The sequence below is a fragment of the Pseudochaenichthys georgianus genome, chromosome 12, assembly GCF_902827115.2.
Source record: "Pseudochaenichthys georgianus chromosome 12, fPseGeo1.2, whole genome shotgun sequence".
Lineage (NCBI taxonomy): Eukaryota > Metazoa > Chordata > Actinopteri > Perciformes > Channichthyidae > Pseudochaenichthys > Pseudochaenichthys georgianus.
This window is the reverse complement of record NC_047514.1, coordinates 22,000,844-22,145,022: the sequence shown is the minus strand read 5'-3', so window position 1 is coordinate 22,145,022 and position 144,179 is coordinate 22,000,844. Positions and strand designations below refer to the sequence as shown.

Genomic DNA, 144,179 nt, shown 5'->3' with positions numbered 1-144,179 from the left:
GTGTCGAAGCTGTTCGCTGCTGACCCCCCGCACTGGCCGAATATTCGCTGCTGATTACTACCAAATATCCGGAGCCCGAAAAATGGTATTCGGGACAGCCCTACCTTTAATCAATAAAAAAACCTGTATTTTGATAAATGCATTTTTTTTTTATTAGTGTTTAATACAAAAAGAAGGTCCATCCAACCAACTACAGCAGTTAAATCCTGCTTCACATTAATATCAAGCTGATGATGTAATATGTAAGAGAATAACAGTGTTTTTCTTTCTGTATCTCTACACTAGAGGTGAGCACGAACCATTGAGTCACAATAGCCACATTTATGTGAAATAGTTGAAAGGTGAAATATACCAGTTAGGTGAAATATACCAGAATTAACCTTTAACACTTCAAAAGGCATAATATAAAAGTTCAGACGGTATGAAATGGCAGCAAATGGCCAGGAAGCCTTGGTATTTTTACTCCTAATTCATCGTAGATAACCTTTAACAGCATCAGCACACTGTAGATCTTCCAGCAGCTGCGATATGCCAAACGGCTGCAGAATAATGTCTCCCAGTGTCATTAATTGTGCTGTCATTATCATAATTTAACATCCTGCTCACCCCTCTCCGTCTTTATCACTGCCTTTTGCTGTTCGGTCATTAATCACACTGAAAGAAGAGGGAGGGTGAGAGGCGGGCAGACAAATGAATAAAATAAAAAAATGACCTCTCTATCAATCCCATTTCCAACACATTAGAAAGGAAGCACTTTTTCTTCCACTCCCTTTAGCTCGCAGCCTTCCTGTGCTAATGGTAGATATACAGTGACACAGTAATGATCTGGCCACGGCTGCAGAGCACAGGCCGTATTGATCAGAGTCTGATTTATTGCAGGTTACGACTGATTATTGGGTCATTAATCAGACTAGGATTACCCTATCAATAAAACTGCTTACGTTTGTTTGTAAAGTGCTTGCCCGGGCACAGAGAGAAGGGCAGTGCGTGTCCAAGCATCGGTGACACACCGATACCATTTCAGCTCAAAGATTAGCTATTTAAAGAGAGGTATTACTCACCATATACTCTGAGTGAATGTTTATATTGGCAAAAGAAGCTCTTGTGTGTAAAGAAAAAGCATAAAGTCTTCTTCCTGTCTTTTATTAAGACATTGAAATAGTAAAAACATTCAAAACTAAGGCATCATTGTGAGTCAGTCGAATAGGGTGCAAGGAATAATAACACCTAATTGAGAAATGAACTGTTTATGTTTGGTTGGGTTCAGGCACAAAAACTAATTGTGCAATGACTTTTATGGCCAATCTGGGAAACAAGTTGAAAACACAAACACAAATGAGCAAACAGTTGCTTATTTGCACTCCAGCAATCATGGACTAACATTCAACATCATTAATCATATTCTCTGACAATCAGATGAATGTCATACTAAAACGATATTATTAAGCTCTGTTTTTGGTCTCAACCAACCTCCAAGTCTTATTGTTACTAAATGCTTCACTCTGTGTATACAATACTCTAACACTGTCCGTCTGCCATTCATAACTAGGTTTTTGCAGAAAACTACTGCCGACTTCAGGGGACAATGACACTGCACGAGCAGACATGTGAATTCAAATAGTAAAATGGTGCACTGGACAGCCATCTCACTATAAAGCTCTTTAGTGATTATTCTCTCGACCCCTTACACGTGTTCTTATAAGAATATGATATCTGCTTAAGTATAGCTGTTAGGGATTTATCACCACGGTGACAAGAGAAAAGTGAGATATCAGCCCAGTAACTTTGGGACTACGTTCCCTGCTATACTACATCAGGCTTCAAAGCCAAACAACACACCAAGAGGTTTTACGCAGCCTAATCGACGGATCATACTTCTGCCTTTGCTTTTTAACAGAAATACGGCAATAGGTTGCTAGTAAGAAAACGTAAACACGAGTAATTCTAAGAGTTTGAATGAACAGCCAATGCAGTCATTCTTCTAATGAAAACAGCATGTTAAGTTGTACCTCTATTTTTTATAGAAATAATAATCCATTACGCCTTATAGGGCTTATAAATATCTGGCTAATGGCTAAGGATTAATAGCTCAGTTACAAAACATAAGCCAAAAAAATACATTTAAACGAAGTTAATGATGCATATCTAAAGATGAAGCGCTTTAAGAAACAACAACAACAACATTGAAAAACAAGGAAGAGCATCTCTGTATGCAGCACACACGCCTCAAACCGAACTCTTTGTAGGGATCAACAAACACAAAAAAAGCCACCATAAATGTAATTCACAACCTTAATCTCCTTCCTTAAATTTGCAGCCGGATAAAAAGATACTGCCACTGTCGGCCTGCCAACAGCTTTAAAGCCTGCCATAAATCGGGAGGGTGGGGGATCCTGTGGCGTTGCTTAACCCCCACCAGAACCCACACCCACTACCTGGAACACAACTTTTACAACAGCTAGCAAATTGACAATAGTGATTTTCCTATAAAAGCCCCGAAGAACAGGGCAGCCTGGATTCGGAGAGTTTAATGAGAGGGTTTGATGGCCATCCGCCGTCAAACAGGCCGACTTCCCTGCCAAGCGCTGTTCTCTCTTTTATTTGTGAGTGTGTTCGAGTAACTGATTAAACATCCGAGAACCTCTTGGACGCGCCGCCAGCAGTCCCCTCGCCGCCTCCGAATGCCACGCTCGTAAAAAAACAGACTTGACAGTGGTCTCGTAAAGCAGACATAATGCCGTCGTAAACATGTCACGACACCTGCCATAAACATTAATGACTGTTTATGAATGAGGATGATGAATTTAAGCGCTATGGCCTTTTTTTTTTTTTTCCGGGGGAGGCTGTTCAGCAAGTTTGAAGAAACACAAAGCTGTGTTGTGATCCCAACTTTTGGCAGGAGACTCAAAACAACTCGGTGCTTAGCAGGATGAAGTCCAACGGAAAGTCAAAGCAAAGTCATTACTGAGAAGTCATGCAATTTATATTACAAGCTGTAATCAATAATAATAAAGATCATTCTTGCTAATCTCACCATCTCCACAGTTACTTAATGTTGAAAAAGTGAAGACGCCAAACTTTTCATCTCCGCACGAGCAGCTGCTTTGCGAGGTCAGACACCTTTGCATGACAAAGTGGCAGACCGCATGTGTGCTGCTGATGGAAACATGTAACTGCAGAAATCACAGGCTTGGCTCTCAGCACGCCGCAGAGGAACAGATAGCTGTAATCCCATTTTCCCACCAGGCGGTCCGGCATGCCTGTCTGCGGTACTTAGAGATAAACATCAGCGTGCACTCTGCGTGACCCGGCACACACCTGCTGAGACAAGCTCCATCACACACACAGAAATGCAGGTGCAAAGACAGCAAAAGACTGCTTTATGTTAACGTCAAAGTATGAGTTATGGCACAAGGCTTGACAGTTTGTGTTTAAGTGATGTCAGCAGATCCAATAAGGCTATGTGGAACAGATGTATGCATGCTTTATACTTTGTGTGCTGTGCTGTCAGACATCCCTAAGGGGACAGTCTAAGACAAATGTGTTGGTAATTTACAAGTGTGCTTAAATACCCATTATTCTTTCCTCTGCGAGCTCTCTGAGAATCTGCTGAGCTCATTTATCATCAGCTACACATGAGGCATACACACACATAAACACAGGAAGAAAAATGAGCAGTAGTGCAATAGTGGTCGCTGTTGGGGTTGCGTTAGTGCGGAGGCTCTAATGCAATATTATCTAGAAATCTGTATTTTCCTGAGGCAATATTACAAACCATTATCACTGCCTGTCCAGCTCCGACATGACACCAGCACCTGAAACACTCTCCTCCACCAAGTTGTCCAAAGATACTGTGCTAGCAGTGTAACAACCCAGTCTCACGGCATTTCGTGTTGTAGTCACGACATGTAATCTATTGATTCCTGTTCACCAACACGATTTTTTTTCACCTTTTTTTCGTGTCACACAGAACGATTTTAAAAGCAATGTATTTCTATTGGTATGTTTCGTGCCTGCAACACGTCTTTTTGTCCAGTCGGGTCGTGGAAGACCGGAAGCTGTGGGGTTCATAAAAACATGTTCTTACTCAATATCAAGCCACGATTATTGTTTTTATTTTAAATCATATAATGTCTGACTTTTTTTGCCGTCTGTGAGGAAAAGAAATGGGGCTCAGAGCCTCAGAATACTGAAATCTGTATTTTTTTTAATCTTTTTTTCCTTCCATTTGTTATTCTTTTCAAAATAACACACTGTTATTTACTCACCAATAACACACAATTATCATTGCTTTTATTTATTCGTTTAATTCTATAATCTCTGGCTTTTTTGCCGTCCGTCAGGAACTGAATTTCAAAATAAAGTAACAGGAAACAGACGTAGGCCTATATGGGACATTTCGAGCATCATTGCGATACACAGCCACTAAACAGATTACCCAAGATCCTCAGCTATGGTTTAAGCTCGGTGATTGGATGTTTTAGCCGCAATGCACGTTGGGATATGGTGTTAATGCGATATGAAATCCGAAAAACATTTCGGAGTTTAGGATGGCCGAAGACACTACCCATAATCCTCAGCTATCGTTTGCGACTACAGTCCCTTTGCTTGACAAACCCCGTGATTAATCTTCAAGTGAAGCCAATATTACTTCAGGTAAAGGTAGTTAGTGGAAATGCTAACATTTGATTGCACAATCTAAAACTCCATGTACGATGCTATAAATCTAAAATGGGAAAATCCAAGTCTTTTTAGGCTTTCTGTGTCTATTGACATGATTGGACAATCACTGTAGTGTTCAGGGGAGGGGTTACAGAATGGGTAATCGCCCTATAAACGAGACTGAGGCTTTTACTTCATCCTAAACTTTTATGCTTCTCTCACCACTGCCAAGCATACATCCTCCGTTGTATTCATCGCCGATGTCACTGTGCGGTGAGCAAAATAAAATGTATGATGGCGTGACAATGTGGCAACACGAAACGCTCGCTGGGAGCATCAATCAGGATGGGTGACGCTGTTTATAGCAAGGTTACAGTAAATCACACGGTGACGGTTTAATCCCCGGGGAGAGTCTTACAGGAAGAGGGAGGAATTCAATTTCCTACCATGCCTAAGCCAAGGTATGCTAATACAATACAGCCTGCACAGAGTAGACGTGGGCTGGGGGGGTGGAGGTGTTTTCTCTGGGGTCTCACACCTTTCATGCTGTTCAGAGAGATTACATTTCAAAAATGCCACAGACAAGACAGACAGGATAATCAATCACGTGAGTGCAAAACACACAAGCCTGTGCAGTGATGTCTGCTGGCTGTGTCTGTGCGCAGGAGTCATAAATCAATGCTGTGTTGTCAGAGGGGTCTAACATGAGCTGGATGCTGAAACAGAGTCAGTCTGATCCACACTCCCGTTGCCTCTGAATGGATGCCAGGACCAAGTGACAAAAGGACAGATAATGCCAGGTGATCTAGTGTGTGTGTCCTTGTAGCTGGCCGCAGTGACAGACAGCCACCTCATTAATGTAACACAGCGGCTCATAGGTGACCTCATTATTCCTGTCCACAATCTAGCGGATAACACACTACATTTGCCCTCAGAGTGTGTGTGTGTGTGTGTGTGTGTGTGTGTGTGTGTGTGTGTGTGTGTGTGTGTGTGTGTGTGTGTGTGTGTGTGTGTGTGTGGTGTGTGTGTGTGTGTGGTGTGTGTGTGTGTGGTGTGTGTGTGTGTGTGTGTGTGTGTGTGGTGTGTGTGTGTGTGTGTGTGTGTGTGTGTGTGTGTGTGTGTGTGTGTGTGTGTGTGTGTGTGTGTGTCTTGTTTTCAGTCATGATTCAGCGCTGCTAACCAAAGCCACACTGTTTTGATAGCGGCTCTCCTGTTTAGCACAGTAATTATAGCGCTAGGGTTCGTGTTGTTCCAGTAAATCTCTCATAAAAATTCCAGCAAACGAGCGTCACAGCTCCAAGAAAACACAAACGCACAAGATGCCGTGAAACAACATGAGGATTATTACAAGTCTCAGTTGTTTCTACTGTAAAAACTAAAATGTTTCTTACTCAAGCGCTAGTTGTATCTAGCATGCGGATCATATTGGGCTTTGAGATATAGAGCAGGCAGTCAGAAGTTTTCATAGGGACTATTTCTTCAGTAGAAAGTAGTTCCAGTAAAAGACTCTTTATGCAGACTATAGGCCCTATCACACCAGTATTCAGAATTGTATAGCAAAATAATTTTATTATATCACATTATGCTATAATCCAATAGTATGATGTACATTATTTTGGATTAATTCATTCTGAATGAGTACTTTTAGGGCTGCTCGATTGTGGCAAAAATCATAATCACGATTATTTTGGTCAATAATTGATATCACGATTATTAAATACGATTATTCATTGACTTTGAAAACATTCATTTATTGAACTTTAAAACAAATACAAATACTAATTCTAACAGTATCTTTTTAACTGTTGATTACCCTGAACGTATAATTCAACTGAAAAACCAATACTGAAATAAATACATACATACATTTATATTAACATTTAAATAAATAATATCAAAATAATGAATACCAATAAACAAGATCAACAAATATTTTGGAGCGCACTTCAACAAGCTACTAAACATATATAAATATGATAAATAAAAATAAATTAGACAAATTAGATCAAATATGTTGCAGTGCACTGTCACAACCTAACAACCCAGAACCTAGATTATGTTGTTTTCATAATTGTGGCAGGCCAAAATCTTAATTGCGATTAAAATACTTTGAATTGCACAGCCTTGACTTTTAGTACTTGAAAGAAGCTTGTTTACTTGTAACAGTGATATCGCTGTGTTCCCCTACCTTGTACACGGCACTCGCACATGCAATACATGGTTCATTTGGGTATCCCGGCCCTTTAAGAACATACAGTGAAACGGGCACATGTTTTTTAATGCGAGACATTCAAGTGTGCTCTGTGTAAGTGCATGTTTGTGCTGTCAGGGTGATGTGGACAGCTGAGAGCTGTTGTAAGGGGATCTGCTGCTGATGACGGTGATGATAGTGTGGCTTATTGGCCTGTAACTCCGCTGTCTGCTGTAATAGCAGCGCTGACAGATACAGACCACCCACTCTCCTCTGGCCCCAACACATTCATCATACTCTGACTGGAAACATTGCTTTTTTTCCTTCCACCCCAACATCTCAGCCCGAGGCAAGACAAATATATATTCAGAACATGCACTCTGCACGTTCCACTTTTTGAAGCGAGGGGATGTTATAGATTTGCAGGAACGCCAGAATAATAAAGTATCGTGATTTCAAGTATCTGGTTCGTGTTGAGGAGTGGACCGCAGACCAGCTGGCCAAAACCGTGGTATGAAATGTGGGCAAGAGAAAGGATCTACCATTATTCCCTTTAGCTCTTTATGGGCTTATTTTTTCTTTATCATATATAACTGGAGACAAATGACATACTTATTTTTCCTGCCATCTTCTCTGTAAATCACTCTTCCTGTTCTCCTTTGAGTAATACATCTGAAACCAAAGACATTTTATTTTTGGTTTTATGATAGTGCCCCCTATTTTTGCTTTACTTCATTTTCTAGAAGGAATGACTTGCTTTTTTGAGATTCCAACCATAAACATAGCATGCTTCCTTACATTCTTTTGAAATATAAGATACTGTAAAAGTAGAGTCAGAGTCTTTAGCAGTCCCCGGTCAACAAGTTGCTCATTATAGGCTTGAGACATGATACACCTACGAATATTAATAATGGAGATTTAGGAAAGCAAAACTGATTTTCCCTTTTTCCATTGCGTTAGGTGTTGAAGCTGCCAATACATCTGAGCACAGCCCAGAAAAGAGGTCTTGTGATTTGTTCAAACTGGATTTAATGTCATTGAAAAGTTTGTAGATTATAATTTGTATTTTAATGGGATGTGATTACTATAATTTCAACAAATAACATCTTTCTTGGCAAAAGCCCTTGCATACATTAAGTAGTAATGTACCTACTACATACAGCCACGTTATAGCAAACGTTATATTATTTACCTACATTATATATGAATTTTGGATAATTGTTGTCAAAGGTTGTATCTGAGCATTGAAATGGGCAAAACACACAAGTCTATACAGTTCGAGAGCTGTCACGGAGGTGCACTTTACAATGTGCCTGTGTTCAAGCTTTTTAACCTTTCTGACCTGTACATATAATATCTGTACTACAGTATAGGGCTGGGCTATATTCATTTGATCAAATATCACAATATTTTTAACCATACATTTGACTTGGAGTTTGGTATTTCAACAAAAAGGGTTTTGGTGTTTTTATAAAATATTTACACAATGACATTTTTGACGAATAATGTCTTCTGTACCTGAAATAACTCATGGAGTGAAGGCAAATAATACAAATGATAAAAGACATTGCCTTAAAACCAGGAGAAGACACTAGTGATATTGTTTGTTCTAGTTGATTTCAATGGAATGGAGTACAGGGTACCTTTTTGAGAATGTGCCTGTTGTCTGTGTTGTTTTAAATGTGTCATAATGAATACTTTGTCTTAAACTACAAACAAAATCTACCTATAAGTATAAATAAATAACTTGAACCTGTACCAGAACTGAACCTGCTTCAAAATCTAACACATATCTAGTCTCATTTAACGATATTGATATAATATCGACATGTCGCCGAGCTGTAATCTGTACATGTGTACGTTGGGTTTGATAAGCTGCCTTTCCCACTGGAGTCTGAACATTTTCATGATCCATAACTCAATTGTGTCCATGGGATATTCGGAGGCCTCTGGGAGCCGCGAGACTGGCAGTAATTCAATTCACAATCCATATGTCGGTCAGAGAGTGATGCATTTACTTCTACCTCCTTTTGACCACGATGCCGATGCTTCACTGACTTGCAGCTCGAGCAGGATGTGATGTCACAGCCTCATATCATCAACAAAGCGATGTCGCTGAACAGGTTTATTCATCTAATCTCTGGAGAGCGATTCCTGCCATGTCTGCTGCGCCATCTCTCATGTCTTTCATCCTCCGCCCTGACAGTGATTAATGACCCTCAGTTGCCGTGTGCTTCCTCGCTGACTTTCCCATCTTTCTTCTTCTTTTTCTCTGCACAGCGTCTCACAAGAAGAGGGATTAAAGTGGGAGAATATAGCCAAAAAAACGATTGATGCCACATGTTCTCAGTGGGAAAAAAAGGTGTTGGTCAATACTGAGAACGAAAGAAATCCAGGTTATTCCCAGACATGAATAAGTGTTCATCCATGCCAGATCAACTAGAGGAATGTCTCTGGGCTGTGTTAGGACTGTGTGAGCATCAACAGGTCAGCATGAGCACATCACTTCTACCTGATACTGTATGTTAAACGCATGAGCCTACTTAAGTAATATACGTGCGAAATGCACCAAATGACAGTATTTAGTTACATTTCACAAGTGGGTATTTGCAAGAAAATTCCAAATAAATAGCTCGAAACTTGTGCCAAATATACTTACATTATTTTGTAATACATTTGGTAGACTTCCCAAAGTAAACCTATTCACCTTACCTTCTGCAAATCTAACAAATTAAGTTACTTTATTTACAACTCCATAAGGGAAGTTGTTGTCCCGATTAATACAGTAAGAGAGATAAAAGGCAATATAACCGATGTTCGAGGAGGACTAAACATCGAAAATGAAAAAATTTATTAGTGCCTTGTTGTTTTTAATATTCCAAGCAATAATAAGGGTTTTATTAACTGCTAATGAAGCTGTTAATTACAATCTGGTGAAATATTTCATTACATACAACGTGGTAGGGCTTGGTAATATATTGATATAATATCAATATCGTATTATGAGGCTACAGTCTTACGTTTTTATATCGTTATATGGCAATTGTCTTCTTCTGGTTTCAAAGGCTGTATTACAATAAAGTGTTGTAATTTTTCTAATATTTAATTGTTGTCCCTACCCACTACCTGAAATATATCCATATTACTGATGATTATTTATAAAATATTTATATTTTTTAAACAATAGTCAACCCTACAAAATCGTGGATGTGATATGTCACCGACTCCATAAGCTCCACCCAGCCCTACAGAGTGGTAAGGACTTTGTGAGAGAACACCCTGCTAACTGTGAGATGCTAACAGCACACAGTTACAGCTCATTCAACAGAGTGGCAGTCTGGATTCCTTCAGTGTCCGACCTGTTCACTCTCAAACGAGAGGTTTCTCTCACACAGGATGTGCAGAGGATCAGCTCACCCTCCGTGTCACTTCCTGTTTCTCTGTCACTCTTACTCCTTTATTTCCCCCGATGTGTCCCGCTCCAGCTGATCCCAGGGTGTCTGACAGGGGACGGGTGACAGACAGCAGGGCAGGGAGGACGGACCACAGTGACACATCTAATCCATCTCGCTCTGTTTATCTCTCTATGCATTCGGTCCTGTCTTTTCTTTCAGGTTAGTATTTAAAATGAAATTGATTTGGAGGCACAAAAAAAATGCACATTTTTTATTTGGCAGTAAAAAATCCTGATGGAAACCAAACAACTTAAGACCCTTTTGAAATGTCTCAGCCAACAAAATCCAAAATCAAAGACAAAATTAAGTCTCATATTTTGATATCAATATATTAATGTATTGCCGAGCCATACCACTTTGTATGCGATGAAATATAAAAAAAAAAAAGTTGTGTCTAATAGCTCAATTAGCATGAATAAATCCTATATTATTGTTTGATACATTCATAATAAGAAGGCATGTATACCTATATATTATCAAATTGAGCACTTAATGACCCCATTGCAATGGTTTAGCTTATTTGAAGCAAATATACATATGTGCTTTTCTTGTTGCTCTGAGTTTGTATACGTCTGGTTTATTGCACTTATTGCACAGCAAGTCATTTTTGAATAAAAGCGTCAGCTAAATTAAATATCATTTAATGTCACTGAGAAGATTTGTGTGTGCAATTGAAACACACTATATAAATAAATCATTACATTACAATTAGCAGATGCTTTTACCCAAAGTGACATGAGGCTCATGACGTAGGTCTGACTTTACATCAGCGAGAGGACAGAGCAGAGGAAACGAGGGTTAAGACTTGCTACTATGTCAGCACCTGCCTGCTGTTTAACAATCACACGGATAAATCATGAATAAATCATTGAGAGAGAGAGAGGCAGAGATAACACAGCTGACTGCGACCTCGGGATTATTTCAGTTCAAAAGCTCCCAATCAGTGTGAACAAGCAGTGTTGGGAGAAAGGGGTCCAGAGGAGATTAACCCCTGCTCCCCCCTGTATGTCCACTGAGATAGCATCACTGGGATGGTGCCACTCTTCAGGCTTTGTCACAATGCTCAAACAACAGGATTTACTCTGACTTGTGTCCTTATTTCTATCTACCACCCACTCCTGCTGGTGCTTCACCTTCTCTCAGCTGTTCAAACACAGCTCATCTATTTATATGCATTAGCCTGAGCATATATTTACTCAGGTCCAATGAAGCAGTCCCATATGAAAGAGCACCAGTTTAGCTTGTCAAATTACCCATGAGGCCGTGCTGCGCTGCCTGCTAATGACAGATAATTGAGCTGCTGGCAGGTCCGATTGCCTGGTTTAATGTTGAGATCTGAGTCACATCGCTGGGACTCAGGGGTCATGTCAGTCTCCAGAGCCTCAGCAGAAGAAACGCTGATGAATGTGTGTCAGTGGGGCGAAGTGCGCTCAAATACATAACCATCAGTGAAGACAGAGAGCTGCGGTCATTTGTTTCTTTAAATCAAATACTCAGACATTCTAAAAGCCATTTGTTACCCTTTGGATTTACTATAAAAATATTGTAACACTTTTCCCAAGCTTCACGTCCTCTACATATATCGAAATTAAACTTGATCTTTATTCCAAAATGTATAAGCATTTGTTTTGTTTTGCTACACAATATATTTTATTTGTTTGAACGTTTCCTGTCATTATAGATGAAAATGCTTGCTTGTGGACGAATATTTGACAATTATTATTTTTCTTTAGGTTGGTTGATATTGTACAAATGTACAATACATATCTGAAGTGGACAATGTGTAACTGCTTTTCCAAGATGTGGCTCTGTTTTCAAAACCAAAAGAAGATGGTAGCCGGATATGACATTTTTCCTAAATTAAATACTTATCATATATCGGAAGAATTTTTTTTTTTTTAGATGCTTAGAAGACACTCGGAAAGATTTTTAAATAACCAAACAGAGGTTAGTGTTGTCAAATTATTTCTAAATTCTTCAGATTACCAGGTATTTTTTTTCAGAGCAACTCATTTTGAGCTCGATGATATCCTATTGCAAAGACTAGAGCACTTAGTTGGCATACAGGGAACTGCTTTAGGTCCTGTCTATCTGAACGCTCTCAGTTTGTACGTGTTAACAATGAATCTTCCACGCAAACCAAAGTTAGCCATGGAGTGCCACAGGGCTCAGTGCTCGGACCTATTTTGTTCACATTATATATGCTTCCGTAAGGCAATATTATAAGGAATCATTCTGTAAACTTTCATTGTTATGCGGATGATACTCAACTATATTTATCAATCAAGCCTGATGAAATTAATCATCTAAATAAAATTCAAGACTGCCTTAAGGACTTAAAAACGTGGATGACCTTAAACTTTTTGATGTTAAACACGACCAAAACTGAAGTTATTGTACTTGGCCCGAAGAATCTACGAAACAAATTATCTAAAGATATACTAACTATGGATGGCATTAATTTGGCCTCCAGTGAGACTGTAAGGAATCTTGGTGTTATATTTGATCAGGATTTATCCTTTAACGCCCACATAAAATCAATTTCAAGGACCGCCTACTTCTATCTACGTAACATTGCAAAAATCAGGCATATCTTTCCTCAAAACGATGCAGAGAAACTAGTCCATGCATTTGTTACTTCTAGGCTGGATTATTGTAACTCTTTATTATCAGGGAGTACCAAGAAGTCAGTCAAGTCGCTTCAGCTGATTCAAAATGCTGCGGCTCGTGTACTAACCAGAGTTAGGAAAAGGGAACACATTACTCCTGTTCTGGCTGCCTTACACTGGCTCCCTATAGAACACAGGATAGAATTTAAAATAAATTCTTCTTCTCACCTACAAAGCCCTTAATGGGCAGGCGCCATCTTACCTTAAAGAACTCATTATACCCTCCTGTCCTACTAGGGCATTGCGTTCCAAGAATGCAGGGTTGTTGGTTGTTCCTAGAATCTCTAAAAGTACAATGGGAGCCAGAGCCTTTTCTTATCAAGCTCCACATTTGTGGAATCAGCTTCCAGTTTGTGTTCGGGCGGCAGACACCCTATCCGTTTTTAAGAGTGCGCTTAAGACCTTCCTTTTTGATAAAGCTTATAGTTAGGGCTGATTAGATTCAGCCCCTAGTTTTGCTGATATAGGCTTAGTTTGTCGAGGGACATCTTACTTCTTCCTTCTCTCTGTCTATACCTGTGTACTCTCATGTTCCGATTAACCCAGCTTCCCCAAATGTCTTTCTTTTTGGTGTCTATATACGCCGGGATCCGGAGTCATGGATGATCCTGCGGTCCTGTGTCCTGGATCGCGAGCCCTGGATCGCGAGTCGTGGCTGTGGTCCTGGATCATCGGTCCTGGATGGATATCCTCGTGGATTCATCTTCCTATTATACACACATGCATTTCCAAACATTTGGACTACCTATGTTGCAAATGTATTATCTTTTCAATTTACACACGGCATCTATTGCACGTCTGTCCGTCCTGGGAGAGGGATCCCTCCTCTGTTGCTCTCCCTGAGGTTTCTCCCATTTTTCCCTTTAAACTGTGGGTTTTCTCCAGAAGTTTTTCCTTGTACGATGTGAGGGTCTAAGGACAGAGGGTGTCGTATTGTCATACTGATATTCTGTACACACTGTGAAGACCACTGAGACAAATGTAACATTTGTGATATTGGGCTATATAAATAAACATTGATTGATTGATTGATTGATTGATATAATAATTGTACATGATATGCACGAACATGAAGGAGTCTGTGCATCAGTATTTGTATTTCCTGTACTATTTGCTGTGCACCTGCAGCACACACTAGCTTTCTACCTACAGCAGAAAAGGCCAATTTATGGTTTGTTTGCTTAATACATCCAGTGTAATTTAATCCATTGCCAAAAACCTGTGAAAAAGTTTAATGGCAGTATAGAACGAAAAGAATTAGCAATATAAGAAGGAGATTAGAGAGGCATTAGGATCTGAGGGCTCGGTGCTTAACGACTCCTGTGTCCTGAACAAATCAGTTTTACAAAGCAAAGCTGCTCTCAGCAGAATTACAGCCGCTGTTATCCACCTCTTATTGCCTGTGCCCATTAACGGGGTCCTACCTGAAGAGGGATTGGTGGAATAACACAATCAATTCAGACCGCTGCCTAACAAGTTAGTTCCTGGGATAAAGCTCCCCTTAAAAGAAGAATGGCTTCTCTGGCTGCATGGTTTCAGCTCATATTTACACAAAGGTGGCGTTGCAACATCGCGATGTCAATCGGTCTGTCTACCACTTTGGTCCAGACTGATATATCTCAACAACTTTCCCATGGACTATCATAACGTTTTGTACAAATATTCATGGTCCCCAGTGGATAAATCCTAATGACTTTGACAAACTCCTAACCTTTCCTTCAGTGCAACCATGAGGTAAAAATGTGTGGTTCATTGTGAAATTCCTTGACAGCTTTTGTAATTTGGTGCAGACATTCATAGTGTCTGTGAACTTCTAATATCATTTGTGATATATACTTATGGCCAATACTTGCAAACTAAAGTCATTCCCATCAGCCTGTGATGTGATTTGTGCTAATGAGCAAATGTTAGCACTCTTAACTTAGATGGTAAAATGCATTCTGTACTTGTTATTAATGAAACTGATATTGCTGAAACTGATTTGCTCGACTGTCTCAAATTGTAATGATTGTATGCATTGCTTGAATTGTACTTTACAGCCTGTATGTGGTTTGTCTTGTGTGTCATGTTTTGCATTTTGTCTTTTTGTTTATGTATGTCTGTAAGTTGTTGCTATTGTCGGGACCCCCTTGAAAACGAGATGGTGCATCTCAAGGGGTTTATCCCAATCAATAAAAATGTCTATATATAAAAACACAGGTGATCTGCAGAACTGTGCAGACACGTACTTGAAATATTCCACGTTTAAATATTCAGTGATTAAGTAACGTTACCACTGCATTTACTTGAAACAGAGCATTTTTCCATACAGTTTTTCATACTAATTTGTAGAAGATCTGAATATCTTCCATTACTGCAATAAAACACATGTTCACCTCCTCACCTAAAGATGTAATCTGAACTACTTAAATGACAGGCCAGTGTCAAAGGGGATGCTCTATTGCTGTGGACATATATCTCTGTTTCGTGTTTCAGGTCCCGCTGTTCCACCTAGAAAGGGCTGACAGGCTCAGTTTCCTCACGTGAAAGAAATACAGTGGTGGAGGAGGAGGAGGAGGAGGAGGAGGAGGAGGAGGAGGAGGAGGAGGAGGAGGAGGAGGAGGAGGAGGAATATGTGGTGAGAGTAAAGGACTAAGGAGGTGAGGGTGAGGCAGAGGGGGAGAGCTCGTATTGATCATCCGCCAGGTGTGATGGATAGCGCAATAAGTGGCAGCGGCCAGCGGACGAGAGGAGAGAGTGATTTCTGCTTTTCAAAGTCCTGATGAATGAGAGCGTCTGAGAGCAGGCCGGTGTCCAGAGCCCGGCACATGATGGACTGTTGTGTCAGAGGGAGAGAAATTGAAGGAGAAAAGAGAGGTTAGGGGGGGAAAGCAGAGAAGACAAGAGGCTAGACGAAGGGATGGTGGGGGATGGATATAAGACATCAAGGGGAAACGTAAAGAGGAAGATGAGTGGAACGAGAGGGGGTGAGATTTTAGGAAGAGGGTCAATAAAGTGCAAAGGGGAAAGGAGACGAGCGAGAGGGAGTTCATCTTTATTAATGGCCAAAGAGCAGAGAGGGAGTTATGAAAAAAGGAGAAAGATGAATGAAAGAACGAGTGTGAACGAGGGGAGGAGGGTGACGAAGGGAGATGTGATATATGCCCCCTCCCGGCTTTTTGAAATCCAATAACAAAACTGAGGAATGGGCCGGTTGGTGCACTTTAAGGGAGGAGGGGGGAAGCAAGTCAAATCCAGGCAGGGGCGATACTTATGCAGTATATAAAGCAAGTTAGTTTCCTTAATAACCCTAATAATATGCTAATATTGTAGAAAAATACAAGAAATAACCCAGCAGCAGAAGTGAGGAATAAAACATCAGATCCTGGTTCCATCTTACACCATTTTTTCATAATTGTTCCCAAAATAACAGCCATGCTAGCAGCAGTGCTTTCAGCTAAATACTAATGTTACAATGCTAATATATTCACAAAGACAACGCTAGCATCCTAGAGATAAGCAGATCTAACCAAGATTCATGTCTAACATGTTGCACAGTTCTACCAAGGCTGAAGGGATGTCATTAGTGTGCAGCTATGTGGTCATAACCCAAAGTGGATCAAGTTTTTTTTCCACTGTAATTCAATATGTTTTTTGCATTGCATGGTAAAACTGAGTGAGCAGCTTACATTTAAAAAAAGGATAAGACATTATCTGAAAGTCAGAAATGGGAACTGCGGGCTCAGAGATGTCTGCAAGAAATGATAACTTCTGCCAAATATTTTCTAAAATGTATTTGCACTTCACCGATACATCAATGACCTTCATCATTGAGAAAACCCATTTCAACACTGGTGGGAAGACATTACAATCAAAGTAGAAGCTTGGAAGACTCAAATAGATGAATTGGCATCCAATGACGTGTTTTTAAAAACCGAGGATACTGCTTTCGTCACTGCCTCTCATGGCGTTTGTGCAGCTCCAGCTTTGACTGTGTGCAGGAAGGAGCAGAACCTGAACTTGGAGTCCAGCCTTCAGAGTGGGTTGGGGGAAAAAAATCACGAGAGGCGATTGCAGCCAAGATCCCTATATCAAGCTCCACTTGAAAAATGGCCTCGCTCTTAGAGAAGAAGCAGTGGAGGATGACAGCTTGTCCTCACACTGCCAAGTACCGACAGACAGCCCTGAATCACCTCCAATGTGATCCTCACTGGCAACAAGAGAGAGCTTAGTTTGGCAAAATAAAAGGTTTTACTGGTGATTTATTAAAAGAGGGATGGAGCAGTACATCATCAGAAGAGGGGGAACTATGGGGGACATTAATCATTTCCTGAACTTGTCTGCATAGTCCGACTGTTCAATGAGCAGCTACTATAACACACACACACACACAAACACACACACACACACACACACACACACACACAAATCTCCACCAGAACTCCAGGCAGATGTATTATGGGTAATGTAGGCCCCAGCTTCTAGAATGATTCAAATAAAGTATCTATGAACCGATGCAACAAACATATGATGTTCTTATAGAATAAGGTGCATTGTTGTAAATAAAATCCCCCAAGAGTTTATAAAGGAGTTCAAATAAGCACAACCTTAAAGCAATGAAATGCAACGACACTGCTGCACAAGGATGCAGCCGTTTTGATCCGGAAACATCTACAATAGTAAAACACTGAAAGGGGACATTTTACTGCTCTTACTTTTGATACTTTAAGTGCATTTTTCTGATTTAAGTATGGTTTTGTATGTTATGTATGGTGGGAGTTCTTTCACAGAATGTAGAACTTGTACTTAAGAATTTAAATACTTTCAGTGGAGAAAACAGTATTCTGATGCAAAGTGTGAGTGTAAAAAGAAGAACCCTCGCTCTTTGCTTACAAGGAGCTGACAGCTGTTGATGCATTTGGTGGCTGGAAAACCGTTATCAAACTGTGCTCGAAATATCTCAATGTGACATCACGTCATGGACATTTGATGCGGTGTTAGCGAAGATAAACACGCCAATAAATATCAGAAAGGCTCCAGGAAAACTAGTTATATCACGAATAGTCTGTTTTTTAAAGAGCATTTTAACTAGCGTCTCAGGATGGATGTTCCCCTGAAGCCTGCCTGCTCTGCAGAGAGAGCATTTGGCATCCTGCTCTGCCGGTCTTTATGTATCTGTATCCACAGGACATCGTCCATTACAGCAGTGATTTCCAGCCTTTGATTCTCTCATATGTCTCATAAATCGCTGTTTGGAACTCATTCGAAGCTGGAATTACACCAACGAGCAGAAATACAAAAAGCTGCAGCTTTAAAAGCAGTCAACACGGATGAATCCTCCGTCAGTATGACTAGCCAGCAGCGCAGCTTCCCATGAGAAACACTGAGGAGCTGCACTGTAGAAGCATCACCTGTTTTTTGATCCATTTGAACCGATCAGTTTCTGGCTTGTCTTTATTCTCCATGTTGACTCGTTACACAGCTGCAGAGGGCAAACTCAATATATCAAAACAACTCAAGGGCACTTTGAAAAGGTACAAATATGTGAACATTAAAGTATGTTACATTACATTGCATTTAGCTGACGCTTTTTTCCAAAGCGACTTACAATAAGTACATTCGACCAGGAAGACACAACCTTGAAGAAAACAGAATCATATAAGTACATCAGGTTTCATAGAGCCAAGTATTTCAAGTGCTACTCAACTGGCTATAGATAAGCCAGTCCTTTATTAGTATATAAGTGCTCTGTTAGCAGTATGTTTAAGTACAAGTTAAAGTACTCATTCATCATTGAACCTCCCTGTCCATGGTTTATATATTTTGTTATTGGATTAATAGCCGCATTCACACCGCAGGACTTTCCCTGGTACTTTGGTTCTTTAGTTCCGTTAGTACCAATAATGTTGCGTTCACACCGCCGGGACTACTCAGTGCCGGGAACTCTTTTTGGCCATTTTCAGTCCCTACTAGAGAGGTGGTACGAACCTGGTGATAAAAGAGTGCCAATTTCTATTCTATTTCTATTGGCTGGGCGAATTGCAAACCACGCCCCTTTAGACTCTGAATTCTTTTTGTTAGGCAGCCATTTTTTTCCTCGCTACGAGTCGTTTTTTTGGTCTTTAAAGCAGTTATGACCACACGTACTACAACACCGGAGCGGTGGAATGATGAGGAAGTGAAGAAGCTTCTGGCAATTTACTCTTGAGGACGGGATGCAGCAGCTTCTACAGAAAGCAGTTCCCAACTCCAAATGTTTTGAGTAGTGGTGCACGATAATTATCGGCCCGATAATTATCGGTCCGATATTAGGAATGATGACGTCATCCCGATAAACCCGATAAAAGTATTAATAGCCCCGATAATATACAATTTATTTTTTGGGTAAAAAATAAATTGTCGGCTCCTCCCGTTTTGCCAGTACTGAGGTATTAGTGGTTTAGGAAGAGGGGAGTTTTTCACAAATCCAGCGCTCCCTAACTCACGCCTGGCTGTGACGTAAATGGTGTGCGGCCGTGAAGCCAGGACAGTAAACAAACATGTCGTCGGTACGTAGTATGGGACTATTTCAAAGTTTCAGAGTTAGATAGTTCGCTTGCTATCTGTATTAACAAATGCAATGCAGAAGTTCCACGAGGAGGGAAAAAGGCAACGAGCTATAATACTTCCAACCTGATTAGTCACCTGAAACATCGCCATCGCTACGATGGTGTGTTAAAAGCGTACGAAGACGCCTGCGCTGCTAAACTAGCGGCGAATCCAAAGCCAGCTGCAAAGGCACCGGGGCTTTTACCTATCGACGAGGTCACTTTGAAGAGTCAGGTGTGCAAAAACTACAGGTACATTTAATATATATATATATATGTTATATTATTATCGTCCTCGGCAGTAAGTCGGACCCATTTCCGGTGAGGGTTGGCCTCCGCCAGGGCTGCGCTTTGTCACCAATCCTGTTTGTAATATACATGGATCGGATTTCGAGGCGTAGTCGTGGGGGAGGGGGTCTGCAGTTCGGTGGACTAAGGATTGCACCACTGCTTTTTGCAGATGATGTGGTTCTGATGGCTTCATCGGTCTGCGACCTTCAGCACTCACTGGATCGGTTCGCAACCGAGTGTGAAGCGGCTGGGATGAGGATCAGCACCTCCAAATCTGAGGCCATGGTTCTCAGCAGGAAACCGATGGACTGTCCACTCCAAGTAGGGAATGAGTCCTTACCCCAAGTGAAGGAGTTCAAGTATCTCGGGGTCTTGTTCTCGAGTGAGGGATCAATGGAGCGTGAGATGGGCCGGAGAATCGGAGCAGCGGGAGCGGTATTGCAGTCGCTTTACCGCACCGTTGTGACGAAAAGGGAGCTGAGCCGGAAGGCAAAGCTCTCTGTCTACCGGGCCATTTTCGTTCCTACCCTCACCTATGGTCATGAAGGATGGGTCATGACCGAAAGAACGAGATCGCGGATACAAGCGGCCGAGATGGGTTTCCTCCGCCGGGTGGCTGGTGTCTCCCTTAGAGATAAGGTGAGAAGTTCGGTCATCAGGGAGGGACTCGGAGTTGAGCCGCTCCTCCTTCGCGTCGAAAGAAGCCAGTTGAGGTGGTTCGGGCACCTAGTTAGGATGCCACCTGGGCGCCTCCCTAGGGAGGTGTTCCAGGCACGTCCAGCTGGGAAGAGACCAAGGGGTAGACCTAGGACCAGGTGGAGGGATTATATCTCTTCGCTGGCCTGGGAGCGCCTTGGGATCCCCCAGTCAGAGCTGGTTGATGTCGCCAGGGAAAAGAAAGTTTGGGGCTCTCTGCTGGAACTGCTACCCCCGCGACCCGACCACGGATAAGCGGGAGAAGATGGATGGATGGATTATTATCGGTTATCGGTCTTGAGAAGCAGGAAGTTATCGGTATCGGTTTCAAAAAACCAATATCGTGCATCCCTAGTTTTGAGCGATGTTCGCAAAAGCTACTTGAGCTGGGAATCGTGCACAGTGCACACCGATGCCGGGTAAAAATAAAGAAACTCAGGCAGGACTATAAAAAAATTAAAGACCACTAGAGATGTCCCGATCCGATCACGTGATCGGGGATCGGAGCCGATCACGTGATTTTTTCGGGATTTTTTTTAAATTTTTTATATAAAATATTTTTATTTTATTTAATGTTACAAAACAAAAATGACCATGTCCACGTCTTAAAGTCATCCTGAGGCCTTAGTTTTGGTTTAAAATGACACAACATCATGTATGTGTTGCTTCTTTTGGGCTTGTTTTCATAGACCTGGTTGCTTATTTCTCTCAAATCTGGCAACAGAGTGGGCGCAGTGTCTAATAGTAGCAGTAAGCTAACGAGAGGCTACGTTCAGCTGGTGACTCGGGAGTCGGGACAGAGAAAATGTCAGGAGTTTGGAAGTATTATAAAATTGAAAGCGAAGGCAGTGTAACAGCCAGATGCAATGTTTGCAAGGCGTAGGTTCCGCGTGGTGGAAAGAACAGAGCTACGTTCAACACGACCAATCTAATACGCTACCTGAGAAACAAACACCAACAACAACAGGATGAGTACACAGCGGCCACTCAGGTAACGGCACTGAAACAACCAACACTTTTAAAAGGAAAGAGAAACTGCCCCAGAACAGTGAAAAGGCCAAAGAAATTACAGCCAAGATAGCTGAATTCATCGCGTTGGATGACCAGCCGTTATCGGTTACCTTTTTTTTCTCTTAATGCATTGCATAAAGATCGGATCGGGAAAAATCGGTATCGGCAGATTGTCAAAATCAAATGATCGGAATCGGATCGGGAGCAAAAAAAGGTGATCGGGACATCCCTAAAGACCACAATAATAAGAGTGGTAACGATCGAAATACCAGTAAACAAACGCCTCATACAGCGGGTGGGTTTTATACCCCCTCCCCCGTGTAGTTCTTCTTCTCTCGTTTTTTTTTTTTACTCGCCGTGAAGTGGTTTTGCGGCCTGCCAGTAAACCCAGAGAAGAAGACGAAGTGACGTCAGCGTAATCTTGCCTCAGGGAAAGTACTGCGGTGTGAATGCGATTGGCACTAGCCCCCTGGCGGATTCAGTGCCGTGGTACTTTAGTGCCGGCACTAAAGTACGGCAAGTCCTGCGGTGTGAAAGCGGCTAATGATACTGCTGCTTCTATTATATAAGATCATCAGATGTTTATAGCGATGTGATGCTGTCCTGTGAGAACCAAATCATGGTGGCTTTCAGTGACAAAACTCAGACCTGTTTCCAGCTTTGTGGGAAAGCAGCCGACACAAAATGCTATTTTGAATAGTTTATTTAGCCAACATAGGAGGAGAATCATCTCTAAGGAACACTCCTCTCTTAAGTGTATCACAAATATGAATGTTAAAAAATATATTTATATTTGTCTTTTCACCCTCTGTCTGAAACCAGAGCCCAGTCTGCTCTGATTGGTTAGCTGGCCGGCTCTATTGTGATTAGTGAACCTCTTAGAGATGTCCCACCCTTTGCCTATCACATACAGTGTGTTGGAGTAGAAGCGTGAGTATTACATAGTGATGTCACTATGTAACAGAAGTAAACAAAGGACCACAATGGAGGCGTTTCGGGGGGGGGGGACTTTGGGATTTTAGCCTTTACAGACCATTAACATAAAACCAAATACAATACACCAGAGGGGACCCTTTAATCTTTTCCTAACAGGTAGTGCTTTTCAGAGTTTGGACTTTCGTAACTGCACTTTCCACCACTGGAGGTATTAGTAGTTTTACCTCAGTAACATCCTCCACCACTGCCCACCGAGAGGTAGTAATCTCCTCCCACTATGAAGCACACTCCCTCTGTCATTACCTAAGCAGAGAAGAAGTGACCTCTGTCAGCGGGACAAGTAGGAAAAAAATGTGGCCTTACATGCAGGAAAAGATGGAGGCAGTCAGCTGAATGAGGGATGAGAGGTGAGGAGGAAACAGAAGGAGGAGCTGAAGCCAGACAAGCTCATTAAAGAGAGGGCAGCGGTGTGACAAATGATGCATGGAGCTGGCGGCATTGATCTCCCCCTCCTCTCACAGGGTGGGGGTTGTCTGGGCAGGGAGATGCATGGAAAAGTGTGTGTGTGTGTGTGTGTGTGTGTGTGTGTGTGTGTGTGTGTGTGTGTGTGTGTGTGTGTGTGTGTGTGTGTGTGTGTGTGTGTGTGTGTGTGTGTGTGTGTGTGTGTGTGTGTGTGTGTGTGTGTGTGTGTGTGTGTGTGTGTGTGTGTGTGTGTGTGTGTGTGTGTGTGTGTGTGTGTGTGTGTGTGTGTGTGTGTGTGTGTGTGTGCGCGTGTGTGGACTGAGAGATACTCAGGTGCCACTGCCCTAATGGAGAGGCCACAGCCGCCAGCCTGTTGACAGATGATTTGTCAGAAGAGGGGAGGAGGAAAAAGAGGAGAGGTAGTGATTAGATAGTTGTGCTAATGCTTGACCTCCTCTACCCCAGTGCCTGTCCTTCATCTCCGCTGAAGAACAGGGGGAGAAGGAGAGGAAGAGTGAAGGAGGGAGAGAATAGAGTGATAAAATAAGTGAGGGGAGAAATGCTGAGATGGGGGAATAACTGGCTGTCTTGGCGAGCTTCATCAGCACATTGTTCAGTGGTGAGAGCTCAAATAAATGTAAGGGGTTTTGTAAGCGTGACAGCACAGGCAGCTTAAATCTGGACTATCATTTAAAATCACCCTACATCATATCCTGTCTCATGACTCTTGCCCTTGAAGGTTTTATTAATCATTTCCGTGTCAGTGTCATTGCTGAAGAAGGACTTTTTTCAAGAATTTCCCCAAAACTATAGCAAGTTCCCAAAAACATGATGTCTTAACGCTCCAGCGGCAAAGCTCTATAGTAGTAGTGGCCATTGTAGTTATGACGAGATCAAATATGATATAGTGTCAAAGTCAGCATAGGGAGGAGGACAACAAAATATTGGAGTTAAACTTGGGAGATAATGTTTTAAACCAACAATACTCTGTGTTCTTTAGTTTGTTGTTGTGTTTTCGGACATGAAATAAGGAGAGAAGGGGGACTACCTGCAACACAAGGCATGCTCAACGTCTTCCAACCAAAATATTTAAACAAAAACCGTGATGCTTCAATTTCCTAATATTGTTCACCTTTTTTGTCATATTTATCATATTCTTTTTCAGCAATACATTACAGGTCTCAGATGTATACAATCATGCCTGTGAAGTGTTTGTCTGAAATACCAAACATGTATTGTAGCATTCCATAAACCCCTCTGTTTCAGAAGTGCTGATTCTGGGCCTGTAGCTCAAATGCTAATGAGCTGCTGCTGGCCACGCTCCCTTTACGAGACGTTTGGTTTCAAAAGACACAATGTTGCTCTAGGAGGAGACTCAGGTGATAAGGTGGCGGGTGTTACCTTGGTTGGTGATTGGCTAATGGTTGCACAACCCAAAAGAACATTGTGACATCACAAAGATCACCGCTGCCGACAGGGACACCCCTCCTGGCATGGTCCTTGGAAAATGCGGCGGCGTCACAGGAACACGCTTTGCTGGCGGCGAAAAGAATCCCACCAGACTCCTTTGCCCCTCCAACAGAGGGATGTTCTTTTTCCTTTTCGTCATTTCAAGCGATAAAAACTCTTTTTTTTGTGGACGCCCTCGGCTCGAGTTCAGGGCGTTCCGAGCAATAATGACGGCAAGACGCCCGCCTGGCGGAAATGCTGATCAGGGCATAAAGAGAGAGAATATTTTTTCCACAAACTTTCTGAAATGCAGAGGGGACACATACTGTACTCATGTATAAATAGTAGGGATGCACGATATTGGTTTTTTGAAACCGATACCGATAACTTCCTGCTTCTCAAGACCGATACCGATACCGATAACCGATAATAATATAATATATATATAAATGTACCTGTAGTTTTTACACACCTGGTGGTAACAAATAGACTAGTAGTGAGCAAATGACATGAGCATTACTACTATGAACAAAACAAAGCCAAGAACAGTTCTGACTCTTCAAAGTGACCATATTTATTTTCCCAAATAAACTTCTTGCCTTTTTCAAAAGCCTCGTCGATAGGTAAAAGCCCCGGTGCCTTTGCAGCTGGCTTTGAATTCGCCGCTAGTTTAGCAGCGCAGACGTCTTCGTACGCTTTTACCACACCATCGTAGCCATGGCGATGTTTCAGGTGACTAATCAGGTTGGAAGTATTATAGCTCGTTGCCTTTTTCCCTCCTCGTGGAACTTCTGCATTGCATTTGTTAATACAGATAGCAAGCGAACTATCCAAATCTGAAACTTTGAAATAGTCCCATACTACGTACCGACGACATGTTTGTTTACTGTCCTGGCTTCACGGCCGCATACCATTTACGTCACAGCCAGGCGTGAGTTAGGGAGCGCTGGATTTGTGAAAAACTCCCCTCTTCCTAAACCACTAATACCTCAGTACTGGCAAAACGGTAAAGCCCCGATAAATTGTATATTATCGGGGCTATTAATACTTTTATCGGGTTTATCGGGATGACGTCATAATTCCTAATATCGGACCGATAATTATCGGGCCGATAATTATCGTGCACCACTAATAAATAAATAGGTCAACTTTAAGATTGCAAGAAACTGTCAACCAAAGCCAGTAAAGAATAATTACAGAAGAAGAAGATGTACAGGGTATATGGGGAATGAACATAATAAATATATAGAAGAATCAATAGTAAGGGATTGATAGGAATATGATGATGAATATTTTTCTGGTCATGACCAATGTTTTCTGTTGTTTATTATCTGGAAGGACTCGAGAAATCTGTCAAATCTCAAGGTGTTTCTAAACATATAATTGATCAATAAAGTATATATTTGTAACCACTTAAAAATAATAATTAGACTCTGTAAATCCTGAAGCCAGAATCTGTGAAGGTATTGCATCGGGTTGCATTGTATTGGAAGGTATACCTTAACTATAGTCCTAAAAATGTGTGAAGACATGTTCCTGGGTCAGTGCCACTGTGGCTGGCTAAGAGGAAAACAGAGCAGACTCACAGTTTGGCAGCGGGAAGAAGGCAGCTGCTGTGAGGAACATCCAATTTCTGTAGAATATCGAAATAATATCAAAAATCAGGTCAAATGTATTACTATAACAACAAAGCACACTTCAATTTAACGTCATGGCATGCGTTTAGCAATAAGCAGTGCAGAAACTCTGCAGTTGTAGAAACACAGTTTAGTGTTTATTCATTTATTTTTCCACAATATATTATTATAGAGAAAGTTATCTGTTACTACAGGAAATACTGAATGACAATATTTTGGAATATATTGTATTGAAATTGAAAGTCAATGAACAGAATGTGAATCTCCTCCTGTTACGAGAAATAAATCATTTTGGAAATGCGTCCTTGGAAGTAAGCAGCTTGTATAAAAGACGACCAAAAACACTGTTAAATATTTCGTAACAAATACTGCATGTAGGATGTCTTTTTGAAATAATAACTGCTTGTCAATGAGTAGGCCAAAGAAGCTGTAATTTACCTACATGAACTTTCCATGTAGCAAACATGCCTGATTAAAAAAAGTCAATGTTATTATAAGTTGCAGCAATGGGATTTCCAGGCAGACAATTGTATGTGTTTTTGTGGAAAGATGCAGTATGTTTTTGGGAGATGAGCCAAGACAACTGCAAGGACAAAGTACAAAAAATAACAGTTTGCAAAAGAAAAGCAGCCGTGAAGAGAAGGAGGGAGGACAGAGGAGGAAGAAGAAAATAAATGAGTGGGTTTGTTGCGATTCAGGCAGCCGCACCGGGACTATCATTACCATACATCAGGACAATGAATGAGGCTTTCAGCAAGCGGTAATAAGAATTTGATAAATCATGAGCCGAGAATTAACTAGACGTCAAAACAATGAGAGCACCCTGATAGATGAAGAGAGGATGATGGCATAGATTAGTCAGAGCAGAGCATGAGAGAGCAGAGAGGGAGGAGAGGGGAAAATAGTCCAGACAAGGTCAGGAAAGGGTAAGGAGGGTCTGCTGTAAAGAAAACTGTAGAGAAAACTAATGGGAGGAGAGCAAAGAGACAAATGGGACTGAGTAGGAGTCAGGGAGTGTTACAGCGGAACAAAAACTGAACACGTTTGCCTGTTGAGACAGGACTGGATGATACAATAACAACTGTGAACACCTGCACCATCCCTCAAGAAGTTGTTTTATTAAAAAATTGCTCTTTCAAAACAGCTCGAAGCCTCATGTTTGCAGATGGTCTTAAGCACTGACATGGGTGTAATAAAACATTTTTAAAAACTCGACATGGCTACACATGCCAATGCAGACAATGCAGATTCATTGTTAAGCATGCTAGTTTACAATGTTAGCATGCTATCACTTGCTTAAAAGTTATAAACGCAGTACAGTTTTGCAGATATTTGGTTATAAATAGAGCAAAGAAACATATTTGGACCTGATGGTGGCAGTGAGCTCAAAGTAAAAAGGGTACTCCACTGATTTGGCATTGCACCTGGATAACATTGTCAGACTCCATGCATAAATGCAGATATATCATCTCTTTTATTCTGTGCATTCGTCCGCGTGGTCAAAACCTGGTGGCTAATGTAGCCTTGAGCCATTGGGCTACAGAGGCCTGGTACTAGGGCTGCTCGATTATGGCAAAAATCATAATCTCGATTATTTTGGTCAATAATTGTATCACGATTATTAAAAACGATTATCCATTTACTTTGAAAATGTCAATTTATTGGAGAAAAAAAATGTGAACAGTATGTTTTTAACAGTTGATTGCCCTGAACTTTAAGTATAATTCAACTGAAAAACCAATTCAAATTTTTTTTATTTGAAAACAAATAAAAATAAGTAATAATAATAATACAAAAATAATAATAATCGTTTTATTTCGATTACGTTGTTTTCGTAATCGTTGCAAGCCATAATCGTAATTGCGATTAAAATCCGATAGCGATATGCGCATGCGCGATATTCACACGGCAGAGACATACGGTTTTATTCATTGCTAACTAGGGTTGGGTATCGTTTGAATTTCCATGATTCTGATTCTGATTCCGGTTCTTAACGGTTCTCAATTCCGATTCTTTGAGGGGCAGGGTAAAAAAAAAGATTAAGTTCTTGTTGAGAAAAACAAGCATATCTGCCTTCTCAGGCATACCAGGAAGAAATGTTTGAACATTTTAAAGCAAAATGCTTCAATCTGGTGCACTTTAAGCAGAATTACTAGAGACTAGATCTAGGGGGTACAACTCTAAACACCCATATGAAAAAGATCGGTTCACATTTGAATAATTAAATAAGTATGTGAGCATAACCAATAACCCATAGCCAATAACAAATACATGTAACATATTTTATTTTTGTTGTTCATTCATATCTTATTTGACTATTTATGCATATTTTTTTTATCTCTCTAGTTTAAAACGATATGTCTGGTTTACTGTCCTATAGTATACATTGGAATGATTTCAAACCTGTTTTATCCCAATAATTATAAAGGAGTGCCTTGGAAATATGTGTTTACAGAAATTGTGATCAAACCGTTTGAGACCCACTGAGATAACTTAGACTAAAGTGAACTATCTAAACACTCAGAGTCCTTTACCTCACTGAGCTGTAGTTATCAGCCTCTCAGTCTGACTGGACTGGAGAGGACTCTCCCTCCACATCATTGTAGAAACATCTTCTTCTTCCGTTAGAGCAGCTAGCACCAGATGCTAATAACAACAGCGCCATGTTCCAGTACACCCTCCCTTTCTCCCTCGCTCACTCGCACTTTGGCTGTGAGCTGCGGTTGCCAGATAAGCCAGCAAACCCCATTTTCATCACTTGCAGCGCCCATCATACAGGGCGAATGAAACGTGTAACCGGGGTGAAAAGGGTGTTACATTTACTTAATCATGTTGTTACATCAAGGCCGAAAATTAGGATGAGCACCAACGGTCAAAACATTTGTTTTCCCTCCCAGAACTGTCAGCGCAGCGCCTCCCAGATCTGGCGCCCTAGGCGAACATCTATAACGCCAGTGCAACGGGCCGGGCGGCCCTGGTCCCAGGTTACGCTGTAGGAAGTGTAGGTACAACGCTACATTTCCCGCCCCGCCGCAACCGGAACCGGTTCTCGGTACCCAACCCTATTGCTAACGCACTTTAGCACAGAATTTAAAATAAAGATACCCTTATTACTTATCGAAACTGCACATACAATATATCCGATTAAAGCTGAGACTCCATAGATTATTTAAGTATAGTAGCATCACTAAGCGATCCGATCTCGCAACAGGGGAAACAAACACAGACATCACAACACGTACCTTTACGGGAGATCGTCTCGCTGTCAATCTGATCAAAAGACGTGTTCAATGGCATTAAAACGAGAAAAAAACGCGGCTGAATCGGTTGATCCATAGGTTAATAATGTATCTGTGGCTTTGAAGCAACTAAGCAAATAAGTACTTATTATATGTTGTACTTTGGATTCCTAAAGTGTTTAGTCTACTAACCCATCATCCAAGGGTAGTTTTCACTATAAGTAAAAAAGAGTTTTTGGACGGACACTATCATTTACAGTTTTTTACTATGTTCAATCTGAATTTTCTTTAAAATAAAAAAACATCTATATTGATTCTGACTTTTCTACATCCAACTCACAGGTTTATCATTACTTTGAGAGAAAATATTATTAATTTAACCCTTTTAGAAGGGAAGATATGGTCATTTGTTCTGGGAATGTCATTTTCGAGCCTGAGACCTGAAAAACAGGCTCAGGGCTTAAGTAGGTGAATTAACTCAAACACGTCATGTTACAATTATTTTGCTGCTTGCTACAAAAGGAAAACTTGCGCGGCTCTCATGTCAGGGGTACTTGAGTGAGTGACATGCAGGCTCTGCATACACAGAAAACCACCAATCACAATCATTCTTGATCAGATCACAGCAGGCCCCGCCCCGCTAGTTTGCAGACCATCAAAACACCGGTAAAAAATGAGCGAGGCACAGGAGGACAATACCTTCATCCGGTTAAATATAGTTAAAAAAAACGCAATATATATCGCAGGGGGGGGGAAATCGCAATGTCAGTTTTTTTCAATATCGTGCAGTCCTACTACAGTACCTGGTACACCCCCAGATTATTTTAGGGGAAATGTCATGGAATCAAAGTCAGTAGGTTTCATCGGCTGGGCATCATGAGTGTCTGCTAGGGGTGTAACGGTACACGTACCGAAATTATTCGGTACGGGCCCTTCGGTTCGGTACACGTGTGTACCGAAGTGTACCGAACGAATATAACTTTAAACGTAAAAAATTGAGAACGTGAACAACTTCTTGGAAGTAATCTCAGGTGCTGCGTCGCAGCATTCAGAGTAATTTGCTCCCATTGTGTTCAACGCGTCATAGAGCGAGCAAGTCATTTCATTGGACGAGCTGGTCAGAGGGATGCGTTCAAATGTAGTCAGTAATATGAGGAACTGTCGAAATGGCGAACGCAGATAGAGTTGAGCTTGAAAATCCTCCAGCATCATTGAAGTCTCCGGTTTGGGAACATTTTGGTTTCGCAGTTACGTACAAGGATGACGGACAAAGACAGGTGCACCGAACCAAAGCTGTTTGTCCGCATTGTTCAACTAAAATTGGTTACGCGGCTGGCAATACATCAAACTTGCATTTGAAAAGGCATCACCCGAACGTGAATATCACCGGTACCAAAAGTGCAAACCCAACTCCCACTAGCATTTAAGCCTCCACCACTCGCAAAAACTTCAGACCGAGCCAAAGCTATTACAAACGGCAAATATCCTTATGTTGCCATGTTAGCAAAGCGCTACCTGGCTGTATCTGCTACCTCTGTCCCTAGAGAGGGTGTTCTCCACAGCAGGAGACATTGCTAGTGCCAGCAGATCTGCCCTTTCGGCAAGCAATGTGGACAAGTACATTTTTCTTTAAAAAAAACATGAAAATACAATGACAAGCAAGTCCTAATGTCAAACTGGCTGCTTAGGTGCTAGTACAGTACAGTTCAAATACAGATTATTTCAGTTCATCGAAAAGCTGCACCTTAATGTTTATGTTATTATATTTTATATTTATTTGAGTGAATATTCATAGTTTAATAATAATTAAAAACCCAAAACTAATAGTTTATGTTTTGTGAGTACTAGTACAGTAAAGTTCAAATACAGATTATTTCAGTTCATCGAAATGCTGCACCTTAATGTTTATTTTATTATATTTTGTATCTATTTGAGTGAATACATTATTCACAGTTTAATAATTAAAAAAAAATATGTTATGTTTTGTGATAATTTTTTCTGGTGTACCGAAAACGTACCGAACCGAGACCTAAAAACCGAGGTACGTACCGAACCGAAATGTTTGTGAACCGTTACACCCCTAGTGTCTGCACCAAATGTCTGGACCAGCAGACGGGCATAGCCATCCCTGCAGCCTCGCCGCCAGCTAAACAGCCCTGCAAGCTATTCGGCAAGAATGTCAACACAAATGTTGCGACTGATTTGACTTTGATTGACAAGTTTACCATTAACATTCCACTTTATTGTCTATTTTACTCATGCCTCATCTCCTCTTCACCCCTCCTGCGTCGCATACTGCTCTTCTCGCAGGGTGAGGGATGTGACAGGAGGATGTTTATTTAATGAGAGCAGTCTGGAGGGGGTAATGAAATCTACCCCAACACCATTAACAACCAGGCTTATCAGCTGGCGGGGCACACGTCAGCATGCTGCAGCCTTTTGTTCTCTGGCTCCAGGCAGCCACCGACCTAAAGGACAGATTAAGGATTCCCTGAGTGCCGTTGACACCTACCTCCAAGAAATTAAAAACTGACCACGAATCTCTGTCTCAAACTAACTATAATTTTTCACTTAGCTCATTATAAAATGACATGGATGGCATTAAAGGAGACAGGATAAGTGGGCAGGTGTCTGACAGGTGCATGTAAGGTATCTGCAGTGTGTGTTCGAGTGTGGGAGGTTGGCTTGTTACCTGACCACACAGACACAATCAATCTCCCTCCATGTCGCCGTAATTGATGCTGATGGATTGACTTCTCTTTCTCTTACACAGACATGCACAGACAAGGCACAAGACAGGAAGTCTGTACTTGTATGGCAACATGTAGAGGGACAATAAACCCCCCCAATCTTCCTGCAAATATATCCAATTTCATCAGCCCTTTTTCCTTCCTTTAGATCCATGTTAGTCCCGTCCTATAGTGCCACTGTTCCACCCTTGAATCGTACAATTTTCAGTGAAAGGCTCATTTGCTGAGCATTACATTAGAGCGGAGCTGCTGATGGCCACACAAAAGCATGTAAATGAGCTGTGAGAGAGGCCCATCAGTCATCATGCCAGATGCGCTCTCCCATTATTATTAATGGCCATAATTGGCCCATGTTTCCTCAGGCAATGACTCTGCACTGATGGATCTGAAGATGACTCTGCTCAGCTCAACAATCAGGAGGAAGTCAGAGGAGGAGAAATATGCAGGGGCAGTGCTGATGCAAGTCTGAGAGAAACAGGAGGGTTATGTTTACATGGAACAAAATGCCTTGTAAGGTGAACTAAGTAAGTCTTGAGTAGTGGTTGAGCTGCACAACATGGGATCCATCCGAATACTGATGGATGTAAAAGGTGGAAAGTACTAATCCCTTCAGTTTATTCTAAATATGTATTGTAACTTGTCAAGTTTCTATTCAATGTCGCACCATTTTAAACAACTTTTACAAAGAAATCGACAAGACAGTGCTAATGTTTCCATCCACTACTGTTTAGGAAATTTCGGATGCAAATATTACAAATTCAAGATTGTGATATTGGGCTATATACAGTGGGGCAAAAAGTATTTAGTCAGCCACCAATTATGCAAGTTCTCCCACTTAAAAAGATGAGAGGCCTGTACTTTTCATCCTGGTACACTTCAACTATGAGAGACAGAATGGGGGGAAAGAATCCAGGAAATCACATTGTAGGATTTTTAATGAATTAATTGGTAAATTCCGCGGTAAAATAAGTATTTGGTCACCTACAAACAAACAAGATTTCTGGCTCCCACAGACCTGTAACTTCTTCTTTAAGAGCCTCCTCTGTCCTCCACTTGTTAACTGTATTAATGGCACCTGTTTGAACTCGTTATCAGTATAAAAGACACCTGTCCACAACCTCACACAGTCACACTCCAAACTCCACTATGGCCAAGACCATAGAGCTGTCAAAGGACACCAGAAACAAAATTGTAGACCTGCACCAGGCTGGAAAGACTGAATCTGCAATAGGTAAGCAGCTTGGTGTGAAGAAATCAACTGCGGGAGCAATTATTAGAAAATGGAAGACATACAAGACCACTGATAATCTCCCTCGATCTGGGGCTCCACGCAAGATCTCTCCCCGTGGGGTCAAAATGATCACAAGAACGGTGAGCAAAAATCCCAGAACCACACGGGGGGACCGAGTCCATGACCTGCAGAGAGCTGGGACCAAAGTAACAAAGGCTACCATCTAGGGATGTCCCGATCACCTTTTTTTGCTCCCGATCCGATTCCGATCATTTGATTTTGACAATCTGCCGATACCGATTTTTCCCGATCCGATCTTTATGCAATGCATTAAGAGAAAAAAAAGATAACAGATAACGGCTGGTCATCCAACGCGATGAATTCAGCTATCTTGGCTGTTATTGTGTTGGCCTTTTCACTGTTCTGGGGCAGTTTCTCTTTCCTTTTAAAAGCCTCTGAAAGTGTTGGTTGTTTCAGTGCCGTTCCCCGAGTGGCCGCTGTGTACTCGCCATGTTGTTGTTGGTGTTTGTTTCTCAGGTGGCGTATTAGATTGGTCCTGTTAAACGTAGCTCTGTTCTTTCCACCACGCGGAACCTCTGCCTTGCAAACATTGCATCTGGCTGTTACACTGCCTTCGCTTTCAATTTTATAATACTTCCAAACTCCTGACATTTTCTCTGTCCCGACTCCCGAGTCACCAGCTGAACGTAGCCTCTCGTTAGCTTACTGCTACTATTAGACACTGCGCCCACTCTGTTGCCAGATTTCAGAGAAATAAGCAACCAGGTCTATGAAAACAAGCCCAAAGAAAGCAACACACACATGATGTTGTGTAATTTTAAACCAAAACTAAGTCCTCAGGATGACTTTAAGACGTGAACATGGTCATTTTTGTTTTGTAACATTAAATTATAAAAAAAAAAAATTCCGATCCCCGATTTTTGGAAAATCACGTGATCGGCTTCGATCCCCGATCACGTGATCGGATCGGGACATCTCTACTACCATCAGTAACACACTACGCCGCCAGGGACTCAAATCCTGCAGTGCCAGACGTGTCCCCCTGCTTAAGCCAGTATGTCCAGGCCCGTCTGAAGTTTGCTAGAGAGCATTTATGATCCAGAAGAGGATTGGGAGAATGTCATCTGGTCAGATGAAACCAAAATAGAACTTTTTGGTAAAAACTCAACTAGACGTGTTTGGAGGAGAAAGAATGCTGAGTTGCATCCAAAGAACACCATACCTACTGTGAAACATGGGGGTGGAAACATCATGCTTTGGGGCTGTTTTTCTGCAAAGGGACCAGGACGACTGATCCGTGCAGGAGTAGGGGTGTCCAACCTTTTTTGAACCGAGAGCTACTTTTAAAGTTGCCAGTCTGCCGAGATCTACCAGTCCAAATAGAGAGGCGTAGCCATTACTGACAGCCTACTACCAGGTAAATACACACTTCTACTTGTATACAACTGTCCTTTGTACGATGAATAGCCTACTTCATAAAATACTGCAGATCCTTTATCTTACCTCTTTCTAATCTACACACATACAAGTATTCAACTGAAGTTACACAACAGTGTTGTTGATACAGAGTTGGAGTTTATTCGCACGTCACTACAGTGGGTAATCTTTTCCAAAAACATTGAACAGTGCTGCCACATATGACACAGGAAAAAAAGAAAAGACTGAACCCTTTCTTTGCCATTATATAAAAATAGTGTTGCTACAAAAGTATAAATGAGGCTTACAACTGAGACAACTCAGATCTGAAGCTACTCAGGAATCTGCACCCAAAGTGCAATAAAAGAGACAACATTAATGGAATCAAACCTTTTTTTGTTGCATTTTAGTAGAGTATAAAAATAAATGCCTTTTTAAAATAGGATGCAAGCAACACTAGTTTCTTAACCTGAATTGATAATAGACTATAATCAATTTAAACATAACAGATCTTAATGTTTGCATTCTTATACCATTTTGTACAATAATTACAATGAATAAGTTCAAACAAACTAAAACTCACAGCTGATTAATAATGGTATCTAACTTGAGTTTTTATTATATCAAAAACCTGTTGAAATGCTACTGTTATTTTGACTGTCGCCCAAAAAGCGCGTCGGCAGCCTCCAGGAATGCTTCTTTCACAACTTCGCCGTCTTTGAAAGACTTCATGTGTTTCGCAAGAACGTGACTGACACGATAAGATGCTCTGGTAGCAGCCTTGCTCTTGTTGTTGGGCCTGGTGAAATGGACTGCTGTGCATTTAGCTGTCCTCTCAGGCCCCTCCCCTTTTGGAGCGTAGGGCAGAATCAGGAGGGAATTCCGTCTCGTAGCGTTTGGGCACTGTTTTGAAATGCCGCTCCTAAATTACCCTTCTTCGATAAAGCCACGCTGGCATTGCAGATGAGAGACAGATTGACTTTGAATTGGAATAGATACAAAAATAATCATCCTCCCACTCGGAGTGAAAAGTATATATTTGTTTTGCTTCTGCCATAATTGCGGTCTAGTGTGTGTGCGGACTGTCACTCCTGTTGACACGGACAACGTCAGCTAACTAGTGCACTGCCCACCAGCCACGCCCCGACACATGGGGTCACGACGGCCAATCACAAAGCTTTGATGCTTTCAAGTGCATTATTCTGGCACAGGAAGATTATGTTATACGACATTAATGATAAAATAGAATATTGTTGTTCTATTTTTAGACATATCTTGCGATCGACTGGGAATCTCCCCGCGACCGGTCGCTCGCTAGCACCAGAAGCTAACAACTACGATCTCCGGTACCGGTGCGCTCTCTCTCTCGCGCACGCACACAAAATGGCTCGTTCCACACACACACACACACACACACACACACACACACACACACACACACACACACACACACACACACACACACACACACACACAGACGTAATAGTACTGCGTCATATTATTTTCGAATCAATCATTTTTCAAATTATCTTTTTTTTAAATAACCATTTTTCCTCCTGGTCTCTTGCGCCCCTGTCATGCCTCTGCGCCCCCCACTTTGTGAACCACTGCAGTAAGCAGTGTGCTATGTGCATGTGATTGAGGAATGGCATGGATATTCAAGTGTACTTGAATGGCATCTGTTTGTTTTAGTCAAGATTATGCTCAAATATACTTTCCCCAACTATATTTAAGTTCCTTATGAAGAGCCAACCTTCAATTTAGAAAATTCCCAGTTAATTCCCATAAATTCCCGTTTATTCCCATGGAAAGTTTCCATCTTTGAAAATGCCCGAAATGTTGCAACCCTAGACACATTGCAAAAAGAAAAATCGAGTCCCTCCACAGAGTCATCCATCTTTCAAGGGTGATTAATTCCTCTTAAAACGTGGTTATCAATATGGGCTGTTGTGCGGTCAGTGGCAATCTTTAAAGACCGTTTGGGGAATTGAGATATTGATTGTCAGGGGATTGACTTTGGATTTAGTTGGTTGACTCAATGATTGATAGGCAGGGTTCAGAGGTCTTTGGGTAAAGGGTCAGTATGATCTTTTTTCTCCATATCATTGTCTCTTTCTGGTGCATGCCTCAGCCATGCCTCTCTGTTGGGGCAGACTGAATGGAGTTTGTATCGAGGATGTAGAAATGTTTCTTGTCACGGTCTGTCGTCAGTCATCACAGATGTGTTGACAAGTCCTATCAGTCTGCCTCCAGCCATGCCAATTGGCAGGTGGACGACTTGTTGGCAGGTCTACTTTCCCCTTGTCTTACAGCGAATGGCAGCATGTTATTAGAGCGTGTTGTTGAGTGCAGGTGCACAGTATGCATATCTAATATATGCGACTGTGCCAGGCAGGCTCAGATCATGTGTTTTTGCCTTGTTCATTTGGCTCGGAAAACGCTGACCTCTCCAACTGATGATCGGCGTTTCCTCAAGGTTTTTCCCCTTTTAATGTTTTAGTTTCTGCTGAAAGACACACTGCATGGTCTCCACTTGTTGCGTGCAGATTGCCTTTCTAACCTTATTATCATTAGACGGCTGACACATGAGGGGAGGGACTATTGCTGAGGACGTGGCAACAATAAACTGCTCAAATAAAAGTAGGAATAGCTTTGTATCTTCCAGAGTACAGTCAGCCAATGTAAGAAGCCATAGCTGTCCAAAAGGGCAGTAAAACCTGAGTAGCCTGGTTTCAGACCACAAAGCTAAGAGAGAGCTGTCGTCTCAGTGTGAGTCTGTTGATGACAGACGTGTAGTTGTTGTTGTCTCTATTTGGCTGCCTATACACTCAGTCATGCGATAAGAGAGAAGGAAAGAGTTTTTTGGGCCATGAGCTTTTTCACATTCCTCATGCCGGGTGGTGGTGAGGATACAATACCTAAATGTTGTCTCTTAACCAAACTCATTTTGCGATGTCTGTTGGTGAATTACTGGTTCAGAGTGACATCCATGTTACCAGGATAATAAAGATGGAAGACTTTTGAGATCCCCTGACTTTTTCTCTAGTGCCACTAGCTAGCTCCAAGTGCTTTCCATTTGTAATAACTTTATTGAATGGTGTGCAATACTGAACAAAATGCCATGGGAGTGTAACCAAAATAGAACAGAGAAAAGAAGGTCAACGATCTCTTTTACTAACCAGGGGTCAGTTAGCTCACCAGCTATAGCAGTAAACTCGTAACATCATGCTTCTAGATCTAAATATTTTTGAAAAGACAAATAAACTGACTTAATTTTACCCCAGATTGTGGGAGGTGTTAACATCGATAGTAAACCATCTTTAAAATAGGTTGTTTTCTTAAATACATTTGAAATATGAGTCACCATTTCCGTTAGCAGCACAACTGTTTTCTACAGACCCCAGCAATACAATTGTCAAATCATAGTTGCGTTTTGTTGGTATATAAATGAAACAGATGCGTTTAATGTGTGATATTAAATGATATCGTCTTACAATTGCAGGCGCCTGAATAACACCCAAATCTTTATATAATGTTGTATCTTGATGATGATTCCTTCTTTCTCAAGTCATCGAGCCATTATTTTACATAATATAAAAATCAACTTTTCTGCTTTCTGAACACTATTTGTTCTTCTCTCTTACTCCTCCCCCCTCCCCTCTCAGGCCCTTTCTGCTTCGGTATGTAACACATCTTTCAGGCAGCGGAGGAAGTCTCCCAGTCACAATGTGCTTGCTTTCCCTTCCAGCAGAGGATTGATGCATCGCTGTGACTGACGGACTACATAAACAGCTCAATGCGTGGCTCAGAGCTGTCTGGCAGCCGGGCCCCCTGTGCAGGCAGAGGCTGTACTCAACACTGATGTCCTGGGGGCCTGTGAGGGAGGAACAGGGCCGGGGGCTGGCACTGTTCTCTAACGCCTACACCCCTGATGTAGATACACAGTGCAAGCTGCTATTTTTGAGGAGTGCATATCATTTGGCGTAATGTTCTCATGGTATTAACTTGTAATCTTAATTAATTCATGAACATTTGGACACATTTTGGAAGCATGTGTGATGTTTCCAGTGATAAATCTCAAAGCAAGCATGTAATTCCTGCTTTGTGATGCCCAGAAGGGAGGAAAGCCAGATCCAGCCAAATTATGAGATGCAGATAAATGCAGAATTTTTCTTCTATATTTGTCAATTTCACAGAGGTTTATAAAGGCACTGGTTACATTGATTTTCTCAGAGGAATTCCACCTCTTCTTTGCTTGCTCGAAAAGCTTTAACCCTGTTAGGAAAAGAGAAGGCTTGTGTCTCCCTCTGCTGGTGAAAATGTGTCATCAACCCATAAAAGCTGGGAAAGCATTACAGAACGTCTTTCCATAAAAATTGCCACCAATATTGTTTCAATCAATCAATCAATCAATGTTTATTTATATAGCCCAATATCACAAATGTTACATTTGTCTCAGTGGTCTTCACAGTGTGTACAGAATATCAGTATGACAATACGACACCATCTGTCCTTAGACCCTCACATCGTACAAGGAAAAACTTCCAAAGAAAACCCAGTTTAAAGGAAAAAATGGGAGAAACCTCAGGGAGAGCAACAGAGGAGGGATCCCTCTCCCAGGACGGACAGACGTGCAATAGATGCCGTGTGTAAATTGAAAAGATAATACATTTGCAACATAGGTAGTCCAAATGTTTGGAAATGCATGTGTGTATAATAGGAAGATGAATCCACGAGGATATCCATCGAGGACCTATGATCCAGGACCACAGCCACGACTCAAGATCCAGCGCTCGCGATCCAGGACACAGGACCGCAGGATCATCCATGACTCCGGATCCCAGCGTATATAGACACCAAAAAGAAAGACATTTGGGGAAGCTGGGTTAATCGGAACATGAGTGTACACGGGTATAGACAGAGAGAAGGAAGAAGTAAGATGTCCCCCGACAAACTAAGCCTATATCAGCAAAACTAGGGGCTGAATCTAATCAGCCCTAACTATAAGCTTTATCAAAAAGGAAGGTCTTAAGCGCACTCTTAAAAACGGATAGGGTGTCTGCCGCCCGAACACAAACTGGAAGCTGATTCCACAAATGTGGAGCTTGATAAGAAAAGGCTCTGGCTCCCATTGTACTTTTAAAGATTCTAGGAACAACCAACAACCCTGCATTCTTGGAACGCAATGCCCTAGTAGGACAGTAGGGTATAATGAGTTCTTTAAGTTTGAATCATTATAATGCTGTCATATTGGTTAAGGCTCCCTTGGAAAAAACTATTTTGTAATCGCAATGAGACTTATTTGGTGAATTAAAGGGTAAATATGATAAAATGCAGCACAAACAACAAGTCATATCTCTGCTCGTTGCATTAAACTTAATTTGATTGAATGAATTCGTAATATGACCTCATGCAAGTCAGTCAGTCAGGACTGCAGAAAACAGTCAATTATGGTACCAAACTGCCTTTCGCTTATACAAGTGTCAGCATATAAACAGGCGGGAAACATTACAGACACGTCAAACTCCGGATACAACCTGCTCAAACGTAAAGTCTCTAGTGGGCAACACAGAGCACTGTTCACCAAAACAACCAAACAAAGCAGTTTCCTTACAGAGGAATTATTTATTTATTATTATTTATTTATTAATCCTGGTCATCTACATGACCATCCGAAGCTGTGTGCACTACTTGCTGGTCGAAACTGTCAGACCTTTTAATCTGTGTTTTAATCATAGACTGTATATATAAAGGTTTTAATATGTCTGTTTTTAAAGCACTCGCTGGAGCAGTGATTATAAATCTCGTTGTATTCTGTACAATGTGTTACAGGCTTGGCCTGTCACTTTAAGAGTAGCAGCCGCAAGGGGTTGTGGGTTTTGGAGTCTCGGTGTGTGTGAAATGTGATGGCCAAGGCGAAGTGCGGAGTTATGGAGAGAGAGACGAAAGTATAGAGAAAGTGGTCAGAAAAGGAATAGTATCTAGTCTGTATGTATGTATGTAATACAGTGTCAATATAGCTTGAAGGACGTGAATAAACGGAGGTTCTTCCCACGGCACCCGAACGCCTCGTTTCCATCCTCTTTCCCCTCGAAATGTCTGGGCAGCTGGTTACCGGCTGACAACGAGCCAAGTCAGAAACCACCGGTGTGTATTCGAAACTACGGTTTCGGTGCCGAGATACCGTTGATAGTAAAAAAGGTAACATTGGGGGCTCGTCCGAGATTTTTTTTTTCTACGGGGGAGAAGAGTGGAATGGATTTAATGGCAGCGTTCGGAGCTAACGCTAATGCTAATCACAGACTGAGACAAGCTGATGCAGCTAACGGAAAAATTCCACGGAACATCTCTAATCCATTCTGTGTGAATATTGATGAGGCTGGTCGAAGTAAGGTGGACATGTTTGACCAGACAATTATGGATGATACTGGATATGGGGACTGCACCAACCCATTTCTGACTAGCATGGAGCTAACGCTAACCAGAGCCGCAAGCTACGCCACGCCGCCGGAACCATCACTGGCGCCAACTAACCCTTTCATCATGCCGACAAAGGAGCAAGTACAGCCAAATAGTGAGTTTCTAACCCCCTTTCCACCAAAATGTGACCGTTTAATGAGCATGGCATCAACTTCAGCTAAACCAGCTCATCCTTTCACCTCCATGGACTATAGCCACTCTATGCCAACCATCCCAGGTTACACAGCTCATTCACAGTGCCTTCAGCCGCCAGTGTCACCATTAACACCCTGTATGCAGCAGCCTGCCACACTGCCTTGTAAAGTACAAGCTCACACATGCTCAGCTGTGCACTGTGGGACCGCACCTGGCCAGTGTGAGTGTGATCAGCCTAACATGAGGAGAGCTTGGTCTGAACCACGCAGCTCGTGCAGCACACAGAGAGGACTATATGGACACAAGTGATGAAGATGAACACCGTGGACACAGAGAGAGAATACCAACATTACGCCCAAGCCAGTTTGATGGGGCTGGCTCATGGAGTGGCTTCCTCTTCCATTTTGAAGGATGTGCTGAGGCGAACCACTGGTCAGAGAGGACTATGGCTGTGCATCTCAGATTCAGCTTGACTGGACCCGCTGCTGCCATCATCCACAAGAACCCCAGATCTGCTCGCTGGAGTTATCAGCGGATGTTGAGTGAGATTGAGGCGGCCTACGGACCGTGTTCAGAGCATGCTGCTGCCATAGGCATTGAACTGAGACAGAGAGTCAGAGGACCGGGAGAGGCCCTGCACCTGTTAAGAGACGACATCTATGAAAACGTTTCAATTGTGTATGCTGACCGTAATGAGTCGGAGCAGGACGTCATCAGTGTGGAGATTTTCACCAACGCCCTTGCTGATGCAGAAGTGATCCAAAGACTACTGGAGGATAAGCCGCGCACCTTGGCTAAACCTGTACAAATGAACTCTAGAGAAGTCATCTGCCACAACTGCTCTGGTGTGGGGCACATACAAAGGAACTGTCCCTCTTCCCGAAAACGCAAACAGCATGCACCTAATAGCACTCCAGCTCCTGACTCAGGTACGGTGGTCACATGCAATAAAGGCTCTGATGATGACATGAGTATCCGGATACTGATACAGGGACATGAACTGTGTGCTCTGCTCGACTCTGGCGCTCGGAGGAATGTACTCCCCCTCCGCCACTTCAACGCCATTCCTGTTGAATCGAAGCCTCAAATCCAGCCATCCATCGTACAAGTGTTACAAGGCATCGGTCCTGAGGGCATCGCTGTCCGAGGGGAAGTCAACCTGCCAGTTCAAGCTGGAAGCAAGGTAACCAATGTGAACTTTATTATGGCAGACACAGCTGAAAATACAGAGGTTATCCTGGGGCACCCTTTTCTGCTGCAGTCACATGCTCACTTGGACTATGGTCGCAGGGAAATCACCCTCTTCGGGGAGAGAGTGCCTCGCTCAAAACCCAGCAGACAGCCTGAAGTGCACCTCGTCAGGGTATCCCGGACAACAGTATTAGAGTCGGGGTGTGAGTATGTGGTGCCTGGTACTGCCCGCCTTCGCTCTGCTGTTAATAAAGATATGATGCTGACCCCCACTAAAGGCTTCATTGAGAGACAGCACGTCCTGGCAGCTCGCGTTGTTGTACACACCCGGCATTCCTCCAACATTCCCATGCGGATTTACAATCCTGGTCCTGCATCTGTTACTCTAAAGAGAGGAGTGGTGGTCGGAGTTCTTCAGCCAGCTGAGGTGTTGGGAGAAGTGGATCTCCATCCGACCAAGTCCCCAGTAACATCAGACCCCAATGACTTTCCTGTTATATCTGTGCCCAGTCATCTACAGGACATGTATGCAGAGAGCTGTGCTCACCTGTCTGAGGAGGACAGAGCCGGGCTAGCTCACGTGCTACGGAGGTTCGGTGATGTGTTCTCCACCGGGCCCACTGACCTTGGCCGCACCAGCTTAGTGCAGCATGACATACAGACTACTCCTGGGCAGCCTGTGAAGCAGCCGCCACGCAGAATGGCCAGAGACAAACAGATTGCTGCAGATCTGCAGGTACAGCAGAGCCTGGAGTCTGGTGTAGCTCGTCCCAGCAACAGCAGCTGGGCTGCACCTATCGTCATGGTGAGGAAGAAAGACCAAAGCCCGCGATTATGTGTGGATTACAGACCCCTTAACGAAAGGACTATTAAAGATGCCTATCCCCTGCCACGTATTCAGGACACTCTGGACACACTGTCCACTGCCAGGTACTTCAGTACACTAGACTTGACTTCAGGCTACTGGCAGGTGGAATTGACACCAAGGGCCCGCAAAGCCGCAGCTTTCTGCACTTGCAAGGGACTATTTGAATGGAACGTCATGCCCTTTGGACTTTGCAATGCACCGGCCACGTTTCAGAGGCTAATGGACAGAGTATTAGCGGGATTGCAGTGGGAGACCTGCTTGGTGTATCTCGATGACATCATCGTCCTGGGGCGGGACGGTTCCGAAATGCTAAGCCGGCTCAGTGAAGTGTTCGCCAGGCTACGAGGAGCTAACCTGAAGCTGAAACCGTCAAAGTGCTGCCTTTTCCGGGAGAAGGTGGGTTACCTTGGCCACATTGTCTCAGCCCAGGGTGTGTCTACTGATCCAGAGAAGGTGAAGAAAGTGGCAGAGTGGCCTACGCCTCGTAATATCTCTGAAGTACGTCAGTTTGTGGGCCTGGCATCATATTACAGACGCTTTGTGGAAAACTTTGCTACAATAGCTAAACCTCTTCACGAGCTGACCAAAAAGTATGCACGATTTAATTGGACAGAGGAATGCCAGGAGGCATTCACAGAGCTGAAAGGACGACTGTCAACAGCTCCTGTCCGAGGCTACCCCCTTGACAGCGGCGAGATGCTTCTCGACACCGATGCTAGTGACTGGGGAATCGGAGCAGTCCTCTCCCAAATCCAGGGGGGTGAGGAGAGGGTGCTAGCCTATGGAAGCAGGAGGTTGTCAACCACAGAACAAAACTATTGCACCACCAGACGGGAACTTCTGGCAGGCGTGGAGTTTGCCTGTCACTTCAGACAATACCTGCTTGGCAGACCATTCACTCTCCGGACTGATCACAGCAGCCTGCGCTGGTTAACCAGGTTAAAAGAACCAGAGGGACAGCTGGCCCGCTGGCTAGAGAAGCTGGCAGAGTATGATTTTCAGGTGGTTTATCGACCGGGGAGACACCACCAAAATGCAGACGCACTTTCCAGGAGGCCCTGCAGGGAGTCGTGCCCCTGCACAGTGCCAGAGCATGACAGCGAGCGACACCAGCATAAGGGGGTCCAGTGTGACCTGACAGACAGTACAGCTGAAGTTGCCATATGTACTCACACAGAGCATCCTCTAGTGGGGGTAGCTGAGCCGGAGTTTCCTCCAGTGGGGGTAGAGGATGCCTGCAGTGACAACAATAACAGCTATGACCTGCTAAATCCAAGCATCAACTTGGTGAGTGATATTCCCAACACCAGCTTATTCTCTGGTTGGACTCAAGAACAGCTGAGAATGGCTCAGGAATCTGACCCTGACATTGCACCAGTAAAAAAGTGGATGGATGAAGGGAGACGCCGGCTGCCATATGCAGACATAGCACACTTCAGCCCCGCTACCAAATCATACTGGGCACAGTGGAATAGACTTTACCAGAAAGATGGAGTGCTAATGAGGAAATATTATAGCACTGAAGGAACAATGTTTTACCCCCAGATCGTGCTGCCTCATATGTACCGCAGTTCAGTGATGGAGCAGATGCATGATGGTCCTGTGGGAGGCCATTTTGGAGTAGAAAGAACTCTCACACGCCTGCAAACCAGATATTTTTGGTATAACATGAAAGACGATGTCACACTCTGGTGCCGCACCTGCCCCAGCTGTGCTGCTAAAGCTCGCCCGAAGAAAACTCCTCGAGCGGCTATGGGCACGGTGCGAGTCGGTGCCCCCATGGAGAGGATTGCAGTTGATGTGATGGGCCCTTTAAATGAAACAGAGAGACACAATAGCTACATACTAGTAGTGCAAGACTACTTCAGTAAGTGGGTAGAAGCCTATCCAATCCCAGACCAGCAAGCATCCACGGTGGCAGAAAAGATCGCCTCTGAGTGGGTGTGTAGGTACGGAGCTCCCCAGTGCTTGCACAGTGACCAGGGCACAAATTTCGAGTCAGCTGTTTTCCAGGGGATGTGCGAGCTGCTGGGGATTGACAAGACTCGAACTACCCCATTTCACCCACAGTCTGATGGACAGGTAGAGCGCTTTAATGCCACTCTGCAGAAAATCCTGGCTACCACTGCAGACAGATGTCACTGGGACTGGGATCTCATGATGCCTTATGCACTCATGGCTTATAGAGCAACTCGACACAGCTCCACCGGATTGACACCAAATATGATGCTTTTTGGAAAAGAAGTCACTGAGCCAGTCGACCTGGTCGCTGGTTTGCCACCTGACAATGACAATATCGACACTAACACCCCCCCTCAATATGTCATGAAACTGAGAGAACGTCTGGAGCTGTCTCACCAGCTGGCACGAGAAGCTCTTGGGAAATCTGTTGAGCGAGCTAAAAAACAGTATGACAAAAACATTTGTCAAACCCAACACAAAGTGGGAGATGCAGTCTGGCACCTGATTAAAGGCACCAAAAGGGTTAAAAACAAGGTACGAAAGTTTCTGCCATCCTACGAGGGCCCTTACTTCATTGTAGGCATGTTGGATGACCTGATCTATAGACTCAAAAAGAGCCCCAGAGCCAAAGTCAAAGTTGTCCACCATGACAAGCTCAAGCCTTATTATTCCAGGACCCAATTAGACAACAGCTGGGTGTTCAAAGACACAGAAGCCTGGGCGCCTGTCGAGGTGCCGCCCCCTCAGCCAGACCTCAACTCATCTGACACAGTCATCGGGCCTCTCCACCTGTGGGACCCCCCATCAGACGCAGAGGATCTAGCTGTGGAGACCCTCCAGGACCCAGGTTCTTCACCGCCAGTTACGCCGAGCAGCAGCGGGCTTCATGACAGACTTCCTCTGACTCAGCGCCCTTCCAGGGCCCCGGCCAGTGGTCCCCTACGGATTTCTACCCCTCTACAGAGACCCCAACGACTCTGCAGAGCTCCTGACATGTTAGGTGACTGGGTCAGTCACTAGGGTTTGTTAAAGTTTAACCTGAGTCAGGGTGTCAGCAGGTTAGTTCCTAACTCAGTAAAAGAAAAAGAAAAAAAAAGAGTTCCAGAGTAATTCTATGCTCTTAAGCTAAAGTTATTTAATTATATTGTTATACATTCACAGTTTGTGGTTCTATTTCATTTAGTTGCCTGTGGTAATGAGTAATGTGTTTACTGCTTTGACACTTGATGCAGAATGTAACTGGTTAGAGAAACCAAACAGATGGTAAGATTGCTTGTTGTTGTTTGACAATTGTAATGCCTAAGAGCCACATCATATAGAGTAAAGTCACAGTGTTTAATTTAACCCGGGTTGATTAACTACATCACAGTATGTTATGTACATCAGTATGTGTGTTTATACACCTTTGAAACGTTGAAAAAAAGGATCTATGCAGTATGCTTCGTGGATATTGTTCTGGACATTGCCTCATGATTCAAGCTGTTTCCACAGCAAGGAAGACGCCTTCAAGGACTGTGGGAAATGGGGATTATTGTGGGGAATGTGTTGCCATTAATGTTTCATGCTTTCCTTTTATAATGTTTATATGCTGAAGTGATGTTAAAGGTTGTTTTATCATCATCCAGAGTGGGGGTAGTGTTACAGGCTTGGCCTGTCACTTTAAGAGTAGCAGCCGCAAGGGGTTGTGGGTTTTGGAGTCTCGGTGTGTGTGAAATGTGATGGCCAAGGCGAAGTGCGGAGTTATGGAGAGAGAGACGAAAGTATAGAGAAAGTGGTCAGAAAAGGAATAGTATCTAGTCTGTATGTATGTAATACAGTGTCAATATAGCTTGCAGGACGTGAATAAACGGAGGTTCTTCCCACGGCACCCGAACGCCTCGTTTCCATCCTCTTTCGAAATGTCTGGGCAGCTGGTTACCGGCTGACAACGAGCCAAGTCAGAAACCACCGGTGTGTATTCGAAACTACGGTTTCGGTGCCGAGATACCGTTGATAGTAAAAAAGGTAACAAATGACAATACAAGCTTTTGATTTGATTTTAGAATAACAATTTGAGATAATTAACTGAATACAGGTGATTTAATCAGACTTTGCACATACCTGTTCTCCGCCTGTGTATGGGCTGTCATTCGGGGCTAGCCGCCCATCCGATGAGCTCGTTTTCCTGCTGTTTATATTTGAATTCATCCTTGCAGAAACATGCTTCAGTTCCTGAAAGTCTTTTTTGGACCGGGTAACATCTTTATACATCCATGGTAAATTACATCCCCTCCGAGTATAAAACACATGGGAAGCAAATAAAATACATTTTCTCTGAAAAACTAGCAAACGTTAACATTAGCATTTCCTCCAGAACCACTCCACGTCAAATCGTATTAGTTTACCAGAAGTATAGTGTTTAAAACAGCGTACAGCGGTTAGTAAACCTGAGGTTATTAATATCAAGGCAATCGTTAAAATGCGCGCTGCTGTAGGCGATAATCCACGTGTTGGTGGCAGTGACTAACCTTTTGTAACAGCAAAACAGTAATTGGCAAACAGCCAATCAGATTTGAGCGGTGGGGCAACACCCAATCAGCTTTGAGCATGCGTAATGCTGTATTCTCGCGCTCAGAGCACTTGACGCAGTGATCGGGATCAGGCTAACTCAAGCCAAACTCAATCAAAACACCATTTCTACTTGTTTATGTCTTGCATCATGAATGATTGAGATTATATATCAATATGGTGCACAGCCTTTTACTAAAAACACACTTTTTATTTAGCATTACAAACAAAGTTCAGCCAAGGCTTATTTACCAATAAAGAGACATTTTATCCAATGAATGTGTTTTATTTCCTTTATGCTTTCCATTGAAACACAGACATCTTGAACACAAATACAGGTCAGTTAACCTTTAGGAAAGGTTAGGGAATAGTGAATGTGTGTTTTCCCATTGGAAGAAACATTTTCATCAAGTTCGTTAACATGTCTTAGTTTTAAATACAAGCAGGGTTGGGTTGTAACGGAATACATGTAACGGCGTTACGTAATCAGAATACAAAAATCAAGTAACTATTCAGCTCGCGTTACATTTGAAAAACGAGTAATCTGATTACAGTTACTTTCGTAACCTGAAGTGAATACATTTTGGATTACTTATTGGAATTATTGGTGTAAAGATTTCCTCACAACATTTAATATTCATTACTAAAGGTACAGCCGAATCATCACAGCGCACAAAACCTATTACCGCCGCAGATGGGCCAAAAAAGCATTTGAAAAAAAATCGCGGGTCCGCTCGCTCAGTGAAACAATAACAACGAAACATGGAGGAACAAAAGTCTGCGTTTAAATCGCGTGTGTGTTTGGTTAAAACACATCAGCCTGCGGTCGCTCTTTAGCCTTACTAATGATTATTTCTGAAGGTAAACACAGTGAAGGCGGTGCGTGAAAGGCGGTGCGTGAAAGGCACTGCGAGCTCGTCTTCTCAGAGGCCGAGTTAACCCTCCCGCTGCCTCCTGGCGCTGCAGAGATGTCATGAAGTGAAGGAGGTGTTCCTTCTATAAAACAGCTGTGGGCAGCAGATACTGTGAGTGTCACGGATATGAATACATAGATCAAGGCAGATTGGTGCACACACTCTCCTGTTTTGCCAATCCGGTGCTTAAACAAATATAGCTCTACACCCCTGGCCGAAATGTCCTTAAAATGAAGTCCGAGTTCGACATTTTAATTAATGTCCTGCCAACACTGGCAGGAGAGAAGGCGACACGCCCGTTCTAAGCCGTGTCCCTCACTCCTCACATCCCAAGCTGCATCCCCAAAAAGTGTATTATGTTGTTACATTCACCCAGCTTCCCCAAATGTCTTTCTTTTTGGTGTCTATATACGCCGGGATCCGGAGTCATGGATGATCCTGCGGTCCTGTGTCCTGGATCGCGAGCGCTGGATCTTGAGTCGTGGCTGTGGTCCTGGATCATCGGTCCTGGATGGATATCCTCGTGGATTCATCTTCCTATTATACACACATGCATTTCCAAACATTTGGACTACCTATGTTGCAAATGTATTATCTTTTCAATTTACACACGGCATCTATTGCACGTCTGTCCGTCCTGGGAGAGGGACGGACAGTTGCTCTCCCTGAGGTTTCTCCCATTTTTCCCTTTAAACTGTGGGTTTTCTCCGGAAGTTTTTCCTTGTACGATGTGAGGGTCTAAGGACAGAGGGTGTCGTATTGTCATACTGATATTCTGTACACACTGTGAAGACCACTGAGACAAATGTAACATTTGTGATATTGGGCTATATAAATAAACATTGATTGATTGATTGATACATCGTTTCAGATGTGATGTTTCAGTTGTGCTCTTGATAAACCATTACAACAGTAAAAACACGTTCAGTTTCCTTTTGCTTTTTGTGTCTCCTGTTCACCAAAACATCCATCTGTGATGGAAAAAGAAAGTAATTCAAAAGTAATCTAAAAGTAATCTGATTACGTTTTTAAAGACACGTAACTGTAACTGTATTCGGATTACTTTCAGAGCCATGTAATCAGTAATCAGTAACTGATTACATTTACAAAGTAACCCTCCCAACCCTGAATACAAGGTATACATTTTTCTTCTTTCTGGTTGTTGTGTCATATTGTGTTTCAACAAAAAGGCATTTTTTGTTGTTTTTCTTTGAGTTTGATGTAATGAATACTTAGCATTCAGTATAAAAGGCATTAGGATGAGTTGTGTACAACAGACTAGATTGTCTGAAAACACTAATGATAAATATCATACTGTCCTTCATATGGCAATTGATTATCCATAACTTGCAGAATAATACATGTATTAGATGCTGTATAAGTCAATGAGTCATATTAATCCATATCTTTAAACCCAGAGAGGCGGTTAAATGGATTATTGCAGGTTTGACACTGATTACTGTCACTAAACACCCACCGGAAGGATTTCAGCAGCCTTTGTGAGTTTGGGTTGGGTTGAGTCCGATTTATTAGGAGCTCCTTTCTCTGCCACACTCGTTTTGTCACAGATCTCCTGTTGGCCGCTCTGCTGGTGTCCAAATTCGAAGCTGATCCTGAGCTCCCCCATCTGACAGCGAGGCAGAACGTCAGGGATCCACTCGATCACAAACGGACTGGCATCTTTCTGATCCGCTGGTCCTGCAGAGATTTGTCAGTGTCATTTCATTTAATTTCAAACCTTTATTTAAACAGATAGGTCCCTTGAGATCATGGATCTCTTTTACAAGGGAGACCTGCATCAATTTAGTTAAAAACATAAAAACAAACAATAGAGGACATCATATTTACATATTCACCAACACTTACAGAGTGTAAATATAATGTTTGCTTCATGGTATTATAAAAAGACTGGAAACAAGCAACTCACCAACTTTGAGGAAGGTTCGGAGCTCCATCGGTCGTATAGCCTGCGGCCGATCTGTTCTGAATCCATCTGGTAGTTCTGGTTCAGGCGGAGGCTCAGGGCAGTGAAAACGTGAATACGAGCTGTCGGCGTTTTTTACAAAGCTCTGAGAGAGCTCCAGAGGCAGCTGATGGGCAGAGAGTGAAGGGGAAATAAAGAGGTGAGAAGATTGTACACTTGAATGTTTCTATTATATTAGCATGGCACATCTTCTCTGGTTTTGGCAGCAGGACAACAAGAGATCAGAGAGGTTTCGCTAAGAAAGTAAAAATGAAATTGGAAAGCGAGGGGGACAAAAAGAGAGGAGGAGGAAAGTTCTATTTTTTACCTCTGAGGTGTCAAAGATGCGTTTGACCTGCATGAGATTGGTGATGTGCCAGGTGTACTTGGAGAAAGAGCCGAGAGGAAGTCCATCATTCCTCACACACGCTGACATTCACACAGATAGGAAGAGAGAAAGAGTCAATACTTGATATTCAGATATCAGATGTTGTGAAGTAGAAGGGAAAATAAACAAACAATTGAAATACTAGGCAATGCAATATTAACTTTTACAGCACTCATTTCTGTCACTGTGTTTTTCTTAAGATGTTGGGATGGGATGCAGTACACACACTTGCAGCACCTGTAGAGGTCCAGGTATGCTAAAAATAGCTTTCTAATGATAAATGTCACCTGTTGTGAAGTTGGGCAGCCTCCTCTTCTTGGAGCCCAGCGACAGGCGATACTGCAGAGCGTTGAAGAACTCCTGGGGGACGTGGTACACCAGAGGCTGAGGTTTCCCTGTTGGAAACACAACAACTTTTTACTGTGTGCAAAGAACTGAAAAAAGCCATTTGTTTAGCGGAGATTCACAGGATTAACTTGGGCCATGTATAAACAAAATAATTGTTGATTAAAGCAAATTGTAAAGCACTTACGCATCACTGTACCCTGTATACCAAGGCGGTTTTGCCATCACTTACTGTACGGAGGCTCAGTCACTGGTACTTTTTCATTTACAAAGCCATGTTGGATAAACTACCATCTTATATCTGCTCCCTGATCTCTCTGCGAATTGAAAGTACTTATTGCCTGAGATCGCATGCTGTGGTTTTATTAAATGTGCCAAGTGCTAGGACTGTCTTAGGGAAGAAAGCTTTTAGATGTGCAGCTCCACTAACATGGAACAGTCTGCAAAAAGAATGGAAAATTACCAAGCTAGTACCACTACATGTTTTTAAAGCTCGGTTGGATGCTACTCACTCAGATGCTGTTGGTACCTGTACATGTGGTTAGATATGTAAATTATAATCCCTGTACATGTTGCTGTATGATGTCCTTTTGTTGTTCTGTTGTTTATGTGTTTATGTCTTCTTGTGGAACCTACTGCTGCAGGTCTCCCTTGAAAAAGAGATCATTGATCTCAATGGGATTTTACCTGGATAAATAAAGGTTCTCATTCATAACACTCCGTTCGATGTCTCACTATGGGATGCGCCTCATCGCGGAGCAAACAGAAGCATCAATATCATTACGCCAATCCTGATTGGCTGGTGATCTTGACGTCGGCGTCAGGAGAAATCACCCCCTATAAGTAGCTTGCGCAACAACGCATGCGTCATTCAAACACCTCTTCTCGCTTCAGAGCACATCTCTACAGTAGCCGTGCAAGCTTCACTGTCCACAGACTGAACCCAAATACCCATTTCGGTCGACAGGCGCTCGCCGGCTACTCCTTCTGCTTCGCAGGAAGACGGTAGTACTAACGCTGTTAGTATTTAAAATCGACCTCGCCCTTCTCTTACCCGAGAAAGTAAGGTAGGTCTGATTTTTCAAGCTAGCAGCACACCTGTTGCTAGCTCGCTCCCTCTCTACCGACACCACGGTAGCGAGGAAGTTTTTTCTTTTCTCTTCTCCACGGAGGGGAAAAGATTAAAGGAGCATACTGCCACACCAGTCAGTATTCTCCGGGAATAAAAGACCCACCGTCCTTTTCTCCGGATTAAGGACAATGTGGTAACATCTTTTTCTCCCGTCCCACCTGTCGAGAGCGGGCCCTCTCCACGCCACGAGGCGAACAAAATGGACGCCCCTCTCCCTCACACCAGAGGAGTCAGGGACTCGTTGGCTCGACTCTGCGGCTGCGGGTTGAAGATCTCGGGCACAGACACACAGCAGGTCTGTTCGTCCTGCCTCAGGCTGGAACACGCCCGAGGCGCTATCGACAACCCCGGCTCATGCGGACATTGTGTCCGCTTCACCGTCAAGAGCCTCCGCCGACGGTTAGCACGACAAGCTAGCCTGTCGGAACAGGACCCCCCCCCCCTTGGCTGAAATGGCCAAGGAGACCTCCAGGTCCCGCTACGAGGGGAAACATCTTCCCCAAGCAGCGGGCAAAAAGAGGCAACTCCTTCCGGTCTTTCCGGAAATGTTGGATGAAGTGTCGGTCTCGTGGAGAGACCGGCCCTTCAGCAACAAGGTCCCAATCCAGGGTGCCTCCTCCCTAGACTGCGACGGAATGGAGAGGCTCGGCCTGCTCCGCATACCGCCCATGGAACCGCTGGTAGCGCCCGTCACCGAGCAGGAACCCCACGCTGCCAGCAAAGTCGGACCGTTTTCAGTCAGCAATGACTGAAAAGTCCTACAAAGCGGCAGCACTGTCCGCCAGGGCCCTGAACGTGTCCTCGCTGCTAACCGCCTACCAAGCAGAGCTCTGCGAGGACCTGTCGGGTAGCCAGGGAGCAGCCACTCTGGACGAGATGGCAGCGGTCACGGACATTTGCCTCCGTGTCCAGCACTGCGCCATCCAGGCCACGGGCAAGGTAATGGGGATCATGGTTGTGCAGGAAAGAGCGAGATGGCTCAACCTCACCAACCTCCCTGATCGAGAAAAGATGTGCTGGATATGCCCATCGTTCCCGAGGGAATTTTCGGCTCCGCTCTCGCCTCCATGCAAAGGAGGTGTGAGACGAAGAAGAAGGAGGACGAGGCACTCCACCTCTGCCTCCCTCGAAGGGTCCAGCCGCTGCCTTCGCAGCAGCAGTCCTTCACCCAAGCTGTCTCGAACTCTGCTCGGTTTAAAGCACCGGACAAGCAGAGGTCGCAGCCCACCCCGAGTCCCCAGCCCAGGCTGGAGACAAGGGCAAGTTGGCCGAGAAAATCTCCGGTTCCGGCTGCAGCTCAGGCTCAGCCAACCCAGAATTTCGGCCAGCAGTCGAGGAAGAAGAAGCGAGAGGTATGACAGCCCCTCCTTCTCCCCTCCGTGAATGTGTTCCAGCCGCCTCGAGAGATGCCTAAACACCATCCTCAAGTCCGCACAAACACATGTCACACATTGATTGATTCCTCTGTCATAAAACATTTGCCGCTGACGCATCCAGGCTTCAGGCCGAGGGCGCAGCTCAAAAAAATGAAAAGAAAATCAATGAAGCCAATAAACAGCCCGTCAATTGTTCCCCTTCTGAGAGCAGCTACGGCATCTCTCAAAAGGCGGATTACTGACGGGTCTGTGAAGACACCACCGCCACGCGCAGTGCCGGCTGGAGCTTTAAGGGCACCACGGTCACGCGCACGCGCAGTGCCGGCTGGGGCTGTGAAGGCACCACCGTCACACGCATGCGCAGTGCCGGCTGGAGCCGTAAGCGTGACATCTCAGCTGGCTCTAAGGAGCATACAGCAGGAGATACTCACGACGTCTGCCTGGGCTTCTCAAAAACAGTTACACATTTTCACAAGCCCAGAGAGAGTCAACCCATATTCTGGAGAGAGAAGTTCTCTCTCTCCTAGAAAGAAGGGTTTTATCTATAATGCCCGCCGAGCAGAGTCAGATTACGCAGACAAATGTCCTCGTAAAGCACCAGCTCAACATGGGTCTCATAATAAAACTAAACCCCGCGCGACACGGCGTGCGGAGAGTATTGGTTATTATTACACTACACCCGACTTTTCTAGTACGGGACGCGCCTACGGGTGCTGTCCTTTCACGGAAGGTGGTCACCACGGACGCATGTCAGACAGGCTGATAGGGTATTTACGAAGGTCGCCCGGTGAGAGGTCTCCAGAGCAGAGACCTCCAGCAGGCGCACGTAAATCACCCGGAGCTTTTAGCGGTGTTCCCCACCCTAAAACGCTTCCTGCCTTCTCTCAGAGGACACCATGTCCTCGTGAGGACAGACAACACAATATTGTGTATGAACCGCCAAGGGAGGCTGCGTTGTCTCCAGTCACACACACTGGCACACAAACTGATCCCTTGGAGCGGCAGACGTCTCCTCTCTCTGAGAGCGACACAGGTACCGGGAGTGATGCACCTCGGGACAGAACTACTGTCCAGAGGTGCACCACTCTATGCAGACTGGACTCCTCATCCAAGGAATGTGAGTCCGCTGTGGGTGCGTTACGGCGGAGTTGACAGTGCTCAATGACAGATGTTCTCTTTAATGCACGATTTAAACGCACTGTTAGGCGGGGACGCACTCGTACACGATTGACCTCCGGGTCCTCTGTACGTGTTCCCAGCCCTGGCTCTGTTACCCCCAACTCTGGCCAGAGTGAAGGAGCAACGCCACACACTTATCCTGATGGCTCCGCCCTAGCCCGCAACGTACGGGCTGGCGGAGATATATCAGCTGTTGTGCGGGCAGCCATGGCAGCCCCCACTACGCAGGGACAGATTGTCTCAGGCGGGGGGGGGGGGGGGGGGGGTGATTCTTCACCCACACCCAGAGCGCGGGGCACTATGGGCCTGACCCGTGAGTGGTACAATCTGAATACAGTGGGACTCCCTCAGAAGGTGATAAACACTATTCAGAGTGCGAGAGCTTCCTCCACCAGGTCTCTCTATGACTGTAAGTGGAGGGTGTTTGAGGAGTGGTGCCTTCAAGAAGGACACATCTCCTTTCAATGTCCTGTCGGGGTGATTCTATCATTCCTACAGGACTTGATCGATAAACACAGAGCTTTCTCTACGATCAAGGTGTACCTGGCTGCTATTGCTGCATGCCATGTGGGCTTTGAGGGTAAGACGGCTAGCCAACACCCTTTGGTCTGCCGTTTTATGAAGGGAGCTCGCAGGCTCCTCCCTGTCTCCAGGTCGCTGGTGCCCTTATGGGACCTGGCAGTGGTTTTAAATGGGCTCAGAATGACCCCATTTGAACCCCTGGAAGGAGCTGACATGAAACATCTGTCACTCAAGACAGTGCTGTTACTGGCCCTGGCATCCGCCAAGCGGGTCAGTGATATTCATGCACTGTCTGTACATCCTTCATGCACTCAGTTCGCCCCAGGGCAAACGAGAGTGTTGTTGAAGCCCAACCCTGTCTTTACACCAAGGGTGGTTGGTTCGTGTACCCCAATTGACATTGAGGCATTTCCTCCGCCGCTGGTTTCCTCCGGGGAGCAGCAGCAGGATCTGTTGTGTCCAGTCCGTGCTTTACGCACATATAGATAGAAGATAGATAGAATTCCTTTATTGTCATCGCACCAGGTACAACGAAATTTAAAAAAGCAATCCTCGCAGTGCATTTCCACATAAAACGAATAAATATATTATCTATATAAACATATACACATTAAACATGCTCACACATCCATACATGCCCGCACATTATTTAAATACAGTTTACAATATAAAAAAACAACACAGGGATGATATTTTGCATCTCTGATGTCGATCAGTTCATAAGTTAATACAACTATTAAAAAGTAGTGCAGTTGGAAGTTGTAACTGTTCAGTTCAGCGTTTGACAGTGTTCAGTTCTCGTATGGCTCTGGGGTAAAAACTGTTTTTCAGTCGGTTTGTCCTTGATTGAATTGACCTGTAGCGTCTACCGGAGGGCAGAAGAGCAAACAGGAAGTGTCCAGGGTGTGAAGAGTCTGCAATTATTTTGCCTGCTCTGTTGAGGCAACGTTGGCTGAAGAGTTCCTCCAGAGAAGGCAGTGAGCAGCCGATGACCTTCTGGGCTGTGTTGATGACCCTCTGAAGGGCTTTCCTGTCCTTTTCTGAGCAGCTGGCACACCACGTGGTTAGGCAATATGCCAGCACACTCTCTATGGAGCAGCGGTAGAAAGACACCAGAAGCTTCTCCTCCAGGTTGTTTGTCCTGAGGATCCTCAGGAAGTGGAGTCGCTGCTGGGCCTTTTTCACAGATGTTGTGGTGTTAATAGACCAGGATAGATCTTCAGCAATGTGTGTGCCGAGGAACCTGAAGGTGGGAACCCTTTCCACACAGTTGCCGTTGATGTACAGTGGATCTGGTGTTGTGCTGTTTTTCCTGAAGTCTATAATGAGTTCTTTTGTTTTTATGGAGTTCAGAACAAGGTTATTATCTGAACACCACACTGCCAGTCTCTGGATTTCATCCCTGCAGGCTGACTCATCTCCTCTTGTGATCAGTCCAACCACGGTTGTGTCGTCCGCGAACTTGACAATGGTGTTGGTGGGGTGAGTGGGGGCACAGTCATCGGTGTACAGGGAGTAGAGCATGGGGCTCAGCACACAGCCTTGTGGTGAACCGGTGCTGAGTGTGAGGGTGGAGGAAAGGTGAGGGCCTATTCTCACTGTCTGGGGGCGGTTAGTTAGGAAGTCCTTAATCCATTGGCAGATGTTTGGGGAAAATCCTAGGTCAGATAGCTTGGAAACCAATCTTCCCGAGATTACTGTATTAAAGGCAGAACTGTAATCAACAAAGAGCATCCTCACATAGCTCCCCTGGTGTTCAAGGTGGGACAGTGCACTGTGAAGAACAGTGGCGATGGCATCCTCTGTAGACCTATTTGCTCTATACGCAAACTGATTTGGGTCGAAGGTGGGTGGGAGAATGGTTTTGATGTGCTGCAGGACCAGCCTCTCGAAACACTTCATGATGAGCGGTGTGAGTGCTCCCGGACGGTAGTCGTTGAGGCTGGAGATGATGGTTTTTTTCGGCAGAGGGATGATTGTGGCAGATTTCAGGCACGAAGGGATGATGGATTTGGAGAGTGACAGGTTGAAGATCTTTGTGAAGACCTCCGTAAGTTGGTCCCGTCACGCCATCAGGGCCTGCAGCTTTCCTCGGGTTCACCGCTCTGAGCACACGCCTCACATCATGCTCCTGCACCGTGAGGGTGTGACTGTTGGATGCTGGTGAGGTTGTTGTGTCCGTCTCTACTGCATTGACCTCAAAACGAGCAAAGAAACAATTAAGTTCCTCTGCCAGTGAGGCGTCCCCGTCAACCGTTGTGCTGTTATTGTTCTTGTAGTTGGTGATGTGCTGTATACCTTGCCACACCCGCCGTGGATCGTTGTTGGTGAAGTGGTCCTCAATCTTCCTCTTGTAGGCTACTTTGGCATTCCTGATGCCTCTCTTCAGGTTGGCTCTAGCTGCACTGTATTGAGCACTATCACCAGACCTGAAGGCCATGTTTCGGCCCTTGAGGAGAGCTCTGACCTCCTTCGTCATCCAGGGCTTCTGGTTGGGGTATATCTGAATACGTTTTTCAACAGTCACATTATTCACACAGTTCTGTATATAGCAGAGTACAGTTGATGCGTACTCCTCCAAGTCCTGAACCTCAAAAATATCCCAGTTAGTCCTTTCGAAGCAATCCTGTAGCTGCGAGGAAGCTCCTTCAGGCCATGTTTTAACAGTCTTTGTGGTGGGTTGAGTTTTCCTCCTGACAGTGGTGTATGCTGGGGTTAAAAGGATGGACAGGTGATCTGACTGCCCTAGATGTGGTAGTGGTACAGACTTAAATCCCTTCTTAATGTTTGAATAGGCCTTATCCAGTGTGTTTTTACCCCTGGTAGCACATTTTATGTGTTGTACAAACTTTAGGAGAACTGTCTTCAAGTCTGCATGGTTGAAATCACCAGCTATGATATGGGCGGCTTCGGGATATGTGCTTTGTTGTGAATTGATAGCACTGTGCAGGTAGCCTAGCGCTATTTTAGCATTAGCATCTGGTGGTATGTAGACAGCTGTTACTATGACAACGGTAAACTCACGAGGGAGGTAAAAAGGCCTGCATTTCACCGTCAAGTACTCCAGGTCTGAAGAGCAATGACTGTCCATGATTATGGCATCCTTGCACCAGTTGTTATTTACGTAAATGCATAACCCCCCTCCCCTGCTTTTACCAGAGTCGATGTTTCTGTCCCAGCGGTATGCTCTTCGCCCCGCTAGCTCAATGGCTCCGTCTGGGATAAGTGGGTGTAGCCATGTCTCCGTTATGATCAGGATGCAACAATCTTGTACGTATTTATATGGACAGATCAAAGGAGCTTCGTCTTAATGACCAACTTCGTCATAATGACCAACTCTTCGTGTCCTGGGCTAACCCTCACAAGGGCAAGCCTGTTACTAAGCAACGGCTCTCCCACTGGATTGTGGAGGCAATTGCTTTGGCCTATACGAGTCAGAGTTTGCAAGCACCTTCGGGTCTACGGGCTCACTCGACTCGGGGCCTGGCTACATCCTGGGCTTTGTTCAAGGGTGTTTCCATCCAAGACATCTGTGCAGCAGCGAGCTGGTCTTCGCCGCTCACTTTTGTCCGCTTTGACAGGCTAGACGTCTCCGCTCCAAGCGTGGCCCGAGCAGTGCTGGGCACCTTGTTGAGTCGGGACTCCACCTGTTAAATTCTGGTTGATCTGTGATTATCGAGATAAGCCCGTCTGGCAATACGGGAGCTACAATATCCCATAGTGAGACATCGAACGGAGTGTTATGAATGAGAACTATAGGTTACTTACGTAACCCCAGCATCAGAGTAACATGAAGTGAGATGTCTCACCAGACGGCCCTCCTTGCTATGGTGAAGCAAGAAGTGGTGCTTATTTTGAATGACGCATGCGTCGTGGCGCAGGCTACTTATAGGGGGTGAATTCCCTGACGCTGACGTCAAGATCACCAGCCAATCAGGATTGGCATAATGAGATTGATGCTTCTGTTTGCTCCGCGATGAGGCACATCCCATAGTGAGACATCTCACTTCATGTTACTCTGAAAACTGGGGTTACGTAAGTAACCTATAGTTTTGAATTGAATTGAAGTTCAAAACTATGTATAGGACTACTTGACAAACTGAAACTGTTGTTGAGTTACAAAATAAACGTTTAAACTGACAAACATCATATGTGTCCTTCATGATTTATTAAGATATTGTTCCTGAATGAGGTCCCATGGTAGTCCACTGGAAAGGAGGGGACTTCACCCATGAAAGTGACATCATCACGTTTAACTCTTGGAGAAAAGCAAATTAACGCAATTTATATACTATCTATTTGCATGGTGAAATGATCCATAAACATGCAGCGTGCCAATAATACTTCATCTTTACCATCAAACTGGTAGTGCATGGTCTGGTGGATCCTCTCTGTGACGCTAGCCAGCCACTGCTGGAAGCCCATGGTCACCGTACGCTCATCCACAGCCTGCGTACTGCCTGAGACATGAAGACACACAGGTTAGAAGATCACAACAAACACGCACACATTATCTACATACATGGTGTTCCTCAGTGGACCGCTCACCAACCAGATACTCAGTGTTTAAAGACTTGAGAGCTTTTGCCTGTCAACTTTCATTAAAAAGGCCTGTCAATGTTTTTGAATTAAACGTTAAAATATGCTCCTCCACAGTGTGACCCTGTTCTTTTCAATAGCAGATCAGGATTAGTGCTGCAGGATTAGACGGGGGGATGATGAAGATAGAGACAGATGTCTAAGACGATGTAAGGCTCTTTAACAAACACATTTAGGCAGCAGGAAGATGAAAAGGCAGGGAGGGGAAGTGCAGAGAGGCAGCACCTGGAGCCTTCAGCCCCCCAGCACCGGGGGCTTTCCTCTGACCAGCTTTCCTCAGGCCCCCGGGGGCTGCCTCCATCCCCAACCCAGAGAGAGAGGCCACTGAGGGGGCTACACAGAGGCAGGACATCAAAGAGACGCAGGTTGGATGAGAAGATTCAGACAGAAATGCTTTGGAGAATCATCCTGCTTTAATGAGTGATAATATGATATAAAGATGGTTTTATGATGAAGCACCAGAGAGAGAATCATCCAGGCGAAGCTTCTTTGTTGTGTGGTGAGAGATGAAGGGTTCGACCTGCTGCAGAGGCTTCTCACTGAGACTGAAGAGCCTACTGGTGGCGTTCTGCTGCACACCTGAAAGGAAGAAAGAAGAGAAAAGCATTATAAGCACATTCGATATTAAACAAAAACAAATGAAAAAGGAATATAAATATATCTTCTTCTTTCTTGCAGAGAGTAAAGCCAATTTGGTTGGCTCGGTATAAAGACTGGATACAGGGGGGAAAGCTAGGCTGGTTGTGTCTGTCAGACGAATAACAAACAAATGATAGACAGAATAGTACATGTTTGATTTTCTGTGGAACATCTTTGAAATGAATTCACTTTTTTACCTCGAGAACTTTTCTGTGAATTATCTCGGGGTAAAAATCACATTACGGTACCATATTAAATCCACTTTTTGGACAAGATTGGGATATTTGCGAATATCACACAATACAAATTTGATTTGATTTAAATGTGGGGTCTGCCAGGCATATCAAACAACATCATACGCCCATTTTAACATCAGTTAGATTTATATCAAATTGAAACTGAAATATGATTTGACTATTTTATTACTGGGCTCTTTCAGACATAAAAAACTATAAAAATGAACCTATAGTGCCACATTTCTCATGACTAAGCACTGCTAAATGTTTAGGGATAAGGCTTGGGTTAGGATAGGGTTTATATCAACTCTTTTGCTTTGTATCAACGAATGAATTGCTGATCATTGCATCGATACAACTCTACAGACACCTGCCTACAAACTATTCCTTTAAATACGTTGAACTGACAGAAGAAAACAGGCTCAGTCAGTTACCGTACCACTCGGGGTGTAGTTGATGAAAGCAGCAAACTCTGTTGCCAGTTTCTCGTCGCTTGCAAAGGCACACACACAGGCGTAGAAGTGAAGGCAGGGCTGGGAGCTGGGAGCTGGAGGAAGAGAGTTGGTGGACGCTCCACCTGCTCCATCAGCACCAGGTTTACCTCTCCTGCTGCTGAGCTGACAGGCGCAGTGACACACCGTGTGCTGCTGCTCTCTGCCCTTCCCCTCGCTCTTAACCTCCGACAGTCCACCTGCTCCTACGGTGAGATGCAGCAGCCCCAGAGGATGCTGGGAATCTGTGTGGCACTTCACCACCAGGGTGTCTTTTGCCACGCGCTGCACCAGGGGGCCAGAAGACTCCGTGGCCAGCCTCCACAGCTCCTCCTTGGCTTGAATGGAGGCCTGCAGCCCGTCCAGCACGGAGCTCTTTAAGGTCAGTGGTGTTGCGCGACTCTGACACTCAATCGCTTGTTTAATGTGGACGCAGAGGCTGTCGGGGGACTGTTTTGAACCGGCCACCGCTGATTCTGTCTCGCCCTGACTTGACCTTTGACCCTGCCTGCATGAGGGCAAGAAGCAGCGCCCCAGGTTGATGCGAGTTAGCAGGGTGGCACCGTCTCCTGTAGCGATAGCCGTATCCGTGGGGACGAGTTCAACAAAGCCCAGCTGCGTCGCTGTGGCTCCTCTTCCTTTGTGACTCACTGAAAACACCTGGACTCCTCCACCTGAGCCGCCACCCAGGACTCCTCCTGCACCCTCTTTCCCGACACTCTCCTCACTGTCTATGATCACTTTCACCACCTCCACTCCACATTTCTTGCTTTTCCTGCCCGCCTTGGTAGAAGCATTTCTGAGGGAAATCCCGCAGGCTTTGTTCTTGCAGCTGAGCCCGCGGGTGCCATTGTAGACACCACACTGCGGACACTTGCGAATCCCCCGCAGGGTGGCCCTCCCCAGGTTGGAGAGGAAGGGGGGAGTCGTGGCTGTGGGTTTTCGGCCGTCTCTCTGCTTCGATGCCAGGGTGGCCTGAGAGATGGTAGTCTGGGTAGCAGAAGAGGAGACCACGCTCACTGAGGAGGACACTGTCACCTCTGTTTCCATTTTCAGACTCTCCATTGGAAGGAAATTGATTCTAACCTGGATGAAGAGGGAAAAAAGAAACATACATGCCATGAATATGATAGAATGATGTTAAAGTTGTTTATTGACCTTACAGAAAATGGTTTGTGTGTGTATATTTATTCATATATAACGCATAAATCACATGACACACATTAATTCACAAACAAATATGAAATTAGCATGTAATACGATATTATAACAAAATGGATCCATACCATAAAAATGTTGTCACTGGACTAAGTTTATTCGAAAAAATATCCACTTTTTCACATATCATACATAATTAAAAAATTATTAAATACCAAAATATATTTTATTTCAACCTTTACCTTCTTTGACAGTTGTATCAACTTGAGAGCTGGTTTTAAAATGGGCCTGTTGTCTTACTGAGTCACTCAGTTTTGTGACATTAACTAAAATAGCCTTGAACTTGCAGACTTCCTTTTTATATAGGAAGTCTGCAAGTTCTTCCTATAAAATAACTTGCAGGCCTTGCAGCTGTGACCAGCTTCAAAACTGGTCACAGTAAAAGCAATGGGCCTATATCTGTTTGTAGATTTAGTAGTTAACAACATAACAAATGGTAAAACTTCTTGAATCAATATGCAAATATTAATGTTGGTGAAATACTAGCAAGCTTGAGCCTGAGCACGAAGTGTGCGAAGACCTATTGTAATTCAAAATGTAATAAAACCAATAGTTTAATTGCTTGTAGATCATTACTCTCAAACACTATTTATAAACATATACAGGCTATATATGCAAAGGCAATGTGATCCAGGTATGAACATGAGGAATTAAATGAAGCCGAAGGAACAAATAGGGAATCAGTAAGAAATCAGGCGGAGTAGAATATGTATATAACAGTACATAAGCATACATAAGCATAATGTCAGTATTGATTGCATTGATATGCATGTACCATAGTGTTGGTAAAGTTCAGTTGAAAAATAGATATCAAAAATTAAAACTGCAATGTTTAACTTTATTTCAAATCACATTGCTTTCTTAAGTTTCGCAGAAAAATGTCACAGTTAAAATGCTTTGCAATGCTTCAAATGTGTCGTGCATATTTTAAACTGTGCTCCACCTCGTTGTTAACACACCACCTGTGTGTCACTGTTATTTATCTGTGAGTGTTTTTAGAGCAAATGTTCAGACTACCTGTGTTCGGCTTCTGTTTGGTCACATTCAGGTCTACTCTGGCCTCCAAATCCGTCTCGACCGTCGCCATTCCTCCTTACATCCCGACAACCGCATTGCGCCTGTAACGACACTCCCCATTGGTCGGAGGCGATCACGTGGTCAAAAAAGGGGCGGTCTCTCTTGAGGCGCTGCATTGTGGGAGGTGTAGTTCATATCGGTGGATGCTTCAGTTTAGGTTCGTTTTCAGGTGTTTTTATGTTGAATATTGCTTTTATATCTATATTGAATGAGCCACTTACACTGTATTTGAAGTGTTTATAGCAACAGCTAAAATCTCGATGTGTGAGGCTGGAGGAGCTCTGTAATGCTCTAAATACAGGAGGCCGACATTGTTTTATATGAGTTGACATGGATAACTCCAACATTGGAGCTGATTTAAAACAGTCCTCTTATTACTATTTCAGAATAATAAACACACTTGTATAAATAAGTTCACATTCTACCCGAGCAAAAAGTAAAATAAATGCTTAATATACCACCAATGTATAGACTGTTTATATTAGCTTTACATACAGAAAAATCCCGAAATAAGCCTACATTATTCCATTATCTTCTGGCAACAATCTTACAAATAACAGAACTCAGATTATCATATTTAAAGAATTGCAGTTTCCTTTTGCCAAATATGATTCATTCAAACATTTTGTACTAAGGTTCAAAATGAAAAAAACGATCAAATTGATAATTATTGTATAATGAAGAAATTGGTTGCATCTATACTCAATATTGAAATACATACCATGCAACTTTTAGAGAACAGAAAAATACTATTTATATAAATGTAGATAATTATACTTTTTGTTAACCCTTCTTTCTGACCTGGTTTTAAAGACAAGATGCAAACAGCGCAACAGAGAGCAGTTTTAAGCATCAGCATTTTAATGGGACAAAGCAAAAACTCAAACCATGTACAGAACTGTCCTTGCCAAAACATAGGTTGAACACATTCTTAGGCACCGCCTACTCTTGGATGATTTTTGGTTAAATTAAAAAGTAACTCACTGATGATGATGATGATAATAATAAGGCAACACAATGGATTTGTTTAACTATGTTAAAAATGATGGTGACCACAGTGCAAAAATCTGATCCTTATACGGTTGATTCTTAATCTATAAAAACAATTGTTTAGGTTTAAGACAAAATAACTTAAATGATGCATTACTTGTGAATGGAAAGGCTTTTGCATTACATAGCAATGCTGCTTGTCGTCCGAGCCTCTGGAAGAATCAAATGTTGCACCGTCTCTACTGTACACTGGACAGGGATGCTACTGTCGAACAGCCGTTTATGAAGTCCATTAGCCCAACAGGAAGCAAGCTCGCTCCCTTGATTAACATGTCGTCTTTATACAGATTCAGTACAATTAAACAGACCGTTTGGTTATTTACATAAAAACAGAAAACAACGTGGAATGCAAAAACATTTTAAAAACAAAAAAACTAGTAATTCAAATTTTGTGAAAAGATAACCTTAAGTATTTGTGCAATATTTGTCTGCCTATTAGTAAGATAAGAGTGGCAGTAATCCCTGCAATTGGTTTATTTGAGATATTGAAAATCCAATTTAAAAAATAAAGTCGACAGCCACTTAATGTTTCATAAACAAACATAAAAGGTCTCATGTGTCACATGACTTCAACGGTGTCGCTGCAACATTTCTCTATAAGACAGTCCCGAAATTAAACACAAAAAAGGCTCTTTATACAATGTCAGCATTTTAAATTTGCTAAAAATAAAAACAAATGATACTATTTCACTCGTTGCAAAAAAAATGTATAATGGCGTAGTCCTTTCTGTTTCAGGGGGAGATTAATGGACATTGTTCTTGTGTGTAAAAGCATCAGTTCATGCACACACTCAAGCACACACTTCTTATCCACAGACTCATCAGTCCGTCCCAGGAGATGACAGTCGAGAAGCGCTGCATTTTTACTTGTTTCCCCACTTTCCCTCAAACGGTGTACTTTGTCTTCTCAGTGATTTCCTACATTTCACAGAATGACTTGACACACCTTGAGAACTTGCTTGGACTAGTTTTTCACTTTAGTAACATGTGGACAGACGTGAGAAATGAGAGCTTCAAATTGAGAAAAAAAAATAAATGCACCCATTACTCAACACATCGCATGACTTCCTATGGACTACTGAGTGCTTTCTGTGGTAGCCTCTTCTCCCTGTATGATTGTTACACGTTGGTATAAAATTCTGCCCTTCTCTTTGGCTCCGAGGGGCTGAAAACAAACAGAACTTGGTGTTTTATTATCTTCCTTTTAAACTAAAATGTGGCTGTGCTAGAAATATCTTGACATGGTTATATAATTTACATTTGGCCAGATATCTGCAGGCATTACAAAAATACGCCAAACAATAAAATGGGCCCAAGAATGCAAAGGTGCATTAGCAATTAGCTGTTTTAAAAGTGTTTTAAAAGTGTCCCGGAGTGGATGGTTTTTCTTTACACTTGCAGATTTGGGCAGTGGGTGTTAAGTTATGGGCTGGTTAAGGTTGATAAAATGGCGTACCAGCCTTTCTAACAGAATTACTTTGTGTGGTTTCAGAGAGAGAGCATCTAATGCCCTCCCTCCCCCAGCAGAGTATCATCTTGTGGCCTCAGAGACTTCAGAGGCCCGCTGTGCTCAGTGATCAGTGGGTGTGGTAGCCGGCGGTGCTCATGCCGGCCTGGTTGGTCAGCACTGCCCCGTTGACGCCCTGCCCGGGCTCCACCATGGCCCCGTTGCTCACTGCGCCCACGCCTGTCCATCCGGCACCGGCAGCATGTAAATGACTGTAAAGGCAGACAGATTATACAGTTAGATGACAGCTAATGAAAGATCCCGTAGCATCAATGTGAACATTTCTGACATTTAATGTTGTGTGGCGTGAGGGACAGTCTGCAAACTGTGTCCTGCTTTTACATTATAGATGTGATTCAGCTATGTTGTGTTGTATTTGTCCATTTATTGAGGCTATTTCCCTACATTTCAAAACTTGTTTGTATTCAAGTGCAACACCAGCACCCTATGGACTGATAAAGATTTAGCTTGCAGTCAGATTTGTATCAGGCAAACAGAGGCCAATATGTGATGACAAATAAATACATTTATTTTGTTCGATTTAGATTTGATCCCGTTAACACACATTTGCAGTGGAGGGATTTAACCAACAGCTGCTTTTCTAGATTCAGATTAATTCAAAACATTAATCAACATACATTTAATTTATTATTTGCATTGTATGTGTATTATATATACAAGGAGCGACAGCTTAAGCCGCTTAAATGAGACTTTTTGCAAATGAAGCTATAACTTTTGAACTTTCACATACAAAAGTCCAAGGAATTGTCAGGACTTTTACATGTAAAAGAATGAGCAAATAGGTGATGTTATGGGCAATAAAACAGGACGTATACTGTTCTACTGAAAGAGATTGTCAACAGTGAAGACAACATGAAAGATGATGATAAAAAAGGTACAGAAGTTTCTTCAATCACCAACACACATCTAGTGAAGCCATTTCCACTGCAAACCCTCTGCCCACCGTGGGAAATAGATGTAAATATTGTTATTATGTAGGCAGAACAAAATAGTCCCATATTCAGAAATTAAGCTTCCCCTGTTGCTCGTATCCCTAAGTGAGGGAGAGCATGTAAACCCGCTTTCTATTGGGAAAACAATCAAAGTGTGATATAAATAGATAACACCCATTTGGTGTTGCTGTGGTGATAGCAGACAAACTGGCTTAGAGAAAGAAATGAACAAGATGGCTGCATGAAAACAAGATTCACAAGAAATGATTTGTGCTGTGGTCACCTCTGGTACTCACTTGTAGCCCTGCTGATCCCAGGTCTGCCCGTACACTCCGTAGCTGGGCACCTGCCAGCCGTTTGGCACATACTGCCCAATCTGCTGGGCAGCTGTGTTGCTGTACCACTGACCCCACTGACTGTAGGGCTGCGCTGCGAAGCTCACCGTGTTCTGCTGACATACACATTCATATTTCAGGAGGAGGCAGAGTATCACGTTGCACCACAGTGAAGTGAACCAGCAGTGAAGCAGGGTTCCTTTAATGTACGCCGTGCAGGATGGCGACTGCAGAAAAATAAATAAATGATGCGTGGGGGAACCTCCCGGTGCTTACCTGGGGCATCTGTACCTGCTGAATGGGGCTCACAATGTCTGTCGTTTCTTTGCCCCAATAACACTTAACAACATAGCCCTCTATGGATGTGCCGTTGACGGAGACAATGGCATGAGCGGCTGCTTCATGGGAGTTGAACCTGCGCCCACAGAAAGGAGATTAAATATACAAGGATATCTGATCAAAACATACGAGCGTGATGACTTAATGCAAGGTGTTGTGAGTGACAGGTTAATCTGCAAGTCAGCTTACCTCACAAATGAGTAGCCTTTGTCTGGGAAAACACGGATTTCCATTATTTGGCCAAAAGGTGAGAAGGTCTGTCTCATGGTTTGCTCTGCGAAAAAGAGACGAATATTTAAAAGATGAGATTTTTACATGTGCCTCTACATAAGGGTGCTACAATCAATTAGTCATTAATGGTACCAGGCTGATCAAATATAACCAGTTATTTTCAAAGCCGTTTAGCAATTATATGTCTTTAAAGCGACTAGCAACAAAATGAAACGCACACAAAACACAAAAAAAAACTAGCGAAAAATAATAAATAGTTGAGTCTTTGTAAAAGGTCTACATGCACAGTAACGAATACTATTGTTTCTGTTGAATATCTGTACATATAACTACACTTTTCTAAATTGTTTGTGCATGCTGTCAATTAACACCAAATATTTTAGGTGGGACCTGAGAAAGGTGGCCCCCCTTTAACTCTCTAATATGCAGCTTAATCTTATAACTCACCCGTGAGTCCGGTTGTGACCCCCCCGCAGTAGACGGTGCAGTTGCTGGGGCTGGACTGGTTGACCACCTCGTCAAAAGAGAGCTGCTTGGCATTGGTGGCTAAAAGAAAAGATTAGAGCAGTTTTTTATTCATTTAATGTCTTTCTCAAAATATTTATTGTACAATACAACCGTGTGCATCTCCTGTATGTGCTGAATGAACCGTCTGATATATGGATTTTATTATTCAGACACAGACAAGCGTTCATTGGAAGAAAACAATATCAAATGGAAAGTGGGTGCTTGTATGTTGTCCGGTGAGTAAATCTGGAAAACCTTTGGACTGCGAGGAGAGTTCAAATGCAGTCCATCGATTCTCTTTTAGTTAATTCCAGTGTACTTACTCTCATTTGTAGTTTTAGGAGCAGGCTTCCTTGTGGCCCAGTTGGTCCTGATCTGCCGTCCTCCCAGCCACTGTCCTCCCATCTGCTGGATGGCATTCTCTGCATCCTGGTTATACAGAAAGAATACACACCAAAGTGAGTCAAAGACACCGAACACTCAACGTCTCACTGTATGTAAACCCGGAGCTTCAACTGAGTCAACAATCAGAGCCTGCTAATGTTTCTCAGTCCTCTAACACATGGGCATTACTGGCACACTTACCCATTTGTTGAAGAAGGAGACAAAGCCATAGCCTTTAGATTTACCTGTGGCCATGTCTTTCACCACTCGACAATCCCTGTGACAAATATAAAAACACAGTTAGTCGAGGAATTCAATGTATGATATGACTATCACGATATTATTTACCATGATTTGAGTTGTCTATATGGAAGGGTTTCGGGTCTATACCTAAAGTGCACAGTAGCATTTCTTATGATACACTATAGCATGTTATTGTAAATTATTCTTTTCGGCAACAATTCCAATGAAATACAAAAAAACAACACCGAATATTTCTACTAACAAGTATATGTGTGTATTCATAGCCTGATATATTCTCTGCCCTTGCAATGCATTAAAATACATTAAAAAAAATAGCTAAAGTGGAATGATAAAACCCAGCAACATAACACATCATACACATTTACTAAAAATGCCGATGTAGCCCGGCTGATCTGAATAAGCGATATAGAATAACATATAAAAGAAATTAAGAATCCCACACACAAATGATGATCATGAGAATATACTTACGATATTTTCCCAAATGGAGCAAAAGCTGCTTTAATGTCATCTGTTGTGATTTCAGGACTTAGATCTCCAACAAAGACATGGAAGTGACCTAAAAAAACAACATACATTCAAATTTGTATTCATACAAACAATTATTTAACACAGTAAAAACACACATAGTATGACGAGTAAAAGAGTATTGCTTTGTAGTGCATTACATAAGGAATATACAAGATGCCAGGCAGAAATAGAAAATGTGTGTATGTGTGCATTTCTGTAGCTCTGAAAGACTCACTGCTTGTGTCTTTCTTTTGGCTGGTTGGCGTCGTGGCCCAGTTGACCTTGACCTCCTGAAAGAGAGACAGAGCGAGGGAAGAGGAAACAAGGTGAGAAGGGAAGTTTCCTTGCAGAAGAGAGGAAGGTGCTTTTTCTTTGATGAGGTTTTGTCACACACCAGTTTTACTTTATATTCCGTGATTGAGAACTTTTTTTTTTAAATAAGGTGGTCTCTGTATGCCATTAGTGGGGTTTTAAACCAACACTACAACTTGATTTATCTAAGTTTACAAACCTTTGCATTAATTAAAATAGCAGAACAAATACAGTGGAGAATATAAAAAGGGATATCAAGGTTTCACCTTCATAATCAGGAACATTTCAGTCTAGTAAAAATTTGGAGAAAAACTGTAGGAAGTAAGGTCCAAATAACAAGGGACTTACAAACAAGTGATTTTTACGAACTTGTTATACTCCTCAAATGGTCCTTCAATACCTGTTGAGGATAAAATATTTTCAACTGAATGTATTTCTCTTGAAGTTGCTCTTACGTGGATTCTACGTGGAAATAACTTTGCACAAGAACACATAGCAGTAAAGAAGTAAGGGGACAGAAGAGCATCCATTAAAGTCACATGTAGCATGATTACACAGCAGGGCCATGTTAACTCGGTCAGACAGATGGCAAGCTCACTCAAGGGAAATCTTAATTGAAACAGATAATAAAAGCCCAAACAGCTCCATGTTAACATCTACGCAAACACACACACACATGTAAGTTATCAGTTTATTGGCATGTAGTGTTTAGTATTTGTTGTAACAGTGCGGTGACAACTCAGCCTAAACACACATGTTGAAAGACAATTGAAGCTTTAGAAAATGCTTTTACAATCTTATTTCTCTGTGTAAAATGTCAAAACTCTGAGTTATATTATCCATTCAGGTCATAAAATAAACATTAATTATTAATTAAATATTAATTAACCAACTAATTTCAGCTTCTCAGGTGTGGTTGGTTTTAGTTTTCTACAATCTAAAACTAATCATTGTTGAGATTTAAGCCATTCATTAGACAAACAAGACATTTCAAAATGTCAATCTTGGCTTTTTCAATACTCTAATATAGATGTGCAATGAGAGCAATATAGCTCAAATAGATGTCTTTAAATATTCATAGTTTTTGTGCCTGTTCAAAGCATTTCAATTAGTCTTAATTAAATTATTAATGGTGACAATATCTGCAAAATTCATAATTTACTTGTCCATTTTAAAAAGGTAAATACAATTCTAAATATATCTTTCTGAATCGTATAGCCTTTTAAAATGGTAATCTAATGACTGATTATTTTTAAATCCATTACAGATGTTGTGTATTGAATCCAATCACTTTGTGGAGGATCTACAGACTTGTCTCAATTTGAAGTAAAAACAAAGGCTGGCATTCTAGAGAAATTAGAAAATATGTTTTAAAGATTGAGATACTGCAATAACATGGCAGAGATCGGTGTGGTCATTTCAGACTGTGCACAGTAGAGTAATGTGCACAGGGGACTAAACCAAATTAAGTGAAGTGGAGCAGGAACAGGGATGTGAGATAAGGTCTAAAAAAGATACAAGTTTTTTCCAGCCGCTTCATTTCACCCCTGCCCACCCAGCCTCACCGTAGTGGACTCACCCAGGAGATATGATAGCTTACCTTACCCAGAATTTTCCGACCGTTCATGGCTGCGATTGTGGCCGTGGCATGTCTATGCTCATAGAACTCCACAAAGCAGTACGGATCATGACCTGCTGTCTGGAGGGGGCAGGAAACAGATATTATTCAGAGGCATTGTCAATGTTTTTTATTGTTAAAAAGGAAGAGAACAAGCACTTTTGTTGATTGCTGGAGGGGTGTGACAGTGTTTGATTGACAGCAGAGTCCCGGGGTTACACCATAGAGAATGTAAGACAATGTCAACAAACATGCACAATAACTTACATTGTGTAGCTAGTTATTGAAGAGCAGGACCAAAACAGAACTTATCAGACAAAAGAGACATTGCATCTACTTTATAATGTTGGCAATAAGCTAACTGGGCTGCAAAATTATAGTTTTTATAGTTTTCCAGGCAGTACTTAATTGGATGTATCAAAATCAAAAAGTATCCGTCGACAATACCAGATAGATAGTGCGTCAAACTAATGAAAACATACATTTGTGATACCAACGCCTTTCCCTAATTGAACTGATACCAATTTGATGGGTGGAAAAACGGGCCTACACATGATTGACATCATAGCTATGTATAATGTAACGTACAATAAATTGGGACTTTAACGTTTATTTGGCCATTATACAAGATGACAGAATTATATTTTGTTTATCCAGATAATCCCAGATGCTGGAATAAATGTGGATTTTTCGGGAAGAACGTCAGAGGAGATAAGGAAGCGACTCAATCAGATCATAAGGTCGGGGAGAAAAGTGTTGAGGTATGAACTCTCTTACATTGTACGACAGTTGTCCTACTGTTGTCGTACTACCAAATGTGTCCGCTGTAACCAAATTATCTTCTCAAGCAAGCAAGGAAGAACACACACAAAAAAAAAGAGTGAATACGATGAAAAATTAACTCACATCTACTATCATTTTACAGCTCTTGCAGGGTCCAATCTGGCCAAACAGCTCCAGGATGAGGGCCTCTGTCACGTCCCGGGACAGATTCCCCACATACCTACAATGGACAGAAGACACAGACAATACTGTCAGTCGTTTTGTGATGTAACTGAAGATTTGACATCTTCTGCGGGTGGTGAAGCAGGGTAAAGTTTTTCCTTCAATTATTAATGTGGTGACTAAATGAAAATCCGGCCTGGGACATAAATATGAAGTTGTTCAGCAGATCTGGGAGTGGGTTTGTTAATTGTTTTGGTTTTGTAGGTAAAAGGGTGTTTGCCTCCCCGGTGGCCAACCTAATTATTCTCAAACTGTGTTGAGTTAGTATCTATTACCCGAGTTTGCCTCAGTAGAATAAAGGGCTGTGGGTCAGTTTGTTGTATTGTGTTGTCGTGCTTTGGGTTGTAACATACAAAGTCATTTTTTAAATCCAATATCCCATAGAATCTTATAAGAAATGTATGGATGTGTGAATGCCAAAACTACACATTTACACACAAATGTCTGCGGCTGACCTTGTGTCACAACACTGCTGGCTTTTAAGAGATGTAATTTAATCTAAACCAGGTAACTAAAATAACCCATTAACCAAATAAACACATTAACATCAGTATTAGATTATTTTGAGGAAGGGTACTGGTAACAGAGCTATCCATTCAAGTAGTACTAGGCCTGTGAATTAATGTCTCCCATGAAACTCTATGGATGATGGCACACCAAACTCCATAGAAAAATGAGGCAATTCAGTGTTCTCCTGTTCATCGTCCGACTAACAACAGTCTCTGATACATATGGCTACTCTGTGCAATACAAAACTGCATTCGGCATACAAAAAACACATCACATTCTATCGAAAGGAATAATTATTGAATGTTCCTTTGTGAGCAGTGTGTACCCATGTACACATAGTGTATGGTTCCTACGCGTTAATTTGATCCATTTCTGGATTCACTTGTGAATGAGCCGAATATTCCAGATGTGAGATAATTACGATGTATTAAGATGTTTTTAAGTCGTATTTAGGATATACACTCAACATATATTTGTTATTGAGTATATGGTGCAAATCTCTCCGTTTTGAGACTGTAATACGCTGTATCGATGCTAATTTAGCTACGTGACGGATACAAGAGGCTAGCTAACGGTAACGCAGACACACATACACACACTTACAGGGTTTTGGGCTGGTCATCGTCCATTCTGTTTTAACTTGCTGGCCGAGAACAAGTCGCAAACCCTGAGAGCAAATCCGCGACTGTCTCAGGCAGTTGCCCGCGACACCGTCAGGTTATTTTAATGCGCAGTATGAAGTGATAACCCGCCGATGTGTTAGCTCCGGAGTGAACAATGGGCAGCCGACAAAGATGGCGGAACGACCGGGGCCGAACCTCACGCGCATGCGCAGCTTCCCAACCAAACACAACATCAAGACATGTTACAAAATACTGTCAAGTGAATACAAAATACATGTTACACACGTTTCTTATGTATGAATATAGTACAATTTATAATAAAGTCTATGTTATACGTTTTTTATAAACAATATGAGCAGCACACTAATATTGTACCATTAAACAGGCAAAACAACAGACTGCTTCTTTATATTGTTTTTATTTAATTACCCACTCAAAGCATTATGTGGTTTACTCCCCTCTGAGATTCTGTCCTCAGGATGGTATCATCATTTTTACGAGAATCATACCTGCCCAAGTGTTCTATACTGTACTGTACACTGCTCCTTGTACTAGACTCCTAGTAAAATGATGGGTTAAATGCAGAGATCAAATGTCACTGTGTGTGCTGTGTGCATGTGTGTGTGACCATTAAAGAGGGTTTCATCCTCCAATTTTAATATATAATGTCACATCTATGTTTAATATATAAACATGTAAATTCACCAACACATTTTTCCCCTTGTTTTACGAAATGTAAATGATCTGACCTTTAAATCTTTCACCAATAAAAGGCTGTTCATATAAATGTGATGTTTAATGTAAAATACATGTTTAATGTATGTATGTATATATTCATACTTTATTTTATACTTTTTTTTCAGCATTGTTTACTCTACATGGCAGTCAATATATAGACATTTTTATTGATTGGGATAAATATATAATATTTAATAATAATATAGTACTTCTTGAAGTTTAAGACTTTTAATGAAGACATTTAAAAAAAATGGTTTGACTTTCTTTGACATCTCAAAATTAATTTCACCAGCTGTCAGACCAAGCAAGACAAACATATGTATTTTAGCTACTAATAATAGTTTTGGTAAGAATGCCACTGTGTGCTTTGCTGTGTACAAGTGTGAATTGGATAGATGTAATAACCATGTATAGGATCATGGTATCAATTTATTATAGAAAACTGTATGCATTCAGATTTACTTTTGCTCTTTCTGTGCAATATCCAATTACAAATCCTTGTAGGTCTGCCATTACATTTATGAGATGCATTTTAAATATATTATCGCTATACCTTAAGTGTTTGCAAAGTGCTCACTTCATCAACAAACCTCCATACCTTACATAAAAACACAGTTCAATATATTTTGTATTGCCCCTTTTTTCTACTGGATTGTAGGTGTCTGGTATTTTCATGAAATATAACAAGTTTAAAATGTAATTTTATTTTGTAACATGTCTGGGTAAAGACTTTGCTAAAAAAACATCGGCCCTTCCAGATCAATCACAACAAAACCACCATAGTGTTTATAAAAAGATAGGAAGAACAATGTAAATTGTTTTTTAAAACAATAAAACCTGATTTATTGTCAAACCAGGACATTTAAACTTTTTAAAATTGAATGACAAATATATAAATTAAGTTTGCCAACAATAAACACAAAAAAAGTCTCAAAAAGTCCAGTGGTTTCCACATGTGCGCCCTGATGCTGCTCTGATGAAACAGTCCTGAGCAGCATCAGTCGAGCTTCTCTGCTCAGTCTCTCCCTCATCTTGGGCAGACATTGTGGTCAGTGACGAGTTTCTCCATCCTCTTTATCTTGCGTTTGTTCTTGGGCATGTGTTTGTCATACATGCCGTTCTTTAGTAAATGCTCCTTGCTATGGTGAACCTGAGCACCGTGCTGCAGCTGGAAGGAGCACAGAGCCTTCAGGGGCCTCAGCAGAACCTGGACACACAAATGGAGAAGGTGTAAACAAAATGGTTTCTTGTTGGCGTTGCAACCTCTGTTTGTAACTCTCAAAAATAACCAAATCTATGTACTCCATTTTGATTTGGGTGACTTCTCACTGGTCAGTTTTTAAACTGAGCTGCAGTTAACAATGAATTAAACTATAACTTGTACGTGAAAGGGGTTGCTCATATTAATGAACCTACATGTATTTACAGCAGTTCCTCTCAGCTCTGTGAATCATTTGAAACTCATTTATTTAGTTTTTACAGCCTGCGACTTTACTGTTTTTGTTCAGACAGTGAATGCCCTCATTCCCAGACACAGGAAGCTGTTTTCAGAAACACAACCCCAAATAAATGCTAATGCTGCTCCATATCTGCTGGATGTGTTACTAAACAGCTATATATATATTAATCATCATTATTTCATCACGTCACCTCTTGGATGTCGTCATTCTGCTCCAGTATGGACAGCGAGACAGCAGCACACTCCAGCGTGGACAGGCAGATGTTGGAGGGTTGTGTGCGGATCACATACTGACTGGAAAGAGTCCTATTGAGCTGCACCTGGTGACCCAAAGCAGAGGTGATCAGAAGGGTGAGAAAAACTTGATTTCTTTCAAATAACAAAAGTTATTTTGCCTGGAATTAAAACAGATACGATAGTTGATCTTCAATTATACCAAGTGTTTGCTACCCTTAAATTCTGGGACATAAACAATTGTTACCACCAGTCCTCACTGATATCCCCCTATCAAGACGAAAATGTTAAGGATTAGAACTTTTATATTTAAAATATGCACTTAAATAGTTGCACAAAATCAACTTTTAGGCCACTGAAGAGAAATGAACATTAGTCAAATGACACACTGAAAGGCAACGTTTATTATCTCTTTTTGAACATCACATCAAACCTATTTTATTGTGAAAAAACAGTTATACAGTACACACCTGTTTAGGCAGGTGAAACAGGCTGTTTTTCAGGAACATGTTTTTGGCCTGGCTCCAGGTGCCGTCTATAATGATCACATTGTGTGTCACTGTGCCTACTTCCTGGTGTTGTACCAACTCGTCCAGGTTCTGGGATTTGGGACCTGGGTACAAGATCAGCGTCCTGCTGTCCCGACACACCGCAGCCAGCTCCGGGTGCCTGAGAGGGGAACAATTGAAGAAAACTCAATACATCTGTAAATTCAGAGACAAAAGTGTTTCAATGGTGTGGCGGAGAGCTAACATTGGAGAATGACTTCTTACTTTTCCTCATTGAATCTCCTTCCCACTATGACATTGCATTTTCCTTGTGGCAAACAAGCAGCAAGTAGTGGCACTGTGCGAAGAACTCTGCTCTCCTGAAAGTAAACTGGAGGTTAGAAAAGGCATAACCATGAGCCTCTTATGTCTGGTACTGTATGTGCACCTAACCTGACTATTGTTTTAATAGTAGGGATGCTCCGATAGTATATCATGTATAAGCCTTTCAAACAGTAGACGAGTGTTGGGCATGTATGCCACATTTGACATGTTATTACTCACCTCTGCAGGATGCTGCACTATGTACAGACATGTGGAGACCTCCAGGGGTTGTGTTGGAAGAAATGGACAGAGACACACCTTCTGAGGGCGACTACATGGGAGGAAAGTTGAAGACTGTGATTGCAACGTTACATCCCAGCCTATAAGCCCCCATCTCTCAGTTTCAGGTGGTCTTCAGCTTTTCTTTAACGACATTAATCTGTTCCCTCATTAAAGCATGCCAGTAATTTGAGGAGAACAAGAATGGGATGAGGAGGAGGGTTTCCAACAAATCTAACTGGTTAGCTAGCTAGCATTAGCTTCACTTTAATTCAGCTCACCGGCACCGTAAACACGTCGGTCTTCTCTCGCCCACCTCGACCGGGAGGGCAGCCAGGTCGCCAAAAGCGTCGTTTAATTCATCTTCATTCGACGAGCTGTCACCGTTTTCTGCTCCGTTTTCTTCAGAAGAGACAGGAGAACAAAAGCTGGGATCATTGTCCATGGTGAAGTTAGCAAAAAGCTAACTTATCACCTATGCTTATCCCATGTTGTAACACACAGCATAGAAATACACCAACTAGAATGCCTACAAACCGGTATACTAAACTGATATGTTAGCTAACTGGCTATACGAACAATATATATATAAAACGAAAACTTATTTAATTAGTATCTTTATTTTTATAATTATTACTGTATGTATTTGGAGAATTTGGCCAAATAAAATATTGTTTAGCTATGTGAATTAGCATATCTACTCTATCTACTGTATTTCTATGCCCTAATGGTAAACCATGAACTCAAAGCTGCCACCTGTCGATGTGGAGGTGACCGAAGTAAAAACTGATGGGAAATACTCATTCATACTCCGATCATAATTAGCACCATAACATATTTATATTCGGTTAAAATATTTAAAATTACTAATGCTTGATTAACTATACTTATCTTTGTTTCTTATTTATGAAATATTCCATGTGTTTATTTATGAAATATTCCATGTGTTTATTTAGAATGATCTGGTCATTTCCTCTTCGTATGCTTAACTAGCCTTTTATAAGGATGTGGTATGATATTCTTTAGTTGTATATTTTAAATATGTGCTGCATGGCCTATGTTGTAGCTACTTACTTGTGACTGTAAATTATAAATGTTGAATTTGATTTATTTCATGTTGCTTATTGCTGCTCTGTGTGTTAAAAAGGTGTCGAAATACAATGTGTGCTCGGGAACACTGCAGAGCTCCAGATGGGAATCTGTGGACTCAGGCGTAGGAGCAACCGTATGCAATTCTTGACATAAACCGGCTTTTTTGATTATGTCGGGGCAAATACTGCACTGTCCAATCTTAGTACAGTCCTGGCTAAAAGAAACCCTCTATACACAGTCACAAACATGGTGGTGTAACATGGAATCAGTTACACACAATTTTTTTTAATTCAGCGTTAATGTTGGTTTTGGAAAACATTAAGAAGTATAGATAGTATAATGCACATACACAGGTTTTTGACTGTTTACAAGAGGTCACGCATACTTCTGGCTGAGACGAGGTGTCAGGTTTACAGCCAGAAAGGCCTATTTTTAGCTGAAGATCCCCACTAACGTCACAACGACACATGCACTCTCACCTTTTTTATTCACACCCATGACCCTCACCTCTTTAAAACAAAACACTATAATTCATGCTCTATTGTCACAAGTCCACACTGCAGGGCCTGGGATAACCTGGAGAAAGGAAGGACAATGTCCTTCTCTGAAATTGTGTTCAATTACAAAAAAAACTATTTTGCAGTCTTCATAGAAAGGTTTTTTAGAAAGTACCTCAGCTGTGATTTTAAGACATTGAATGAGTTCATCAGGGTACGTAAAAACAAACTGGTTAAAGACACTATAGTTCAGTTAAAGAATAACACACTGTCCTTTATCTTTAGCCGCTTCATTTGACCTATCACTCAGTTTTTCTGGATTAACCAATTCTGATGACGTAATATTCACTTCCTCTGGTTCAGTTTGTTTTGGAGCTGCTTCAGTCTCAGTTTTGTCCTCTTCTTCTACTGGTGTAGTGTCTTTTTCCTCAGCAGCAGCTGGTGTTGTGTTTCTGAATGTTATTTCATTGTTATCTTCTACACTTGCAGTTGGTGGGGACTCCTCTGCAACCAAGGCATCTTCCATTAGAGCATCATTGGAGATAGGTTGCATCATTTCCTCTCCATCCCCATCTCCCTCATCTGCAGTCTCTGCAGGTGATGCCGTCTCTTTCTCCTCCACCCTCTGTTCCTTTCCTCCAGCCTCCTCTTTCTCCTGCATGATATCGTCAACTGGAGTCAGAGGTGTGAGGTCGAGACATGCCTTAAAAGAGGACGTTGCCTTTCTCCTGGGAGGAGCAACTGGCTTTTGCTTTTCCAAATCTTGTTTCCACATTTCCTGATCTGTACTGACATCTTTCTCGTCCAGAGCCGCAGGATGTTCCTCTGTTCTTTCCCAGAAAGGATCATCCGAGACGAACTCAAAGCTTGAGACGCTAAGTGGATCTTCTGGGACCTTTTTTACCTTAATGGAGACTTTCTTAGTTGTCTTCTGTTTGTTTTTTGTAGTTGATTGGGCTTCATCCTCTTTAGGTGACCGAGGGAAAGGATCTACATCACATGGAGAAGAGTTGTCACTGGCTCTGAAGAAGTCTGTGATTTCTTCCTCTGAATTTGGCACCCCACCTTGTTCTGGCTCAGGCAACAAATCATCAAAATCACACAGATCTTGGGCCAATACCCGAGAACCTTCCTCTGGGCTAATTACTTCTTCAGCTGGCTCCACTTCCAATGCAGGTGTCTCATCTATGAGGACATATTTCTCTAAATATCCCCTGGCTTCTCTGTCTGAATGCCTGCTGTGAAAAGACTTCTCAGATGTCATGCTTTCTGTATCCTCTTCTTTCTCCCGACAGCCGACTGCTTCCTCGTACAGGTCCGTGTAAAGGAAAGCCATGGCTTTGGGCTCCTCCAGTAAAATTTGGTCAATAATTTTGAGAGGTCCTTCTGGTAGAAAGATTGGTGTCAGGATGTCCTCTTGGCTTCCAAACAAAGTTGAACCGCTCGGTTTTGATGGGAGTCTAGAGGGTGGGCGTTCGTCTTCTTTGTCTAGAGGCTTCATATAGTTGTCTGTGCCGCCGTAGAATACTTCATCTAGAAGCTCGCTGCTGATTTCCTCCAGGCTGATTGTGTCTGACTTGTCATTTTCTTCATTTGTTGTTGGGGTGGTGGTGTGGTCTTCAGTCTCCGCAGTGTCCTGGATCTCAGTCGCAGCCTCTTCCTCTTCCTCTTCCTCTTCCTCTTGCTGTTCCTGCACGATCACAGCAGGACCTCCTGGAGCCTCAGCCTCAACCAAGGTGAACGCCTCAAAGTAGTCTGCATTGCCGGCAGCGGCTCTGCCTGGAGGTCGGGCCACTGGAGCTCCAGGTGGATCCATTTTATTTGGACCAATGGAGGACGAGGGATTGACCTGGTCATCACTTGCCTCGTCCATTCCTGTAAACACCAGATCGTCACAACGAATCTCTTCACTAGCTTTAGGAACAAGGCTGTCCTCTAGATAAGAAAGATTGTCCACCATTACTTCGCTCTCCTCTTCATCCACAGTGGCCATTTTCGGAGGAACGACAATGTTTAGGATTTCAGAGCCCTCGGACACTAATCTAAACAGCATTTGCTCTTCATCCACCATTGGATCGTTCACTTCCTCTTCTTCAGTTTTTACATTTGGCTGTGAAACTTCGAATAACTCCGGTCTTCCTGAGATGTTCTCAGAACTTTCTACAACTCGTTGTCTCTCTGATTTTCTCTTCCTCCCTTTAGTTCTCTTCCGTCTTGAGAACAGCTCGTCGTCCATGACAAAGATGATTTTCCCTGCAGGAACAGAGCCAGGTGTTGCAGGCCGCACTGCGACCGGAGAGCTCAGATCCACAGTTCCAGCTTCAGAGGTCCATGGCGTGCTGCTGCGACTCGGGGTCGTTTCCCATGCAATGCCGCTGTCCTCGCCTTGCATAGTTACCATGGAGAAGGAGGGGTCCATCATCAGGCATTGCATCTTAGGTTGGACGTTGTCATCGCTGACAGCCTCTCGTAAACTAAAGGCAGACAAACACAAGATAGTCGATATTAGAGATAATAATGTACAATCAAAGCGGGTGTTTCTATCATTAAGCTTTAAATGGCCTAGATTTTATAGTTTGAGATTTTTTGTTAACTGGATTAGAACAATTTAAATATGAAAAAAGTTACAAAATGAATAATTTAGCTAATTACTTTATTATTATCATTGTGGAGGCTTTGGTTTGAAGTGGTGTTGAACTTTATTGATTATGGTGTCGGTGTTTTGTCCACCCCTTGGCCAAAGGACAGAAAGCCCTCTTTGTGTAACACGATTGTAAAGTTAAATCAACATCATGTTATAACAAGTTCAAAATGTAACTTGGTAATGAATCCATGAAGGGAGAATTCATTGTATTAGGTTACATTCATGTTAGCTAGCTGTTCCTAATACGAATGTACACTAAGCACTTAGTTAGTCACACTAAAGAAATCTCATATCATACGAAGAACAGATCCAATTTACTTGTGTAGAATGAACCTCTGGAGACTTGGGAATACATGAAATAAAATGAACCATATTACACAGAAAACTTTGACTTTGAGCTGAAGTAATGTTTCCAAAAAACAATATGTGGAATAACTGATCTGTACCTGTTTCTAAGGTTCTCCACTTCATCACTGGCCTCGAGGTTTTGTCCGGTAAAATCTTCGGGTGTCAGCGCTGTCATCTCAGGGTCCACATCCAACGGCGCCAATTCTTCTGTCAGAGCATCCATTGTTGTAATATCTTGATGAATCTGCTTTCACCTCTCAACACAACTCAGTGCTGCTCTGTTGATCTCATTCTAAGCCAAGCGTGCTCCAGTTGAGTCTTCATGCTCAGCGTAATCTTGAAATAGAAGACTGGTCTTCCAGTGTTTCATCTCAAGCATTTGTAACATGCATGGAAGTTCATTTCTGTTTACACAGGATGAACCTTTGCATTTGGCATAAACAATAAATAGGTGAATCTGGGTTAGTTAGTTAGTTGTGGCCTGTGACGAATTTGAACTGTGGAAAATGCAGCATCATGTAAAATGCCTGTGCTTTATGGTTCTTACCATGTCTAAATATAATGTAGCCTGTATCCAATGTCAGGAGCCTGTCTGTTATAGCCCCACAAGTTCTAATTAGTTTGTTGTTGTGCAAAACCAATAAGGGATTAAAAAAAACATATTACAGTAGGCTTTAACCATGTTGTGAGAAAAGTGGTAAATAACATATTTATCAAATTTGTACCCAATAAAAACACATATGAATGGCCTAATCTAACACTTTAATGTTTAAGATCAAATCTGCATAATGTGTTTTAAATTCTACTTGTTCTTGACCCATGATTCATCCAAGGCAAATATCAACCTTGCACCTGTTTATGTCTATCGTGCTGCGTGTCAAGGAAACTATGTGAGAAATGAAGGACAGGAAGGTTAGGGGGGGTATACTTTTAGTCAACAGGTCGTATCTGTGCACAAGTTGTCTTCACGTGTAAAATACCTTCTGTAAATCAAAGTATTGCTCAATGGACATGACAAGTAGGCTAAATGGCACCGTATTAAACGTGAACTTCCTTTAATACAAATCACATGCATAATGGTGGATTACAGATATGTTGTTATAAGGACCATATTCCAAATCTTATAAAACTATTCGCAACAAAGTGTTAAAAGTAAGAAAAATCTTTAGTCAATCAATATATAACAAATATTTTCATCATCAATTAAATCACCAATTATCTAATTGTGATTAATTGTTTGGTTTATTCAAAAAATATTAAGGATCTATGCATTTAAGTACTGCCAATATCAATATTTGTCCACAAGATGGCAATCATCAGTAGCATATAATGTTGAAATAATGTGTTTGATGCATACAATACATATACAATAATATAATGTATTTCTGCGTCACTGATAACTACTTATACTACAAACATGTCCCACATTTTTATAAATTGATCATAATACGGTCTTGTAATGTTTTTTGGACAAAACAAAGACATTTAGTGATGCCTCCTTGTGCTCTAGAAAACAGTGTAATTATTCATTGCCATGAAAACAAATATTTGTATAGAGTACCAGGTTGTTTTTTTCTTCACACTTATGCATAAATAATGAATGAATAATTACAATTCTTAGTGTTTTTTGAGTGGATAACGACATTGTGCTTCCATATGCCTAGTTTGTATTTTTGGAGTGAAATTAAAGAATCTTGAATCCAATAATATAATGCTGAAATGAGTCATTCTGTAAAAGGGTTACTTATACCTTATATCTTATTTGTAACAGTGTATTTCTACAATGAGGTATTTTTAACTATCTACATACTACGAGTACATCTTTCACCACAGCAAAATCATAGTGCAAAATGCATAGCTTTAGTATATTTGAAAAAGACACACCGGATGTGATGAAACACTTTTGCAATTACGTCAACATTTCAGCGGTGACGTGATGACGTCGTACAGGGCAGCAGTGGTGGATGGATCCGAGGTAAATGAATGAGATGCGGGCTCATATGGACCAGACAGGCGGATGATAAGAGGATGAACCGGCCGATGGAGCATCAGGATCATCATTTGAATCCCGGTTCCACATTTGAAGAAAAAGAACAGTAAATTGAATCAGCTATTTTTAAATCTGTGACATTTTTCGGTTAACATTAACGTCGGTGAAGCTGGAGCTGTCTTCGTTGATGATGATAAAACCCTGATTATGCACCAAGTGTTTTCTCCCAAACAGCGGGGATGAGGCTCTCCCTTGAAGCAGGATACCAACCATCGCAGAGCGGGGTTAATAGAGGAATGAGTTGCAGCAGGGAACAACTCTTTAATGCCAAACTCGGTTGAAGGAATTTAATTTAATGGCACAGCGGACTGCACGAAAGAGCCAGCGTCTGAAAGCGGGATTTATGAGAAGTCGGTTTATTGGACGTTTTTTCGGCTGAGGACAACTACATCTGTCATATTGCAGTGTTGTTACATTGTTGTTCACACAAGCAGCAGCTAACGGAGTAACGTTACTTTAATCCTGCTAGCAACGGGTGGATCATATTTTGCGCAGTTTTACCGGGTAGACAACATTTGTGTTTGTCTATTCCAAATTGTTTTTATTTTTATTTGGGCAACTTTAACAGCCTAAATGATGTTATAAATCACACTGCCTTTTCTGCCTGTGTGGCCCCGAGTTTAGCCCGCTAATCGAGTTTTATTTAGCTAACGGTTGCAACTACTAGTTAGCAGTCAGTGCTGCCGCTGCGTTCATCATGCATGCACAGACATGTTTGCTTGGATGAAACCATCAGACAAAAATGTACTCAAACAAGGGCATGACAGAAACAACACCACCACCAAGCCCATGTCTGGACTGAGAGGAGCTCCGTGGCCGTGAAGCCACTACAACCACAGCGGCGTTAAGTTGGACACACAGAGAAGGGGATCAAAAGCTGAAGCTAGGCTGTTCACATCGCCCTCAAGAGACCACCGAGAGGATCATTTTCGACTCAACGAAAGAGGCAGACATACAGCAAAAATGGGGTATGTAACAGGCATTTCAAGGTGAAGTTCGCCACCTACATGTCAGTGTATGACTGACTTTGTTTCTCCAGATTTTAGCGGGGCACCAACGCTGAAACACTTTTAGCTTAGCCACCCATGGCTAACTAAATGAAGAGTTCTGCTGTCAGCTCTTATGACATACTAAAGAAAATGCTTACACATATAAAGAAAACTTGCTTACAACAAATAAAACACATTCAAAAGAGGTTGTCCATCAGTATATCCACTTACAACCTCCATACTCAGACATCTTTAGATTAGTGAAGCCAAAAGATAGAGCATTTTTATTGTCATATTCACAGTAGCTATTATGGCAATGGAATATGCATGCTCCTCCAACAATGCAACATTAACATATATAAAACAAATAAAGAAACAATAAAACAGATTAGAAATAGAAAAAGGTCAAGAGAATGTTTCAAGACTAATGTGCAAGTAATGCAGGAGAAGTGAAATGCATGTAGAAAGATGAGCTAAAGATTAGGCTGTAATAAAGCAGGCTACTATTGGAGAAAGGGTCAGAGGTCAGACTGTTGCTTATTTTAGTACAATGTGATTAAAAGGTTGTAAGACAAAAAGTATGCTACTGTCTGCTCAATATGAAATAAATGCAAATAATTTATTTTGTGCCGCCAAATGGAAAGCAAACGTACTTAAACTAAATGATGGTCTGGTGGGGGACCGGACCATCATGATCTCCTTGCTCTTGGCTGGTGTAATGCATGTGCTTGAACCTGCAGATGTATGGTGATTCTCCTGATCAAGAGCGACCTAGTTCTTACTCCAGAGGACAGCAGATGATGTAGCATGTGATTGGTTTGTTGTCATATTGTGGGATGGGTGGGGTGGGGGGTCGAAGCACATCCTCTGTCATTCTCAAGGCCAATGGTTATAATCCAGTCCCACAATCAATTGCACAGAACCAGAGCATGTCCTATGTGTGCACTTACCCCTATAATTAGCAAGTCACACTTAGCTGTTCAAACAAGTACTGGAGCTTCAGTTCTTGTATAATAGATGACCGTAAACAAGCCGCCGTCCTCCTCAGACTTGGCACTCCTGAATAAAACAGTGTCTGAGGAATATTTTCTGCTTAACCAGTTTGGAAAGTAAGTCAGAGTTCAACTTGCTGCCAGCATGTTTTCCGGTTAACAGACACATATTCTGGAAGCAGAGGAATTTAGGTTCAATGAACAAGCGATGGTTTTATCAGATGGTTCTGCACTTGAGTGTTGAACTTTAAAACCATTTGATAATATATGATTTGTTGAAAGATCTCCAATTCATTAATGTAACAACACATTAAGAATGAAATATTTCAGAAAATCTAAAAAGAAAGGACACTTCTTCCTTTTTTTAATCTCAGGAGTTGTGAGGGACCTTTTAAAGTTACACTTAAATTACTAATGAAAGCTGTCAATCATTAATCAAAAATGCCCTAGTTCCAATTACTCAAATTTGAATATATTCGCAGTTTCTTCCTCACATTATGATGATATAAGCTGACTTTGTTTTGCTTTTGGACTACAGGTTGGAAAAAGACTTTTAAGGATAACACTATGGGAACTTGTGAGGGCCTTGTTTTGGCTATTTGCTGACATTCTACCACACCATATCACTATTAAACCAATGGCTCAAAAGAGAAAAAATAGTAGATGAAACAAATGAAATAATCCTTAGATGCAGCCCTAATAATTACTTCACCATGGAGGGTTGTGTTTGATTTTCATTTTCTTAAAACTTGTTGTAAGGGTCTAGCACGGGCCAAGGAAGAACACATTACATTTTAAAGAGCGGATTCAAATAATGCGACAGATACACAGATGATTTCTTACCTATGGAAGCTACTTTGGTACAGGTGCTCTCTGGGTTCATTTCTGTCTCAAAGTGTTTCTGAGCTGATGTTGCAGGATTGTCAACTTAGCTGAGTTGGTTTCTGTTTCTTGTTCACTTTGAATACTGTAATATTACACATATTACAGTGTGGTCAAGAAGTTATGTTAAAAGGTGTCAGACATACTGTAACTTTTTTTAAATATATACCCAGACAAGGATCCAGCCATCAGTGCATCCCTGTATCTTAAGACATTGTATGAGAAATAAGGTGTCCAATTTCTTTTTTTAACACACACACACACACACACACACACACACACACACACACACACACACACACACACACACACACACACACACACACACACACACACACACACACACACACACACACACACACACACACACACACACACACACACACACACACACACACACACACACACTGGATGACATGTGTTTTTAAACTGGAGGTTGTGCTCTGCCAAGCCCCTGCTGTCTCCCTCTGATCGAGTGTTAACCCAACAAGGGATGCTGGGATCGGATTGGGCCAGAGAGCATGTGCTGGGAACGAGGGGGGAGAGAGAGAGAGATAGAGGGAGAGAAAAGAGAGAAGAGAGAGAAATAGGGTTGGAGGATGTTTGCAGCTCATGCAGCCGTGGGTCACATGGTTGTTACCATGACAACGCAGCAGCTAAGTTAGTAATGCAGGTTTATTTCTCTGCAGCCGTCCGTGCTCAAACACAGTATTTGATGAATGAATGTTAACTGTTTTCTATTGTTAAATTAAAATGCCCTTTTTGTGAAGTGAAGCGTAGGAAGGCATTCGATTGAGAATAAAATGAAATAAGGACGACATTTGTTTTAGAATTGTAAGAGTTTTGGTCCCAAAGATTTATTTAGTCAGACGTTTTCTGATGCTTTTTCATTTTGACCAATTGTCCTTACTCTCTTATCTTATGAGTACATTTCTGAACACAGGGTTAAAAGTGAGGCTTTTGCAAGATTCTTTGTCGAGATTCTGGGGTATCCAGATATGTCAATTAAATCAATCGAATAGTCGTGTGTCAATAAACTAAGAGTTTCTTTAGTCAAAGACAGCTCTCACAATTCTTCCATTAATCACTGGACGATGCAGAAAAGTAATCAGAAGGTGAATATTTGTACATACAATATCTGGTTTTCTTTGTCTTTCATGATATAAACTATGTAATGACCTTAAGATTGTATGACACACAAAAAGTGATTTATGACTCTTTTCTGATATTTAATTGACATACAACCATCAATCAGTTAATCGAGAAAATAAACAGATGAATTGATGATGGCACTTGAAGAACTACCTTTATCAGTAACATACAAAACAATTAAATTAAAATGACTCTTCTTGGATGTTAGGATGCACTTTAATGTCATTAACAAAAACAAAAGACATTAAAAGACATTCAAATATTAGATTAGTGTACAGGAAAATAAATTGTTGATTGCAGCCCTACTTAAAATGTACGTCATAAATAAATACTCTTTCACGATTCAGGTAAAGAGGTAGACAGAGGGCAACCTTTATCATAAATAAGGATAACATAACTTCTCCCATGAATCCAAGCTGACTCTAAATATGGCATCAACAGGACTCAATGTCCTGAGTGACTGATTTGCAACTGTCGCGATCAAATCTGAGGACATGAACTTTAAGCCGCAGACACTACATGTCTTTGTTTCCTGGTATGCAAACAAACATTTGTGTGTCTGTGTGTCTTCTGTTTGCTGCTGCTTCTAAGTGGAGAGCTGCTGATTTGATAACATCTGCGGTCAGATTCCTCTGTCAAAGCTCCGTCATGGAGACATGAATGCCTCAGTATGTTTCATTGTGACAAGGGATTATGGGCTAACAATCGCCTCACACTCATTGAGACGCACGCACACACACCACACACACACACACACACACACACACACACACACACACACACACACACACACACACACACACACACACACACACACACGCGCGCGCGCGCGCACACACACACACACACACACACACACACACACACACACACACACACACACACACACACACACACACACACACACACACCATGTGGGCAGATTCTGATCTAGGCCACGCTGTCAGACTAATGACACCCTGACATGTTGAATAACCCACTAAATGTGGTCAGGGCACACACTCTGAAGTCATAGTGTTTTTCAACAATCAAATTAAAGAAATTGTATCTAGTAATGCATCTTATGCTGATTCATGTTTTTCATCTTAAAATGACGCTAAAGCTGTGTTTTGTCTTACTAAAACCATGAAAGAACACAAAGTATTTGTTGTGATAAATTGGCCCCATACAGATAGCTGCGGTAAGAATGAACAAGCCTACCTGTATTGTTTTTGTTCGCCTGCCCCTGACGTCTTGCTGCATTTGTAGGTTGCCGTAGTAGAAGGACACTTATCTTGTTTGCATCATTTCATTGTGTTTTACCATTTTGTGGTATGAAGACAACTACTTCTCTAGTGGTTAAAACCCACTGAGGCCACAAACATGTGTCAAAGACGTATTACTTGATAGTGTGTTAACATTTGACATGCCCCTGTCGTGGCCAAAATCATAAAGAAATAAAACTGATAAGTTAACCCAAAATATAACTTCCACTAAGGCACCAGAAAACAAATTGTAAGTACTAGGAGTGACCCAAGTCCATACAAGATGGTACATTTATTTGTCGGATCAAATATCATCCAAAGTACAACATTTCCAATATGTTCCCTGTGCCTTTCCTATGCCGTGCTTGTTTCGTCCTGGTAAAAAACGATATGCCTACTGGTGCTCTGGCTCCCAACACCACCTGCCCCAATATATACTATTACACCAGGTGCCCAAAGATGCCATCAAAATAAAAGCATTCAAAACGACTTTTACAAACTTAAATAAAACCAGGAAATAATAATACATTTACAATAAACAGAACAGCAAGAAAATACATTTTTAACTATTCAATAATATAAAGCAATCTAAAGCTCTAAAATCCCCCTTTTAAAAGCTAAATATATTTATTTTTTTGTAACCAGAAAATATATTGAATCCAAAAATATTTCCAAACTAGATCTCACGTTAACTTTGTGTTGGCTGAATTAGTTTTCACACAGATAACTCATTGGCCTTCTATGTTCCCTTTGAAAGAGAATAATACAAATATATGCTAAATTGTATTGAGTCACCAACTTAAGGCTTCAGCTAGGTTTACAGTGTCTTTACAGTGCTTCTCAAAGTGTGGTCCGCGGATCACTGGTAGTCCGTGAGTGCCCCCTAGTGGTCCGTGAGTATATTGGTAACATTTCCTGAACATTTCACATTTGAAATATATGAATAAATGTAAGTTTTCCGCACTCTAGCGGGAATATCTCCGCAATGAAGCGAGCTTAAGTTTAACTTTCGATTGCATAATATAGCCCAGTGCAACACCTTCGTCACACATGTAGCTGCCTGTTTGTACCATTTTCAGGCGATTTGTAATCTGTTCTAGAAAAACGATGTGTTTTTGGATATGTGTGGAGTTAGGTGGTCCGCGAGTGTTTTTTTTATTGGTTAAGTGGTCCTTGGTACGAAAAAGTTTGAGAAACACTGTTCTACAGATATGAGAAATATCATTCACTCAAATCATTGTAGGAACCAGCAGTCAGGGACTACACATGAGAATCCTGACTATTATTGAGCTCTGTGTGAAAACAATAACCCATTGCATCTCAATCGAAAACCTGCCTCTGTTATCATTGGTAATGTGACAGGCAAGGTGAGAAACCTTTAAGCCAACCTCTCAAACTCTCTTTAACCTCGCTGGTTTTACATACCAACTGTGCTGAACATGTCCTGATAGACAACATGGAAGACTGGTTTTAAGCAAATCATGTCTGAGGAAGTGTAATATCTTCATCATGCTCACACGGAAAAACCTCCACAGCAAAGACTACACACAAATTACATGAACTCTCAAAAGAGTGTATCAATGGGCAAATTACAGATCCCAAACATTTTATATTATTTTACTTTCCTACTTTTATTCTATAATAATACATATGAATTTACCATTTTTTATGTTTTCAAGTGTTTGGATCAGCAATGTAACTTAAAGAGCCTGTGACACCATCCCAACAACTGTTGTGCAATGAAATATTGGGCTACTAGTAATCTCGAACCGTCAGTTTAAAAAAGAAAAAGCGATACCGTTTCGTTAAATATCAATAATTTCGAACATCGCGGGGAAATTCCATCACTCATTTTGAAGTTTTGGGGGAAGCCGGAAGTGACGTCAATGCGGGAACGCTTCGAGAGCCAAACACGGACAAAGTGTGTTGTCATGCGTAGAAATGGTGAATTACTGAGTTTAGGCACGTTAATAACGTTTTAATGAAGTTGACTACAGTATATTCATATTTGTCAGTGCTTTCATGTCAATTCGGCGACATAAACATAAATGATCGTGGTGAAGATGATGATTACATTAGGATTAAAAATCGGGAGTGAGAGCTGCTGAATTTCCTCCCGTCGGATGTGATATAAAAACAAATCGATTATTTTTGTGGTTGTAAACTCAAGTGGATGAAACTACATTTATTAGTGCTTTCATGTCAATTCGGCGAACATATGATAGATTAAATGATCGTTTGTTTGAGCCGGTCTGCATTTCCTGATGAGAAAACAAACCGATGCTTTTTGTAGTTGTAGTACACCAACATGGATTAAACGTGTGGTTTTTTACCACAATGTTGGGGAAATTAATGGATAAATGGACGGATTATTATTATTATTCCCACTCCGATCGGGACACTAGGTCCACCGTTTCCCCGCAGCGAGGCTCCCCCCGTTGACAGTTTACGTGGGCTGGGTGCAGTGGCGGACTGGCCATCGGGACGAATCCCGATGGGCCGGTACCGAAGTGGGCCGGTCGGATAAGTAACTAGCACATCCCCCATAGGCGGCGCGTGAGGCTCAGGTTTGGGAAGGCTAAATAACTTCTTTTACCTGACGCTGCCCGCCTCCGGCGTCTATAGAAAAGAGATCCACTCAGTGTGCGGAGTTTAAATCTCTCAAGTCATATTACAGGATAAAGAAAATACAGTTTAAACTGCCGTATGCAGAGAAGACGCCGACGTGTCGCACTTATCATTCATATTACATCATCAATCAGATCATCGATCATATAATATCATAATATATCATATATTTCCTGATCTGAGTCAACTGAGCCTCATCTGGCCGTGCAACACTCACAGTGTCACAGACTGGATGCAGAAGTATTATTTAACACATGTTGACGAAACACTCGAGACAAATGTAATTAAAGTCAGATCCACTCGTGTCTTAGACGTGAACGCGAACTCAGCTGGAGAGAGAAACCCTGGCTTGATTTACCGAGTTGATAACCAGCGTCGTAGGACCGCTTAGCGAGATCTCGTTTGTTAGTTTGTTGTTAGTTTGTTTGTTACTCAAACATATCCAGGGTCTGTTGAACTGGCTTCGTAGTACAGGGCACAGGTGGCTAGCAGCGCTAATGTCAAAGACACAGACATTATACATTATATTTGTATTGTACATCCCCCGCTCCCCCCGTTGACAATTTACTAGCGGTACCGAAGTGGGCCGGTCGAGAGTCCCGGGATGATTTGTAGTCCCAGTCCACCACTGGCTACATGACCGTATGATCGCCCATATTGACGCACCTCATTCCTAAACTTCTAACAGATACAACATAAACCGATCCTTCAGCCTCATATGAGCTCTCAGACACGTTCAACATTAACCTGTCATCGCTGTCTGAGCTTGCTGCTGTGTGCGCCGTCGTGCGTTTACATCTGACTGTATATATATATAAAGGTTTACATGCAGAAGCTGGGATCCTGGACGGTGCAGCTGGAGCGCTGTGCCCGCAATGACGTCACCCATCATTTGGCGGGACTTGAAGAATCCGCGAGAAGATCCAGAAAATTGTCAACATTGAAGGCAGATTAATGGTTATCAAAGTACAAATATCCAAAATCAGTTCAGTAACGGTTTTCAAGGGGACAATATGTACTCAAATTGATGGGTTTGGATGATGGGGGAAAACCGTGTCACAGGCTCTTTAAGTTATCAAATCAATATAGTTGAGTGAAAGCATAATATTTCCATCTGACATGTAGTGTGGTAAAAGTATAGTATCAAAGTAAAGTATCTCAAAATTGTATTCGCAGTACTTACTAATCTGCTTTTAAATTCCACCCTTGGTGCTGTTCTACTGAAATACTGTTTAACATACTCTGTCAGATATAGTACAGTATTTCTCTCCTGCCTGTTTGAGCTGGTATCCCGTGTGCACGCCCTCGTGTTACCACCATCCCTTTGATTAGCTGTGTCTATCTTTAAATAACATCTGCTGACTTAATTAACACACTGAGACGTGAGCAGAAGATCCCTCAGAGGCTGAACAACTGCTGTGTGTCCCAGAGGGGAATGCCAGCCGACCAATCAAATGTACCTTTCCTGGAAGACTGTATCATCTTGGGACCAAAACTAGATCATTAAAAGAGTTCAGTCTCAAGATTAAGTTGTTAATGTCCAGAAGTGGAATATAAATAAGTGAGTTTACTCAAGAACTCTACTTAACATTTGAAAAAGACTTGGGTTTTTCCATTTTATATAATCTACATCTCAGACTATTGAAGTTTTACTCCACCACTTTAGTCTCATATGTTAACTTTAGGTTATATTTTGTAACACCCTTAATATCCAGTGAAAACCATGTGTGTAAGATATGTTGCATTTGTTTGTTTTTGATGAACTGAAATAACACTTTTATATTGGCAAAATGTTCTTTTATGATTGGCTCATTAAATATTGAAATGTATATATCATGATATAGCATGTTTTCTGTTAATTCATGTAATCGATTTTGGACATTTCCAAACAAAGTCGGGTCAGGACATCTCCAGGCATGAATCTGCTCTTAGTTTCTTATGGATTTATTTAGACAGTTCCAGGATTCTTTTAGCTTTAAATCCAAGACCTTGCACATTGTTTTTCATACATAGCAATGTTTGGAAGCCGCCCACAGCCCGCTGATCTCTGTCTGTCGGGCCAGGTGCCTCCAGGGCACCTTTACTGTCTCAAGGTCAGTGTTCAGCCTGCTGTTCAGCTCTGGTCTGCACACATTCATTCCGTTTTGTCATGCGAGTTGTTCGGGAGCTGCACCAGCATTGAGACAGAGCATTCACTACACATTTACCACCAACACACAACATCTCTAAACTGTCATATAATTCAGGAAACAGTAAATGGTACAGTTCCGGATGGTTCTCCATGTCTGAAACGGCTCTGCTGCAATTGTTCAGAAACTGTTTCGAAAAACATCGAGAAGCAAATTAGAATGTCTGCCATTTTTCTTTCGATGAATAATCCCTGTTTGATTAAAGAAAGAAATCTTAGGACCAACGCACAAGGTTTATCATTTCTATTCTTCATCCAAGTAACATCGTGCATTTCTTATTCAACGTTTTGGTCAAGTGTTTGATTTAACACAAGCATTATAGAAATGAGCACACCTACAAAAAACCAACGGTATATTAAAATGCTCCTCGGGTGGTCACGTTTCCAAAGTTGGAAAGACGTGTTTCCGACCTGGTCATGAGCTTTAAGCCGTTATGAGTAAACCACATGCTACAAACAAGATGTATGGTATGTATTTGCTCAAGGTATTTAAAAACACTTAGTAGAATTAACATAAATCAGGAACAACATTTTGCAACGTGTTCCTACACCACATAAATGCAAAACAAATCTTGGAATTTAAGGTGGGGTAGGTACATTTGAGAAACCGGCTCCAGATCGCTAGAATTTGAAAATACACAACCGGAGAAAATCTGCCACTTCCTTACAGAGCCCCTCCTCCAACACACACGAACGCGCACATGACCAATGAGGGCACGAGATAAGTTTGTGCCCCGATGGAAGGCTGACAGGCAGGTATGCCATCCAATCGGTTATATCGATTGGTTGTACTTTTTACAGTATTACTGCTTCTACAGATGACATTTTTTTATGGATTTTTTGTCAAAGCACTTCAGATATTCATTGCTATCGGGATGTTAAGAGCATTCCATGGAATATAACAAAAAGTGTATTCTGAAACTTACCTACCCCACCTTTAAGTGTTTTATTTAATATTTTGCATTTCTTGTTTTACTGTAATTGTGATATACAGCAGAATAAATATCATTAAGATGGCCAAAATACGATCTTCATGATTGTTTGTATGACATTATCTTTGTCAAGCTTCAATGAGGCTTTATTTGAATCTAAATCATTTGTAATGACTTGATCCCCCCTGGCTGTAAAGGTTCATTAACTCTGTCTAATGGAGTGATCCTGGAGTTATTAGGAATGTATTTGGGTTTTGGAACAATACTGAAAATCTACATAATGAAGCACATTTAAATATTTGCAGATGTATTTGATTTTACACCATATATTCTTTAATGTATTTTTCCTACCAAATCACTAATGCAGATACAATGTGAATTGAGTATGCTTACTATCGGTCCTCATGTGCCACCTTAAACTATTCACCACAGCCTTTTGTACATAAAGCCACTCGTTCTCGTGTGAAGGCCAATGGCTGTGTGTGTTTCCCCCTCGCTCAGTCACTGTTAGTGCAGCAACACAGCCAGCTGGTGAATTATGGATGTGCTGGGATCTGTGAGCTTTTTTCTCTCACCTTCCTCTGATTCAACACATTCCTCAATACTCTCAGTTCCTCTGGCAGGGCGGTGTTAGAATGCTCCTTTGGCTCTCACATCGATTGGATAGATTGTAATGACATGTTATAAAGACATGTTCATGTTCCCTTGAGGATAAAGCACACCCAGTTTTGTGATTCCCAGATTTTTCTTCTTTCGCCACCATAAGGTCGAATGATCAGTTTTTTGGTGAACGTCTGAATCAATTAGTGTAGCTACAGTTACATTTTCAACAGACATTCATTGTCCCCAGAGGATCAAGCCTACACACACTGGTGCTTCCCTGACTTCATTGTGAGGTGGACATTTACATTTTTAATAAAAAATAAATCACTAAATTGCCACACCATTTGGTTCAGACCTTCATGTTCCCCTTGGCAATCCATTTTATTTTTGAAATGCTTTGGTTTCTGACCAAATATCTGCTTAACCAATGACATTCCTGTGTGCTTCCGGTGCTTAGATTACTAAGAACAGATGTTTGCTAAAATGCTAAACTATAATTTTGAACTACGTGTTTAAAAAACTTAAACATTCCTACCTTCGCTGTGCAAAGTTAGAATGGAAATCTGCAACCTTTGGTCTAGTTTATGTATTACTGGTATTAATCTGTCTACAAGCAGGAGTGATTTAAGGGTTTCTAACTGGATCTATTAAGGTGTAACCCAGCTGATTTCTCCTCTTTAAAGGCCGGTATTTAGTTACGGCATATTTAAAACTTAACTGCAAACTTGAGGCCCTTTGCACAGATACTCTTACTGACTCTTCCATCTCCCCCTCCTTCCTCCCCCCTCTCCCACAGAGAGCAGCCCATCTTCAGTACCCGGGCCCACGTCTTCCAGATCGACCCCAACACCAAGAAGAACTGGGTTCCCACGAGTAAACATGCTGTCACGGTCTCATACTTCTTCGACTGTACCAGGAGTGTATATCGAATCATCAGTCTGGATGGATCTAAGGTGTGTGTGTGTGTCAAGCATTCACTACATGTGTGTGTGTTGTTCCTTCTTCTAATGCAGAACCAGAGAGGACTCGGCCCAACTTAACTTATCTGGTGCCATAACTACACGTGATATTCAATATTTCCCACGTCTGCTCCCAGTTCCTCTGCCTTGTTTACCTCGGCTCTGAGGCGCTGGAGGCGGCGTTGTCACATGTCTCTTTGTGGCAGTGATTATTTCAGTCCTGAGCGGGGTGCAGGGGTGGGGTTAGCATGGTTATGTAAGAGCTTCTCTGGGTGACTACTGCTGTGGTTGGAGCAGCACGTGATCGGGTGGGCCGGTGCTGGAGGACTTTTCTATCCAGACAAACACTACGTCCTCTCAGCAGAGAAGAAGAAAACAGAGACAGATGCCGCACAGAGAGAAATGTTCCTGGTTGAGTTTCTTTCAAAATTCCACAAGTGGGACCTTTTTTGAAAACACTTACCTCAGCTTTTTTAAATGAAAATGCCTGTGATCCCATAACACAAAGCATTATCCCCCACTTGTTTTCAGTGCAGCCAAAGACTGGCTTTTTAATATCAGTATTCATTGACTGATTATTTCTTTGCACATGCAACACTGTTGTTGTTCTAGCTTTCAGAGATTTTAGTCATTTTTAGCAATATATATAAACTGGAAATGGTATTTTTAGAGAAACAGTGTCAGAGAAATATTGATTTATTTTGTGAAACTTCTTTATTAAGCATTTATACAAGTTTAAATATCAAAATCCTTTGGTTTTAGAGAACAAGAGATCACTACCTTCTCTTATTGCTTTGAATGAGAGAGCCCTGATGGTTGAAAATAAAATATGATGTTTGACAAACAAAATATTTCTTTACACTTATGGATTTGTCTTGTCCTCCTCAGGCCATTATCAACAGCACCATCACCCCCAACATGACGTTCACCAAGACGTCTCAGAAGTTTGGCCAGTGGGCCGACAGCCGGGCGAACACCGTGTACGGCCTGGGCTTCTCCTCTGAGAGCCAGCTGGCCAAGGTGAGAGTCTGGTTGAAATATAAGTGTTTATACTTTCCCAGCGTTGTGTCTTTGAGTGTCAGTTTTACCATCGCCTTATTCTTTAGTTTGCAGAAAAGTTTGCTGAGTTCAAGGAGGCGGCGCGGTTAGCGAAGGAGAAGTCTCAGGAGAAGATGGAGCTCAGCAGCACTCCCTCTCAGGTAACACATCAACACCCCTGCTACCGCTATCATGGAACACTGCTCACGTGCACAGACATATGTTGCTTCTAGCTAGCTTTTATATTTGACTATGTCGTGTTTATGATTTTGTATCTTTTGAAGAACTGCAAAAAGGAGTCCAAAACAAATGTCCTTACAAGGATAATAAAGTTTTTTTTTTTATCATAGCTAACATGACGATTAGTGAGTGAAAAATGGCAGCAAATAGAGATAACAATGTAAAAGATTACATGTGAAGCCCCTCCTTCTTACACAAGTAACATTAGCATTACAACGTTTGGTTAGCATGTATGTATTCCTTTTGTTTCGGCTGCAACTGGAGTGTAGGGCATTGAGACATCATAATGCTGTATCTTTTGTACTTCCTGCTGTTAACCATCAACATATACCAGACTGCTATAGGAACAGAGCCAGATGTCGATGCAGAAGCTCATAAAGCAGCATAAAGTTCACATGCACCTTAAAACAGATGTTTCTCGATCATTATTTTCGGTGCAAAACTATCCACCGCTTTATACAAATTCTCTGCCCAGATAGCTCGTTGCTAACAGCTACATCTGCACACTGACACTGACACGCTTCTTCCGGAGATATAGAGGTTGTTAGTTTCTAAGATTTTGAAATGAAAGGCACAACAACTCTGGATCTCCTCTTTAGCACTGATCCTTTCTGGTTTAGTATGTTTTACAGTGGAGTACCTTTTTCTTTTAGAATCAGTGTTAACTCAACGTCAATAACCTTAGTCAGGAGTCTCAATTCGACATCAAAGCCAACCTAGAATCATTAGAAATGGATTGAAGCTAATGGTAATGTCACATACTGTGCTGTTTTGTTTTTCACTCATCTCAGCATGAGCCTCACAGTGAAGCCACGACTCTAACACCTCTGCTCTCCCTAATGAATCCTCAGGGTGGCGCTGTAAAAAGGAATGTGTTGTCAGTCAAACCTGGTAAAAAGAAGGTAAAGAAGAAATGAAATGAACCCGATGGCCCTTCCCCCCGAGTCTTACCCCCAGCTCATGATTCAAACTCCATTCAGGTGTCTCCCATGCCGTGTTATTACCAAAACATATTCATTTCTAAACGCCCTGATGGATGTCTGCATATGTATTAAGTCCAGGCTTATCACTTGTTATTGTTTTTCAGGAGAATCACATTTGTAATGACCGTGATCTCCTTAAGACTAACAGCCTAACTACCAGAAGAACCCAGTCTTTGTGAATCCATCCCACATAACCCTCCGGTTTTCCTTTCATGCTCTCAGAAAGTGACAGTGATCTGCACTAAGGGATGTGTTATCACCTGACACATGACAACTATATGACATTTCTTTAGAGAAATGCAATCAAAGATCTAATATGCATGTGCAAATGTGTTTCAAAGTGTTTAGAGATGAACCGTAATGTTAGACCAGTAGAATAGGCACAACAAACAACCCTAGCTAACTACATTCCGCAGAACATCCTGTACATTTTTGAGAGCACAGAATGATTTACACTTTCATGTTTTTGTTTGTTTGTTGTGTCTCATGATCCAAATTTAAAGGGATAGTTCAGCTTTTGTGAAAACATGTTTGTTCTCCCTTTTTGCTGATGTTTGGAGGAGAAGATACCACACCGCTATCTACATTAAACATGAAGCTACAGCCAGTTAGCTTAGCTTAGCATAGAGACTGTACACAGGGGGAAACAGCTAGCCTTGCAGTTTTTGATTCATAATCAGCTGGATTTGAAAGACCAAGGCTAGCTGTTTCCCCCTGTTTCCAGTCATTGTGCTAAGCTAAGCTAGCTCTCTCCTACTGTAGCTTCATCTTCATTTTCAGCATGGCAGCGAACACATTTTTTCCTCAAATGTTGAACTGTTCCTTCGACAGATAATAACATCATTTCCCCCCCCCCATGTGTCCCAGCAGGAGTCCATCCCGGGGGATCTGCTGTCTCCTTTATCTCCAGACAGCATCAACGGCACGGAGCCGGAGCGTGTCACACCTGACACGCCTCAGCACATCGAAGCCAGAGCAGAGCCATCCCATAAAACACTGCCTCCCTCCCACAGGTGAGCCACAGCCAGGTGAACCCAGGACCAGCCAGAAACAAAAGGAAGCTAATGTCACCAAGTATTGTCTTGCTCTTTGTACAGTAGTGTGTATTTAACAGTTTTCACCGCTGAGTGGCAGTAGACAGTCGCAAAGACAACCACCGTTTTCCTCAGAGCCGAGCATCTACCATCAACACACACTGCATTTAGTTTTCTTCAGTTACTTTGGTTGATCCACTGTCCACCATTTTTGTTACTAGGATGGTGGCCAATAGCTACCAGCAGAAAACAGAAGCAAAACTCTACCCCTGTCCCCTGCTTTATTCGCGCAATTGTTGGCGCACTTTTTCTGTGCAGTAATTTGAGAGTACATTCTCCTTGGAGGTCATGCAGAGAGAAATGCACAGTAAAAGCTAATTATTATTATTGGGGAAACTAACCTAAATGCAGATGATGTCATTATTATTCAGACATTACATTGTGAAGTCAACTTCTCCCCCCTATCTCATGACCGGTTTTAACTTCTTTCTGTTCCATAGTTTACGGTCTTCTCAATTTTCATTGCACCTGTGTTTTTTGTTTTTTCAGGAATGTTTTTGTATATGCTTGTAGGTTTCTATTTTTATTGTAAAGTGTCTTTGTGTACTTAGAAAATATTATTATTATATTCAGTATATACTTATATTTACTTCACATGATACGTTCAAGCACAAACATCGTCTTTTCTTCTCTTTATAACGTTTCAATTGTAATCCTGGTCATATAAAGATCCCATTCAGGACTGTGTGTCGCTTCCTGTCCGTTAGCGACTGATTTAAAATGGAATTGGCACAGAGCGCTGCGGCTCCTGTCAATTCCTGCATTCATTATTAATCTGGTCCCCAGGCCTCTGGACAGCATTAAAGCATTACATTAAAACACTACGCATGCTTCCTATTAATTATAAACCACTGGATGAGTGGAGATAGTTTTGTCAGCTGTGCTTCGGGGGATATTAATGCAGCAGGAAGACTTTAGAAAGTTATCCATGTAGAAATGAAAGCTCTTTTTTCTTAAATACCCACGATAATCACACAACCCTGTACTCCAAGCTGGACATCAAATGTTAAAGAGCCTTTCTAATGGTCTCTCCCTCACATCCCAGTTCCTCCAGTATGAATAAGCACTGGGAGGCGGAGCTGGAGGCTCTGAAGGGGAACAACGCCAAGCTGACGGCCGCTCTGCTGGAGTCCTCGGCCAACGTGAAGCAGTGGAAGCAGCAGCTGGGGGCGTACCAGGAGGAGGCGGAGCGGCTGCACAAGCGGGTAACACTGCACACGTGATCCCATCCTTTGAAAGCTCACCTATCATGCTATATTTGAACGATATATTATACAAAACATGTCTCTGAAGTGTTTTGCTCAAAATACAGATCACCTATTGTAGCCATGCGACATACCCCTCTATTTCAGCCCTGTTACAAAAGGGCTGATTCTGGGTCAGTAGCGTCAAATGTAACCGAGCTGCTGCTGGCCACGCCCCTTTGGAGCGGGCAGGCAAGCAGTGAGCTGCAGAGAGAAGAGAAGGATGGTAACTCAGCAGATACTCCGCTAAACTGTGCCGTGATTAAACGCCATGTCATGTTCCAAACCACTTCAACGATTATTTCGGAAACAGTATGGAGCTCAAATGCTTTTTCTCTCGCCGGTTTACCACAAGGTGAGTTCCTTTTTTACACATATTCTCTCCAGTACAGGTTAGCTCTGAGTGTTAGCGATGCTTGCTAATGTCAACAAAGACCATATTACGTGTTTCTGATAGGGCTGTGGGCGTAAAGCCAGCCCATATTTTAGTAATGTCGTCATGACCGCAGCAAATCTGGATCAGCTCCGTTGTACCCCCGTTTTTAGAGATGTGGGTACGGAGGAAAAGAGAGAGGGTTGTATTTTCTGAAACTTTGCGAGTTCCCTGGCACACCGGGGACACATATTTATGTCTAAAAGAGATCAAAAAGTGCATTTTTCAGAGCAGGTGACCTTTTAAAAGTTCACTTTGACTATGTTCCGATGAAGATTATTGTTTGTGTTCCAGGTGACGGAGCTTGAATGTGTGAGCGGCCAAACCACAGTGATCAAATCCCAAAAGACCGAACTCAACCAAACCATCGAGGAGCTGGAGGCGGCGCTGAAGGCCAAGGAGGAGGTACAGGGACTGTGTTACTAAGACATTCTAATGAAGACACACAGCTTGTTTCATCTTTAATATTCATTCTTTCTCTTGATACCCTACAGGAGTTAGAGAGACTTAAAGAAGAGGTGGAGAGTGCTAATGGCTTTCAGTTTAAGAAAGAGTCCCTTTCACTGAAACTACAGGTGAGCAAAGCGTTACATGATAGCATGTGGCTACCAGGGTTTCCGTTAGCCGGTAATTACCGGTTTTTATCTGGTAACATTTATTAAAAACCGGTAAATTCAAAACCTGCCGGTCAAAATGTCTGGTAATAATTAGGGAGGCTCCGATCGATCGGCCGCCGGTCATTATCGGCCGATATTCACTCTTAATAGTTTGATCGGTGCTCTCTATAAAGGCCGATCAGGAGAGCTGGATCAGATCGATATGGACATAAACGCGAGTGAAGTTTAACCGGACGCGAGAGAGAGATCAGATCAGCTGCTGAGTCTGACCGAGACACGCAGCTCTGTATAATCACCTGAAGCCCCGCCCTCTGTTTAGCGAGCTGCAGGAGCTGCATGAGAAACTGACGGGCTGTCAGGAGAGAGAGAGGGGAAAAGAGAGGATCCGTTTCTCCCGTCCCGTGTTATTATTCAAATGTAATGTAAACTTTTGAATAATGTACATTATCTACTACAAGTAGTTTGTTTGAATGTAATAATTATGTTGTTTGTGGAATAATTTATTGAAAAATGAATCTGAATTTTTCGATCTGTTACGATTATAAACTGAAGCAATATAAAAATGAGCCCCGTGAACTGAGTTTTAAACTGAAGCATATCTGCTCATAGTCCAGTAATTACCTGCTAACGGAAACTCTGCTACACAACTCTTAATAGTGTAATATGACCGGTAAGTTTCAAATTTGTCCGGTAAAATAAATTCTGCCCGGACATTTGACCGGCGAGAAAAAATCCTAGCGGAAACCCTGGTGGCTGCTAATGCTGCATTCAGGTACTTCTGAAAAGGCTATGTGTGTATGAGCGCAGCTAATACTCAGCCTTTATACATTTTGTGAATTTATAACTGCTCTAATATCTCAAACTTTGCTAAAAGTGCTCAGAAGTCTTCACAAGCTGATGCTAAATTGGCCACTAAGCCACCATTTCCTGCAGTGCGTTGAAAGTGAAATACATTTGAAAAATCAATACCCCAATATTTGCTCTGTTGCAAATATGTTCCGTCTGTGTGCATCACCCTATTTTGTCAAAGGCATCCTTTTTTCTCCAACTCTAATCGATATCAACCTGAATGATCCAGTATCGGTAACGCTATTAAACATCAGACAAGCCATCGTTGAGTTTTATGTTCACACTTCATGTACATTTTTAACAGCATTACGCATTTTAAGATATTTTAAACTGTTGAAGCCTCAAATATATAATGTATGTCGATATAGATTTGGATCCTTTTTGATTCATTTTAAGATGTTCTGAGTTAAAGACCAGTTTGGAACTACCCTGTTGCACAAAATCTTCAACCTTTACGGTAAACCTTGTTGTTTGTCTCCAGGACACGGAGTCCAGGAACCAGGCGTTGGAGGCACGGCTGAGCGAGCTGGAGCAGCGCCTGGAGGGCCAGCAGCAGGAGCGCGAGGCGTTCAGGGACAGTCTGCGCTCGCTGCTGGAGCTGCTGGACGGGAAGATCTTTGAGCTGACGGAGCTGCGCGACACGCTGGGGAAACTCCTGGAGAGCAGCTAGAGACGAAACACTGTTAACACATTTCATCATCGTCATCATCACAGCCAGCGCCAGGAGGAAGAACACCTGCATGTTGGCCCTCGCTGACAGAACTTGAATTAGTTTTGTCTCCACATCGTCTCAAACGTGTGAAAGTTTACACACAACCTGATGCATTTACGGTACACACTTCAGATTTGTACATGTTTACAAACCAGCCGAGCGAACGAGGCTTTGCTTGGATCATGCCTTCCCTGGAATATTCTTTACATTAAAAAACTAAAATGGAATCTCCGTTTGGGGGACATGTTGCTTCTTCAATCATGCAGACTTTTTATTATCGAGCTAACGAGCTGCGCTTTATTTTCCGAGCTTCACTTCGGTGCATTCAGCGGTCACCTGGAGCCGGGGATTGCTCCTTTTTCCTTTTCATCGTCAGCCAAATGAACACTAGGAGTCAGAGGAGAAGGACTCGAGCTTTTCTTCAACACTCGGATTCATTTTTAAACTCTTGAGGAATGTCATGAAGACAAAACTACAAATGTTACTCCATCGAGGGACTGCCAAAAAAAAGAAAAAGACTTATATTCTTATACAATAGTTGAGCAATACAAAAAAAAGGGAGCATCAGAGGGTAACAAACACTTTCCACTCTCACTTTCAGGTACTTCTACTCCTCTCTCGGACATGTCTAGATCACAAACGATTTTATTCACTTTTTTTAAAGAATAGTGCACTTGTAAAAATGGAGTTTGTGTGTATGAGTGAATTCTCTCCTCTCGTTTCTGTTGCGACTTTAAGTGCAATGATTGAATCCTTTTGTTGTCGTTAATTATTACTAACTGTTACTGATGATGTACAAAAGCAGAGGACTTTATTTACACGTCATCTTTTTTTATTGTCTGGTAAGTGTCGCTTGAGTTTTGTTTTTATCGGAAAAAACTGGCAATATTTTTGAACTATTTATGAAAATGAAAGGAGAGTATAAGGAATGAAGCATAGGTTGGGTTTGCAGAGAATCTATTTTCTTTTGCCAAATAATGTTTTCCTGTATAGATTTGAATTGTTGCTGATGTTGCCTTTGACATGCATCAATGGTAGCAAACTAGCGGTACTTTCTTTTTTGTGGGATTTACTGTTGCCAAAAATTCAGCGACGTTAAGAGGAATAGTATATAATTCACCTGAAGAACACTATTTAAGGGCTTGTTGTTAGTTCGGGTACATTTGGGAGACTCGAATGATTTTAGCGTTGACTTTATCACGTTGAACATTACGAATATTGCAGCTTGAAAGGGAAAAAAAAACATTTGAAAAAACTTTTAAATGTTGATTATACCACATGCTTAAAAAACACAAAATTGTAATTTTGAGTTTTTAGTAAAAGAACAGTAAAATGAAACTAATGAGGTCGTGTCTTATTTTCACAAACTGGTCTTCAACACTTTCATGTTGCACATTGACTCCTATTGGTGGAAGAAGTATACAGATATTAACTTAACTACAAGTAGCAATACTACACGCATTCAAAAGTACTTAGTGACATCACTATGTAACACTTGTGTTTCTATTAGCTAGTGCTTCAACACATTGTACGTGAGGGGCGGGACATCTCTGAGCGGTTGACCAATCACAACAGAGCCAGCCAGCTAACCAATCATCAGAGCAGGCTCGGCTCTGGTTTCAGACAGAGGGTGAAAAGAGATGCTGCAGCACAGGCAGTGTGAGACAAATAGAGCTTTTTGAACATTAAAGCATGGAGACATGTCCCAGCAGAGGTTAAAAAAACTAATATGAAACTGAAAATATTCATATTCTTTAAAACTACATTTGAGTTAGTTACAAAGCATCTTTTAAATAAGTTAAATGTTCAACCTCGATATAAAAAGAAACCTTCAAAGACATTTTGGAGCTTCATTTTATTTTGAAAGGAAAAAATATATAGAATTGGGATATAGAAAGCAGAGGAATGTCGTGATAGGAACCAAAAAAAGCAACAAAAGAAAACTTTATAAAGCACATTTACATTTGTACGCTTTTTAAAAATCATTTTAAAATATGAAGTCTCAATAAATACTTCAATACATTTAGGCATGCGGATAGATCTTTACATTTCATTACAGTATTTGATTCATAAAAATGACTTTTTCTTCTTCATTATTGCACTTACGTTGTGATGGGTTCGTCCTAAAACCAGTCACATGCATAAGGTCATGAAAGGTCAAAGGTCAAACTAGTGTCTTGTTCAAGGTTAGAGAGAATCTACAAGTCTAACAGAAGGGTGTTTCTTTTTTTAAAAAGCACAAAGGTACCCACGCTCAAATAGAAAAGTGACTCGGCAGAGAGGGAGTTTCTGTATCTGCTTCTGTTCTGTTACACATTATTCAAAATGATTATGAAAGACTTCTGGGGAGGAAAGAAAGCAGAGGCTGAGCCGCGATGTCGTGGTGCTGCATGCAGAACGTTCTCAAGTCACACAGGGTTCAACACTTAGCAACAGTTTTCTGTTTGAGTGGCAGCTGACATTTTGGAAACAACGCTTATTTGCTTTCTTGCAGAGAGTTCAATGAGATGCTCAGACACCACTCATGTTGGTACGTTTAATATGGAACTGGTGGTTTGTCAAGAATTACACTCCCAACATTAAAACCATCACATTTTAAGTTTTTTATTTCATATTAACGGTCTTTTAGCTCTGGCTTTGGTCACAACCACCTCCTGAAATACAGATAACCAGAAAAACATGGTTGGCCAAAACTGCAGATGAAGCATAAATCTCAGCTTTGTGTCGCGTAATTGCATGTTTTCAGTTCTCAATACTGCCCCATGTGGCCAAAAGAAGGTGGTTCAATGTCACACCCTCCAACAAGTACAAAGATTATTATTGGAATATTATCAAGCCATTGAAACAGCTTCTCTAGAAATATTGTCTTTTGTGGAATAAGGGCATAAACTCAATATTGTGTGCATGTAAATGTTGTCAATAAGCATATTCCTTACCCAAAAAACACACAAAAAGGTTTGAGCTACCGTGACCATCTTTATACTAGATAAACTAACCCTATCTTCTTGTTTAGTAAAGAAAGGAGTGGTCATCTTCTCATTTAACTCTCATCAAGAAAGAAAAAGGGCGACTTGTAGAAATAAGTCAAACTCTGTCATCGAAATGGAGCCATTAATGATTGACTGGTTACATACAGGAAAGTCAATGTGAGTTTCTGTTAAAAGACAGCTTTGACACATAATAAGAGACTGGTATAAAATCACACACACAACAAAGTCAAACAACACAACTCCAGTGAGTAAATGAACTTGGAAAGCAAATGAAGGCAGTGGAAAGAGAAGAGACTCTCAGGTTATTAAGAAGACGGTAAAAATAAATATAAACATGACACGTGATCTGAATGTTTTCAACCTGTCACCAGCAGAGGGCGATGAAGCCTTTTCAGCTGAATGGAATGTTTGCTATCCATGTGTTTGAAGTATTTGAAATATTGGGTGTGCTTTTGCTCAGCGTGTCCGCATGGAACATCTTGAACCTTAATATGTATCTGCACGTAGTTTTCTTTCTGAATTATAAGGCTTTAAAATAGGGCCACAACTGGAAGAAATTCTCTTTAAAAAGTGTCATAAAACAGAGAAAAGCAGTCAATTGTAACATTGGAAAAGCTACAAACGGAGAATAAATTGCATGTTTGCTTTATAAAAAAAGTGACTCAAACTATTAACCTATTGTTTAAATAATTTCAGATGTATTTTCTGCTGAATAATTTCACATGATATTTTAACAGTAGAGGTCCATAAAGTAGATTTGTATCCATCTGAAAAACTTGTTGCAACTTGTAAATATACTATTTTAGTTTTCTTTTTGGTCGTATGTATTTGGATCTTGTGGAGTAATTGATTGGTAATGTGTTATAATGGATGATCACGATGGAGGGTAATGGTATTCTTTAAGGGCGACAATCCTCTTCATACATTACATTCTTACAAGCATCCATTCATTTTCACTCTCAAGTGTGGCAGCAACTTCAGCCGACCACAGAGAGCGACCCAAGCTAGATTCAAGTAATCGTTATAGTTTCAATTGGTGCTGAATATATATATTATATTTTATATATTTAGTCAAAAATACTGACTAGGTCACGATGGCATCGGTGGATGAGAGAAAGCAGAGGACTTTATTTCTTAAAGTCTGCAGGTATAACGTGTGTTTGGATCTCATCACATGATCTACAGCACCATCAGACACAGCAGTTAAACTAGATCAGCTGTTTTCAAAGTGACAATAATAAAGTATACGTTAAATATTTATAGAATATTTTCACCACTATTATTAGAACTATGCTCTAAGTTTTAGAATTGCATTTCCCATGGAGCCTTGGGGCGGTAAGTCAGTCAGTGAGCTGTGGGCTACAACTTAACAACGAGTCTTTGAATTAGATATACCCAGCAGATATATGGAGGTTTGTTGGCATTTGAAATGTATATATATATATATGTGTGTATTATGTCTTTCTGTTTAGATGAGTTGTGACGAGATTATAACTAACTTTCTGTTTTCAAAAACAGATGGTGGAGATTGAAATTGTAGTTTGATCTCCTTCCTCCAAACTCCTTTGCTCTTGTATATCATATCTTACTCTGTCACTTTTTCCATGTATTGGATTATTATTTGTATGTTTGACATGATTTTAGTTTTCTTCTTGACAGGAGGATGTCCCAAATCAGCAAACTAAAGTATAACTGTAAGATTTTTGGGAATGACCTTTTTATTTAAATCTGTTTTTGCTGAGCTCAAGCTAGCAGTAATCCCTTCCAAAATGTCAAACTATTCTCCTCTGAAAGGTTTCTCATGGTGCACACGTTTATGCATTTGAATGCGCTGGAGTATACAGTACAGTACGAATGGTTGGAACATAGTTGAATGTAAAAGTGTACAGCACACATATACTCGTAGAACAGTCAGAATGCTTACTGTGTTGGTGTAAGCGTGAGAAAAGATGAAGAACTAAATACTCACTTTCTAAAACAAACCCATCACAGCAAGCTACAGTAGGACTCTGCGAGAGGACTGACTTCATGAGAGGTTAGAGGTTGTATCCTCGCCAAGAACGCCACAGCAACGACATACAAAACAAAGATTAGTGGTCCGTCTTTACAAACAGAAGTATGAATAGAAAAACCACATACTTCTGAGCGGTTTACTGATATCAAAAATGAAGGGTTTCTGTTCAAAGTGCACCAAGGTCTCTCCAGGTGGTTTAACCCCGGCTTGTCCGCTTGTTTTCTCCTCATGTGGGCTCCACGTCTCCACACACGTCCAATGAGCTGGTCTAGATCTCCCAGTCGGTGCAGGGCAGGCCTTCGTCCTCGGACTCGGACTCAGACTCGGGGGACGCCTCTTTGATCCTGCGCAGCGCCTCGTGGATGCTGCGGGTCAGAGCGTCGGCGGAGTGTGTGTAGCTCTTGGCCTGCCGCTGCTGCTCGGGCCGGGCCAGAACCTTCTTCAGCCGGACGCCCTGCCGGATCTGAGCCAGGATGTTGGTGCTGTCGTCGTCCGGGTCGGGGCCCAGCACCCGCAGCTCCGCCTTCCTCAGGTGGAAGCAGCCGCGCTTCAGAGAGTTCAGAACCTCGTCCATGGGGGAGCTCGCTGCTTAAAACACAACGGTAACACAGTTAGAACTTCACAACACAAAGAATGTACTTTGTTAACAGCTCAACAATGAACCTGGCCAAAGTATCTATAAAGTAAGATGGAGACACAGGAACAAATCATATTTTCAGTTCTTTCTTAACTTTTTAAACAATAATTCCCAACAATTTACCTAAGAAGTTAATACTACGTGAATAACTGGTGAGTAAAGCATAAAAAAGGTTTACATTCATTAATAATAATGATCATTTTAATTGAATATTTAATTTTAAGTACAGTTTCTTCAAGAGAAACTATAGGACAGACTTCATTTGAATAGTTTGTATCCTTGAGGTCAATCTTTCTTAAAGTTTTCTTTTTTATTTAATTGTATGTGCTTTCAACCATCTTTTTAATGTGTTTGTTTTAGTGTTCTTTTTTATATTTAAAAAAATGAACACAACTTGATGAAGAGCACTTTAAACTGCAGTGTGTGTATGACAGCTGCTCCAGAGCTGCTCCACAAATAAATACTATTATTATAGGGCGACTGTGGCTGCGAGGGAGTGCGGTCGTCTTTCAACCAGAAGGTTGTGGGTTCGATCCCAGCCCATGCAGCCAACATGTCGATGTATCCTTGGGCAAGATACTTAACCCTGAGTTGCTCCCGATGGCCAACGGTGTGTGAATGTTAGTTCCTAGAGTTAGGTACACTGCTCTGTATGAATGGGTGAACGACATGTAGTATGTAAAGCACTTTGAGGGGTCTTAAAGACTGGATAAAAGCGCTATATAAGTACAGTCCATTTACCATTATTATTTATTTGATAAGATTTCCATGAAACCTAACCCTCTTTTTGTTACCATTTCTTTTTCACAATAAAATAACTCTCCTTATATCAGTTTTCATTGTCGGTGGAGACGCGCTTTTTATCAATATTTTCTTTGTTATAATAAATGTCTCAAGACCGAAATGAAAGTGAGTCTCCTCCTCACCTCTCCACTGCGGGGAGTCCAGCGAGGATGTCTTCTTCAGCTTCTTCCTGGCCGTCTGCAGCTGACTGCTGTCGAAGAACCGAGGGGAGAAGGGGGCCAGAGGCAGAGACTCAGACTGTCGTTCATGACGCCGCACCGGGCTGGGGGGTTTCTCCCTGCCCTCACCCTGCTGCTGCTCCTCTGAGGGGGGAGTTGGAGGAGGAGGGGGGGGTGGGGGAGGAGGAAAAGGTGGCAGCGAGAGGAAGGGATGCGTGTCGAGGTTCCCCAGTGGAACTGTGGGTAGAGAGACGCTGTCGCATCTGAAGGGGTCGTGGGTCGGAGGGGCGGAGAGTAGGGGGAGATTGGAGCAGTCCGTCTGGACGCTGGTTGAGTGAGTGCTGGCCGGCGCCCCCCCCCTCCTCTGGCTGGGAGGCTGGAACTGATGCAGCCGGCTGGACTTCAGGGTCACCTGGCCCGGGTAGCGCTGAGGGGAGAGACAACAACAAAACAAGTGAGACACAACATCAGGGTAATATCACAAACTAAAAGGTGAAGTTGAAAATATTGTCATAAATACTTGGTCTAAAACAGAACCTTAACCGAAACTAAATGAAACCCATATTACCTGGTTAAAAAATTGAACGTAAAATGAACAAAGCGCACCAATTACTTTATGACTTTGACCTAGATAGTTTGAAACTTGACCTTCCAGGAGATGGCGCTATGCTGTAATCAGTTCCCAGTGAATCCCTATTGTTATTTACAATCCGTCTAGTGTGGAAATAAATAACCAGAACATGATTTGAGTATTGTCAAATGCCTTTTAAACAAGCTATTCGGCTCAGGCTTTTAGTTAGCATGCTGTGGTTAGGAGGACATCTTTCTCCGAATGTGGTAGTGAGGAGTAGTCGAGTTTATTCCGAAGTATTTAAACATGAATGCCCATTTCTTACAAAGTTCTCCAACCATCTTTTTGGTATGTATATGAAGCTACATAGGTCTGAAACATTATACAAAATAAATACAACTAAATGTGTAAACCTCCCTGAAGAAGTTCAACTAAAGTAAAACTCACTCTGAAATCTAACTAGAAAAGTCAAAACTAAAATAAACAAATGAATAATACCAGACTACAGAGTAGGATCATTATGGGATGTTCTCACCAGCTTGAGGCTGCGCAGTCTGTCCAGAGTCCTCTGTCTGTCCTGACTCACTCTGGCGTTGCTCCTGGCCTCGTCTTCCTCAGCTGCTCCTCCCTTTATAGGAAGTGACAGAGATGGTCTGATGTAGTAAAGTGTGATGGCTTGGTTTGGCGTGTTCGCCTGCGTACAGCGGTTCATTTAGGAATTGGGGTGATTGAATCAACCACACCACAACCTCTCAAAAAGGAGGCTGTTTTAGGTTTGTTTGTGGTATGAAAGCAAAGCATGCAGCATGAGAGGATTCTTGCTAATCAATCAGAAAGAAGATAGTCGTTGATCGCAGGTATTTGTTGCATTTTTAGCCTTTTTTGGCCCCAAGTGCTGGTTTGGTTTCACTCGGTTAGACTTGTTGCATCAGCCCAACCCAAGGCTACGTGCTTGAGGTGTGTCTTAACTTTTGTTGCGCTTGTCCTGAGTCCATTACATTTATAAGTAGATATTTATCCATAGATGGGATGGATAGATAAGTGGTCAACAGCTGTGTAAACATAATTGTTCTTAAAATTCTACTGCAAAACTGCAAAGGGAAACTGAAATAAACCCAACATAGTTTGGCTGTAAAGGCAGAAAGGGCCAATGGAAAAGCACCATTGTGTTCTACTCCATGTATTTTGACAGTTCCTTTTTAATAACAGACAATCACTCCGGACAAAGTGACACAGCAAGATACCTCTTTTCACTATTATTGTGCAGAATACATTTCTTGTGTGGGAATAACATTTCAAAACAGCAGTGAGCTTTTATGAGGGAGACAGTGTTCTCTGTATGCCTGGAATGCGTTTTTTCACTGCGAATGACTAATATCTATTTCCTACACCAAAACCTTATCGAAATAAATATGAAAACTATTTCATATTGTGCGTACATGCTATCAGATGCAGCATAAATATGGAGTCTTACGTGTTGCAGAGTCTGCGGGGAATCATCATGGCTGCCTCGCTGTTGTATCTTCTGGTTGTGATTGACAATACAGATTTCCTAAACAGAAAGAGAAGACGTAAATGCCGCACTGATCCAGCCTGTTCAGACAAATGACTCCAGCAGCCTCAACAACTGACCACTGTAAACTCTAGCTGCACTTCAGCTGTGCCTACCTTCTTGTTTTTGAGGTAGACCTTCTTGGTGGTGATGCGGCCCCTGCGGGCCTCCAGCTGCCGGGTCCTCTGCTGCAGGACGCTCAGCTCTTCGTCTCGGAGGGGGGACGGGGTGGTGGTGTGATTGTCCTCACCCTTCATGGCGTCTGGGCTCTCAAAGGCATCGTAGTACACCACCTCATCCTGCCGCTCTGATACAACATTAGAGCAGATACATTTGAAATGTTTTAGTAAACACTGATGGAATTACATTATAAGTGGTACAAGAAATATTTTCTCTGTTTGAAATTGATCTATTTTGTTTTTCATAGGTCCTGATAAATAACCCACTGTACTGCTTTATATTACTCGTATTATTTTCCTCTGATAATGTGTACAGCTCATCTCTTTTAATAATATTTACATCTGATAATATCCACGTTATGATCATTATGTGTATAACTTACTCTTGCCTTTTTGGTATTTCTTAAAATGTTGAATTATTGTGTTAAAGTACTTCTCTACATACATGCCTCTTCAATCCCATGGGGACAAACTCTTGAATTAAATTGCAATGTCTTGTTACTCATTGTCATATATCTACGCTGATATCAACATAACTTCAATACCGCCTGTTATATCAGTGAGACATTTATAACCCTTCAGTCTGTCACCCCATGCTTTACAAAGCCCTTGAATCCCAGAGCAGACGCTCACCTGTCATCTGTCTGCGCAGACTCTGCAGCTGGGAGTTGAGCAGCAGCTCCTCGCAGCGCAGCACCTCCGCCCCGATGTCGTACAGCTGCAGCTGCAGCTCGTAGTACAGCGCCTCCAGCTGGTCCACTCGCAGCAAGGCGTCCTCTCCCTCCTGCAGACTCTGCATCTACAAGCCACAGCACAACACACAATGACATCACTCTTCCACCACAGTCCAGAGGGCATATGCCTCAGGCTTCAGCAGCACTTCCTGTGTTCCATCTGTTTTGAACAGAAACAGAAATGGAACCAGGCACAGTTTCTCTGTTCTCTCTCTCTTTGTGCTGTGCTGCACCACTCCTGCGTTCAACAGGTACTTTCCACAATGGATTGACATATGTAAGGCAAGGGTTTGACCCCAACAGTCAGTCCCATGAGTCATTTCGCTGCTGTACACCAGGATGTTATTCACTCCATTACAGGATGTCTGAGCCATGAGGTCACTTCACTAACATGTCCATTATCTGCCTTTTTCCTTCTCTCTCAACTTCTCCTAGTCCAAGTGTTTGTGTCACTCACTCCTGCTATGGTCAAGCACATTTACTCTAGTACAGAAATGAGAGTAAGGGTACACTTTTGAAGTACTTGTACTTGAGTTTTATGCAAATGTCTACCTTTGCTCCTCTACACTTTGGACAAAATATTGGTATTTTTTCCTCCTACATGTATTTTCACACAAAGTTTCTTTGCAGATTCAGTAAAACAACATTTAAATCAACAGATCAATTCTGATATGATACCGTAGATGAAGCAATACATTTAAGTATTTTTTTATGCAATTAATTAGACACTTTAACAAAGTAAAATTAGTATTTTTAATAGTGGCAACTTCTATTTATGCTGCATATTTCTTCCGTCAATGGCTTCAAAATAACCAGCGAGTCTCACAACCTTTGTTACGATGCTTTATGGGAGGAGCCTCAGTGGGTGTGTCGTTGTTTACCTCCTCCTTCAGGCCGTGTTTCCTCTGCTCCAGGCAGATCTCCTTGGCCCTCATCAGCTGCAGGGTTTCCTTGGAGACGGCGTACTGCAGCCGCTCCATCCGCTCCACCGCTGCTGCCCAAGCAGACTTCCCAAACTTCTTCTGGTCAGCACGCATCCGCTCAAACAAAGCTGCAACACAGATTATAGATAACTGTCAGAAATAGACTAAAGCTACGATTAATAGTTGTTATTACATCAGATGATTGACATAAGTTAAATGGGGAATATTTTCCTGATTGATACATCTTTAGGAGTTATTTCTAAAGAAAAATAAGCCAAAATTCCCTGATCAGAGAATTTTCAAATCAAATCAAGTTTTATTTATATAGCACATTTATAAACGATTTTTGGTCGAGCCAAAGTGCTGTACATATAATAAAAATAGCCTACAGTAGAGACACTTTACAGCAAATACAACAGCACAGATTGTTCAGAATATCAGGATGAGAAAAACGACACCCTCTATCCTTAGACCCTCACATCGTACAAGGAAACACTTCCAGAGAAAACCCACAGTTTAATGTGTTCCAGTCAGGCTTTCGTCCAAACCACAGCACTGAGACTGCTCTTGTAAAGGTCTTTAATGACATCCACTTAAACACAGACAGTGGCAGAACTTCAGTGTTAGTATTATTAGATCTCAGTGCTGCGTTTGACACTGTTGACCACAGCATATTACTAGACCGACTGGAAAAATGGGTGGGACTTTCGGAAACAGTTCTAAATTGGTTTGAATCCTACCTAAAGGACAGAAACAACTTTGTTTCTATAGGTAAATACACATCTGAGTTGACAAATATGACATGTGGGGTTCCTCAAGGCTCCATCCTGGGGCCTCTTCTCTTTAACATCTACATGCTACCACTGGCTCAGATAATGAAGAACAACAAAATAAGTTACCATAGCTATGCAGATGACACACAAATCTACGTAACAATTTCACCAGGAGACTATGCTCCAATTCAAACACTGAGTAAGTGCATTGAACAAATCAATGACTGGATGTGTCAGAACTTTCTCCAATTAAACAAAGATAAAACTGAGGTAATGGTTTTTGGAGCAAAGTCAGAACGTATGAAAGTGAGCGCTGAGCTTCTGTCTGCAATGTTCAAACCAACAGATAAAGCCAGAAATCTAGGTGTAGTCATGGACTCTGACCTGAGTTTCAAAAGTCACATTAAATTAAGTTACTAAATCAGCCTACTATCACCTAAAGAACATATCTAGGATTAAAAGACTAATGTCACAGCAGGATTTGGAAAAACTTGTCCATGCCTTTATCTTCAGTAGACTCGACTACTGCAATGGTGTCTTCACAGGTCTCACTAAAAAATCTATTAGGAAGCTGCAGCTGATTCAGAACGCCGCTGCTCGAGTCCTCACTAACACTAAGAAAGTGGATCACATCACTCCTGTTCTGAAGTCTTTACACTGGCTTCCTGTGTGTCAAAGAATAGATTTCAAAAATACTGCTGCTGGTTTATAAAGCACTGAATGGTTTAGGCCCAAATTACATTTCTGACCTCCGGCTAAATGATGAACCATCCAGATCTCTCAGGTCTTCAGGGACTGGTCAGCTTTCTGTCCCCAGAGTCAGAACTAAACATGGTAAAGCAGCGTTCAGTTATTATGCTCCAAATATCTGGAACAAACTCCCAGAAACCTGCAGGTCCGCTGCAACTCTGACTACTTTTAAATCCAGGCTGAAGACTTTGGTTTTTGTCGCTGCTTTTAATTGAACTATTCATATCTTAGACTGCACTGTAACTTTTATCCATGTATTTTTTCTTTTAATGTTTTAAATTTAATTAATTTCTCCATGACATTTATGAGAGGGACTGCTCGAAAGTAGGATATTTGGGATATCCATCGTAGCCAGGGTTTACGATCAGTTTTTAGGTGAGTTGTACTGAGGAACAAGTATCACAGCACCGACGGGTGAAAAATAGTGTTTTGGTAACACGGGGTGTTCAGGTAACACTTAAAGACTTTGTTATGGAACGCAAAGCAGAGTAGGGGGCTAGTACACCCTCCTGAGGGTCCGATTGTGGATGTCATGCAAGCATAACATGGTGAAAACAATCAGTCTAAATTAACAATCGGGACGGAAATGTTCGGATTTCCAAAGCGAGGTTCTGTGAATAAATACAAAATCAAGAACCGAAATAATTGAACTATTCATATCTTAGACTGCACTGTAACTTTTATCTTTTAATGTTTATTTTATTAGCTTTTCTTTTTAATGACTGATTTTAAATGCCATTTTCTTAATGTCTTTCATTTTTTGTTTTTCTTTGAATGTTTCTTTTATTATCTTTTACTGTTTTTAAATGCCTTTATCTGAATGTCTTTCATTTTTGTAAAGCACCTTGAGTTGCCTGGTGCTGAAAGGTGCTATATAAATAAACTTGCCTTGCCTAAGGGGAAAAAAAATGGGAGAAACCTCAGGGAGAGCAACAGAGGAGGGATCCCTCTCCCAGGACGGACAGACGTGCAATAGATGCCGTGTGTAAATCGAAGAGATAATACATTTTACAGCATATAGACCGAATGTTAGGAAATGCATGTGTCTGTAATAAGAAGATGAATCCACGAGGATGTCAGCTACAGTCCTGAGGAAGCCATCAGGGAAGCAGCAGATATTAACAGATATTCCGCTGTTAATATCTTTTATCCTGAATATCCTTAGTTTGACTGCCGACAAACAAGAGATTAAAGCTGAAACTTTTCACTTAATGAATTAATTAAACATTTTATAGACTGACGATTAATCAACGAATCAAGAAAGTGATTAACAGATGAATCAAAACATTGTTATAATCAGTGGAAGGCCTAAACTGGGCACTGTTTTCAATGTGAGCATGAGTGCTTTGATTCGAGTGAAGTGAAGCCTGTTTTATGCCTGAACAGAAATCAAGTTGCATGTCTCCGAGCAGTTCATAGCTGAGAGGGTTTGAGGATTAAAATACTTTTGGAGGAAGGGGGGGGGGGCCTTAGTATGTGAAAGGTCCTATATGGAGTGTTAACTGAACTTTGTTGTGTTTGAGTAAACACACAACACCAAGGTTCAAAGGTCACAGTGAGACAAAAGCTGCTTTAAAAAGAAAGGAAAGGCCTCCACGCGTTTACCTTTCTGTGCGCGAGTGGTGGTCTCAAAGAACTTGACAGTCAGGTCCTGTATGGAGAGAACGGCAGCGTGGGCTTTCTTCTGCCACTCCTCGTCCTCTCTCCTCAGGCCCTCCAGCCGGCGAGGACCCAGGCGCTCCGTCTCCAGAGAGATCTGATGGGGTCAGAGCAGGGTGTCAGGCAGGGTAAACTTAGCATCAGCACAGATAACAATGTTCAGACAGACAGACCACATGTTATTTAATGAGTGAATGAGTGAATTGTGTATGTGTGAACAGAGTTATGACTCCACAAAGGAGTAATATGATGGTGCTACTTGCAAGAATCTGGATTGGAAATGCCTTTGATAGCTATGTGTCAAAGAGTGACAAACTACGTGAAACTTCTAGCTGTTTTTAGAACACCAGCATGGTACCGTCCCCTTCACCTCCCGCACCTTGAACTCTCCCCTGAAAGCCCCTGGTACAGACTGCAGTGCTCTGTAATACCAGTAGGTTACAGCAGGTGGGGGTAATAGCCCTGTCTGGCAGCCTGTACATGTTTATGTTTAGAGTGACACTCACCCAGTGTCCTACTGGGCTGCTGGAACAATAAATAAAGAACAAAAAGCTCTGAAAACAAAACAAGAACAATCTTGCAACACACTCCGGATGGGGTTCATATCACATGGCACATCATCACATGTCAACCACAGTTCACTTTTCACCAGCTCATGTTAGGCCATGTGAGAAAAAGTGAGAAACGGGGAAAAGCAGTGCCACGTGGAGTCCTGTCAAACCCCTCCTCCACTGAGAGAAGACCACATGGAACAAAATGTACACACACATTAACTCCCTCTGAGGGCCTCATGCACACACACTCATGTATTCATGTGTCAATGTAAGACAGATGTTTGTTGGTGCTTAAAAATAAACACCAACAAACCTCAAAGGCCTTGATTTATGTACTCAGTGCTTTATTGTGTACTCAGTGCTTTATTGTGTGTGGATTCGTATGTGCGTGTGTGTATGTGTGTGTGTGTGTGTGTGTGTGTGTATGTGTGTGTGTGTGTGTATGTGTATGTGTGTATGTGTCTGTGTGTATGTGTATGTGTTTATGTGTGTATTTATGTGTATGTGAATGTGTGTGTGTGTGTGTGTGTGTGTGTACACGTGTATGTGCGTGTGTGTATGTGTATGTATGTGAATGTGTGCGTGTGTGTATGTATGTGAATGTGTGCGTGTGTGTATGTGTATCTGCACGTGAGGCACAAGAGCAGAGGAGTGGTTTTGGGGTGAAACTGCGAGTGAATGGGGGAGGAGAGATTACGTCACAGACAAGAAAGAAAAACACAGAAAAGATTAAATCACTTCAGGAATGAGGGAAGTCGAAAAACAGAAATTAAATATTAGCTGAAACACACAGAGTGATCTCATTGATCAGGCATCCTTTAACAGTAACGGCCCGTCCACACTACAGCTTCAAAAAAAGCTTGGAGCTGGGCGTGTCTGAAGCTCGACCAACAACCAATCACATGAATCTCCCGCCCCTGACACACAAGCAGCGGTTTGATTGGCTAGAGCTTGTACTCGCATATGATTTGATTGGCTGACGCTTCCACCGAAAGCTTCAGAAGCTTCAAAAGTTGAACATTGCTCAACTTTTGCAGCCTGACACGCCGGGAAAGCTCCGCTCTGCTTCCCACAATGCAGTTTGGCGAAAAGTGACGTCACCCCATTCAAAGTGAATGGGCAGACGCGTTGGAAACCGTTTTTGAAGCTGTCGAAGCTGTAGTGTGGGCGGGCCGTAAGGATACAGTACCGACATGTGAACATGTGTGAGGAGGAGAAGAGCAGGCCTAACACCCACAGGGCAACAGAAGGTGGGGAAGTGTGTCCTCATCAGTCAGACCTGGTGACATGTCACCCTGCCCGTGACATTTAAAAGCATCTGTCATTTAACTCCTGTGTGTGTTGTTTTGTCAAAGTAAACATCAATGTATCAAGTTGCCCGTAACTGTCAGTCTGTTGGACTGGTTTTATGAGAAGCAAAAAGGATTTACACAACTGGCAACATGCTTCTTTTTGTTCTTGTTATTCTGATGAACGTTCCATAGTTTATCGAAGCACAACCTGGCAGATATTCAAATTGAGGGTGAGGGTCTTTATTAACCTTATTGTTAATCCAAGCCCTTTACAGATCTAAAACTCTTTAGGTATAGTTGTAACATGTCCGTCTCATATCTAATGAGCAACCTTTTCACTTTTACACACACAGAAAATGCTGTTAACAATCGCACACTGTGATTCTTCTCATATCTCTAGCTCACAAGAGCCTGTTTAAAATTCCCATACAGATTCAGTATGGCGTTTCCTTAGTACTATCAGTCTAACAATGACCAAACATGTATTCATATACTAATCTGGGCATTGTTCTTCCTCATCACCCTTGCGGCAAGAAAATATTTTTTAACTTCAATAACACCACCAAAAGGCAGAGAAATAACAATACATGTTGTGAGCCGGTCTAACCTACAGCTGATCTGCTAAACAGCCAAAGTGACATATTTATATTAGAAATAGACAGGACATTTTGGTTGGGTTAGAATAAATATGAAGCTTAAACCAGCGTGAATCAAAAGAGAGGACGATCAAAGCCTCAGAATAACTACATGTTAACACCACTCATCCATCACTTCTCATAATAACAGTGTGAGACAGAGAGGACGGATAAGGTCAATGAGGACACACACTAGGATACACTTAATGTTGCTTTGTCACATATACTCACCATCATATTCGACACCCTGAGCTACCAACTTGTCTTTTTTACAACCTTTCTTATTTACTTTCTTATTTTCAAGATGTTTCTGTGGTTGATTTACTTTAACACCTCTGGTCGACAGCTGATGGTGACAAAACACCGATGTGGTAAAGTTCCTGTGGTAAAGTGTGGGGATTACAGCATAGACACGTCATGGTGGGGCCTTATCTCACTTGGTTAGAATAGTGTCAGATACTGGGCTGTGTTTATCAGGCAGCTGTGGGGGAGGGGTGGATAAAACACTGGTGCGCTCAACAAACAAAAAGGTTTGGATGATGGACAGCAGACATTTAAATATGCATTCTAACGAAGAGTCCATAACAAACAATGGTGTATTTTGTGTGTGTATATTATGAGCCCGATACATCTTCTTCCTCTGTGCCACAGAGTTCCATTGTTGTCCAAAAACTATTACAATCGCATCAATGACCCACACTGTTTAACTAGGTGACACTTTTCTTTATCATCCTAACACACAATCAGCAGCTAAAAAGTTCCCAGGGAAGCACCATTTCTTTGTGCGAGTACATTTTGTTCAAATATACAGTTACAGGAAGTACGAACCACCTCAACTGGCTCCTTTCGACGCGAAGGAGGAGCGGCTCAACTCCGGGTCCCTCCCGGATGACCAAACTTCTCACCTAAGGGAGAGACCAGCCACCCGGCGGAGGAAACCCATCTCGGCCGCTTGTATCCGCGATCTCGTTCTTTCGGTCATGACCCATCCTTCATGACCATAGGTGAGGGTAGGAACGAAAATGACCCGGTAGACAGAGAGCTTTGCCTTCTGACTCAGCTCCCTTTTCGTCACAACGGTGCGGTAAAGCGACTGCAGTACCGCTCCCGCTGCTCCGATTCTCCGGCCCATCTCACGCTCCATTGTTCCCTCACTCGAGAACAAGACCCCGAGATACTTGAACTCATTCCCTACTTGGAGTGGACAGTCCATCGGTTTCCTGCTAATTTATTTTTAAATCATGCCATGGAGCCGCGACATTTGCATAATATCTATCCACATTTCAGTAAGATTTGCCCGTCAGCTAAGGGTTAACACAGCAGGTGTAAATAACCGCCCCGTGACAACCGTTGCCATGTGATAATGCAGTCAAAACAGTAACTGGAGCTCACTGCGCTACAAAAGTACAACAAACCACATGTTTAATTCATGTCTGCCCTCTGACCCTCTGGGCAGCAGGACACTGCAGTCCTCCAACACGCATTAAGGCCGTCCAACAATGCTCCATTCAGCAAAATACTTGACACCTTTTGTTGAGGATTCATTCAGGTGAGCTTTCATTCACCGATCCATCTGCTCTCTCTCTCACTGATTCAGTCACCACTCAGACACAAGATGTCAACTACTCAGAGGAGCACAGAGAGATAACAATGCAGAGAAGACACAGCTGAATATCTACTGTACACCGACGACACTTAGTCAATTCAACATTTATTCCATCGACAGGAAAGTAACTCTATTGACAATTGATTCACTTTTTAAGTCATTTTCTAAGCAATATTCTCAAGATCCGGCAGGTCATTTGTGACTTTGCTGCTTTTCTCCATTTAAGCAATAACACCGTTTTTGAACAGCACTTTCTTAAGAGTAGAATGGAAAAGAAATACCCATGAAAACATGTTATCGAATGTAATAGAAACATTAATATATAACAGATTTTTAGGTTATTTATTTGATAGATCAAAATATGTTTTGAAACAATATAGTTCTATAATAAAGATGGCCCTAATACCCTACTGTTAAACTCCGTGTGAGAAGCATCTGAATACAACGACAGCACTCAAATATCAACACAAGCAATAGCAGAACTCCTTGGAACTCTATCAAGCTTCTGATACTCGGTTGCTCTGAAGCTTTTCACATCACCTTTGTGACATTAAGTCGGATGCAAACTGCATGTAAATTAAAGTACCTGACCTTCTCTACTTCCCTTTCTTCTTTCTCATTAAGCATAAGATTTGTTAGTCTCCACTCATCAGTTTGGGAGAAACCAACCAACGCTGGCATCAAGGATTAATTTGCATACAGCTTTGTTTTCAGCCGTTGGATCGCCCTGAGGGGAGCAGGTGTTGGAGCTGAGAACTTTGGCAATGTGTGGAGTTCAGATTCTCACACAGAAAAAGCTAATGGTTGGGGGAAGGTACACCTCAAGTCTTCAGGTAAATGAGACTTCTACCATCTGTTGGGGGACCCACAAGACACGTAAGTCTGGATATCCTGCCTTTTAGCCTCTAGTAAGCTCCAAAAACAGTGTACTACAATCCCATAATGCAACTTCAAAGTATTTGACCTCTCTGCCTCCGAAAGGCCCACTGTTTTCAAATATGAATCCACTAGTTTGAAAGGGACGTCTGCACAAAGGAAATAAGATGGATCTCTGGATGGTTTTCCATAAATTATGAATATATTTCTGATACATCTTTAACAATATCAGCATTATTATTAATATAACAAGATATTTCAGGATTATTCAGTTGTAAAATCATCTTTTTTTGGTCTTCTATGACAGATTTCTTTCGACAACCTTGGCTTTGGAAAAACCTTTCTCTATTCTACTTTATAGTATATCATTTAGTGGGAATGAAATAATTCCCAAACCCTACATTCCTGAGACATAATTTATCATGACAAACGTAGGAAAACATCTCGTAGCTTGAAAAATGACAAATAATGAAGCAAATAATAATTAAACAAAATGCCTCTTAAGGGCATGAAGTGACAAAAACTTTCAACATGTCTCTATTAAAGCCCATTGTAATTTCAGGCTGATATTTCCTCACAGCAGCAGCCGCACACCTTTAGTTAATCTGCCAAAAAGGCCACATTATTAACCCGAAACTACACAAAAAGCACACTTCAGATACTCAAGGTCCTTGACATGCTTCACACGTTGAAATTTCACAGATATCTGTTACGGTTCTTCCGCAAAACGTTCACATGTAAGAGGTTTATCTCTCATTCAGAACAATGGAAACCTGTGATCTCTGCACACCTCGTTAGCTCAAATAAACACCTGTGTCATGGAACACGATGATGTCATCGCTCCAACTGACACGCTCAGAGCAGCAGACTTCAGATAGAGGTTAACGGTCCTGCCCTCAACAGCTCTACGTCAATTATGGGGTGTCATCATATTCCGTTTCCATGGAAACGCATCCCTCGCCATAAAACACGATGTCGCTATAACTCCAATGAAAATGTTCAAAAAGTGCTCAAACTTCACATGTGTGCTAACAGTCCAGCTGTGACAACATCTACGTGAGAGTTTTTCAGATTTCTTCAAATGCCGTTGCCATGGTAACACAAGGCTCGCCATGAAACACGGTTTTCTCATAACTTCAGTGAAAATGCTCCAAACGGCCCCAAACGTCACAGGTTTGGTAACGATGCAGCCATCAACGCATCTAAGCGTATTATGGGATGTCATCAAATGCCGTTGCCATGGTGACAGATCATTCGCCATGAAGTTAGTTCAAAAGTTTGCAGTTCAAATATTCTGCTGCTTTTCCAAGCCTTTTTACTTTCTTTTCTTCTCTCATCACACATTCAAGCCCCCAGTGTTCATGTATCATTTCAATCTAAATTATTCACTTTCTTCTTACACATTACATTTCAGCATAATTCAGCGTCAGCTTTTCAGCATAAAGCATTCCCACCAGCAATTTATTCAGGAATTGCATTCTCTAGTTATTATTATTATATATTATAGTACAAACGATTAACTGATTAATTGACACAATATTCTGCAGATGTAATCATGATCAAACCTATTATTAATAACAGTCAGCTTAGTATATCTGATGCTTATTTTTTTTTACCGTCAGCAAATCCCAAGAAGAGACAGACACAAACAATGTCTCTAATATAAAACATACACACACAAATCTTTATTTTAATTTCTTAATTAAGGCTAAAACAGCTGGACACTAGTATTTTTAACAATGTCACTCAAAAGGAGTAAATAGTTTGTTGGGGACTACTTTAAACAGTGGAAGGATCTACATGGGGCTCTGGTAAGTATTTGGACGGTGTATGTGGAATTGAGTTAAAAAAGAAACAGTGTGTGTTCATAGTAATGAGAACCAGGTCAACCAGTAAAACAGTGAGGCTCATTGATGTGGGTTCTTTTGTACTTTTTGGACAACAATAGAGCTCTTTGGCACAGAGGAAGAAGACATGGCAGACACACACAATTCCTGTTGTTCGGATAAATTCATTGATTTGGACTTTCATGGAATTTGTTGACGATAACAAAAACATCACTAGAGTGATGTTTTTAGAGAAAGATGATCCTTAAATGTTGGTGATTCAGTGAAAGGCCTAATTTAGAACAGCATCCACCCAAGAACCTTAATCCCATCCTACTGTAACCAACACTCACAGAACACACCCACACAGTGACTAGTGTTGGTTAGTGACACGATGCTGGAGGAGCATGCTGTGTGAGGAATGTAGTTCAGAGACGGGAAAGTTCTCACAACAAAACAGAGGGGTGAAAGGGTTTCTGAAGGGAGAGACCGCATGGTTCCAGTTCAACAGCATTCAATACTTTGGAACATAATATGAACGCCTGCACAGTCCACTCAAACTGCATTTCCTCCCTAACGAGATGCAGATGTTCGGCTCATGATATTTACACTGTTGTATGAATCTGTTATTTTTTCCAACACTGACTTTCTCCTCTTGTGGGTTTATTCCGACACAATGGTTTGGAGGGGAAGGGACACACCTTTACGCAGTCAGTGGTTATTAGAATTACAAAGGCTGTGGCGGAGAATAAGTCCCTATACTACGGAGCATCTGTGGAGGAATAGATTGCCAGGAAATCTCAAAATCGTAAGCAGCTTGGGAGGCTTCAAGCTGGCGTTTAAGAATTGGCTCAGAGGATATTCACAGTGGGATGTTTCGTCTGATAACAGGTGTTATTCTGTTTTTATTTGACTGGCTCTGTATTGTTGTACAGTGAATACGTTGTTGAAGTACTGAGGAGGAATTGTTCATGTCATTCATTTGAGTGGAACCTACTGTAATATTTACATTGTCATTCAATCGGTTGGTTGGCTAGATAGTCCTGTGTTTTCATAACTCAAAGACGAATATTCAGATTAAAAAAGCTAGAATCTTAGAACTTTTTCCCCTCAAAGTATGACTCAAATGGGTAGTTCAATCATTAATGAATGAATACATCAATTATTAATAGGACAGGTGCATGCTGGTCATCTTTAAGCAACAGGAGGTGATTCAGTCCTCACTAAGTTAAGTCTGAACACACAGAAGTAAAGCACATAGTTTTATATTCAGCATGACTCACTCACTATTCTGAGAATAGCATCGTCTTGGATGTGCATCACAAACAATCGTATAATAAATCCGCTCAGAAAGCACAGAGAATCCTGTTCCTCATAACTGCAGAACATTATATTTTTAAGTTCAATCAAAAAATGGTTGGGACATTTCGTCAGCAATTATCAAGTGATGTTCTTTGCCCTCAGGAATACCCGCTATGATATCAGACAGCATACATATATATTAAACGCCCAAGTAACTCAAGCAGCAGCAAACTGCAAAGACAGTCGTTGTGGTTCTGATGCCGTATTTCTGTTTATTCAAATATGTAATTTAATATTTGTATTGTAAAAGAAAAACATAATATTCCTTCACCCTGCAGTTTTGTTTCAATATGATCATATAGATTTGGTCTACAACATATTCCTGCTGAGCTGTTAAAGGAGTAGTCCAGTGTGTGTGAAGGACCCCCCTATTGACCCAAACCATGCGTGTGTCAAGACTGAACCAGCTCAATGAGACAGTGGAGATTACCTTGAGGATTTACTTCCCTTTTCAAGCCTCTAATAAAGGAAAACAACAACAAGTGAGCGCAGAAAGAGTGTGGAAACAAGAGTGTGCTGAGGCTGCAGAATGACCGAGTGGTTTAGTGGCTGCTGTAATAATACTTATGCTGGTTGTTAAGCCGCTCTGGGTGGAGGGAAAAAGCCTCTCTGGCTGATCCTCTGATCTGCGAAGCCCCCGGATGAAAATCTACAGGGCGGCTACATCATCGTCATCATCATCATCATCGGCACATGTATCCTCAGCAACTAATGTCCTTACACTGGGCTTAGTGGGCTCCATGAAGGACATTACCATGCAGCGGTGCTTGTTCCCAGCACTAGCCATGGCTTTTCAAACCTAAAGAACAGCATCTAACTGGTGCAGTCACAGTGTGTTCCAGGACAGACCAGTTAGCCGGCTACCGTGAGGTCTAAACCTACTTAAATGAAGCCCCAAAACAGATGGTAGTGGTATCTGCGTGTGTGTGTGTGTGTGTGCGTGTGTGGGATCGTGTGCATTACCTTAATCTGCTGTCTGCGCAGCATGGCCAGCTCCCTCATGTCCCTGAAGGGCTGCAGCAGGTAGTGGTAGAGCTGGGTTGTCGCCTCCAGCAGCTCTCCATACGCCTCGTCCTCCTCCGGGTACACCTGCAGCAGCTCCACCATGCTGTCCAGGGCTTTGTGTTTATCCAGCACCTGGGACAAAACAAGAGGAGAAAAGATGTGGCGGTGAATATAGAGACACACATGTAGCAACATAGTCTTCTCCGACTTTAAAGGGCAAGGATGGTGTTATTTTTAGATGTTTTATCGTCTGTAAATCCCATGGAAAGACCACAAATAATTATTATGCATTAGTCCGCCTCTTAAAACAACTTCACCGAGCCCGTCAGTGGGATTTAGCCCAGAGCCTATTGCTGTCTAATGACAGCATTCATTTTGATGATCTCCATTTTAACAGGATTCTGGTTCTCAATTTGGACTATTTGCTATTTTTGTGAGACATAATTCAATGTAAACTCAATACATTTGGACGCTTTTTTCATCATTTATAAACCAAATGATTAATCTAGAAAGTAATCTGTTATTAAAGCAATAATACAAATCATTGGCTGGCCCTAGCTTTAGAAAACTTAAACAGAGGTGAATAGTTCATTTGACGGAGACTGTTTCAGCTGTTTTTTTGTTTGTTTTTTATAGGATTTGTTGACAAAAGAAAAATGAAGAATAACAGAAAAAAGGATCCTTTCAACGAATCCAACTAAGTAGAAATGTATTGAGAAAAAGAGATACTTTCGATGTATTATCTCGACATATTGCCAGGTGAAGAACAAATAAGCCCTTTCCATAGAGCTAGTTATAATAGAACCATGGTTGTGACGCTTTGCTCATTTCACACAGGAAACTGCATTTCGTAAAGTGATTCTAATCCAGGATTACAATGGGTCCTAAACGTAAGTGAGTTCCTCTGTAAAGATGTGTGTGGTCAGATGCTATCAAATATCTTGTTGAGTGGAGTACAATGAGAATAAGTTCTCCCAACTGTTGCTTATCCGTACCATATGTCCTGCTATCCACAGACTGCTCATTGTTCCAGAGATAAACGCTGCAATCAAAACAGCTATTGTACACACAAATACAATTCATCTCAGAAGCCAGTAGCTCTAGCTTCATGCAGCACAATACTGCTCCTTCACTTCTGCCTCAGATAATATTGAAATGTGCCTCCACCCAGTCTTCGAGCAAAGCGCTGGATAAAGTGCTCTTCTCTCTGCAAGGAGCTATAGATATGAATAGAGACTCTTATATGAACTCCAGGCTGCTTTTCCAAAGCCCTCCACGTTGGGGAAAGACACTGCACGATTCAGCTCGAACACTGCGCCTACTGTTTACCTTGGGCCTGTGTCTCCGTGGTAACCACTGGCCAACCCGTACAGCGCCTCCCTGACCCTGCAGTCGATGATAGCCCAGAAAACTGTCCTGCTTGGACTCTAGCTACGCAGAGCAACTAAGTGTTAGCTTTCCTTTGCTATTTCACTTACAAACCGTTAAAAGATTGCTGGAATAAAGAGTCTCTTGACACTGGATGTTCTATTACTACTTCCTTTTAAGTCAGTGTTTCTTTAATCTCCTGATTTAGTTTTATTTACATAGATGATGAAAGGAATGAAGCCAGAGGGTCAGTGACTGTGAGCTAAAGAGCCTGCACTTCAAGAAGCCAGCAAGACTCTTAATTAGAGACAAAACAATTAACTGAATAATTGATGAGATGATTGACCGTACAAGCACTTTGTAGCTATTAATTATTTAAGTTTTCTTTTTTTTTTTTTTTTTAAAAACTTAAGATACCAAACAGTCCCCTCCTCACAGGTTCCCAATCTTTAGGGACGTCTGAGATGTAAGTGCACACACTTATTATCCTTTAGTGTTGGATAAATCTCAGTGAAATTATTCATTTATCTTTGGGCTTCAGGAAATAAAAACAAACAAAAAAAGATCAGTTACAATCAATAATTTAAATAATCTTTCGCTTCTGTCCCAAATTAAACTTTTGATTGATCTTGCCTCGTGTGATGTTGATGGTTAACGGGTCAATGAAGTGGAAACTAGAGATGTCCGGATCCGATCACATGAAATATTTTTACTATTTTATTTAATGTTACAAAACAAAAATGACCATGTTCACGTCTTAAAGTCATCCTGAGGCCTTAGTTTTGGTTTAAAGTTACACAACATCATGTATGTGTTGCTTCTTTTGGGCTTGTTTTCATAGACCTGGTTGCTTATTTCTCTCAAATCTGGCAACAGAGTGGGCGCAGTGTCTAATAGTAGCAGTAAGCTAACGAGAGGCTACGTTCAGCTGGTGACTCGGGAGTCGGGACAGAGAAAATGTCAGGAGTTTGGAAGTATTATAAAATTGAAAGCGAAGGCAGTGTAACAGCCAGATGCAATGTTTGCAAGGCGGAGGTTCCTCGTGGTGGAAAGAACAGAGCTACTTTCAACACGACCAATCTAATACGCTACCTGAGAAACAAACACCAACAACAACACGACGAGTACGCAGAGGCCACTCAGGTAACGGCACTGAAACAACAGACACTTTCAGAGACTTTCAAAAGGAAAGAGAAACTGCCCCAGAACTGTGACAAGGCCAAACAATAACAGCCAAGATAGCTGAATTCATCGCGTTGGATGACCAGCCGTTATCTGTTACCTTTTTTTTCTCTTAATGCATTGCATAAAGATCGGATCGGGAAAAATCAGGTATCGGCAGATTGTCAAACTCAAATGATCGGAATCGGATCGGGAGCAAAAAAAGGTGATCGGGACATCCCTAGTGGAAACAGTCATACATGACTTTCAGTGAACTTATATCCTCTCATACCATGTTATAATTGGTCAAAAGCAATGTTTCCAAGCAAATAATATACAGTATATACACTCACTGGCCACTTTATTAGGTACATTTGTTTAACTGCTCGTTAAAGATAATATAATAAGCCAATCACATGGCAGCAACTCAATGCATTTAGGCATGTAGACATGGTCAAGACTGATCAGAATGGGGAAGAAAGGAGGTTTAAGTGACTTTGAACGTGGCATGGTTGTTGGTGCCAGACGGGCTGGTCTGAGTATTTTAGAAACTGCTGATCTGCTGGGATCCTCACGCACAACCATCTCTAGGGTTTACAGAGGATGGTCCGAAAAGGGAAAATATCCAGTGAGCAGCAGTGCTCTGGGGGATAACGTCCTGTTGATGCCAGAGGTCAGGGGAGAATGGCCAGACTGGTTCAAGAAGATAGGAAGGCAACAGTACAGAAGACCATCTCTGAACACACAACACGTGGAACCTTGGAGCAGGTGGGCTACACAGCAGAAGACCACACAGGGGCCACTCCTGTCAGCTAAGAACAGGAAACTGAGGCTACAATTCCCACGGGTTCAACAAAATTGTACATTTGAGAAATGTTGCCTGGTCTGATGACGAGTCTCGATTTCTGCTGCGACATTCGGACGGTAGGGTCAGAATTTGGCATAAACAACACAAAAGCATGGATCCATCCTGCCTGGTATCAAGGTTCGAGGCTTTTATTGTCATATGTACATAGCTACAGTGCAACACAAAACAGATAATAGTGCAAGTAAATAAAATAGGTATGTTGTCAAGATATTGAAATATAAGTGGAGACAAACTGCACAACCCGTAACCCCGTTTAAATGAATAGAGTTCTCGCAGCCATCCAAAAGGCTTGTCGAGAGTCAAAGGCCGCATCCAGGCCGTGAGACAGTTATCTCTTCACATAGCTTATGTATAATTCAAAGTCTCATACCTGCTTTTAAATTGAAATATATTGTATTCTTTGTGTTGATGCATCACAAACACTGCTTCCTGTTTTTCCCAAAAACCCTACCCTAAGAAAATTGACAGAACTAAAAAAGTCAATTACAAGATCAAATGCACTCAATTCTCTTCAAACTAATTTGACTGAGGTCATTAAAATATACATGAGCATGTGTGTATACAATGTGCATCGAAAAGCAGTTCCAAGTGCAGTGATTCCGTAATTACTGGAGTGATAAGAGCTCTATCATCAGGACTACCTCACTCTTCCAGTATGTCAGTTCTAAATGTGCACCGTCTTGCTGGACTAATCTCTGCCTTTTAATTGAAATGTCTCGCAGAAGGAACACGCTGGACTGTAAACCGAGCAGACGTTGTGTAATAGCTCTTTAATGAACCTGAAAGCTAAGATGGGTCGAAGGAAAACTAAACCCCAACTTGAATCATGCAATGTAAACACACTAAGCTGAAATGTTTAGCAACAAAGCCACAGTATGGCAAACTCATCCCACGATGCAGCTAGTGTGCACACTCACCATGACTAAACAAAAGCGTTGTACGTCAACACATCACAACTTACAGTTCATAACCTGCCTATTATCCTTTTGTGAATAAGTCAGTGTTAATCGAGTTGGGATGTACAGTAAAGGTCAATGTACATGAGAGCTGAACACATTGGTCAATTAGCCAGAACATTTCAAAGCAATCATTTTGATTTCCATCCTTTTTCAAACAACAACGCAACATATTCTTTGCTTCTAGCTTTTCAAAGGAATGAAATAGTTCTTATTGTCTTTCATGAGAAGTAAAGTGAATATCTGTGGTTTTGGGGAGTTGATTGAACAAAACAAGCCATTCAAATGGATCAACGCAAGGGTCCGAAAACTAATCAGCAGAGGAATTTAACTGCAGTCTTAATGTGCATTAGCAGGTTTGCATTATACCGTACTTTTCGGACTATAAAGCGCACCTGCATAGAAGCCGCAGCAGCTAAATTGTCCGTCTGTCTTGCTCTCGTTCTGTCTCTCGGTTCCACTTTTACTTTGGCGCACTACCTGTCACTCTTTTCCGGCCTCCAGCTTTTCCTGCTGGAGCCCGCCGCTTAAAGGTGGCGGGCGCGGACCGGTCATAGAGCCCATAGTATTACAGGTGGTTAATTTTACCTGTAAAATCCATAGATTTAGGAGGTTCCCTAGTGGCCGTTAGCTGTACACAAAAAATGGGGGAAAAAGTCGCGGCTTATAGTCCGAAAAGTACGATACTCAAGTAAGTCTATGTTTAATACCAAACAATGACTGTTTACATTGGCATAACTATGATCAGGTTGTTTGGATTACCTGTTACATGTGTTTGCCAACGTAAAACACAATATCCCGGATATGTAGATAACCAGGACAAGCCTCCTCAACAGCTGATTCATGTCCATGTAAATGCACTCGCATTAAGCTTGCTTTGACCATGCTGCTTCACTTTAACCACCCCTCATTACAAATGTAGTTCATGTTTAAACAGACCTCTTTCCACTATCATCACACATACACAACTATAAGGTGAAGTCAATATAATGAATCTATTGGCTTGCGATGTGTCAGGTTGACTTTTGGCAACCTGATTCTGTCACAGGAAAACCGAAAAGTCTCATTGACCGATACATGCCCTACAGCCGTAGATCGTTTTCCACCGGTCTGGTTTTTGGCATATTTGGCCCAGTTCTCGTCCCAAACCTGACTGAGACTGGGGCTGCGTCGTGTGATACAAGGCACCACAGTGAATCTCCAGCTGCTCCCTACACAACATTGAAAAAAATGGGTTCCAGAAAACAAACACACCAGTGGAAGGAATCTGCATCACTAAAATATGTTGTGCTTCCCTTATCGCTAACGGGCAATACTCACAGCGCTAGTGAGTACCTGAGAATTATTTTCCGATTCTTTGTTTTACTATACATATAGATGCGTTGTACAACATCCTGGAGGTTAGACACATTTTTTGTCCAACCAAAAGTCCAAAACCAGAAGATATTCAATGTATAATAACCAACATGAAAATCCTCATATTTGAGAATCTGGAGCTAGAAAATAAATGTTGCTCTAAAAATGTATTCAAAATGAATAATGTTCAGTTTCTGCCTATCCACTGATCGTTTAAATGGTATCATGTCAGTTCTACTGCTGACTCTCACTTGGCCCTCCCTTATCACCGGGATTTCACTCATTCTACCAGTAACACAGAAAGTCATCCCTCACTTGCAACAGGGCATCCATGAAACTCTTACATAACAATAAGATCCACCCGATTTTAGAGCTTCAGCAATTAGTGGATTCATTGATCGACGGAAACACTGTGTGAACCGTTGGCCGGCATTAGCATACCTAATCTTTCATTTAGTAGGCAGAGCGTACCAATGGATGCATTATGCAGTATGCCATTTCAAACACAGCCTATAATAAAAGAATGACTTCCTGTGTGTGTGCCATTCAGTTGAACAAAGCAACAGGTGAAAGACCCTGCCTGGGGCATTGTCTCCTCTCCAGAACACACAGTGACTGTGATTTTACAGTTGAGTGCACAGTAGTTCCACGATGCGTGTTTACGTTTATTCTAACTGCTTGGGGATATTTGCAGTGGTGAAATGTATCTTTCATCAAACTTAACTTCTTGTATTTTACTTGAGTATTTCTAAAACATGCAACTTCAATTACATTGTCTGACAGCAAATGTTCTTATCCTTTGTGTCCAGTGAAAGGCATTTATCTCAAGACTTGTTGATTTTTAAATGTTTCAAAAAAGTGAATGATCACATTTTCTGTTCCTTTACAGGTTAAGAAAATGTCCTATTACTGCAGATAAATAAACCAGCTGTAACAATGGCACAAAGATTAAACCAGAACAAACAGTATTTTACTTTTACCTCCACTTGCACATTCCCTACAGACTTAACTGAAGACATGTTAGCTTCTTACATGCTTTTTTAGCTAAAAACACAACTTCAGCTGTCAGGAAACAATCTCAACAGCTGTGGTGACACTCGTTTCTGTAACTCCACCTCCAATTGTTCTCCTATTATTTTTCTAGGAGACTCCCTTTAAAGTGTTCAACCAACTGGAGTGTGATGTGTGGCCGGAGCAGATCATATTACAGGCCAGAGACCGTGCGGCAACAGATGGTAGATCACAGGGGGACAAAGGAAGAGGAGGAGAATGAGCAGACCATGAGGCTCAATTATGCTCTCAAAACGACGTGTTCTTTGGAGTCTGTGGTTGGTCTACAAAAATATCTTCCCATGTAATGTAAGGCTGGCTTTAACGAGTGTAAAAATGTGCTTTTCATAAAGTACAAACAGATTCATATCACAACTGCATCTCCTTCAAACGTGGTGGACGAAGTACTGAGATATGTTTCACTATGTAGAAAAATGTTGTTACAAAAAGTGTGAACGTTTTAGCTTTAAAAATGTACTTGAAGAACAAAAAGTACTTATTCTACAAATCGGCCCATATCAAAAAGAATACATGATATATTACTGAATGATACTAATTGATGAATTATTGTGTTCATCACCTGTATGTGGCAGCTGGTAAAGGAGGAGCTTATAACGGTTTAATGCCAGGTAGCTTGTGAATCTCAACATGGGATTGTTATCTTCAACCATAATAAATAGGTCCTTGATTATATTGTGCATTATTAATCTGAATATTCAAGTTTTAACATAATGTAGTGGGAAAAAAGTAGGGATTTTTGGACATGACTTTATTATTTCAAAATTGAATTTAAGAGCAGTAGATGATCATGTAAGAATAAGTGAATGCACCTCTTGCATGCATATTCTGGCTCTCTCTTCTATTATTAATCTGAATATTCAAGTAATTAAAGTTGTAAAATAATGTAGGGGAGTAAAATAAACAGGAATATTTGGATCTGACTTGCAGTTTAGTAGAAACATAAAGTAGCAGGTAATGGACACACTCGGGTAGAGAACAAGTATTTCAGAATTGAACTTAAGAACAGTACAAGTGCATTAAAGAATATGTGAATTCACCTCTTGAATGCGTCTTTTGGCCCTCTCTAGAGCATCTTCGTAGCCCTTCTGCCTCAGCTCGCTCAGGCTCTCGTAGTACTCCTCCGTGTCTTCGCTCTCGGAGAAAAGCACCTCGGAGAGGATCTTCCAGCCGCAGGTGTCCAGGGCATGGCCCAGGTACACCTGCAGCTGGTAGCACAGGGCGTCTGTCTCCCGCTGGGACACACCTGGGGCTCCGAATATCACCGACCACACACCGGACTGCTCCTCGGGAAAGGAGGGTAAACACGGCTCCAAGTCCGAGTTGACGGCGGTCAGCTGGAGGTGCACTGCCCCCAGGTCCTGGAAGGAGAACAGCCCGGCCCAGCTGAAGTCCTCCCGGCCGCTGCTCTCACAGTCCCCTAGGTCAGCATCATCCGGGGAAAGCGGGACATCCACGGGGTCCAGAATCTCGATATCTATTACTTTCGGTGTCACAATATCCCAGGACCCTTGTGTGGGACTGACACACTCTGTCTTTGAACAGACGGGTTTTAGAGCGTTTTTGTCACCAATAACAGTCTTTGTTTTGGGTAAAGTGTGTGGTCTTACTTTACCCACTTGGCACGCTTCATCGTTCTTACTTTTTGTGTGCTTCTCTGCCACGGAAGTACCGGGGGCAGGAAGGTCCATGAAAGGGTCCAACAGCACGGTACTCCGCCTCTGGACGGTTCTGTTGTGGCAGGTTATGGCGAACTTTCCCTCGATGTCGTTCCAGGCCACGATAAAGATGAATTTATGCCTCTCTTTTTCGTCGAAGACTCTCGGTCTGACGGACACCCATTCGGACTCCAAGTTATCCTCCATCGTGAATGACATCTCATGCAGCCAGTAAAAAAGAGATTAGCTAAAAATAAATTTAAAAAAAAACTAAAGTCGACGCTAACAGTTAGCTTACGTTAGCTGGAAAAGTAAGATTTGACACAGGTGAAGTGAATCCTCCAACTAGGTAAATTAAGAAGGGAAACAAAGGCAGTCCAGCTTTGTTTACCCGCTGCCAGCTGCGTGTGAGCTGGAAAAAACACCGCAGCCAACGTCGCTATCCCCCCACACGGCCGGATTTGGGATCCAGACATTAAAGAAGTTCACGCGGCCGTACGAGCTCGCACACAGCGGCGCAAACCACGGAGGAAAGTCAGATCCATACTGTCCGTTGTTGTCATGACACCACCTGCACGTTTCTCGGTGATAACTAACCGTTGCTCTTTGTCCGCTTGCAGACAATGCGGTCGCGCGACGGTGTCACGTGTGAGCTTCTGTTTACAAGCAAGACAAGGTGCGTGCGTGCGTGCGTCAAATCCGGGGAGGGATTTAAATGGTGCACCCCCTCCCCCCTCTCAGTGTTGCGTTCATGTTTCATGATGTAAATAGAAAATGATAGTGTTGGAGAAAGAAGCCACTGTAATTGTGAAATGAACGTGATGAAACAAAAATAATACTGTTGTACAACATAGTATAATATTGATGTTAGGGAACTAAGTACATTTAACCAAGTACTGTACTCAAGTTGTACTTTCACTCCACTACCATTCAGAGCTAAATGGTGTACTTTGACTCCACCACATTTATTTAATACCTTTAGTTACTTTTCAGATTCGGAATAATCATAAGACATTTAAACAACACTTAAATCAGACTTTAGTCACACCTGGAGAAAATCCACATGCTACCCTGCAGTATAAGCAGGATTTAAAATTATCTATACATTTACCAGCTGTGATAAACACAGTATTACATCAATAATTATAATCAAAACAAGTCATATTATATATATAATTCTTTAATGAGCCAATCTGCCCTTTTGGTACTTCAAGTATATTTTGATGCTAATACTTTTGTATCTATCAAAATGAAATATATTTATGTACAGTTTATATGTTTTGTAAAATCTTGACTTTTGTTATGAAGGATAATAAGACATTTTATAGTTAAATAATTCATAGATATTTGATGTATGCGAAATACATCTTGATGAAGGTTCTCAAATCACAATTTTAAGGTAAGACATGTTTCGTGCTAGTCAGTAAACTCATAAAAACATTTTTTTCCATAGGCCCTGAAGGCAGCACAATTGTCCCTTTACTTGGAGAGTTTATCAAACCGAACGTCAGGCAAATGCTTAACATTAATCTGCATTATTTTGTTTGTATTATATTTATTCTAATTCTGTAATTGAATGTCTTAAAATACAGTATTTATCAGTTCTCCTCTATTCTCATTCTGCTTTCTTCAAGTCGCAGTGTCTCTCCGCCTCTGTCAAATGGATGTATAATAGCTCTGTCCCCTGGAGACGTGCACGAGGAGCATAAACATCTGCACGTGGGAAAATCCGTGACGTAGGCGCGCAGAACGTAACGACGGCAGGATGCTGTACGGCTAGTAAACAGAGCCAAAAGACATAAAGATAAACAAAGCTTAAAAAATGAGAAATATTACATTTTCACAAGTGTCTGTTAACAAGCAAATGTGTATTTGATACATATTTTAGTTGAAATTGTACCTTTTTTATCCTTATTTTCTTTATATTTCTTTCATTATTTCCTTATATATTTTGTTCTATATGTAGGCCTACCTATCTACCCTACCCTTGATGTCAATGTTTAGTGTGCATATAATGTTTGATGTACATCTATATTGTCTTGAATAAAGGAGAAATCCAGAAAAAAACATACTTTCTCACACACAAATCCCAGTTTTAAAAACATTTTGTCTTTTCATGCACTAGAGGGCAGCAGCAGCACATATACCATCTGTCTTCTTTATACAGGGAACAAAAGATTAACACTGCTGTTATTTGCATTGTTTGATACCATAGAATCAAACAATACTTAAATGATCAAAAGTAAAATAAGTCACTATGCAGAATGTCTCATTTTATGTAATATATTATAGGCTATTACATTATAACACAATAATATACAGTACCAGTCTAAAGTCCGTACACACCTTCTCATTCGAAGGTTTTTATTTATTAGATTTTTTTTCTACATTGTAGATCAATACTGAAGACATCAAAACTATAAAAGAACACATATGGAATTCTCTAGTAAACAAAAAAGTGTTAAAAAATCCAGAATATGATTTATATTCTTCAAAGTAGCCCCCTTTTGCCTTGATGAAAGGCTTTGCACTCTTGGCTTCTCTCTGTCAGCTTCATGAGGTCGTCACCTGGAATGGTTTTCAAACCGTCTTGAAGGACTTCCCAGAGGAGCTGAGCACTTGTTGGCTGCTTTTCCTTCACTCTGCGTGCGGTCCAACTGATCCCAAACCATCTCAATTGTGTTGAGGTCGGGTGATTGTGGAGGTCAGGTCATCTGACGCAGCACTCCATCACGTTCCTTCTTAGTCAAATAGCCCTCACATAGCCTGGAGCTGTGTTTGAGGTCATTGTGTGTTGAGAAACAAATGATGGTCCCAGTAAGAGCAAACGAGATGGGATGGCATGGCGCTGCAGAATGCTGTGGTAGCCATGCTGGTTAAGTGTGCCTTGAATTTAGAATAAATCACCATCACACTTCCTCCTCCATGCTTCACGGCGGGAGCCACACATGCAGAAACCATCCGCTCACCGTTTCTGCGTCTCACAAAGACACTGCGGTTGGAACCAAACATCTCAAATTTGGACTCATTAAAAATACACTGGTCTAATTTTCATTCTGTGTTTCTTGTCCCAAACTATTCTCTTCTTGTTGTTGTTCATCCTCAGGAGTGGATATTGGCAGCGATTGGACCATGAAGGCCTGATTCACGCAGTCTCCTCTGAACAATCTGGATGCTGAGATTTGTCTGCTACTTGAGCTCTGTGATCATTGATGTGGGCTCTGATCTGACGTGCTTTAATTTGCGGTTTCAAAGGCTGGTAACTCTTATGTATTTATAGTCTGCAGCAGAGGTAACTCTTGCTCTTCCATTCCCGGGGGGGGGGGCGGGGGGCAAGTCATTCCACAAATTGACTCTTGACAAGGCACACGTGTTCATTGAAAACCATTCCAGGTGACGACCTCATGAAGCTGACTGAGAGGAGACAAGAGTGTGCAAAGCTGTCATCAAGGCAAAAGGGGGCTGCTTTGAAGAATCTAAAAAAAAATCATATTCTGGATTTGTTCACACTTTTTTGTTTACTAGATAATTACATGTGTTGTTTCATAGTTTTGATGTCTTCAGTATTAATCTACAAAGTAGAAAATATTAAAATAAACAAAAACTATTGAAAGAGAAGGTGTGTCCAAACTTTTGACTGGTACTGTATAGAGAGGCGAAGTCCCTCCCCTTCCGGGAGCCTCCATGGGACCCCGGAAGCGTAAAATTATACATTGAAGTCAATGGAGAGAGAAAGGTTATCTTTTGATCCCGTTTGAATTGTGCCACGAATGACACATATGATGTTTGTCAATTTAAAAGAATATTTTGCAAGTCAAAAAAATTTAAATGTGTCGTAAAACTGTGAAGTTACACATTTTTTTGTGTGAAACCGCTCAGTGAACTACAGGTCTCTGGTCTCGCACAATACGCGTCACCATCACAAAGACGGCCGTCACGTTAGCACATTTCACCTGTTTCTTTCAGAATGAGAATAAAAGTATAAAACGAGGTGACTACAAGTCTGGACACGTTGAGAGCTGTACATACACGAAAGGGGAGTTAGTCGGTTCTGTAAGAGCAGCGGGACCGGCTTTACAAGATGTTGGTGAGTAATATGAGTGCAATGTGTAACGTTAATGTCAGCTAGCTAACATTAGCTAACAAGGTACACTAACGTGTTTTGTTTCAGTAACTAGTGTTCTCCTTTAGAACTTCGTGGTCTCTGTGTGTGCTGTGGATAACATTAGTGTTCACAAGAACAAGGTACACTCCCGTGTTTTGTTTTAGTTGCTCTTCAGATTGAAGCGGCCAGTTTTATATCGACTATACAGTATAGTCTATACTGTATGTGTGATCTCCTTTTACATCTCGTTGTGTCATTTGAGTTTATGTGCTGTGTGTAGATTCAAGGATTTTGGTGACATGAACATGACCATCGCGGAGGCAGTCCAGTTACCATCCTTCTGTCTCCGTGAGGAGGGTGGGTCATATATCACCCATACTGGCACCAGTCCAAGGGCAGCTGCACATCACAGACCGGAGTCTCTGCTACTTTGTTGTGTGGACCAGAAGGAGGCGATCATCATCCCCATCCCCAAAGACCCTGCATGGCATGGAAATCTCCTCCTCCTGGAGAACTTCTACACCCAGCATATGCTCCCTGTGTTGGCCAGTAGAGAGGAGGACATTTAAATAAACATACTCTTAACACCCTGGGACTCTGCGTTGTGTTCCGTATGTGTGATGGGGTGTTATGCAGAGGGGAGGAAAACAGGACACAGCAGATTGGGATTGTGGTGGAGACGCTGAGCAGTTATTTCATTGTTGCATGTAATTATTATTATACTGCGTGCTTCTTAGTTATTCCATCTTTTGCTGTAACATGGATCTGTATGTAACTCTATATTTACTTGTTATCTACCACACTTCCTTCTACATCATACACCATCATTATACATGATGGTGTATATAGGATATATATATTTGTATACATTACATATCTGTAAATTGTCTAATTTAATTTTTCGTATTTGGGATTGTTGGAAACGTATTTTTGATCTCTGTCTATAAACACAAAATGAGTAAGATTGACAATAAATTTGACTTTGAAAAATATATATATTCTTTATGAAAATAGTTGACTGTTGGCGAAATGAATCCAAATGAAACGTTGGACTGAACTACAACTACGCCTTTAAATCTCTACGGACTGTTTTTCAGTGGGATGGCAAGTTCCTATCTTTAAACATTTATTAGTTTTTTCTCAGAACAGATTTGATTGAAGTTAATTTAGCTTTGCCGACCATGTAAGGTCATTATTAAAAAGGTACAATCAATTTGTTTAGGGTTGACTAAAATAATGATAAACATTTCATTTGGATAATTTACTGACAGAATAAGAAACTCAATAATGCTCTACTCACCTGTTCCTTTTTTATAAAGTGAAACAGTTGAAACGATAGATTTTTAGTAAACTTAAAAACAACCTTCTCCAAAAGCTATCAAGGAATATACCAAATACTTGTTTTAGAACTTTATTACGTATTATTTGTATATAGTTTGAGTGATCCATAATTGACAGAAGCTTGTGTTTACACTGACCTGTCACTCATATATTAATGTCTTTGTAACTTCAGTAAACCACTACCTCACTAATTTCTTTCATTCATCACGGTTCAGTAAACTAAGTGACACATGAACCAGTTTAATAATTATAATAACGTAGGATTGCAACTCTTTGAAACTGTAGGTGGCTCTTAAAAGAGCCGTTGTGTTTGGGTGTGCTGGTCTCAGGCCAGTCTAAGCCCTCTCTCCGGATGCGGCGCGCCAGCTGGATGTCCTTGGGCATGATGGTGACCCTCTTTGCTTGGTTCATCTTACTGGGGGGGGCAGCTGCATGGATGTCGGTGCAGTCCACAGTCATTGTGCAGTTGAAGGCAGAATGAATTTATTATTGACTGACAGCACAACTTCATGTCATACAATACATTGACTTTATTTGTAATTGTGTAAAAACATATGAGCATAATGATTAGCAAGCAGGACCTGCAGGAACAGAGCACGGTGATGGATGGAGCTGGGAAGAGAAAGAATAAAGAAAACAGATCAACTTCATTTTCGGATATTAAAAATTCAATTTCAAAACAAGTTTCCGCTTCTACAGTTTTCTAGTGTGTAAAGATGATTTCACATGACCTATGCACAATATCACACTCAATACATGTGTGTCTCTGGGGGGTGCATTGTGCCTTTGATGTATATAAATAATATACCAGAACCAAATACTATTACGTACAGTGGAAATCAGGTTGCCAGTGCAGGTCAGTGTGCATGTTCCTCAGGGTCTCAGCAGCTACAGGTGAGGGAAAGGAAATAAAAGAGAAAAAGCTCAGTAACAACACTTTAAAGAATTATCTCTTTTAATAATGTTCTCTCAGTAATCACTCAACTACTGTCTTTCCAACAAACAGATTGACTCACCCTTATTGTCATCACAATGAAACACGTCCAGAAGAATCTGTCATGCAAAGCTCCCTGCCTGCCTTCGACTCTCCCTGACTGCTTCCTTAGCACCCGGTGGATGGCGCAGTATAGGCTACTCTTCAAATGTTTCACGAAATGCTTACCATCTACTCTTACTCTTACTTCATGTAATAAAATAATAACTTCATGGTAAGGCTACTAAAAATGACAATGCTAAGTAATGTAATGCTAACTAACGTGCTCGCTACTCGTCGCTACTAGCTAGGTAGCTAACTTGACTATATGTTCCATGCACAACATGTGTATTACCTGATATGTCTGATCCAGCGACTCCTGGTCCTTTCATCAGACGGGAAGCGATAGAACGAGCAAGTGGTATGATCACTTATGTGATTACAACCTGGTACAAAGCACACAGGCATCTTGTAAATGTGAATTTATTTTTAGAAATCTCTTATTTATTGGAGGGAATAAATCGGTTATGAGATCTTCTTCTTCTTCTTCGCTTTAATTACGAGTCGCAACCACTTGGAGAATTATCGCCTGTGACATCACTTACGCGAGCCAAAATGGGATTTGTAGTCTTTGTAGTCGCGTATTTTTCATAGTCTTATATTTCAACAGTTTTACGACAAAATGTGACTTTTTTGACATGGAACTTATTGTTTAAGATTGACAAACATCATATGTGTAGTTTGTGGCACAATTCAAACGGGATCAAAAGATACGTGTTCTCTCTCCATTGAATTCAATGTTAATTTTTCGCTTCCGGGAGCCTCCATGGGACCCCGGAAGCGTAAAATTATACATTGAAGTCAATGGAGAGAGAAAGGTTATCTTTTGATCCCGTTTGAATTGTGCCACGAATGACACATATGATGTTTGTCAATTTAAAATAATATTTTGCAAGTCAAAAAAATAAAAATGTGTCGTAAAACTGTGAAGTTACACATTTTTTTGTGTGAAACCGCTCAGTGAACTACAGGTCTCTTGGTCTCGCACAATACGCGTCACCAACATAAAGATGGCCGTCACGTTGGCACATTTCACCTCATTCTTTCAGAATGAGAATAAAAGTATACAACGAGGTGAAAATCACTACAAGTATGGGCACGTTGAGAGCTGTACATATATGAAAGTTAGTCGGTTCTGTAAGAGCCAGCATGCGGGACCGGCTTTACAAGGTTTCGGTGAGTAATATGAGTGCAATGTGTAACGTTAATGTCAGCTAGCTAACATTAGCTAACAAGGTACACTAACGTGTTTTGTTTCAGCAACTAGTTTTCTCCTTAAGAACTTCGTGGTCTCTGTATATGCTGTGGATAACATTAGTGTTCACAAGAACAAGGTACACTCCCTTGTTTTGTTTTAGTTGCTCTTCAGATTGAAGCGGCCAGTTTTATATCGACTATACTGTATGTGTGATCTCCTTTTACATCTCGTTGTGTCATTTGAGTTTATTTGCTGTGTAGATTCAAGGATTTTGGTTATCTTGTCAATTTGTTTGGTTATCTAGGCACAGCTGTGTGTGACTCCCTCTGGTACACTGGTATGTGTTTTCCTAATGTAGAGAGAGAGCATTGATTAATTAATAAACTACACACTGAGTCTAGATCCTGATCAAAACCTTCTTTTTTGTTGATCAAATGTTTTTCAAAAATGTATTCATACACATTTAAAAAAATTAGGACTGTCAGTTGATTAAAATATTTAATCGCGATTAATCGCACGATTGTCCATAGTTAATCGGAAATTAATCGCACATTTTTTATCTGTTCTAAATGTACCTTAGAGGAATATTTTTCACGTTTTTAATACTCTTATCAACATATGAGTGGACAAATATGCTTTATGCAAATGTTTATTATCATTTGAACAATGACAAATATTCTCATGAATATTAAACACAACAACCTCATAGGTAATACAGAAAAATCAAACAATAACAACAATCAGACAAAACTATGGAAAAATAAACCCTCCCACCCCCTGATCCTGACCATCCTTGTATTGCTCATTCAATCTATTATAGCATGCTAACAAATGGTACTTACTATATTTTTACAGATCTGCATGGGAGACGATGGCGCGATACAGAGCGCTGTCTGTGATTGTGCACGGGGGATGTACAAATGCAGCCACGCTGCAGCATTGGCAATATTTGCCATGTGGCAGATCAGCTCCACAGATGTGGAGTGCCAGTGGAGGAAGCCTGGCACTTCCAAAGTAGTCCAGCCGGTGTCTCAACTCTATCAACAGCAAGAGGAGACCTACAACCCACTGGCCAGAGACATCGCCACTCAGGATGTAGACTGGTTCAGGTCTGCACTGAGGGGCACACAGTGTGGCATGGCA

At 41.8% G+C, this 144,179-nt stretch overlaps 6 protein-coding genes across 12 annotated transcripts; 1 reads left to right on the top strand and 5 right to left on the bottom strand.

The window, feature by feature from the left end:
* Window positions 1–48,014: 48,014 nt before the first annotated feature.
* Window positions 48,015–63,960, bottom strand: c12h2orf42 (chromosome 12 C2orf42 homolog). 2 transcript variants are annotated; one of them, XM_034095414.2, is made up of 9 exons: window positions 63,885–63,960; window positions 61,598–62,735; window positions 60,743–60,862; window positions 60,509–60,616; window positions 60,040–60,144; window positions 51,418–51,525; window positions 51,071–51,171; window positions 50,707–50,869; window positions 48,015–50,477 (listed from the first exon to the last, which is right to left on the bottom strand). In XM_034095414.2, exons 2-9 carry the CDS (start codon window positions 62,712–62,714, stop codon window positions 50,245–50,247), a joined length of 2,055 nt encoding a protein of 684 aa, XP_033951305.1. In that variant the 5' UTR covers window positions 62,715–62,735; window positions 63,885–63,960; the 3' UTR covers window positions 48,015–50,244. The 2 variants fall into 2 exon arrangements, with proteins under 2 accessions (XP_033951305.1, XP_033951306.1); XM_034095415.2 differs by lacking the exon at window positions 60,509–60,616.
* An 822-nt stretch (window positions 63,961–64,782) lies between these two features.
* Window positions 64,783–74,292, bottom strand: tia1 (TIA1 cytotoxic granule-associated RNA binding protein). 3 transcript variants are annotated; one of them, XM_034095682.2, is made up of 12 exons: window positions 74,073–74,291; window positions 72,861–72,957; window positions 71,937–72,035; window positions 70,260–70,314; window positions 69,986–70,073; window positions 69,452–69,527; window positions 69,190–69,295; window positions 68,807–68,905; window positions 68,318–68,402; window positions 68,066–68,204; window positions 67,751–67,905; window positions 64,783–66,713 (listed from the first exon to the last, which is right to left on the bottom strand). In XM_034095682.2, the coding sequence occupies exons 1-12, from the start codon at window positions 74,096–74,098 to the stop codon at window positions 66,572–66,574; spliced, it is 1,167 nt and encodes a 388-aa protein (XP_033951573.1). In that variant the 5' UTR covers window positions 74,099–74,291; the 3' UTR covers window positions 64,783–66,571. The 3 variants fall into 3 exon arrangements, with proteins under 3 accessions (XP_033951573.1, XP_033951574.1, XP_033951575.1); XM_034095683.2 differs by having other exon boundaries at window positions 67,751–67,902; window positions 74,073–74,290; XM_034095684.2 differs by having other exon boundaries at window positions 66,624–66,713; window positions 67,738–67,905; window positions 74,073–74,292.
* Window positions 74,293–75,518: 1,226 nt separating this feature from the next.
* On the bottom strand, window positions 75,519–78,111 carry dtwd2 (DTW domain containing 2). The gene is made up of 6 exons (XM_034096041.1): window positions 77,896–78,111; window positions 77,576–77,666; window positions 77,297–77,391; window positions 76,994–77,192; window positions 76,481–76,609; window positions 75,519–76,037 (listed from the first exon to the last, which is right to left on the bottom strand). The coding sequence occupies exons 1-6, from the start codon at window positions 78,057–78,059 to the stop codon at window positions 75,858–75,860; spliced, it is 858 nt and encodes a 285-aa protein (XP_033951932.1). The 5' UTR covers window positions 78,060–78,111; the 3' UTR covers window positions 75,519–75,857.
* An 836-nt stretch (window positions 78,112–78,947) lies between these two features.
* On the bottom strand, window positions 78,948–82,680 carry LOC117455804 (calpastatin). Its single transcript, XM_034095385.2, has 2 exons — window positions 82,294–82,680; window positions 78,948–81,677 (listed from the first exon to the last, which is right to left on the bottom strand). The coding sequence occupies exons 1-2, from the start codon at window positions 82,416–82,418 to the stop codon at window positions 79,457–79,459; spliced, it is 2,346 nt and encodes a 781-aa protein (XP_033951276.1). The 5' UTR covers window positions 82,419–82,680; the 3' UTR covers window positions 78,948–79,456.
* A 1,455-nt stretch (window positions 82,681–84,135) lies between these two features.
* On the top strand, window positions 84,136–105,362 carry LOC117456308 (homer protein homolog 1-like). 3 transcript variants are annotated; one of them, XM_034096143.2, is made up of 10 exons: window positions 84,136–85,213; window positions 96,652–96,808; window positions 97,703–97,834; window positions 97,921–98,013; window positions 98,944–98,994; window positions 99,946–100,088; window positions 101,215–101,374; window positions 102,141–102,251; window positions 102,341–102,421; window positions 103,794–105,362. In XM_034096143.2, the coding sequence occupies exons 1-10, from the start codon at window positions 85,209–85,211 to the stop codon at window positions 103,980–103,982; spliced, it is 1,122 nt and encodes a 373-aa protein (XP_033952034.1). In that variant the 5' UTR covers window positions 84,136–85,208; the 3' UTR covers window positions 103,983–105,362. The 3 variants fall into 3 exon arrangements, with proteins under 3 accessions (XP_033952034.1, XP_033952033.1, XP_033952032.1); XM_034096142.2 differs by lacking the exon at window positions 98,944–98,994; XM_034096141.2 differs by lacking the exon at window positions 98,944–98,994 and having other exon boundaries at window positions 99,943–100,088.
* Window positions 105,363–105,870: 508 nt separating this feature from the next.
* Window positions 105,871–136,021, bottom strand: jmy (junction mediating and regulatory protein, p53 cofactor). Of its 2 annotated transcripts, none has more exons than XM_034095637.1 (10): window positions 134,742–136,021; window positions 126,883–127,056; window positions 117,715–117,865; window positions 114,545–114,714; window positions 113,563–113,728; window positions 112,867–113,057; window positions 112,673–112,750; window positions 111,734–111,826; window positions 110,592–111,054; window positions 105,871–109,616 (listed from the first exon to the last, which is right to left on the bottom strand). In XM_034095637.1, the coding sequence occupies exons 1-10, from the start codon at window positions 135,576–135,578 to the stop codon at window positions 109,297–109,299; spliced, it is 2,643 nt and encodes an 880-aa protein (XP_033951528.1). In that variant the 5' UTR covers window positions 135,579–136,021; the 3' UTR covers window positions 105,871–109,296. The 2 variants fall into 2 exon arrangements, with proteins under 2 accessions (XP_033951528.1, XP_033951529.1); XM_034095638.1 differs by having other exon boundaries at window positions 105,871–109,613.
* Between the last annotated feature and the right edge of the window lie 8,158 nt (window positions 136,022–144,179).

Bases quoted from the DNA above. Each gene is read 5' to 3' on its own strand.
- LOC117455804 (XM_034095385.2), bottom strand. From the start codon at position 82,418: ATGGATGCTCTGACAGAAGAATTGGCGCCGTTGGATGTGGACCCTGAG. The intron at 81,678-82,293 runs GTACAGATCAGT...GTCTGCCTTTAG, and splicing joins GTGGAGAACCTTAGAAACAG to TTTACGAGAGGCTGTCAGCG.
- c12h2orf42 (XM_034095414.2), bottom strand. From the start codon at position 62,714: ATGGAGAGTCTGAAAATGGAAACAGAGGTGACAGTGTCCTCCTCAGTG. The intron at 51,526-60,039 runs GTAAAGATGAAG...TGTTTCCAACAG, and splicing joins CATGCACTACCAGTTTGATG to GGAAACCTCAGCCTCTGGTG. The intron at 50,870-51,070 runs GTAAAAAATAGA...TCTGCCCATCAG, and splicing joins GCATCTTTGACACCTCAGAG to CTGCCTCTGGAGCTCTCTCA.
- dtwd2 (XM_034096041.1), bottom strand. From the start codon at position 78,059: ATGGACAATGATCCCAGCTTTTGTTCTCCTGTCTCTTCTGAAGAAAAC. The intron at 77,667-77,895 runs GTGAGCTGAATT...CCTCCCATGTAG, and splicing joins CCGACGTGTTTACGGTGCCG to TCGCCCTCAGAAGGTGTGTC. The intron at 76,610-76,993 runs GTGTGTACTGTA...TTGGGTCACCAG, and splicing joins TGTTTCACCTGCCTAAACAG to GTGCAGCTCAATAGGACTCT.
- LOC117456308 (XM_034096143.2), top strand. The intron at 101,375-102,140 runs GTAACACTGCAC...TTTGTGTTCCAG, and splicing joins CGGAGCGGCTGCACAAGCGG to GTGACGGAGCTTGAATGTGT. The intron at 102,252-102,340 runs GTACAGGGACTG...GATACCCTACAG, and splicing joins CGCTGAAGGCCAAGGAGGAG to GAGTTAGAGAGACTTAAAGA.
- jmy (XM_034095637.1), bottom strand. From the start codon at position 135,578: ATGTCATTCACGATGGAGGATAACTTGGAGTCCGAATGGGTGTCCGTC. The intron at 113,058-113,562 runs GTGAGCGTCTGC...ATGTTGTATCAG, and splicing joins TCTGCGCAGACAGATGACAG to AGCGGCAGGATGAGGTGGTG. The intron at 112,751-112,866 runs GTAGGCACAGCT...CTTTCTGTTTAG, and splicing joins TCTACCTCAAAAACAAGAAG to GAAATCTGTATTGTCAATCA.
- tia1 (XM_034095682.2), bottom strand. From the start codon at position 74,098: ATGGACGATGACCAGCCCAAAACCCT. The intron at 67,906-68,065 runs GTAAGCACCGGG...TGTGTATGTCAG, and splicing joins AGCAGGTACAGATGCCCCAG to CAGAACACGGTGAGCTTCGC. The intron at 66,714-67,750 runs GTGAGTACCAGA...CTGCCTTTACAG, and splicing joins TGGGATCAGCAGGGCTACAA to TCATTTACATGCTGCCGGTG.